At 41.9% G+C, this 123,489-nt stretch overlaps 6 protein-coding genes across 13 annotated transcripts in view; 1 reads left to right on the top strand and 5 right to left on the bottom strand.

Moving 5' to 3' along the window:
* Nucleotides 1-4,146: 4,146 nt before the first annotated feature.
* rims1b (regulating synaptic membrane exocytosis 1b) lies at nucleotides 4,147-68,810 on the bottom strand. Of its 5 annotated transcripts, XM_041036793.1 has the most exons (36): nucleotides 68,644-68,810; nucleotides 47,726-47,939; nucleotides 44,239-44,250; nucleotides 43,777-43,797; nucleotides 35,802-36,100; nucleotides 34,272-35,176; nucleotides 29,757-29,797; nucleotides 29,311-29,421; nucleotides 28,923-29,022; nucleotides 28,273-28,396; nucleotides 28,106-28,162; nucleotides 27,742-27,788; nucleotides 27,521-27,636; nucleotides 27,303-27,433; nucleotides 26,996-27,167; nucleotides 26,495-26,648; nucleotides 26,088-26,144; nucleotides 23,794-23,947; nucleotides 23,029-23,145; nucleotides 22,444-22,506; nucleotides 21,877-21,954; nucleotides 19,287-19,406; nucleotides 18,420-18,509; nucleotides 17,489-17,566; nucleotides 16,907-16,972; nucleotides 16,253-16,366; nucleotides 15,602-15,708; nucleotides 14,504-14,607; nucleotides 13,617-13,777; nucleotides 13,160-13,312; nucleotides 9,405-9,622; nucleotides 6,429-6,573; nucleotides 5,781-5,893; nucleotides 4,973-5,074; nucleotides 4,573-4,712; nucleotides 4,147-4,443 (listed from the first exon to the last, which is right to left on the bottom strand). In XM_041036793.1, exons 1-36 carry the CDS (start codon nucleotides 68,808-68,810, stop codon nucleotides 4,225-4,227), a joined length of 5,070 nt encoding a protein of 1,689 aa, XP_040892727.1. In that variant the 3' UTR covers nucleotides 4,147-4,224. The 5 variants fall into 5 exon arrangements, with proteins under 5 accessions (XP_040892727.1, XP_040892728.1, XP_040892730.1 ...); XM_041036794.1 differs by lacking the exon at nucleotides 28,106-28,162; XM_041036796.1 differs by lacking the exons at nucleotides 13,160-13,312; nucleotides 19,287-19,406; nucleotides 28,106-28,162 and adding an exon at nucleotides 16,639-16,641 and having other exon boundaries at nucleotides 16,247-16,366.
* Nucleotides 68,811-73,114: 4,304 nt separating this feature from the next.
* On the bottom strand, nucleotides 73,115-77,585 carry krt97 (keratin 97). The gene is made up of 8 exons (XM_041036792.1): nucleotides 77,115-77,585; nucleotides 76,224-76,306; nucleotides 75,744-75,900; nucleotides 74,783-74,947; nucleotides 74,544-74,669; nucleotides 74,020-74,240; nucleotides 73,582-73,604; nucleotides 73,115-73,490 (listed from the first exon to the last, which is right to left on the bottom strand). Exons 1-8 carry the CDS (start codon nucleotides 77,499-77,501, stop codon nucleotides 73,384-73,386), a joined length of 1,269 nt encoding a protein of 422 aa, XP_040892726.1. The 5' UTR covers nucleotides 77,502-77,585; the 3' UTR covers nucleotides 73,115-73,383.
* Nucleotides 77,586-85,960: 8,375 nt separating this feature from the next.
* krt222 (keratin 222) lies at nucleotides 85,961-102,814 on the top strand. Its single transcript, XM_041037118.1, has 10 exons — nucleotides 85,961-86,272; nucleotides 86,537-86,740; nucleotides 89,107-89,189; nucleotides 90,132-90,285; nucleotides 92,087-92,371; nucleotides 94,711-94,836; nucleotides 95,531-95,751; nucleotides 97,823-98,043; nucleotides 98,126-98,228; nucleotides 100,532-102,814. The coding sequence occupies exons 2-10, from the start codon at nucleotides 86,543-86,545 to the stop codon at nucleotides 100,743-100,745; spliced, it is 1,605 nt and encodes a 534-aa protein (XP_040893052.1). The 5' UTR covers nucleotides 85,961-86,272; nucleotides 86,537-86,542; the 3' UTR covers nucleotides 100,746-102,814.
* Nucleotides 102,815-102,947: 133 nt separating this feature from the next.
* On the bottom strand, nucleotides 102,948-111,981 carry LOC121181253 (tensin-4-like). The gene is made up of 13 exons (XM_041037117.1): nucleotides 111,923-111,981; nucleotides 110,637-110,901; nucleotides 108,680-109,022; nucleotides 107,947-108,275; nucleotides 107,765-107,860; nucleotides 107,433-107,564; nucleotides 106,497-106,589; nucleotides 105,932-106,009; nucleotides 105,702-105,764; nucleotides 104,474-104,645; nucleotides 104,263-104,331; nucleotides 103,966-103,995; nucleotides 102,948-103,847 (listed from the first exon to the last, which is right to left on the bottom strand). The coding sequence occupies exons 2-13, from the start codon at nucleotides 110,872-110,874 to the stop codon at nucleotides 103,715-103,717; spliced, it is 1,776 nt and encodes a 591-aa protein (XP_040893051.1). The 5' UTR covers nucleotides 110,875-110,901; nucleotides 111,923-111,981; the 3' UTR covers nucleotides 102,948-103,714.
* Nucleotides 111,982-114,791: 2,810 nt separating this feature from the next.
* Nucleotides 114,792-117,885, bottom strand: ccr7 (chemokine (C-C motif) receptor 7). The gene is made up of 3 exons (XM_041037190.1): nucleotides 117,788-117,885; nucleotides 116,495-116,544; nucleotides 114,792-116,197 (listed from the first exon to the last, which is right to left on the bottom strand). Exons 1-3 carry the CDS (start codon nucleotides 117,801-117,803, stop codon nucleotides 115,130-115,132), a joined length of 1,134 nt encoding a protein of 377 aa, XP_040893124.1. The 5' UTR covers nucleotides 117,804-117,885; the 3' UTR covers nucleotides 114,792-115,129.
* Nucleotides 117,886-120,241: 2,356 nt separating this feature from the next.
* The window catches only part of LOC121181368 (SWI/SNF-related matrix-associated actin-dependent regulator of chromatin subfamily E member 1-like), an 8,418-nt gene continuing 5,170 nt past the window's right edge, over nucleotides 120,242-123,489 (bottom strand). For all 4 annotated transcript variants that reach the window (XM_041037303.1, XM_041037304.1, XM_041037301.1 and 1 more), the window contains 4 exons: nucleotides 122,648-122,820; nucleotides 122,426-122,527; nucleotides 121,600-121,861; nucleotides 120,242-121,497 (listed from right to left, as the gene is read on the bottom strand). In XM_041037303.1, coding sequence (XP_040893237.1) covers nucleotides 121,292-121,497; nucleotides 121,600-121,861; nucleotides 122,426-122,527; nucleotides 122,648-122,820 — 743 coding nt within the window. In that variant the 3' untranslated portion in view covers nucleotides 120,242-121,291. The remainder of the gene's footprint in view (nucleotides 121,498-121,599; nucleotides 121,862-122,425; nucleotides 122,528-122,647; nucleotides 122,821-123,489) is intronic.

The following is a 123,489-nucleotide window of genomic DNA, read 5'->3' as shown; positions in this document are numbered from 1 at the left end:
CTTCCACTCATGGTCTCTGTTTCCACCAATTTGTGACCTTTGACCTGATTAGATAGATTAATTCATTTCCTGAGAGCAGCATGGAAATTTTATCGTGACCTCTGACTTGTATGATCTGCGGTTCTCTTTTCCACCATGGTCTGTATCCATGCTTTGTACACAGAGGTCGTGACCCCAGATGCTATGACGAGGGGAGCAGGGGGCCCGGCTGGCATGGTGAGGCTGGTGGGAGGGTTTGTCAAGATTGCCTGCAGATGTTTTGGGGGCCCTTTGCTTATTTAACAAGAGGATGTGGAACATAAATCTCCCAAGCCCTCTGCTGCACTGTATCATATGTGAGGTCACACACGAGGCCGCGCTGGTTCAACTTCCTCTTCAGTTAGACGCACTGTAGCAGCACCCAAGGCAGAGAGTTACGGTGTTTTTCCAGAAACTTACCTCTGCTTTATGAGAGGCTCCTTTTCTCCTGACAAGTTTCAGTTTGTGGCAGGATGAATATTATGCTAAAGGCAGCAACAGGAACAAACTCACACCATTTCTTTTAACTGATAAAAATGATTAAAGGAGGAGTAATTAGCAGACTACTGACTGAGTGTAGGAGCTCAGATCTCCTTAAAGGCTCCTTTTTATTGGTACAATTATCCAGTGCAAAGTAAACAGGATTTATCACAAAATGGACAATCAATACAAGAGGTAAGTAACACTAACACTGCCGACCTCAAAGGCAAAATCAAAGACTATGTGACCGTATAACTAATCACTTGGGACTTTGGTTAGACATGAGTATCTGCTAAATGGAATAATACTTTACATAGTGACCCAATTAAAAGAAGTAACAAAAGTAAATGCCAAAATTATAACAAAATGTGTGTGAGCTTCTAATTCAGAGGTTATTGGGCTACGTCTGGATGGTGCCTGCTGTTTTTACAGCCATTCCAGACAATGAGCAAGTCAGTAATATGTAGGGTGCAACTCCAGGCCAGCAGTCAGCTACAGGTCTAGAGGAATTTGAACCGTGATTTTCCAAGTATCACGACAGTTGTTCACATAGTATGTATCCAGCCTTTTGTGCAACGCTTGCTGATTGTTTTTCCATATACATCTAAAGTTTCAATCTGTATTCACAAGTTCCACATTTTGACAAATAAATATGCAAGGTGTATTTATTTAGTTTCTCCATTTCACTCAAGGAGTATTCTTTATATTTCTTATTTGTAGTTTTGAGTATTAATTTACGTCCGTGTATTACAATGAGGGGTTTACTACAAAAAAAAAAATACACAGAAAATGTCATGTAGATCTTTCCAACATATCCATGTATTTGTGTGATTATACAGTGAAACACTTGTAATGTGCATATGACTTTAGTTAAATTGCTCCTCAAATGTATTTCCAAAGCCGAACATGATGCTGCTCTGCTGAGACATACGAGTGAAGCAATAACTGAGGACGTTTGTGGGACTAAAGAAAATATTAGCTTTCCCACAAACATGGCAAGAGATCCCATTTTGAAATAAGTTTTTCACTGTGACCTTTTGACATTATGTCAAAGGTAATTGCGGGCTGAGAGCATAATAAAAATAAGAACACACCAAAAAAATTGGATTATTTTTGCAGAGACTTGAGGGAGACATTTAAATGAAGGCGAGTTGAGAGGCAGTTTTCTTCCACACATTCTTTTTATTTGTAAATAATAAAAATGAACTTTTTTTTTTAAATATAAAACATACACATCATTTGAGCCACATCTGTTATACAAACAAGAAATGTTGCAGTGAATGCTTTACTTTTTTCTAATTTTCTTTTTGTTTCAGTGGAACACAGAAGTTGTAAACAATCAGCAATTTTTTTTTCCTGTTAATACTGACAAAAAAAAAAGAAAAGAAACAAACAAAAAAAAAAATCAGCTTCACCCGACGATGAAAAGAAAAGTCATTTCTTCTGAAGTGGGACTTGAACATGGCCGGAGTTCAAACATTTGGGTTTGAAGCACAAAGATTAGTGTTCAGACAACAAGTTTTAGAGCAGTGGTACACCTGTAGTTTGTGACCCAAGTCCATCGCCTCCTGGTTTCCACCTGCATGGTCCCTAATGACACATTAATTGCTCCTCATTATGTGACTTGGCCCCTTTGCAATTATCACTCAACCCAATGAAAACCCAGTGAATGGCTGTAGAGTATTTACAGTGTATGACTCTTTGTGCATCTGCATTTATTCTTTATATAATTTAACAGTTCATGTGTTAGCGTGTCTGAAATCATTATGTTGAAACATAATTCATATTTCCATATAAGTGGATCTGATTTGTACATATTTATTCATACATCATCTCAGCCCCTTGGAGGTATACTATGATTTGGAATAACAGTAAGAGGGGCTGTGAGGTCTGCTCAGTACCACTGTACAGTACAGTACATCTTCCAGGGTCGAGGAAAGACATCAACGTAATCGTGGGATTTAGTTTGAAAGACATTCAGCACCGGACTGAGGGACGCGGAATAGACTGCAGTTGAGTTCAAATGTCTTTTGCGTAATGGGAATGGCTTCGGTTTCTTGGTTTTATCTCTTTAATATTCAAGTACGAGCAAACTGTACAACTGCATGCAACATACAAGCGGCCCTACAGTATGTGGAACTAACACACGTATCTAGTTCAGTATCTTTTTTTTTCTGTATCTGTTTCGTTTTACAAAAATGTGCATGCAGCTTGGAACAGTTTCCAAAGTCATGCTGGCCCCGCCTCTTTCCCGATGGGAGGAGTCTGCAGGCCAAACGGAGGATGAGCATTGGTGTTGGTGTCCCGACAGATCAGTCTGATTGGTTACTTTGACATTCACAGAGATGCACAAGGGAAACTGTGAGCGATTCTTCTCTTGTTTGTTTGTGTGTTTCCTAATATCTAGACAAAGAAATGAACCGAACCAGTGACGGGAACGTTACTTTTTTTTCTTTTTTTAACTACATGTTTTTGTTTTTTTTTTCAAAAAGTTAGACTTTTTGTTGTAAAAAAATCAAGCTCTTGTGCTTGTGTTTAAATTTCAAAAGAATGTAAACTGAGGCTTGGATAAAAACCTTAAACGTGCCAGGGTGAGGGACTGCACTCCCCAAACAATGTGAAAAATCAGACGGTCCTATCTTGCTCTTGCGTAGGTGAACAAAGATTTATCTTTTAATCTTTTTTTACAGTGATGTTGTACCCTTGTGATATTTCAAAGTGACATAAATTTTATTTATTGGTCAACCCCTTGAGAGGCCTAATATACATCTATACAAAGACGACTGGCTTGGACGTTTGCCAGAGGTGAAACAAGGAAAACAACTCTGCACGCTAATTGCACTGTCAAGTGTAAAAACCTAAGCTGTGTCATCATCAACCCCCTGCATAACACTTGCAGACATTTAATAGTTTTTATATCCTTTTTTTTTTTTAATCTCGTGTTTAGTTTTTTTCTCTCCATGCACACACCAGACTGACTGACAACATTATCATGAGCATTTTACGCACTGTAAAAACATTTTTGTGCCAGTAGTAACAAAGGGAAAGAAATGAACGACAAAGCAAACACACTAAAACAGTGTGGCTTCAGAGCAGCCATGGTAAACATATTGAAAAGAGGATCTTTCGACAGAGAGAGGGACCAGTGATGTGGCTCCGAGGTCTAGGCACCAGAAGAAGGCCCTGTGCTTCCAGACTGAATACCCATATGGGAGCACCCTGCCTGGGGGCGAGGGGGCAGGAATGCCGGCAGTCTGTTGGGGTTCTGGAGGAGGCCACTGCAGAGAGGACAGCGCCGCCTGCAGGTGTGGAGGGTGATTACCTCTGTCTTGAGTCCATACATTCCGATGCTTACATACATTTCTTTGCTATTGTTGATTCAGTTAAAAACCACCCTGCTTTATTTTGATTCTCTGACACGTTTTCATCTCCCATCTCACGAGCTACTGCTTGTTGTCTGTCGACGGCCCTGCTCCTTCAGCATACACAGAGAAAAACTAAGATTTTTCATTGGATGGATATGAAACACTGAAATGTGGCGCTCCCTACAACAGACAAAATTAACCGCGACAGGAGTGATTGTCAGATCTCAACAAAGCTTTCTCGTTGTGACGGTTTACTGATTGTTGTTCTTCTACATTTCCACTATATATATATTTTTTCACTCTCTCTACTGTACGCTTCATGAGTTTCTTGCTTGCCGAGCGGTGTAGAGCTGTTGGTCCACTAGGATCGGACCCCCGGAGGTCCGGAGGAGCTATCAAGTGACGACTGGGAAGCTCGCCGCGTTAGAGAGGCAAGCGTTGGATCCACCAAAGAGGATGGTGGGAACAACTTGTACCAACCAATGGCTGTGCTTGATAAGTCCAGTTCCTCCAATAGGATTTGTGCAACTCCCATGAAGCTTTTATGGTCCATGCGGCCGTAGTCTCCCCATACAATCACCTGGAGGAAAATTGATTTCTGTCAAATTACACAGCTCTAGTTCCTCCTGCTGAAATAAAGTTTATCTGTATGAAACTGGGGGAAAAAAAACATTTAGCTTTCTGATGAAGACACATATCTCATGCTCACCTGTAAGACTTTACCCTGTGGGCTTTCCTCAAATAGCAGTGCTTGCTGGTACAGTGGGTCAAGTGTTTTCCGTGCAATCTTGGTTTTCTTTTTGGCTACGTACGCTCCATTATTCAGCAGATAGACCTTGACATATGGAGCTGAAGGAAGAGACAAAACAATAAAAAAGCCATTAGAGGGGAACACAGCGCATCACCAATGTAATCTAGATCAGATCTCACAGCTGGTTATAACTTTATGGGAAGGAAAAGCACAGAGTAAGCTTTGGCTGAGTGTATGTACTGGATTACAATGCATGTAGGGTGTATATCATATGACAATAATGTGAAAAAAGTGATTCCTTGAGAGGGAGGGTGGGATTAGTTGCTCTTCAGAATCTAAATGTAGGTCAGGTCCTTACCAGGGAGAGATTTGGATCCTGGCTTTTGGACGAGTCCTCGAGCTCTGATGACTTCCACCTCCAGCTGACCCTTTTTCTCCATCATACCAATCTGGATGTCACCTGGGAAACAGGTGAAGGTGAGAAGAAGAGGAAAAGATCAATGACGGCATGTACAGAGGGGCTAAAGGTTTCAGAAAAAATTAACCTTGAGTTTGTAGTAGTGTCTACACACTTAGCCCATTAAACTATATGATCAAGGATCTTCTATTAGCACATTTCCCTCAGCAGGCTCATTAAAAGGTATGATCAAAGGTCAGAGAACATGTGAAAACAATAAAAACAAACTGATTAATAGATAATGCACACATAATGTTTCATTATATTTACTAAGTTATACCTTACTATACTATCAGACAGTATGTTATACAATATCATTACTCTATACTAAATGAAACTGTTACTATACTCTATTAATACAGAAATAGTTATATTGTTTATCATATTCTATTCTAATGTATGTTGTTATAGTAGTGTGTATCATGTTACTCTTATGATGCCATCTAGCTACAGTATTGTATAACATTATATATACAATATAGCGCAAGTAATGTAATATCTCATTTGTGATCCTTTATCATTCTACACTACATCTATTGTCTAGTATACTGTACCATGCTGACTTGGTACTAGTTATCACCTTATTATGTCACCTATCTTATTTAGTGATGTACACAAAGGTGTGTAAAACAGTCTAAAGACAATCAGTGGTAGTTAGTAGTAAGGGAAGGGAAGGGAAGAGAAGAGACCAGTGTCACCAGTATCTTACCTATTGCAGGAGTAGCCAGTGTTTGCCTGCCCACTAACTGAGCTGGTCCCAAACCATCCAGGAAGTCACTGAACTGGCTGCTGGCACCCAGATTCACTCCAGAGAAGATCAAACTAAGACAGAAAACACAGAAATATAGTCTTAAAAAGAATCAAATCAACATAAAAGACAGATATGTGTGGTTTCTTCCTCCTGCATTACTCTTGGTGGTGCATAGTTTAAGACCTCAGTGCTCATTTGCTGCCAGTCATTAATTACAGCACTGAAATGATCCCTCACAGAAATCAGGCAGATTCTGTGTTTTGTCATTGTGTCCATGTTGAGTGGTTTTTTTGTTTTGTTTTGTTTTTTCACAGTGTGCTCATTATATTACACTCTGTTTACTGTGTCAGTCACCTGACACATACAGGCAGAAATGGAAGTCTCTGCTTGGAGATGTTGGACATTTCAGCATACAAACCTTCCTGTTACTATTTTATTAAGGGTGTCATAGCTGGTGAGACAGCAGATAATTTCAAGTTATTGTGAAGAAAAACATACATTCACACAGCAGCCTGAAAAATTCTCACATTCTCCTTCAGGACAAAAGAAAATGACAATGAGGGAGACTCAGAGAGTCTGTAGATGAAAACAATGTGGTTTACTGACTTTCCCTCAGAGTTGTAGCTGTTCATGCTGCCGTTGTTGGACTCTCTGCTGGGCTGGCGGCTCATGTTCCTGGTCAGCTCCACTGCCATTCCCGTCTCTGTGCTCCTCTGGATGGGTGCACCCTTCTCCTTCTTACTCTTCCCTTCTAGATAAAACAGGAAAGGTGAGGGGGAAAAAAGCAATGTTCACAGAGATGCTGTCGTAGTTCTGTTTCAACTTTATGTACCAAGATTAAAAAAAAAATGTGTGGACCTCTTTGTTACTGTTTTGACCCTGTGCCATGCTGATTCAGTTTAAGGAGGGTACGTTAAAGTGAAAGCGAAGGGAAAACAGCATTAATGAAAAGAGCAATGCTGGCACATTGACTCCAAACCACAGAATTATTAACGTAGACCACATTTTAATCCCTGTTGGATCTCAGTCAGGCTGACCTGACAAAAAACATCTGTAGCAAGGTGTAGGCATTATTGATGCTGATTCAACAATCAACAAGGGAAAAAAAAAAAACAGAGTAATCGACTGTTTTCCTCTGAGGGAGAGGTGAAGCTTTTCTATAAAGGTCAGTTTTATAAGCTACAAACAACAAAATTCTGATTCAGATCTATTTCTTAAAGGAACAGTTCGAGCTTTTAGGCAATATGTACAGAGAGGAGAGTGGTATTAATGTTCAGAAAGCTCCTCTACAGCTCCTCCAGAGCCACAGAAGACATCAATCAGTTGTTTGCACCAGTGTGAGTAGCTGTCCTGAATTTCATTTGTGAAATTGGTGGTACGCCCCTTTAAACCACTGCTGCTCCACAAAATGTTTCATTTAGAAAATGGGAAATCCCAGAGTATCAGGATTAAGAGAAAGATTTCCCTGTTGTGGTTAGGAAATGGAAAAAACATTATTCTGAAAGAGAACTGACTTCCGGAGCACTTTTATCAATGGCTAAACAGTAAACCATTCACTGGTGGTTAGAGGAAGTAAAAAAAAAAAAAAGAAATCGCAAGATAGCCCACAGATCCAGTTAAGGACTCTGTGATCTTTCTTTCTGAGGCACGGCCAAAGTCGCACCCATGTCCCGCTGACAAACAGGAAATTGTTGGGTAGCAAAAGAACAGTGTGTGGTATCTCGGACTGGGGTGCGTCCACCTTCTGACTCATAATATTGGCTCATATAGTGCAAAGAGAAAAGTCCCAATCATCCCTTGTCTATGCTGAGCGTGAGCTGAGTCTTTCCATCCAGCAGGCGAGGTGCTCAACAACATTCACCGCCTGTGCCACATGTAACCTGCCATAAAACGTTAGCTAACTATTACCTCATAATCACACTAACATCCAAAAGTTTCAAAACTCAAACATAAGCCTCCCTTACCTGCGTTTGCTTTCATCCATCAACAGGAAAGACTCAAATTAAGACTGATCTGTGTACTATCTCTGCTGCCTCCCTCCTCTCTACATCAGGCAGAGAGGGTAAGAGACCCCCTTAGGCCGAATGTTCTCTAATAGCTTTTTATGTCTGCTACAAAGAAGGAGAGTACAGTGTTTGGCTTTCATCATGAGTCCACCCTGTGGTAAAAGTAGATGCCGGACCCAGAGAAGCCAGACTCTGCCGTGTGACTGGGAGCTGAGCTGCGAGGGGCTCTCAGCTGGCCATGATGCTCTGAAACTCTCTGAAACATGTTATTTGGTTGTTTGTTGTTACAGCGAGCAACGAGGCAGCGGAGCTTTGTCTATAACTAAAAGACACTTGCAATTTGCAGTGCTTCGGTACGGTCTGCTCCTCAGGACAAGTCCTTTGAATTGTCTCAATGTCAAACACTGTCTCAAAATTTAGTGAAACAGTTGCAGAGTCTAAGATAAAGATTAAATGCTGTGAGCATGGGGTAATTCTGTTGTTTTGGAAAGCAGAAATCCAGGCACACTGAAGGTCTGTAAACTTAAACTGAGTGAAATGATCATTTGAACAAATCAGACTACATAAGAAAATATAAAATAAAAATGAGACAAAAGATCACAACAGCTCCTTCATGAATCTCAGTGTCTCAGAGATGTTGTTCAGGCTTTGTCATCCAAACATCACAGAGCTAACAACATACATACACAAACACTGCCATTACTCAGGCGTTTGTAATCGGCCTAATTAACAATCAGCCTGCTGCCAGACAGAACTCATCAAATCCCCTGCTGGACAACACGCTGTGATACACAACTAAAGGACAAAAGGAAAAAACTGCCTACTTTGTGCATCTTTTGTCACATTTCTGTCTGATCGGATTTTTTGATACTGATTTCTTCGGAGTCTTCTGTTTGAAAGTTTGGATGTTCACTCTCTGCCCTGGTTGCCATGTTGAAGATAACCAAATTTAACTGTTCTGTCATATTTGGCAAATGCGCTGAATTTGTTCATTATATGAAAAGAGTAGTTAATTGTAAGGTGAAAGTAAGTTAAACAGCTTTAGTTAAAATAAGTGTTAATGTTAGGATTAGGTTTGGGGAGGATTAAACTATGGCCTTGATTATGGTTAATGAGGAAAACTTTCACTGAAAATTTCTCTTACAGGAAAAAAACAACTTGAAATTTAGTCAGCAGGTTAACTCATCATCACTTTCACTTTCAGCCTCCACATTTTTATTTTTCATCTGACTAAACCAGTGCCTGTTTCCAGTTATGTCTCCTCAGTGGTTTCCAGAAATGTGATGCAACCTCCTTCACACTCAGCTTAGAAACAGGAGCAGTGTATAAAGCCACTGGTTAGCTCTATCCCATGGTTTAGCAGCATGTTGTTATTTCCTGTCTACCTTCATCATCAGCCATCAGCAACCGTGTGTGACAGGCTGAGATACAGGGCAATCAAATATGCCCCCAAATATTTGTAAAAATGTTTCATCACATTTTTTCCAGTGGGAAATGATCCACATTTATATCACACATCACCAGTGGGATGTACCAGTCACCAGTGAACATTTTTAGAGTTGCCATGGCAACTCACCGGGGCCGCTGATCTGTGAAGTGCTGCGGCTGCGTCGGTTGCCAACGATGGCCACCACCCGCGCGCTGAGGCTGGAGCGTCTCTTCTTGCTGCCGCCACCCACCGTGCCCAGCGCCGTGTCTGACTGGCTGCCGTCGGTGCGCTCCTGGGTGTAGATCTCTCCGCTCACGCTGGAGCTCTTCGGCATGCTGCGGCCCACTGACGACCGCATCTGCCGACTGGAGAGAGGAGACATGGAGTTGAGTGACACAGTGACCCGGTGCGATGAGGAGGGGGGTGTTATGAAGGGCTCTGAAACCTCCTCTGTACTGTACCTTCAGTTTGGTGGAACACAAACACAGCGTGGTTGGTAAAAAGTGGTGGAGGATGATAAGTGTAACATTTCAAACTGACTGTGGTTGAATGATGTTTAATCAAACTGGCTGTGGACAGATGAGTAAACATCTGGGGCCAAATTGTAGAAATAATGAGGACATATCTCACTGAACAACTGAAACTCAAAGTAAACAAAGTAAACATAGTAAACAACTAAAACTAACACGTGTTTGGTGCTGTGATGTTTGGTGTAACATAGTATTGCTACAGTTTGGGCCACGACTCTCTAGAAAAGGAGATGAAATCAAATAAGAATAAAATGTTATATAGCAGTCCAAGGCTGATAATTTTATCATGTATTAAAGTTCATTCTCCTCAAACAAGCCACCACATGTGAGCAGAGGCTGCCCAGTGCTTGATGCTGCCTCCTAGGGGCTCGCAGGAGCCGCCGCATGTCTGTTCCCTCAGAGGGGGTCAAAGTGCTGCAGGACAGCCCGGCTACGCTTCCCACATCACCCATACTCTCCAGTCCGTGTGGGCCCCTGACTGCAACTGTCCAGTGCCCCAGGGGAGCCAGGGAAGGACTGGGAAGGGGCAGGGTGGTTTGAGGCCTTTCCACTGCCCCCTGCAGGGGTGTTAGGGAAGGACGTGCAGCAGAGTGGTAGGTTGGGAGGGAAGGATCCAGGTCTGGAGAATGGAGAGGGTCCAGGCAGTCACAGCACAGGATGCATGCAAGGAAGGATCTGGGACATGCAGTGGGGGATTGCACAAACACACACACAAACACACACAGAAAACAAGGGCCAAATATAACAAGAATGACAAGCACTTCTGTACAAAATGTAACTTCTGGTGTGTTCATGCTTGTGGCTGAAAGTTCCGGTGAACTTGTGTTTTTTTTCTTTTTTTCTATGGAAAGCAGAAGTAAGTTTTTGTTTGTTTTTGTTTTTCTCCTTTGTGTGGTTTTATTCTGAATATTCAGCTCTTTGCAATACAAATTTTTCATCAAACAAGTGACACTAAATATATGAAAACAAAAGGCAAGCAACAAATATAGATTCTCTATCTGTGCAAAAAGAAAGAAAAAGATTTACATGTGTGGCATCTAATGAATTATTTGAATTTTTGAAGCAGAGGGAAAAGGGTTGAGGAACAAAGGTGATACAAGACGCAAGGAGGGTTTGATGGGTCAGTGCAACCTCACACCACCTCTGTCTCTGCTCCTCTCTATGTACTGAGTCACCCCTATAACCGATCATCAAACTGGCCTGAGGCAGATGTAAGAGTATCCACTGAATACAGATATTAATATCCCACTCTGAGTGAAAACTGACCCGAGGCCAGCTGTCTTTGTACATCACTTGATTACTAATTCATACCTCCTGTCTCTCTAAAAACTGACCCCTGGTCTGAATAATAGATAAGTTATATTACAGGCCTTCTAAAGCAGACTGATCAGCTTTTATAAATGAACACTGGCTCCATTGTCTGCTTTTGGAATTCAGATCTGTGTTTTCACTGTGTTTGTCTGATTGCAGCCTTATTAGAAAACAGACATATACCCCCATCTGCCTAAGAGCTGATCTGACACCAGCTCCTGCACAGCCAGAGTAACACTGTTTATCTCTCCCTTCATCCCCCCGAATCTGTCTGTACATAAAGACTTTATCCATGAATGTAAGCATGTTAAGATTTTGATGATTTATCTCTATACATATCAAATATATGTTAAAACATATAAAAGATGAAGATGGTCTTCTACTTTGTTTTGTTTTTACAGAATTTTACAGACTGCAATGTGTAAAACTGGTGAAATTTCCCATCAACCTTGTTTATATTTGTTCATTTACAGTATATGGATGCAAGCAGCCATTAAAAGTCTGTGGGCAGGATTGTCTGTGGCAACGTTTGGCTAAAGTTGTAAGGCTAATGTTAAAGCCCTGCAATATTAGATAATAATGTGCCTCCAACTTTGAGACAACAGTTTGGTGAGGGACAGAGTGAGGTCCATAAAGAAATGGCTTTCCCAGTTTGGTGTGGAAGAACTTCACTGGTCTTCACAGAGCCCTGACCTCAACACCAACCAACGCCTTTGGAGTGAACTTTAAACTCTGACTGTCAGCCTGACCCTCACTACCTCACTATTTCTTTTGAGGCTGAATGGCAGCAGATCCCTGCAGCCAGGTTAGAGCAGCTTATCAATCATAAATCCCAATTCAAAGAACAATTACAAATTACAAATGCTTGTTCTGTCGTCTGTCTATATACTTTTGGCCATGAGCTTGCGATGTTTAGTTTGTTTATAATTGACAAATGTTCAATGAAGAAAACAAGCTGTGTTCTTCTAACTTATAAACTGGGACACTTATTTCTCTCTCTCTTTCTGTCTCTCTCTCTCTGTCTCACCTCCGACTCCAGAAAGTGTGTCAAAGGCTGTGGGGCTGTGCTTTTACAACGCTCTATTTAGATTGATCTGTGGTAAGGCCATAAAGAACAGAGCCCTCTCTTACTCTCTCTCTCTCTCTCTCTCTCTCTCTCTCTCTCTCTCTCTCTCTCTCTCCTCCCAGACCTCAATACATTAGCCGGCTAATAAGCTGCACTACATCACCACCTGGCCCACCAAGGACCACTGTGATAGGGTCGTTTGTCCCTGTCAGCTCACTGCTACTGGTCAGCTGTGGATGGGTGTGAGCTTTGTGTGTTTGATGGGGTTTTTCTTTTTAAATATACCTTTTATTGCCTTTTGATGCAGTTGAGTTTACTTTTCTTTACTTATTTATAGCACATGGTTTATGCTAAAATTTGCAGTATGTAACCCCAAGTTCTGATAACTGACAACATCATCAGGGTCATTTTAACTTAATAAAAGTTCCTCAAGAGGCACAGAAAATATCATAGAGCTGTTTTCACAGGCTGAGGAGGACTCCTTAGAATAAGTGAACATGTCTTCATGTGTACATTTGGTGCAGTGTCCCTTTAAACTTGTCTGGGACTCAGACAGACAAGGAGTCCCAAATAAAATCAAATGTATTATCACAACCAGATGTTCTCATATGAATGAGACTAACTGTAGCTCAAAAATAAGCAGGTGCACCACTCTTCAGCCAGAACTTATAAGCTCATCCCTGTGTCAGAAAGTGTCCACCCTTCTCTAGTGTCCTTGACAAAGACACTGAGTCCCCCTACAAATTCAAGGGACACTGCTTCGTTGCCTCTGACCTCCCTTTGGAAGGCACAAGCAAAAAAGAAAATTACTTCTCCACAGAGATCAATAAGGAACCGTCTATAATTGCTACCATTAAAAGTTTCCAATGTGTGCTGTTAAAACCAGTGGGGGTTTAGGGATTCTGTATTGGGAATCCAGACCTGGTCGTACAGTGAGAAGATGGATTGTCTGCCATCATCAGGGAGTTCACCATTTGGGATCTATTGATCTTTACCTGGACTCCCTCGTGTCTCCTGCTACAGTGTGTCTCCTGCGTTTCAACTCCTCAGAGAAACGTCTCTTTCCTGCTGCCCTCCTCCTCTCCTCCTCCCCGTTCACCCCCCACGAGATCCTCCTGTCCTTCTTCTCCTCCTCTAATGACTTGGATCTGAGTTCAGTTTTGTTTCCATCATTCATTGTATGTATCCATGTGTCGTTGTATGTGTGTGTGGACAGAGGAGACAGGGCATGCAGAAAGACAGAAACATGCAGGCATGCATTAATGAGACAGAGAGACACACAGTGATTAGCATGCATAAAACAAACAGATCATATCAATTACCCACAATTTTAGGCTCATTTCAAAAAGGCAGAACTGGCTGTATGTGAACGGCTGTAGTTAAAAATGGATGAACTGACCAACATCCACAGCACCCCCAACTCCTGACACCTGACATGCAATGAGGACTGACCTGAGTCGTCCCCCAGGTCGTTCTGATTGGATAGACATGTAGCTGGTGCTACTGAGCCGGGAGGCACTGCTGGCACGGGAGAGGGCGGACACATCGCTTATATCACTTTCTGATGATCTGCCCGACATGTTGTCGCTGCTACGCCTCTGTTCTGCGTACATCTACGGACAGAGACAAAGAGGTGGAGGATGGGTGAGAAGTGATGATTTGACTCAAATTCAGGACAGAAAAATAGACAGAAATACACTACTCACAATAAGTTAGGCATATTGTGAGAGACTCAGTGGATGTCATACATACGGTGTTTGTTTCACTTCGGAGATTTTTGGGATAGGGAGGCAATTGTATTTTGTGTTTGTGTTTTCCACGTAATGGTCTCACTGTGTACAGTGTGCCTTACACATTGGGGCCAATACTAAAATACTACTTAATACTAACTTAACATAATACTTAAAATTACTACTAAAATACTAAAAAAATACTAAAAGACGACCTGGCAGAACTGCATGTAGCACTTGTGGAAGAGTGGAACGCATTGCCTCAGAACAACATCATGAGGCTAGTGAGGAGCATGAGACGTCGCTGTCATTGAGGCAAATGGTGGAAACACCCGCTACTGACATTGTCAATTTTTGTTATTTGGTGCTATTCTTGTTATTGTCTAAATTGTTGGGGTAATAAATATTAAACTAATGAAAATGGTGTTTCTTCTCATTCATTATTAGTAATATCAAAGGGAACTTTTACTTATTTCATTAAAATTCAGACCAAATAGGAAAAGCACTCTTGTAAATAACAATATCCCTAACTTATTGTGAGTAGTGTATAATTTATTAAGTGCAGGAGGAGGAGGAGGTAGGGATCTAAAGAAGGACATGGATGCTGACCTCCCGTTTGGTCTTGAGCTTTGTTTCAGGGTCGAGGGAGGCTGAAGGCCGGTAGGAATGTACTTTCATCTGCAGCGGTCGGGCTCGCGCCTCCACTGTAAGGGCTGAGACAAAAAAGACAAAAAGAGAAAGAGTAAAAGAAAGAAGAGAAAATAAAAGGCAGAAATCTGAAAAACTGGTGTGTTCCCAATAAGAGAGACTAAGGTCTAAAGACCTAATAACTTAAGGATGCAGGATCAGGTCTCTGACACTAGATGGAGCATGGTGTGTACTGATCGAACATCAGCTGCTCATATAATGGTTGCTTGAAGGGTCTGAGACGGAAATTCTCACAATCAACATGTAGAAAATGTTATTTTCTTCTCTGTTGGGCTTAAGCAAGTCAGGTAGGGATGTTGTCATGGCAGAGAAGGACAGAGACTACTTAGACTAAAGACTGTGACTGTCTATACATTTAAGCACCTTTTTAATCATGTCTAGCAAACCCCATTCATCTGGCAGCTAAATGAGCTATGACAAGCAAGAAAAAGGTGTTGAAATGACTTGGTAATGCTGCAGGAATACATGAATCATTAGGGATAATAATGGTACATTTGTGCTATGATGCCTCTATCAGGTGTCATGATCCAGAAGTGCACTGAGCTGATAAAAATGTTGATACACATTTTTTATATCCCTGCATAGGCTGTACTCTACCATATGACTGGCAGAGCTCATCTGAGCTGAACATCCCTAGGTACCATCAGTCAAAAACCAGTACAACTTTTTACTCAAAGCTGACAATCTGTTATTTTTATACACTGCTGAAAAATAAATTCAAATTCTATATTGTAGTAAAAAAGGGCACAAAGCTAAGGAAGCAAAAGGTAGTGTTACTGAGGCAAGAACTGATTTCTGATTACTAAATCAGAAAGTCTTCATGCTGTAATTATGTAATTTGTTGTGCTGTATTTTTTAAAGATGTTACAACCTTATCTCAGTTTCAGCTCTCCATAAGTGAAAACTAAATTATTTTCAGAGGCGAACTTAGCATCATAACAGGTTACTTGCTAGGCAGATACAAATGTATGTGAATGCAGAAAATAGATCGCGGCGTACCTTGCTCTATGCTGCTACTCTTTGCAGGGAGCTGCGGCAGCTGCCTGCCCCTGCGACCTGATGAGGGAGTCCCCGTTGGAGAAGAGGGGCTGCCGTGAGGGTGTGCTCTGACAGTCAGGAACATAAAGACACACGGAGAGAGGGAAGGCCATGTAACAACACACTGTTATAACTGTATTCATCACTGATTGAAGATATAAACAAAATCATAGAGGCAACAAACTGAGAGCCAGTGCTAAAGGTCAAAGGTCAAGTTGAGAGAGGAATGAATCAGAGCCATCAGTAAAGGAGAGGTAGCTGGAGAAGTAAAGAGGGTGGCACTGAATGGGTTTATATACAGTATGCATGGTATCACAGTATTTATACATATCCCAGTTACTGTATGATAATGTTGAGATGGAACAGCGATGTCTTACATTCACAGCTTCACACCTGACTCTACCGCAAATTTACTTATTAACTACACACAAACCCCTGTAGATAAGATATTAACATGCCTGACCCTGCTAACACGGGCATCATACCTCTCTGAGTTAACAGGATTTTTGTATACCTGTGGTACCTGTGCATACAGTGTTACCACACTCAGTGTAACAGAGAGGAAATCATCACACAGGGGAGCAGAGGTGTAGCACTGGCAGCAGCATGCACCTGTCTAGCCGTGGTGAGTTTGGGCAGGACCCAGCCAGGGGTGTCTGGCCAAAGGGCCTCAGCGGGCCCCCTCTCCCCCTGCTGCCCCTTAGGATAGAGGTGGGCTGGATACGACTGCCATCAGTAGGCAGGCACCAGGAAATAAAAAGAAATGAAAACATAAAATCATATAAATACAATAAAAATTAAAACAAATGAAAATAATAGAGTTTTGCTTTTTTCAGGGTTGTGTGTGTAACGCTGTGTAAGCTGCGCAGGGGTCGATGATGAAAAGCACAGACAGTGTACAGCAGGCGTCATGCTCAAAGTCCAACAATCAACCATCAAGAAGAGTTTCTAACTGCAGTGACTGAGCTGAACAAAAGAGTTGTTTCAGATACATTCACGAGCTATAACCATACTACACCTCCACATTGCTTCAATATTTTTAAAACAGCACTTCTACATTTTGTTTCTTTTCTATGTCCTGAGGAGGTTTTTTGATTTTCAGCTAGAATCCAAAGCTATATCCTGCACAAATCCAAATCAATGCTCCAGATTTGGCAACCAGATGGTCGGGCATCACCCCTCCAGAGATAGGAGAAGTGGTGAGAGTAATGAGAGGAGATGAAGTAAGGTGAATGAGTGAGTGAATAAATGAATGAATGATCTTACCTGTCCCCCTCCAGGCTTTTTTTGCTGCCCCTGAGACAGTTTGGACTTGATGAATTGCTACACTGCCTGTGCCGGCACACAGCAACCACAGAGAGAGAGAGGAAGAAAAACAAACACGATATGGAGAATGACGCACCACAGAATGGTAAAACTGAAATGTAAGAGCCTCAAACTGACACTTAATGGTTTGGTTTTTGTGGTTTGTGAAAGCAATATTGCTGAGAATTGCACATTATGTGAGCATTATTTTTTCTTTTTTTACCTCCAGCAACAATGATACAGCAAAGAAAGTGCTTTCAAGCCAGAGACGTGGGGAAATTCAGAACAGGTGCTCAGCAGAAAGAGCAGGTGCAGAGGAATAAAAGAGGGATTACACAGCCTTAGACCACAAATATTTACAGGAAAAGGTAAAGAAACAGTGCTGATCACGAGATCTGTGCAACGCCATCATCTACAGGAGGAGATCTAGGCCACAGGACAGGCTTCGAAATGTGGGGTCAGGAAGGTATAAGCAGACAAAGCAGAGGTGTAGAGCAGTGTTTTCAGGTTTAGGCACAGCAGAGGGGAGCAGGCTTGGTATACCTGTCTTCCTCAGGGGCCACATGTTCTACTAAGATCCTGGGACTTGGGGGAGTCTTGCGGGGCAAAGAGTTGGAGGACCTAAAAGGGCGGAGGGGCAGGAGGAGCATTTCGAGGTGGGAACACCAGGAGAGGTTATTAATGAGTAAAGGGACAGTCAAGGCTGAGAAACTGTTATTTCTCTTTAAATTTCATGGCTTAATAGTCAAAATATTCACCTTGAAGTCTAAAACATTTTAAGTCATGTCAGAAATCTGAGCATTAGGCTACAAGCATTTATAAACAGGCTAACACAGGGGTAAATATCCTGGAACTTCACAGTTTTTTCTGTATTTGGGGAAACACACTTACTCACTGTCTCTCTTACACTGGCTCTGTCCAGCTATAACAAAATATCAGCACTTCTTCAGTTCACAAATGAACATGTTGTATTTCATTTGTCTGTTTCTCTTTGTTTTCCAGTCTCCTTGCTGATGACTGTAGCTTTATATGTCGTGCACAGACATGAGTGTGGTATTGATTTTCTCATCTAAGTCTCAGTAAGAAGACGAATAAACGCATTTCCCAAAATGTCTGAGTGAAAACTGCTCTCAGCTAACCTTCCTGGGTAAAGTATGCTGTACTAAAGAGACTCCAAATTCTAAACAGCGAGTAGATGGGGTTTTTTTATGACAATGTGCAATGGCAAATTCAGTCATGTATGAAAGGGACAAATGACATGAGCTGGAGTGAAGACATGCATCATCATACACCCAAAATGTTGAATGATTCAATCATGTAGTCAGGAAATACTGGTTTGAAAGTTGGGACCAAAGACTATCTCTATAATTATAGATTGTGTACTCATTTTTAAAATAAAAGTATCTTGAGCAAATTTAATTGACTTGATTCATGTAATGCATAAAAATCGGGTGTGTTCAATTTCTTTTTATACCTGTCTCTGTCAGGGGAGTGAAAGTTGGTGTCTGGTCTCAGACAAGTGGTGCTGGCACTCCTCACTCTGTCCAACGACGGCTGCAGGTCACTGCACCGCCACAACACAGCAAGAGAGACAGAAATAAAGGAGAGAAAGAAATAGAGATGGAGACAGGATGTACAAGGACAGAAGGAGGGGTGTCAAGAAGACGAGATTAAGAACAATGTGGGAGAACAAAAGGGTGATAAGTAGGAGGCAGACAAAAGAAAATACAGAGAAAGTCAGAACAAGGAAGATAATGAGAAGTAATGTTAAAAAAAGAGAGGCAGGCGGAGAGACACAGAGAGAGAAAGGGAAGCCATCAGAGAGTGCAGTAACATGTAATGGCACTGATGCTGTATCTCCATTTATCACAGCCAGTCATTCCTCGCGGCCAAACACTGCGAGACCACTCAGATGGAAGGTTGGTGAGTTGCCATGGGAACCAGGTCTAAGTGGGAGCAGGGACTGCTTGTAAATGTGTGTGTGTGTGTGTGCGTGTGAGGGAGTGAATGAGTGAAGAGGATAGGAGAGCAGCCAGTGTTCACGTTTACTCTGTGCTGCATACACTCACAGCTGTATGTTTGTCATGTCATGCTGTTCTGTGACAACAGGTACTTTCAACAGATGGCTGGCTCCCTGCCATCGCGTGACATTGCACATGATGTTTTTGGGACTAATGCTTCAAAAGGATGGCAGCAAGGGCTTAGGAGTTTACTGTTTCTCTGCACTCGCCAGTACATGCTTAAGCCTCTGCTATGTGTCGTCAGACGAAAACGGAAGAAGAGGTTGTGGGCGGTGAGTGAACGAAGGAGGAGATGGTGTGTGAAGAGGGTGTGCTCTTACCTAACCGTGACCTCATCAGTAAACCTGAGTACACGGTGTGTGAGGATGCTACGAGGCATGGTGCTAAGCGCCTCCTGTCTGTGGGGCGGCTTGCTCTTTAGGCATGCAGGGAGGGTGGAGCTGTACGCCAAAGCCCCGCCAGCACCAGGTGGGGAAAGACCCACGTGCAAAGGAAGGCAAAGGAAAACAAAAATGATACATGCAACCGACAGAAATAAGCAGAAAATAAATAAGTGGAGGGGGGAGGGACACAGGCATGAAACTGAGCAGGCTTCTTGCAAATGATCAGGAGAGACAAAGAAGCAACATTCACAATACAGTGCAACATAAAACATGGTTTTCCTCTCAACTCCGTATTCACGGTTTACTTTATAGCTCAGTAAAAAGGGAGGAATCACCAAAAATATAAGAATGGCTCACTTCAGAGTAGAAATGTACCTGCTGCATGACGCTTGACATGACCAGAAACAGCAAATCACTAAATGAACACATATACTCTTACATAATGAATTATATAAGAGTATAGAGACAGTTCCTCTTGCCCTCCCTGTGGATTGACCCCATACACATATATGGGTAGATTACATGTAACACTGATTATGTAACACAATCTACAGATCTAAAGCCGTTGAGGCGGCACGTGGCGAGGAAACCAAGCTACAGTTGATGTATAAAATGTATAAGAGTGCCGTAAAACAGATTCGAGCAGAACAGAGAGAGAACTGCTTATACAGGAGGTCTGTCTGTTCAGTGTTTATGCAGCCACAAATGAAGCATTACTGTAAATCTGACGGATTGTGTCCTTTTAAATTCTGGTTCAGAGGTAGGAAAAAAGAGTGTGCTGCATAACAGTATTCTGTGATGTGATCTGGTGCAAATTATGATGCTTGGATCAATATCTGATTAACATGTTGAAAGACTATTTTGGTGGTTTTTCCATGTTTTAGCACATTAACTGTAACTGACACACTATTCGCATTACTGCTAATCATTTCCAAAGAATGCCATGAGTTTTAGATGGATTTCCTGGCAGTCATTATTATGGAGTACTCCAGCAGTGTGGTATAGGATTTCAGTAAAGTTTGGAGCACTCTCCAGAGACACATTTGTTTTTTCAATAGTTAAATCTGTAATCTTTCATCACTAATGAGGGCCGAACTCCAAAACCCCCAAAACTCTAGATCCTACACTTCACAGTATGCTACTAGATATATTAAACTTCTAAAGTAAGTTTATAAACTCTAAGTTTTAGATGTATTTGACCTGACAAAGCTCCTCCAGCAACACAAGAGACAATATACCTAGCAAACTGTACAGTACTCCTCATTACTAGTAACCTGAGGGTCTGCAGCCATGCAGCTGTGCTAGCAGCGGTATTTAGCTGTATAAAGGAAGAGTGACTGGCGACCAGTCCAGGGTGTACCCTGCCTCTTGCCCATAGTCAGCTGGGATAGACTCCAGCTCCCCACGACCCTGACGGATCAAGCGGTTTAGAAGATGAATGAATGAATGGTGCGTTGAGCTAAATGCTAACATCAGCATGGAGACATGCCAACAAAGACAATATTAACATCATGATGTTTTGCCCTTACACTGTTTGCACTAAATACAAAGTGCGGCCGAGACTGTCAGGAATGTCAGTTGCAGTTACTTAATCACAAATTAAAGTTAAACAATGTGAAATTTGACCCAATGATGGCAATAAAAGAAAAGTCGGGAAATTACCAAAGCTAGAACAATTCATCCTGAGGGGAAAATAAATGGCAGTCCATCGATTAGTCGTCAAGACATTTCACTCATATCCACAAATGTCAACCTCATGGTGGCACAAAGTCGTTTTTTAGAGAGCATTGATGTCCACAGCCATTTTGTGACAATCCATTTCATTGTTGCTCAGATATTTCAGTCTGGAGCAAAGGGGTAGATCAACTGACTCATCTAGTATAGAAACTACAATTTGTGTGTTTAAAAGATGTGTCGCCTTTGTTGCATTTCAGGATGCTCAACATCCCAGATCCTTACATTAACCCTCAACTAACTCAACCAAATTCTCATTATTATTTTCACAATGTCCGTTAGCTTATTACTTAGCAAGTATGAGTTTGATGATCTGACAGCATATAGCTTTAGCCAATGCAACACTTTATTGGCACTTGTCTGGAAAAATCCAGATGGCAGAGCTCCCTTGACTGCACCAGTGACTCCCTGTTCTCAGCTGCTACCCAGAACTGAAAAAAGTCAGTCTAAAATTCTCTGTTTTGAAAATGGCAAGAAGCAACATACAGACATATAAATGGTTTACAGTGTAAAAATGTATAAGCTGATGGGGCCTTTCAAGATCCAGGATTGAATAATACAGAGGGAAAAGCAGCAGATATCATTGAACAAGCTAATGCAACACTATGACAAAGCAACACTTTGACCAAAGGAAACACAAGCAGCACAGCAGCCTGGGAGACATATGGGCATTTACTGCGTTGACACAACACTGCCACAAGTAAATAGCCCACCAACTCCACAAAGGTCTCTGGGAAAGCTGGACAGGCATAGAGGAGGGTACGCAAGAACGCCTTTCACGCTAAACACTTACCTGTAAATGTCTTTATGGATACCATTTACTAACAGGGGCATTTTGGGGGGGAGTGTGTTGCTGTATCTACCTACGCCCCTGGTTGTGTGAGTGGAGATCATGCACATAAAGCAAGACAAAAAAAAATACAGTACAACTGTTGTGAGTGAACACGTCCAATGCAAAAAAAAAAAAAAAAATTAGGAATTAATCAAAAGAGCTTTGCCTTCTTTGAGGTCAGTAACCGAGCAGGTCTCTAATCCCCTCACACAGTGATCAGTGTGTGGTGTGTTTACATGAGACAGCTGTGGTGATAGACAATAGCTGGACATGAATTTATGAATGTTCTACAACTACTTGACGCTGATGTGATCTGTTGAATTTGTGTTCATGCGGTTGCACAAAGGCTGACATACACTCAAGATCCATTCAAGATAATCAACACAGTGTTTGCATAGAGTATCAACATTGTGTGTTAAGATGAAGTTGTTAAAGTATAGTGAGAATGGAAATGATGATAAAATGGTGCATAGTATAAAAATAAAGCTGAATGGTGGTTGTCTTTTTTCTTCTTTTTTTTTTGTTTACCTGTTTGTGTGCAGGCACTCGGCACTCCCGCCCCGGATAGACCTGTGCATCTCCAGGACCTCACTGTCATTGCCATGACGATGGGTGAACAAATGAAAAACAACCCGAGAAAACACAAAAGAAGAGGATGGCAACTCAGACAGGCAAAGTGAACTTATGAATGACAGAAACCAGGAAATCATATTTCTGAGATTTCAGTCAAGTCTGCATTTAACAATACAGAATGACACAACAAACTCAGTATGCTGCAATGACTACTTTCAAACTGTTAGTCGTATTAGTAGAAATTAGTTTGGTAATATCCCATTACACATACTGAACTAAAACAATATACAACCTTTATAAAATATTAGTAAATATTAGCATGTGAAGGCTCCATGAGTAGGATTTCCATGTTGGAACTTTAGTTATGCATGATGGAGACCAGAGCTGCTGTCAAATCACTGCTGAATGACCCACACATACTGAAACAATGTCTGTGTATCTTGCTCTTTAACATGTTTTTTCACAAAGTTGACTGAGGCACACTGTCATAACCCCGTCCCACACCACTACACTTCCCCAGAGATCCTAAAAGCAGGTTACCTGTCCTCAGAGTACTCATAGTCCGAGTCACCGGAACGCTGGTGCTCCAAGGGGGAGTCGTAGTAGCAGGAGGGGGAGTGGGAGTGGTGGCGGTTCTGATGGATCTCATCCAGACTCCTAATGAAATAAATAAGTCCAATAAATGTATGGGTTTAATTTGGGTATGATATGAATCATGATCCATAGTTTAATGATTCTGATGATTGTTTGATGATGATGTCCACCCTTACTTTTGGTCTGATCTAACACAATATAAATACAAAACAACACGACAAAACAGTTTGATTTGATTCAGAAAAATGAAGGGCCGTGCTGATACATGTTCTTAATAATCCTGCCCACACCAGTCTTTTGCAATCAAGGATGTATCATTATAGGGTCACTCGTCTCCAACTAGCTAATGGTGACCCACAGCTAAATATATAGTTAATGTGTCAGGATAACAGTCATTCTAGCTTTAGGATATTTGTCTGAAGAATTAATAACATTACCATGACAACAGCCAAAAACAGATAAATGTAGCAGACGGTAGTGATTTAGCCGTTAAGCAGTGAGATTTAGAGCCTTAACAAAGACATGTCAACAAGCTGCAACACTGACACACATGTATATTATAGTCAGTGAGATGTAGTGTCGACGTACACGTTGTATTAAATTAGTGTAGACCACACAATAGTCTGTAAAAATGTGTGATGTTTGGAGCTGTAATCTGAATCACACTGGGGTCCAAGAGTCAGTGATTGTGGTACAGTAGGTGATGCTGACCTTTGCATGGGCACATGTGCGGGCCGTGACCGGGCCCTGCAGGAGTCCTCTCTGTGAGGAGACACCGAGCGGGAGCGGTGCTGGACAGGCCGCTGCTGCTCAGGCACGGCCAACGTACTGCCCCGCTCTCTCTCCCTGGAGTTACGCTCTGCACCTACACACACCGCACACAAACACACACAGACCCAGCATGGATGTGCGCGCACACACACACACACAAAGAGTCATTCATTCAAACACGTTGGTCGATTCATGGATTTGTATGGGTACAACACACACAAACATGGATACACACAAAGGCACACACACGCACACACAGAGATCCAGGCATTAGTTGTGTGTCCTTTGATAAGGGTGCACAAGTCGTGAGTGTTGTGTTGCTGACCACCTCTACAGATGCCATTCTCTTACAAACTGTAGAACATCACAGCAGGATGTTTTACAGGCAAATGAACAGCTAGTAAACAGGTCAGCCTGAGTAGCTGACTGTTTCTGCAATGTCTCTGTCAGACCTGAGATTTGCTTGCAGTTCTTGTTTTAATCTTTATGGAGTGCCAGATGTGAGAGATCAGAGTCTTAAACCCTTGGGAACCTTTAACCACTGCAGCAGCAAAGAACAGGTTTAGGAACACAGGAAATATATTTGAATATAGGAATATAAATACACAACATATGATATAGATAACGCAAGAAAATTATTAGCATTGTTGAGACTAATATGTGCCAAACTCTATTGGCTTGTTTTTCTTGCTACATATTACTGACTGAAAATATGAAATAGAGATGGAAAGAGGAAGAAGTTGTTTTTGGCCGTTTAGGGCACATCCTGTTTATTTTCTGCAGACATAAAGTTAGATGACTAGAAGTTTGAGAACTGCCAAGGCTTGGATGGACATGAAACTCTTCCAGTTGAATCATCAGTGAAAAAGATGAGCAACTATGTTATGAAATATTTGGTTCTTTAAAACTTTAAAATTTATAAAAGGTCCGTATAGATAAAAACCTACTCTTCTAGTGGAGAGGTTAGCTTTGATTTAGTATGAAACACTGAATGTATAGTACGAACATCTGGATGAATTTGACAACTATGTTTTATTGGACAAAGCATTTTGAATTCGCTGCAGCTCTGATTTGTGCCTCTGCTTTTTTTTTTTTTTCGATAGAAGCAAGTGCTAAGGCTCATGGGTATTGTAGCATTAATAGTTATCTGCCATACGGTACCAAACTGAGAACCAGATCTGAAATAAATTCATGTGATAGCCATTACATGCAGGTACTGTATAATATCAGTACAGACTCCATAGTTCCTGTGTTGAGGATTTCATCCGATGAAAGAGAGGAAATAGGGAAAAGGGGGACAGATATGGAGGCAGCAGCTCTCCACACTTCACAACTCTACTGTGTGTTTACCTGTTTAAAGGATCAGATGTACCGTACATGCAGTATAGCAGAGTAGAGTACACGGGCACAGATGTGTCCAGTAAATGTATGTGCACTGTTACAATCTGATCACAACAGCTCACAATCTGAGCCTCAGTGTTTGCATCAGGATAAAAAGAAGCATAATGACTCTCAAATAAGTTGCAGATTGTGTACAATCATTAAACCTCCCCATGTGGCAAACCATACCCATTTGGCCAGGCAGAAACGAACCATAAAAATGTATAAATATTTAAAGCAGGTCCATATTCATCTGACAGGAAAGTAAGCCACAGCAGCAACAGTCAAACAACAAAGCAGCTGTAGTGATTCTACAGGCCAAAATAACACACATTCAGCTTCTACTGTACATGTTCAGTGTCCTTTAAGTGAAGTAAGCAGCTTCTAGGCAGGGCTAGGAGCATGCGGGAGAATGGCAGGAGACTTGAGTGGAATGGCAGTGAACTACTGTAGCTCTAACATGCACTCAGTGCTTCAGTGTTTCTACGGCCCAGCAGAAGAGGAGAAACTGTTCACTGCAGCCTCGCTGAGGTTCAGTACACTGCTAAACTTCAGCAGTATAAATGCTGTACAACCACAACACCGCAATTCAAAATCTGCAGTCCATTAGCAATATGATGAATTGCAAAAGTCTTTGGAGTGTTGCTTTTTGCTGATACAGCAAAGATTAATTATTTTAATTTGGGTGCAATTTGTTCTGAAACATACAGTGAAGCCAAAAGGGATTTTTTTTTTTTTGGAAGGTTTGGGGAGTAAAAGATGGAGGGAGGATGCAAGAAGGTGCTCTCTCACCCAGTGCTGGACGCCTACAGGCTACTACAAGGAAATACTCAGTAACCATGCCCCCCACCCACCTTTAGTCTCTACCATCAAACCATCATCAAACTCTGTATCAATGATGCGATGAGACCCTGCATACGCATACACACACACACACACACACACACACACACACACACACACACACACGCACGCGCACACACACACACACACACACACACACACACACACACACACACACACACACACACACACACACACAAACACACACACACACCACACACATACAAGACAGGGTAAGGTTGAGAGGTTCTGTTTCTCAGTCTCCCACACTGAGAGACAAAAAATAGAAAGCTGAGTAAAGGAAAGGTGTTAGCAGCCACACACTCTAACATACTGTAGGTTCACAAAACAGATATTGAATCATTCGCACACATATATACACATAGCCTGTACATGTACTGTATGTAACCACACATACTCTGTAGTTTCTTGCTGGGGCTGTCTCCATGGACATGTCTGCGTGGGAGGTAAGGAGACGGCTGGGGCAGAGGTATGGAGGACACGTCGTGAGTCTGGAGCTTATACCAGTGAGGAATGTCATCCAGCAAGGCCGTCTCCAACTCTATCAGGATCTGAGAGAGGACAGAGAGAGACAGGACGGACAGGACAGATGAGTGAGGAGAAGAGAAACAGTCCACTGGATCCCTGAGGATCAGAGGTGTTTGGGACTGTGTTTCCCTGGAACCACTTCAGTCCCACAGATCTGCAGAAATTACCAACATTTTTGGCTTTCTGGCCCTTAGTATGAAGAGGTGCCAGCCTGCAACCTCTCATCACGAGACGCAGACGTCTTTTAGTTGTGAGAGCAAGTAGTAATTTTTTCTTTTTTCAGTATTTAATTTGGATATATTTGGAAGCAGTAGTTAATATTAGCCAGTATCTTTTAGTGAAAACCAAATGGACATGGTGTCTCACCCACCTCGCCCAGGAATTCACTCTCCTCCTCCTGCACTCTGGGCTGGTCCCAGACAGTGATCTCTAGCATGCGTTCTCTGAAGTCCCGCCGGTGAACGTGGGAATATATGAAGGTCTGGTTCCACTTGGGCTCAGCGCTCTTCTTCACTGTTTTAGTCCTTCGTTTACTCTTATCACTGGAAGAAATGCATGAGCACACAGAGTTTAGTTTACAGGGCAGAAGCATTGTCCTGGACATTGGACATTTATGTTGAGAGGTACTTGGCAGAGGGAGATGCAAACTGAGAAAAAAATGAACACTATGTCCTTACCTCCTGTCAGGCAGGAAGTACATTTTGACGTAAGGGTTTCGAGGTCGTCCGTCGGGTCGAGTTGGCAGGTCTATGGCTTGAAGGACGTTGACGATCAACTGATGGCCCACTTTGTCGTACCACAGCTTCACCTGAAAAGATGTGTGAAGGTAGTTAACCTTTATCCATATTTATAGCTGTTCACATGAACCTCTGTCCATCCCCTTCCAGACACTCACAGAGAGCTGGCCAGGCAGCACCAGAGGAAGATCTCGGAGGGTCCCAGGGCTGGTAGGGGACATCACTGATATAGAGGGGCGGTCCATCTTTTGAGACTCAAAGGAGCTGGAGCCTGCTGAAGGATAAAGAGGATAACAGATCTTGTAATAAACCACAATCCATGCCTCAGTTTGAAATTAAATCACAATTTGAAAATAAAGTTGCCCATATAAACACTTACTTGATTCTAGAGGAGGGTGGGATGACTCTGGGATTCTTGGGATGTCTCTGTAAAAAGCAAACCAGAGTCAATAAACTTATTTAACTAGATTTATAGAATTTACATCAAGATACTTGAAAGGTAAAGACACAGTCAAGACGTTAGTCTACATTCATTGTTAAGAAATGAATGAGTAAAACACTCATGTCAACCAACAGTTGCATGGTCCAAGAAGAACAAGCGCTCAGTCAAATACACACTTACAAATTAAACATGGTGCGTAGTAGAGAAGAAAGGGATAGCTGGGATTTTACTGTTGGATCTGAAGGATTTCAGGGGAGGCATGAGGGTAAGGGGCTCCACCCATTAAATCAACACTACTTACTGATATGCTCTATACACTTTTCTCAAGAAGTTTTTGGACATAATTCGGTGGATAGAGCTTTTAGATAAAGGAAGGAGACATATCAAAAGTGTCTGTCAGAATAAAATCAATGCCATCACTTAGGTATTTAAATGATAATTATTATGTATTAATAACACTGATCTTACCCAATAGGTCTTGAAACAACTATTTCCACTTGAGGTTCAGCCTTGGATTCAAGGATAATGTTGTACACCTCTTTCTTGGTTGCTCCTGGCAACGACTTCCCATTCCACTGTAGCACTTCGTCACCTGGAACCAAGTGGGCCGACACGACACAATGATGTTTCAGCCTGAAGCTCATCTTGTGTCACGTTTGTATAAAGTCAAACTGAAACTTGACAGGAGGATAAAACATTTATATTTGTATATATTTGAGGAGACAGTTTCTTTGTTTCCAGCCTGCTAAGAGATGTCACACTGTATATCCTGTGAATGTTGATAATGGACAATTTTCCAGTAAGCTAGGCTAAATAGTTTCCACTCAGAAAAAGGATGCTCCACTCGGATTGTAAGATTGCCAACAGTATCACAGAATCCCACCAGACGTGATTGATATCACAGGATAATGTAGACCTAAGAAGTGCTGTGGTTACAGGACGACATGTTGCTTGAGTTTTGACAGTCTGGTCATTAGATATGTCCACATTTGGGGCCGAGAAAAAGTTCATTTTAATTTCAGTTTGACTTTGAAAACCATATTTTCAGTAAAGCTGTTACTGAATACACAATGTACAATAGCTCCTACATAGAAACAATATGTTCAGTGGATTCGCACCTGCTCGTAGGTGTCCCACGACATCTGCCAGGCTGCCTTTCTTTACTTTGGTGATGAAGGCCCCAAGTCTCCCTGTCTCTGTCATCTTCCCTCCTACCACCTGCACACAAAGATGAGGACAGGAACAGAGGTGCATGATGGCAGTAACTGCTTGATAGGCACCATTACACTGACATACGTCTGCACAGTTGTGAAATACTTTTAAGCATTTCCTACCCAGTACACCACAGCATTGACAGGCATTACAACATGTTATTACTTCTGGGTTGAAGAGTTCCTTTAATCCTTTACTCTCTTCCTTCTTTTACTCACTTTCTGTTTTCTCTTCAACTTTTCTCTCCTCATCTGGTAAACAAAACAAATCTAAAGCAATCACGTTCCTACTTACTTTCAGGCCGAGGAGGGAACCAGCCTCACGGGGCATGGCCGACCGCTTGCTTAGCGTGATGCGTCCGATCAGGTGGTCACCTTCTTTAGATGGCTGCCATGTAACTGGATGCTACAGGAGACAAGAATATTTATAAGGGGCGTCATGAGGTATTAATAGGAGAGGGTGAGGAAAAACAAGGAAAGGGCAGAATAAGGAGGGTAAAGTGTGACAATATTAGTATTAGAGTTTTCTGATACTGTTCTGCTGAGTCAGCTTTAATAGGCAAGTTAATGCTTTCTTTATATCAGATGTGATTGTATATGAAAAAAAACTGTGGTGATTTGTATTAATGCACTTGATCATGTGATACCATCTCACTTAACCTAATATCATGTACGTGAGTTAAGTGATCAGGGCAGTGGAACATGAACACTCAGAGTCCATTGTGTTTTGCTGAAACTCACATGCCACACTGTGGGATCGAGAGGATGACAGTCCCAGTCACCTGCAGCCACAGAGAGAAAGACAGGGGAAATGAGTTGCTCAGTCTAGCTTGTTAAAAGCAGTAAAATTGTGCAGTTTCTACCTTACAATGCCAAGGTATAACAGACCGAGAGAAAGATACTGTCTCAAATTAAATGAGAGAAAGACTGGATGGTGGGCAGTGGTGTCAGGATCTCACATAATGAAAATCATCCATTCAATAATTTTTCTGTCACATGACACCCTGTGTAAGACACACATGTTCCCATCCTTCTTATACAGCTTGCCCACCTGGCACACTGGGTCCTTTCATACACATGGTATGGGACTGCCTCCCTCCTACTGGCAGGTACCATGTATGGACCATCTGCACACTGACAAATAGAAATGTTCTGAGTGATCCAGACCTTCATTTCATTACTGGCTCTACAAACTCTGACAGTAAAACACCAGCTCAACTGTATCCTAGGTGTTTGTGAACAAACAGCTGTTGAGATGAATGCAGCTTCTCATGTTAAATAGTGGCTGTGAAAGGCCGGTTACTTAAACTTTTTAATTACACTTTTTTTAGCCATCAGTGTAGATGACAGAACCTTTCTCTATTTTACTGTTCCTGTTTTACTGTTTTGTGGTTTTACTTTTTCCAAACACTTTTCCTTTAATGGCGAGTGCAACAAAACCAATAAACAATGAAAAAAAAAAACAACAAAAACAGAACCAGAAAGTAAAGTAATGTCTTGAACATTTAAGTGTTAAAGGCTGAAATTCACTGCATGCAAGTTAGAACACTTGCTGAAACATACCTTAATGTATTCCACAATATATAGCAGATATAAGTATGTAGAAGTCATATATAAAACACATGCACACACACACACTCAGAGTGAAATTTGAAAAATAGCCATAAACACACACAACATAGATAATAAGGGTGCTGAAAAGGAGATGGCAATAAAACTGTCATTCAGGAAGCTCAGCTAGAAAATTCATTCATAACCAAAGTCAGACCCTGTGCTCCCAGTCGGCCTGTCCAAAACTCATGCCAGAGCCTGGCCAAGGACAGGAACACCAGTGACTGTCAGAGTACCCCAGCTGCAATTAACAGTGACAGATGGCTGGTGAGAGTAGAGGAGCAAACTGGCCCGGGATCAGACCACCATTCCACCACAGGAATTAAATAATGGCAGGATGACATCAGATGGGAATTTAAAATATCTCAGGGGACTTTAAGAAACTTCATTTTCAAGGCAGGTGAAACGTCTGTTTCTGGCACAGAGTGAGACGGCTGATTGAACCCAAGTTTCTGGCAAAAGAGAGCAGGAAGAGAGTGAATAAAGGTTCAGGTTGATGAGAAAATAGGGAAAATCTGTATTTTGTGCTTGTCAAAGACATTTGTACCTAGATCCAGAGGGAGTCAAATGGAAAATAGCTGCTGTTACAGGTTAGCCAATGAGAGCATGTGTGTTGGAGTGAAAATCAGAAAGAAGAGCAGACTTAACTCCAGTGCTGCTAATCTGAAATCTGAAAGTCCACTGAGAACGCTTGAGAAGATAAATGCTGACTCCACAGTTTAAACTGCTGAGTAGACCCTTTTGAGTTTTGGAGGATGAACACACTGGGCAGATTACAAAATCTGAGCTGCTCCTCTAACTGGTGCTACATCAAAGCATCAGCTCTTTGCAGGTATTAACGTAGCATTGTTCTTGATAAACAGCGTGTGTGTGTGCACGTGCGTATCATAGAGCCCGTCCTCTTCTTCCACTCCATGTACTGTTTCACCAATTGTTGTCACAAAAATGAACTAGCCTGACAAAATTCCTCCCACAGGCTGTGCACATAGGTCTCTAGATCACATGACCCTGAATTCCCATTAACCTGTGTCAACCTCCTCCACCATTCAGCCTCAACAAAATGCCTAGGTAAAAAACATGTGCTGATGTGGCGTCATATCTGTGCATCTTTACTATCATTTATACACAAGACACATTCATGCGGGCAGCACTGAAAGGTCACTAAGAACCATTTGGTAGTTTGTATTTTCAACATTCTTCACGTAACAAATTTGATGAACCCCCTAAGAGACAAAAATGTCCAAAAATTTTTGGCCATCCAGGACCATCTATGATGATAGTATTGGTTTCAGAAATACTACATTACAGACAGTAGATTAAAAAAAAACCTAAATCATCATTGCTAAATATCCGAATTAAAACAATTACCTTTTTTTAACTTCACATTTGCACTTATGACCAATAGGTCAACAGTCATATTACAGCATCCCAACAGGACACGATATGATATGACTGAGGAGTGACTGTTTTCTTCAAATCTCATTCAATATCACTGGTAATACTCTCACATCAATACATGTAGTGCAGTTTCAGTACAACACGTTCACCTTTGCTCAGTCTCTGAGGACTGTTAAAGTAATTCTAGTAAATGTAGGGATATCACACACACACACACACACACACACACACACACACACACACACACACAGAGAGAGAGAGAGAGAGAGAGAGAGAGAGAGAGAGAGAGAGAGAGAGAGAGAGAGAGAGAGAGAAGTGGTTATAGTGCAGCACCCTGGGACCCAGTGTCATCCCACCAGCAGACTTCCTCTACCATTTCCTCAGCACCATTATCACCTTGCTGTTCTACACCAAGAAGTAATGTAATCAGATTCAAAGCTGCTGCGTCATTAGAGCTTCAGACTGGGATATAATACATTTCCAGAAGGATATGATTTATTGGACAGAATGGGAAACCACAATGTAAACACTGTTTACAGTAATCCTGCTAAAAGAATTCTTCGAACATATAATCATCTGTTCATGCATGAATCTTACATAACAATATCCTCTGGTCCATCATGTCTGTTGTGATGAGTGTTTTTTAAAAAAAATCCAAGTTTGTAATCCAAGCATTGCCTCGATGCTTGTGTTCTGCATTAAATCCATCTATTTTACAACTTATTCACTTGTCAATATGGCTGTAACCTGTAACCCAGACCCTGACACCAAAGCCTCTCTTGCCACCGTCACATCTAGACTTAAATATTGCCATCAGCTGACACCAACTCCAGCACAACATCATCCCATAAAATGAAAACAGAAAAAGAATACTTGATCCTTTGACACCATCTCACTTAACCTAATGCATCGATGTAGGGAAACATACTGAACATTATCCTGCAAAACTTGCCTCATGCCACAGATGAGAGTAAAAGGAGACATCCTGTTTTGAGGCCCAGCTAGCTAAAGAGTGTTTAAAACAGCTAATAATCCCAATCCACACCATCTACCCATTACCAGTCCCTGAGTTATAGTAATCTGGATTAAAACATCTGGAACAGACCCCTTCTGTGACCGGTGAGAGAGATAAGCTGATAGAGCACAGCTAGCTCTCCCTACTGCCACTTGAATTCAAACACTCGCACATGGCTTGTTTTAGTTCACCCTAGCATCACTTCTGCAACAGCAGCAAGCTGCAAAATACACAGGTACTAAGAAACGACCGGTAACCATGCAGCATTCAACCACAACCAGACTTGGTTTTAGCTGGTGGTCTGTGGTTGGCTGGGGCAGCCGGCTGTTTGCGAAGCATTACGTAGCAAGAGAGCCACTGACCTAATTCCACAAATCTGCTGCCCTAAATCACAGGGACTCTCCAAATAAATGAGAGCTGTCCTGAGAGCAGCAGGGTTTAGCCACAGCACAGAGGTGTAGATGACACACAGAGATAGTAATGCACTATGTGCTGGGTGGGTGCTTCATCCTATCACTTATCGTATAGTTTTACAGTCTGAAATTAGAATGTGTTGGTATTAGAATAATCTTTTTTTTTTTTGCACTTTGTTGTAATTCTACTACCAAGTCTATTTATAGGGCTTGGAGAATATGGCCATGAAATGTGGCAAGGTGGAAGACACTGAATTTTATCATGGTATTCTTCCTTTGCCTAGATAGTTTAGATTACTATATCTTTCCACCTGTCTTTCATCTTAATAACATTTCTTTTCCAGGTTAAAAAAAATGTGTCCAGTCATTTGTCCAGTCAGCCATTTGCGATCTTTCTATCTTTCAGAGTATTAGCTAAAAACCTATTACTGCTGTGATTCTAATCCTGGACACACTACACTGGGTATACAGTAGGTGATACAGGCTGATACAAGTTTGGAAATGCTCTTGACAATGATGAGAATACAAGAAATGCAGATTAATCAAGGTCCTTTATGATTCGTGTTGACAAAATGAGGATCACATGCAGATTATAGAGGAACATGTGAGGTGAATGAGGACTGTTGCAGCTCATTACCAAGTTTTGGTGAGTAGAAAAAAAACATCTGAGAACTTAAAGGCAGCTTCAAAAAAAAAAAAAAAAACTACTAGGAAAAGAGTGTTTAATGAAATGGATCACAGCAAATGGTGCAAGGTATGCATGCTGGGATCGATTTAGCTTTGGCTAACTAGTAGAGTGAGCACATCTGTCTCACTGACCTTTCTCGCTGACGCTTTCCATGTCCACGTCCTCACAGCTGGTGTACTCGGGCGTGGAGCCGCCCTCCTCCTCTGAGCTGCTGATGGACATCTGCCTCTTGTTGACTCCGCGCTTGCTCTTGTATGACCGTGGAGGGGGCGGCCGCAAAGACTCCGACTGGTCCGAGCTCTGGGAGTCCTTCCTCAGCAGGTTATCCCCACCTTTGTCCCTTGGTGTCCGTGTTGTACCAGGTTCTAGGCGGCCCTTGTTCGGACCCCAGTCTGGAGGCACTGGTCCCCCAAGTTGGGGTCCTGATCTCAATCCACCTCCAGCAGGTGGAGGCCCCCCTCCAACCCCCACGGTCCTATCCACAGAGTAGGCTCGGTGGTTCTCAAGGAGGGCCGTGCGGTCTCCCTCCCCACCTCCGCCCCTCCTGGCCAGGCGGTTTTCAGGCACCTCACCTGCATTGCCTCCTCCACCTCCTCCTTCACCAGGTCCCAGTCCAACCTCATTTATCGCAAGATCACTGTGTCGTCGTTCGTGACGCACCTTGGACACCTTAGCATGCATGCGCATCTCCTGCTCCTCCTTCTGTGGTTTTACTGGGTATCGAGCCAGGTTGGGGTCACTACGGTAACGATTCTGGAACTCCTCCTCGCGGCGCTGCCGTTCCCTCTGCTCCTCATCCTCTGGGCGTCTCCTGTGTGTTTCTGAACAAACCAAGTTCTCGTCCCCATCCTCATAGTCCTGAGAATGGATCTTCTCCAGCCTCCGTCCATCTCCCAACCGTCTTTCTCCTCTGTCCCCAGGTCCCACTCGCTCATCCAGCGATGACTGAGACGGCAACTTCCCAGCAGGTCTCCGGCCACTACCACGCCCCATGCCTCCCTTACCATTTTGTTCATGGAGGGAAACTGGCCGTTTCCTGGATGAGAAGATGTTTCATTACACCAATGTACCAAATAGGCAGATAAACAGACAGACAGATAAAAGCAGCACAGGTACATCATTTCCATTACAACAGGTGAGCAACATTGGGATTTGTAATATGAACAAATTGCTGAGAAGAGTTGTTTGAACAGAAATATCCTGTGCTAAGAACATTTCTTTCTATATTTGTAAAACCTTGGTTCAGTGGCTTTTATATGAACAGACTGAACATTTTACAAACCTACAAGAGACAGTGATTAATTCTTACCTAACTCACCCATCAAATGAAAACAAAGGGATTGAATCAAAGGCTTCTCAAGACTAAAACCTGTGACCTAGCTTCTCCACTGGTTAAGCTAGAACAGACAGAGATCTATTCTTTTTTTTTCCACCAGGGATTAAAAAAACAAGAGCAGCTTCAGTCAACATACCATAAAAATAGTCCCTGTGCCTCAAAGCCTAGATTCTATTTTGTCTCTTTTAAAAAACATATGGTTCCCAATGCTTGTGAGGGTAATGAAAAAACTTTTTTTTTTTTTTTACATATACAGATATCATCTGTATATGTAAAAAAAAATAAAAATCACAGAAGTTGTGTTGTGTGTGTTCTGCTGTCTTACTTTTCTCTAGGTGGTTCACTTTGGGAGCGCGATCCAGGCATGGTTTCAGCACCCTTAGCAGCAGTGATACCAGCGGGCGGCTGTGTCCCGTCTGGTCCTGCGTTGATGTTGGTGCCGGAGGGCGGGGCTTGGGACCTGGAGCGAAGTAGCTTCCTGTCCCGTTGGGCCTCACCTCCCGTGGCTGGGTCGTTCAAGGAGGTGCCCAGGCTCCCAGGCCGCACCCCTGACCCCGAAAACCATTCTCCTGATTTGGTGAGAATCTCCTGCTGCTTACGGCACAGGTTGCATACCCACATTACCTACAGGAGTTAAAAGGACAACAATGTTTGCAAGCTGGGTTTAGCAGCATCAGAGAGGAACAGCAAACAAATGAAATAATTAACAAAAAAGCAGTAAGGCATGCCTGGGACACAAAAATCTTTGGGACAGTCAACATTCACACAAATACAAATATGTTTTTTTGGGCATATGGCCGAGAACCAAACAAAAACATAAGTAAATAAGTACATTTTATGTGAGCAGATACAGTTTCTCCTAAAAGTTTCATACCCCTGTGTTTCTGCTCACATACAATAAATAGTCGTTGGTCATCTCAACAAAAAGAGAGAAAAAAATGACAATATCCCCACATGCTTTTCCCTCCTTCCTTTGCTACAGCTAATTAAATATTAAAGAGCACTCAGATATGAGAGACAGTGCTGTTTGAGCATTTCAACATATCTATCGTCAGGGAATAGAGCTCAGCAAAGGCTATGGCATGATCTGTACTGCTTTTTAAAAAAACTACAGAAACTCCTTTGGATGTTGCGTTTCACCTGTCCTGTCACTCTAATGTTGTCAGTTTATTAATTCAGATTAATAGAAATCATGGTCACATGGATGATATAATAAAAACATCTCAATTTAGATGGCTACAAACCACACACAATACAATAGTTGAAGAAGAGGAAGGAAAAATGAACTGTAAATGGCAATTGTACTATATACATACGTTTCACAGGAGGAATTTTAACACTATTCTAGACAGTGCAGGCAATGATCTTCTGTGATTTAGCTTCCAAAATCCTATAAAATGCACCATTACAAATGGAAAATTGATGATCAGAGACATGTACAGAAGCAATGATAACATCTGATTCTTCACCCTCTAAATGAGATCCATAGACAACATCAAATACTCACATGTAGCCATGGCTACTGAATATCACCTCGCTTCGACAGCACAAAAACAGGATTTATCTCCCTCCGTCTTTATAATCCCAGCGGTTTATTTTTCAGAGAATAAATCCAAAACAAGGGGAGGCACAGTCGTCCCTCGTATTCGACTTCTGAATCTTGTCTTCTTAAAAGCCAAACACCTCTGGGACCTCAGGAAACCCCCAAATGTTACTCCTTGATGACCAGTGGGATGGACTGTTAGCAGTCAGTTTAGCACTTAGCAGTTAGCCTTCAGCGCGCCAAAGCACATTCATCATGGCCTGATTGAATCCTAGTTGGCGCATGTCCAGACTAATCTAAAGTAAATCCACTGCCTGCACGGCCCACAGCTGTCAGGCAGCCGCCCAGCTACACACTACAGTCTCTTTCTCTCTGTGTCTTTCTCCACCTCTTTACCTCAGCTGAGGGGCCACAGATTAGCAGTGGCCAGTAATCCCTTCAGCTCCTCACCATTATTCAACTCATCATCAGCTGACAATACCAGCTCACAATTCATAACTTCTAACCTATAGTCCTCCCCAGCCCCCATTATCCCCCAAAGACAGAGCTACACAGGTTAGAGATTAAGCCCAGATGACCCAGCTCCCTTAGCCTCCATTCTTTCCCAGCACAGTGCATGATGGGTTATCAGCTATTTTATGAAGATTAAAATTCTTTCATTCTTCATACCTGTTAAACTTCAAACTGTTGAAGCAATTTTTAACTCTTTAATATGATGCCCTGCAGCTTGAGCTGCTGAAAATTTTGATTCAGAAGGGACGTTAAAAACGCAAAAACTATTTCAGTCAGAGACACTCGCGTCAAGGACGTGTCCATTTATAGCAAATGTTTATGCACTTAGATTCAGCTGAAAAGGCTCTGCTGTTTGAGGGAGCTCTAAATGAATCCAAGCAGCAATGTGGATTCTGCTGAGAGAGCTAATCCCCCACACGAGAACATGAATCTGAGTCAAATCAACAGCACGAAACGCCACATGAGGAGGAGGTTGGAGTGGTGGAGGGACAGCTGCGTGATCGTCAAAGTAACAGGGGGGAGGTGTCAGGCTAGAAAGTCTGTAAAGGATGGTTTTCTGATTTAAGGCTTTTACAAAATTAGTTGTTCTTGTTCAGCTGTATGTGTTGTAACATTTGTGAACTTAGCTGAATTGCCTAAGACAACAGAATCCGTATCTCAGGACAAACCATCGTTTCATTCAGACCCTCCAAACCTGGGTTCACCAAGTTGACAGCAAAGGGCTCTGACTACACTTAGTTTGCTTTGCTAGCTGCTGCCAATGAAGAGGAGTAAAAGTGCTCTGATCCACAGGACTAATCCTTGAACGAGAGCATCATATAGAAGAATGCACATCACAGGACAACTGTTCATGGGCCCGTGTGTTCTCAAACCAGAACAGAAACAAATCTCATTTTCTCATGGCACGCCTTCATGTGTTTGTTATGTGCTTTAAAGCCTGCACTGCAGATGGGGGAGGGTAGTAAACAATAAAGAAGTTATAGAACACACACACACACACACAGGATATAATACATATAATCCTTCACTGGAGTGATTGTGCTCTGTGTTCCTGGATAGTCTGAAAGATATTGTAGGGGGAATTAATTGTGTGTAAAGTGAGCATGTGTGTGTTTGTGAGCATGTCTGTGTGTGTTGTGATGTACATAAGATGCAAAAGCCCCACCCGATGGTGTGTGTGGCACATGTATGTGCAGTAGTGGACCAGCCGGAGCGTGATGTCAGACCCTCAGCTAGGCCCAGACCAATCAGCTCCCTCCGTCCAGAGGCAGCCCACTCCAGTGTCACCTCGAGTTCATGTCGCTGCCTCAGTGGATGCTGTGGAGCGCGATGTGCCGTGAGAATGTGTTTGTGTGTGCGGAGATGTGTGTACAGTATGTATATGTAGGACATTTCTGAAACCTTCTTGCCTAGAAGAGCAGGGCATGGGCGACTGCCTGTAGGCAAGATGTATGTGTGTGTGTGAGTGTGTGGAGAATAAGCACTGCCATCGCTGTCATGTAATAATGTCAGCCTCCTTCTGCCTAAAAAATGTGCTTCTCCATGGTAACCAAATCACAGAGAAGAGCGCTTGTGAGAGAAAGGGGGAGAAAGCTGTGTGACTGTGTGTTTGTGTGTTTGCCAGTAAAACTGAAAGAGAGATACACAGTGTGTCAGTACTGAAAGACAATGACAGCAGAGAAACCTAAAAAAAAAAAAAAGCACAAATGCCATTTATCCTGCCTCAAGTTATCACTGCATTGAACAGGGATCTCTATCTAACATGATCCTGAACATGGATCTCCTCCTCCCTCTACTTCATGTTCCTTTTCTTTTTCTGTTTCTTTCTTTCGTCTCCTTTTCCCTCTCCTATCTGTTCCATTCTTTTCCTCTCCTCTCCTTTCTTCCCTTTCATTTCTTCTCCCTTTTTCCTTCCCTCCCTCCCTTTTCTTTCATCTACTTCCTTCCCTTTCCTTTCCTCTGTTTAATTGCTTTTCTCTCCTTTCCTTTTTTACTTGCCCTTGATTTCCTTTACCTTCCTCTTCCTTTTCTCTCCCTTCCTTTCTTCTAATCTCCTTGCTTTTCTTTACTCTCCTTATTTCTTCTCCTTTTGATTTTTATTTCTGTCTTCCCTTCTTCTTGCTGTCCTTTTCCTTCCCGGTCCTCGCTGTCCTTTCTTTGCCTTCATCTCCTTACTTCCCTTTCTACTCTTTTCCTTTCTCTCCTTCCCTTTCCCTTTATTTTCTTTTCTATCCTTTGTTTCTTTCCTCTCCTCCCCTCTTCTTTTTCCTTCATCATCTTCATCCTTTCCTTCCCTCTCCTCCCCTCTCTATTTCCTTTGCACTGCTCTTTTCATTTCCTTTCTGATTTCCTTTTATATCTTCTCGCCCTCTAGCCCAGCTGACACACCTGGCTGACTTTACAAATGAAGACACCACACACCTGTCACTCATACTTCTCTGTCTCCTGGCCCCTTCCCTTCATCTCCCACCCCCAGCACCACTCCATCCATCTGCTGACAGAACGGTGAGGGCGTGTGTCGCTGCCACAGCTCTGCCGACAGCAGCAGCATTCAGCAGCAGCTCACAGCGAGAGCAGCATTCATTTAGCCCCGAATTGTGTGAACATCAGCTTTTCCTTAAATGGGCAGAATAGATGGGAACCTTGGGGGTGGTGGAGCAGTGGGGAGGGGGGTGGTTGGCTTTCAGTCAGCGTGTGCAGTGACCCCACCCTCAACACAAACACACTTACACACACACAAACACACACACACACACACAAACACAAACACACACCTCGACAGAATGACATATGAGGCAGCGCTGGGTGTAAACTGCCATCGTTCAGGGAATGGTAAATCCTTAATGGTGAGAAGAAAGACGACCGCAAAAGACATAATGCTCCATTTCCTCTAATAAGGTAGTAGATCAACTCTGTGAGCAGCCAGATGCATTCGGTGGTGAGGAAGGCTGAAAGGAAAGCAGAGCTGCTGTGGCTGTAAATCCACTCTGCTTCTACATTTCTGATCTCAGTATCACAGAGAAGACTCTTTCTTACTGCTTTCAGTTCTCTACAGCAGCACTCTTTGAGCAGTTTGTGACGACCACTTCATCTCTTAAGATGCTAATAATTATGGTCATGATGATATGACTGTGGACAAAATGTAAAATGTGTGAGAAAAACTGTAAAAGTTGCCCCATCTGTGACCTCAGCACGTATGTTACTCTGTGATATGGTCATCCAGCATCCTCTATCTTATCTCAACGTTTTTTTAACCAGCAGCATTTTCATCATCTCTCTTTCATGAGCATGAGTAAAATTCAAGGGGTAAAATTCAACACGAGCAGTCTCTCAGTTTAAAAACACTTCATCTGAAGATAAAACTGAAAGTGAGCAGACCTGAAATCTTGGTTGTAAACCCTCGTTCTTCAGGAAAACAGTACACACAATCACAGCAAGTAGACCAGGTCAGACTAGAACCGGAGAGAGAGCCTGTGAACCATGATGGATTTTTTTTTTTCAAGCTGATAGTCTGAGTAATAACTTCATTGTTTACATTCATTTTCTTCTCCAAATCAGTTTGTTTAACCTGAAGGCTTGTTAAAAATCTGACTAAGTTTGTGTTGCTTACTCCATCGGACTCCTTTTCCGTGATGTTGCTTAATTTCAGCACTGAATTTAGTGAGCACAGTGTTAAAGGTACAAATGCAGTAAACCATAAGTTCACACAGTACGTCTGAAAAACACACAGGCTTTGAATTCACATGTAAGGCTTTCACTTTTCACTTTTCACTTTTCTGGGGGGTGTGATAATAATAAGAGCTGTAACAATATTACAAAGCACTTCACAAGCATTAAAGACTCATCTGGAGAATGCTGCTTTTGGCTTTTGCCAGATCCAGTCAAGGAGGTCCTATTATTAGACATTCAGGCCTTACATTAGGGCCAAAGTGGTTGATAAGTCATCAAATGTCAGCCTCATTAAAACGTGTTTGTGTGGTGGTAAATTGTGTATATATGGGGGGGGGGGGGGCACAAATAGGGACAGAGAGTGAGGAGGGGTGAAAAGTTAAATGGAGATGCTTTAGGATGGACAGAGGAGATGGAACAAAGAGAGAGAGAGAGAGTGTGCGTGTGCGTGTGTGTATGTGTGTGTGTTGCAGAGATTGTTACAGTGACAGTGGTATATGAAGAGAGAGGAGTAGAGTGTGAGGAGGAGGAGAGAGCAGTGGGTCAGTCATCTAGTACTGAGAAACATGATTGAGATTATGCAGCGCATCCTCCTGTCTAGTAAAAAGTGCAGTGTCAGCTTGATGCAGTTAGTGTGCACCACTCTGTATGAATGTATCAGTGTGAATCTGAGCATGTATCAGTGTGTGTGTGACCCAGTGTCTGCTTGGTGTCCACTGGGAGGCAGTGCTCCTCTACAAAGGAGACAGACTGTCAGAGGTTTGTTCAGCTTCTGGAGGCCATCTGCAGCTGACATTAAACAGACATAAACAAACACTCAGCCATTAACAAGCTATAGCACCAGCGATGTCAGGGCAGCTTGACAGAGGGTTATGAAATACACATCAGCTTTCATACACACTTCAGACAGAGCTGGGTCTTCCTTTCACATGTTGAGTTTGATTTCAAATTGGAACTGTTGGCAATTAATGATCCTTTAAATGAAACCCTTCAACTTCAAGTTTAAGAAAACTCTTTGTATATGAAGGCGGTTCAGGATTAAGTAAGTGCAATCACTTTAGATACTGTGCTTTACTGTGAGTAAACATAACTCATATTAAGGTGTTAAGGAAACAGCCCATGATTTCTTCTTTTGAAACCTGCACAGCAGTGCCAGTAAAAGGATGGCCATGTGTTTGTGCCAGAGTTAAGCAGGTCTTCCTTCAAGGAAAGGTACAACATATACCAACATATACCAACATATACCGGCTGATGGTCGCCAAGACCTCCCTCCATGAAAGTACAACAGTTGGGACAGATTTACAGTTAGATATATTTTGATATTTTTGAAACACTGGGTCTTTGATTTGAGACAAAGGTAGGCCAACCTTGGACTGACAGAGTGTAAACTTCATTAGCCTAAACTCTGATTGTTCCATACAATGGGGAAATACTACACAGGGCGTATGCAGATAAACACTGTTTAATCCATTCCTTACAGTTTTGCTTTTGTGTTTTTGGAAAGGCAATAAAAAAAGACTTTCCAGACTCTTAATGTACAGATTACCGTAAGGTTCGACTGGCCTGTCGTGTCTTCTTAGGATTGCTAAGCCGTTATTGGAAAATAGGTGTTTGCTGTAGGGGTTTAGCAAACAGCCACCTTTTACTGGGAGAAAAAACATCAACCTGTTTATCATGTTTGAGCTTGATTCTTGGATTTTAATCTCATAGAGGGCCGCATGAGAGAACTGAGCAGTTACTGAATTATATCTAAACCATAAGCAGCACATCAAAAGCCTGTATGAAGGACATGAGTCAACCTCGTCTATTCTACATGACTCATCTGCTGCCTTACCTGGGTGAGTATGTAAAGTAACACAATGAATCTGTTTTCTGACAGTTAAAGGTTTGCAAAACATCCCAAACTAAAGCTCACTGTCATTCTCTTCACCGTCTCTGTCTTTGACCAGGAGCAGCAGTAACAACACTGGCAACATTTTTGCAGTGACCAAGCATTAAAGGGAAGTGGTAAGTGGACAAAGTGGAACATATACCTGGGCCCCTCCCATCTCCCTATGGCAAGGCTGGTCTGGTCTCAAACACACAGGCAGGGAAAGCATGCACAGGCATGAGTGTGCATTCATTATGCATTCAGATAAAAGGTCTGTAGGGTAGAGTGCTTTCTTAAATGCATGCCAGCTGAAATGCCAATCCATCATCCCCATTTTTTGTCCAGGTTTTATCACTGTATCTATTGCCCCCTCCCCCCCTCCCAGCACAGCCATGCCTACAGCCATAGGAAGAGGGGTCAGGATGGGTCAGACGATTCAGACACCCCTACAGACAGCCTATATTACGGCTCATGCTCACTCTGCCCGCCAGTTAACTTTTCGGGGTCTGCATTCATTCTCAGAATTAGAGTAGTGATGCAGGATCACCAGCCAGCTGCCCTGGGACTGCTTATCCACCGTGATCTGTGAGACAAACACCGAATGTGGGTCTGAATTCCTGTTCTGATGCTGTGAATGAGCACAGACCCGAGTGTGGAGGGGAGACAATTGTAGTGACCCATGCAGCAAAACCCAGCAAGCCTTACCCTGTCCTTCACTATGAGACACTTTGCAGAGGGAGGAGACAGACAATGGACACAGAGTTAGTCAGGGTTTACGCTGGAGAACAAATCAGTTCCAGGCGGCTCCACCCCACACAGTACAGTCATTTCTCTGAGAAATCAAAGTTCACAGAAACCATGAACTATCAGGGACTCCCAGGCGGATCTGCACACACACTGGCTCCGTTCCAATCCAATAGCTTACTCTCTCTCATCTGATGATGATGTTAGTTTTTCAACCCTTTTTTCTTTCAGCTGGGAAATGATAGGTGTGGCCAACGTGAACAAAAATCATATTTAGAAATGTTTTACATCAAATTTCCAGGGTAGAAGTCAACAGACAAGAGAGATCTCAGCCCCAGATCTGAACCCAGCCAGCATTTTTTACCTTCAGGTGTCACACACATCACAGTCACAGCACAAAGAGAACACAAAAAAGATGCTAACCACTTTGTCCTCCTTTGATGCATGCAGTCCAGGTAGCAGTGAGAATTGAGAAAAGTGAGGGAAGAAGTGGAGCAAGGAAGGAAAAGAGAGAAAGAAATGAAAGGGCGTAAAGGATAGAAGAAACAGAGATGCAGAGAGGGTGAGTTTGTGAAACAGGAGAATGGAAAGATCATGGGAAAAAGAAAGAAAAAAATAAAGGAGAGAAGGGGGAAAGAGGATGTGGTGCAAACAGTTGTTAATAACATTCTGCAGAAGTGACAGACAAACTTCATATTCAGTGACAGGGTCTGAGGCGGCAGGAACAACAGTGTGTGAATGTGAGTGACCACTGACATGTTAGGCTGCAGCCACATGCATGACCCAGCTTGGCATGACCTAGGCGTGACTCATGACCTGTGACAACGTCAGGGTGTGTCACAGCTCCCCAGCACACAGAGGAAACTGGGACACCCAAAGCAACATGGAGCACTTTCTTCCACCAACCTCACCGTTACTAAAACCTCTTTTCTTTCTACACTGCCACAAAATCGTTCCAGGTCTTTTAATTTTCTCATATTCACTTGTTAAAGCTGCTTTGTTCCTGTTTTTGAATTATCATTAAGCTACACTTATACTTGATCATCTTTGTTTTGATCAAAGTTCAACGGGGTTTTTTTTTTTACTTATTTAATTTTTCATACAAACTACATAATGAATGCTGTCAATTAGTGCAACAAATTAATAAATCTATTACTGCTAATCCTTCTTTAATCATACAGCATGTCCATTTTAATGTGAAGGAGTGGGGAAGCTCTGTGGCCTAATCAGTGTTTGGATGGTAGCTCTGCATAACTCTGTCATTATTACAGAGAAGATGTCTAAAAGCAAATCAGAGTTCAAGCCTAACATTGTTACCCAATAGTTTTAATTTAACTGATGCCCTATAGTATTAAAAATGTACACGCGTGACATGTTACGAACCAGTATTAAAGTTGTTTTCAGGACTTTTTTTTCTCTTTCATTTGCATTCAGTGTTTCATGGGTTCAATTAAGGGTCTTTAAGCACAAGCACAAAATCCTACTGACCACTCCTAGAGCCAATAATATAGATACATGTATAGATTATTTATTTATTTTAAAAAAGCAGACAGAAGGTGCTTTAATATACTGAGTAAATGTATTTTTAAAAGTCCAACTCCTAACTGGAGGAAGCACAGTGTGCTGCTGATGTGGGGTAAATGAACACGCTGTGAGGAGCAGAGAGGGGTTTTTGAAACAAAGCTCACACTTTCCTAATCCTGTTATTCTGCTTGGCCTACTGGACAACCCAGGACAGAGGCAAGCACCGCCGAGACTGAAGGAGCATCATTTCCGACACATCCCACCCACACATTACACACACAGACACACGCAACCATGTACACATGTGCACACATAAAATTAAGTTGTGTTCTCTTATCGCTTGTAAGGATGTTATAAATTAATTTTTTCCATGAGTATAGAAATTCAGATCTGTTTTGGTATCTGATGTTAAAAAAAAAAAAAAAAATCTCAAACCGAATTTTGATAAATGAAGCAGTTCCATCATCAGAAATCCTTTTGAAAGCTTGGGATAAGCTCACCTTCACTGTTGTTTAATGTGAGACATATTCAATATTTAACTAATTCCAAATGCAGTAAGTGGATAACAGTGGAATTATGTTCTGTTGAGGAAGCAAGTACTGAACATGTTTTGTATTTGGTGTCTTCTAATCCCAGTTAAATTGACATGACACAAATATATATCTGCACTAAATCATCTTTCTTTTGACTGAGTTAAATTATTTAGGCCCCTGAAATTCTACTTGTAAGTGATGCTATGCATCATCTCAGGGCCTTATATTCCTTTTTAAAACACTCCTTATTTAAAAAAAAAAAAAAGACCGCATTGATTGGTGCTATTTTGAGCATAATTTCCCTTCAAACAAATCTTCTGCTTTATTTGTTTTATTTATAGATTGCATTAACATCCTGCTAGTCTCTTGATTTCCATGTAACAGTCTGCCCGCTGTGAAAGTGATATTAATGGCTTTACCAACAGGGATACTATCTCTATCCCCTATTCTCACTGGCCTCTGAGTTCTGCATACATGTGGTGCCAGTGTGAGTCCCAGCTGGGATAGGCGGATCCTGAACAGATTGGGGACCAGCAGGCCAAGGGTGGAGAGTCCATAGTCAGGTAAGATACCCAGGAGGAGGTCCTCTCTCTTGAACTGGAGGGGAGCCCAACGAATGCTTGGATGGAAGAGGGCTGGGACTTAAAATAGCACAAACATGTTTGGTTTATGGACGGATGCCACACTGATCCAATCTGGTAGTAGGGAGTTAGATTCCTCTTAATGGTTTTAATTTGGTGTAATGGTGTGGGTCTTTGATCTATAATAATAGTGTCTTCAGTTTGTCGCGTAGGCGTAGCACTGCTCAGTGTGCTCAGTGCATTGTGGGTTTCGGTTCACAGATGTTTTGGTTGTTTATTTGTTTGACTGTTGTTGTTTTTCTAGCCAAGCTATGTTCTCCAGAGAAGGAGACCTGCTGACTTTATTGATTCAGGACGAGCCATGAGCAGGTGATGACTTTGGTGTTTACTCTGATTTTCCTCTAATGCCATTCGGTTTCAGACCAAACACCTGGAAAATAAGATTTTTGTGTTTGGTGCTAGTTAAAAACTGATAGCATGCTTGTATTTTCCTTGTGAGCATGTTAGCATTTAACTCAAAGCTTGTTTTTTTTTTATAAAAATTTATGTAAACAGTTTTCATTTGTCAGTGCAGTAGGACATTTACCTTTGCCATTTGGAGCCAGTCAAAGCATGCTGGCCATAGTTAATGTGCAACAAAGTTAAACAGCTAATCTTAATAGCAACAGTTGTTTTGCAGTAAGTGATTGGAACAAACTGAGCATAGTGATAGCTACTAAGAGGATGATGCTGCAAGAGTAGTTTGAGACATTCTTTGGACACTTAGTAAAGTTTTTTTGCTGTGAAACCAGGTTGGAATCCTGCAAATACTAGCTAACTACAAATTCTACTTAACTGCTTGAATTCCTCATTTGAGCCTTTGCCTCTGTTCTTCTATCTGATCCTGGTCTTTATGTAGACATGTTGCTTGAGAGGAGCAGCACTGTCACTGACATGCGTGCTTGATGGCTGCAGTGTAGTCACAGTAAGACACAGGACAACACAGATGCTGTAACTGATGTGCTTTCACATTCAAGTGTTTCAGTTTCTAACCGCTCCACAACAACTACAGCCTCAGACTTAAAATGGGTCTGGAAGGGCCGGTGACAGATGCCAAGCCATTCATCCAATACACTTTGGTCTCACCAAAGTGTGACCAGGAAGCAAAAAAAGCAGACGTTAACAAACACACACAGAAGCGGAAGGACCAAGTGGACATCAACTACAGCAGGAATGAGGTGAGAGTGAGAGGAAGAAGGAAAAATGAAGGAGGTCAGAGGTCAGGTTTCTCACATTGTTGGAGCGCAGAGAGACCCGTCCCCCACAGCGAGCACAGAATTTGGTCTGGCAGTAGGAGCAGAGGTGGCCGCAGCCGTCGGCAAACTTGGTCTTGCGGCAGATACCGCAGGTGGGCGCGTCGTCCTTCTGCTGGGTCTGCTGACGCCGTGTCTCCGCCCCGATGCGACGCACCTCCTGTTTGTAGCTCTCAAACTGCTGGTGCAGTGTTCTGAGAGGAGGGGAGAGAAAAGTTGAAGATTGCCCATTAGTAGTACATCATGCACTCACAAACTTGTCGATAACCTTTACCCTCCCGCAGCGTTCAGAGAGATCTTCCTCTCTACGTATCCATACATTCATAAAAACAAAAAACAGAAAAGGACAAGGAGGAATTTCTGAATCAGTGATTCATTTTTTAAATAAATAAATCTAACAGAAACAGAAAGCGATGTAATGTATGTGCATGTTTGAGAACCAAATTTCAGTTAGGGCAAAATAACTGGCAATTAGAGCACCACTTGAAAGGTGCCTTTCAAAAAAAAAAAAATAAATCATATACGCAATTAAATGAAACTTCAGCTCAGCTTTGCTCTCTGTGGCTCACAGCCTTTCCCCTCTCTGCTTCCCAGGATGCCTATGATGGAAATAACCCAAGTGTGAATTGCAAATCAGACCATGTGAAAACAGGCACAATGTTGTCTCAACAAAACTGTCAAAGGAATACTGCATTAGCATACCATGACTCTCATATAGGGGGACACAGACAGGCGCTTTAATTACCTGGCTGAGTGAGAGAGATAGAGAGGAAGGAGATGGCTTCATTCACAGCTTTGCAGTCAATTTGCCTATTTGTGGAAGTAGACAAACTAGTTAATTCTCTGGCAGCGCACTGACTTTACAGTCGTGTCTGTAAGTTGTTTGTCAAACCGAGAAATTCATCAAGAAAATGGAGTCCACTGGCATTCACACATTTGCACATTTGCCGAAGTAAAAGTGAGACATTCATTGCTTGTTTTGTCCAACCAACAGTACAAAAAAAACCCTGAAGATATTCAATTTACATTGATCACCTGGGTCTGTTGAAAGCAGACATGTCCTCCCGTCTACAGTGCTCAGCTGCTGGGTAGGAGAGAGGTAGATGACATAACACCTGATCTGTTGTTAGCAGCTTTTTGTGGTGGGAATGAAACCAGTAACAGTCCTCCACCATTACACATCCAAAGTCCAGGAACGATGCTGTGTCTTTAGAGGATACTTGGACCAGGAAAAAAGGGCTGCCTTTGTCATTCTTTACTGAAAAATCAAGTTGTCCAGCAAAACTTATTGGAATTCCCACAAAATATATAGTCTCCCCGAAAACCCTTTCATGAGACGCCAAACAGAACCTGTTCAAGTCCAGGAAATAAGTAGACAGAAGACCCTGGTTCATTCCTCTTCACTTGCCTTTCTAGCTGTTTGTAGCTGTTTGTAGCTAATGCCAGAGCAGACACAGCAGACTGCCACCATGCACAGTTGGAACAGGGCGGTGACTAGAGGACTGGGACACATCTTGGCCAATCAGCTGACATGGGGAATGGTTGGAACAGGGACAGTGATTTTGTCACAGGGAACGTTGAATAAATTGTGAAAAAAAAAGAAATATTTCTAGAAAAACACACAGGGCTGTCAAGAATGAAACATCCTCTGTGACACACAGCATAAGCATCTTACATCCTTTTCTCCAGTATTTGATATGTTTAAATGTGCAGCACTGAAGTTCTCCTGTAACTGTCCAAATAGATACAGATTAAGGTTTTAAGTGGAAAGTGTGTGTTTATTCAAATATACTCATGGGATGTATGAATTTGAATTGTGTGTGAATGTTTTCACCCGAAAATGTTCCAAGGAGGCTTTGATTTAGCCTAAATGATGATAAATGGTTTCTGGAGTTTACACAAACCTAAGCTAAACTGATTCGTACGTAATTCAGATGGAAAAAGAACATGACACCACCACAGCAGCAACGTCATAAACACGACCTTTGACCCAGAGAAGCTATCCATCCTGCCAATGGGAGGCCAGGGGCTGAGCCAAGCCCAGGCACCATGGGAACAGCTGTCAGAAACAGAGGGTGCACAGCCGGTTGCCATGGTAACGCGGTGGCGTCAAGTGCTGGGTGTCAGTGGGTGTCAGTGCACCAGCTGTTCCTGTTCTTAGAGCCACGGCTTCATTGGTCTTTTCTCCTGCTTCCACACATTCAGCAGACACGCACTGTTAAAGCTGCACGAGGTGGCTTTTTTAATTTAAAAATAAATCTGTGTTCTCACCCTAAATCACAAAGGAGCTCTGCAGCCGCGAGGAGAGTCTCATCCTCTCTGACTGAGAATCTCCAGATTTATCAGGGTGAAATTCCAACATCAGGTCTGGATAATTTTCTGTTCACAGGAAATGATTAGACAGAAAAGTGTCTCCCACACGTCAGGCATCTTCTTCTCAGAATCATCTTCAAATCTTCTCATGCGCCTTCATGAAAAGCTAATTCCATAATTTGTCAAAAAGAAATCAAAACAGTTACCCACGACTCTGCTTCACAAATGCTTCACTATGTTCACAAGCCAGTTGTTTTATTCTGCAGCATGTAGCATCCAGGGAAAACCCAAACAATAAGCAGAAAGATGCTAAAACGCTTGAGAGAGCACATTTTACCTATAGTTAATATAACAGTATTGATTAATGCAGCTTTAAATCATAATGTTTTCATTTGCTCCTGCTCTTAGTTTGTTTTTTTTTTCTCCAGTTAGGAAGTAACAGAGCCTCACAGGGCAGCGTTATTGATGTGAATGACACAGAGTGTGTGATGGTAACATGCTCTCACACCGAGTGCAAAGAGAAGGTGACAGACTGACACACTTTGGATGGTGGGATCCATAAATACATACTGTCCAGTTTTCAGTCACAGTGACAGTTCACTCTCAACTGGAAAGCTATGAGTGAAGATCTATACACATGTATCAAAAACACACACACCTACAGTATCCACCCAACATGTGCGATCTCTCCAACCTCAACATTTGAAATTTACAGTCTGTTCATAGACAGTTTGACAGTTCAGATTCATGTCCGCTGAGTCAGCACACAGTTCCCATATTCAACATTATTTCCACCTAAGTGCATATAATGAGCACTACCTCTATGTTAAATTCAACCTTGACTCAGCGTGGGGATACATGAGTGACCCTAACCGCACGAAATGAAAACGTAATCTCTCTGTGGAGACACAGGGAGAGACGTCCTCTCAGGTAAGGACATGTTCTCTGTGTTCACTCCACTGTGTGTTCATCGATTACATGCCTGAGCCTGCTGCCTCCCTGGGAGTCAGCCACCATGCCTGGGATCACAGGTGGTGAAGGAGCAGACAGACTTTCTTTAGCTGACTTCACTAAAAAACAGACTGAGAATATTTGTGTAGAGAAACTTGCATCGACTACTAAAAATGTCAATGTCCATTTGGTAATATTTTTTCTATATTAACTCATTTCTTAAAAGCCTGAACTATATTGTGTTAATGTTCATCCCTCCTACACTACACTACACTACATTTGTGTGTAAGCTTGAGAGACAGTTAAGATCCTTTACTTGAATAAAAGTACTAAGACAGAAATGTAAAAATGTAAAAGTCCTGCATGAAACATCTGACTTAGAGGAATTATATGTAACATTCAGATAACCGTTGTTATTAATGACACTGGTGGCTGTTAAGTGAACTATAGGTACTACAAAGGGAACATGAGTCCTAAGTGATAGTCATTAGCTCAATCAGGTCTAGCAGGTTCAAGAGTAATGCTGCACGGTTGATCGGTTTAAAAGACTTAAAAGCTATGAAAAACCAGAGCATCCATGTCCAATATTCAGCAAGGAAACTTCTAAAATATCAAGAAGAATAAACAACTTTGTCAAAGCGACAGCACTTCCTGTTCTGCAAGCCAAGGATCATGGAGAATACACAACGTTTGGCCGTGCTTCAGTTCAGTCAGTGGGGCCACTGATGATGAACAGCTCTGCATGTCACTAACCAGGACCAGTGTTTTCACTGAACACACAAAACAAGACAGCAAAAAAGGCCACCTCCTAAAGTGTAACAGACTAACACTGCTACACTGTAATGTAATTACTGAATTTGTCATTGGAACTTATTAGACTACACTGCTCATTAGTAAAAACAGCAGCCTAACCTACTGTAATGTGTTACTATCTAACACTGTTAGCATGTGGCTGTGGCAGACTGTGACCAGGGGGGTTCAAGTGGTGTGAACCAGCTGAACTGTGGCTGTCTCCTCTCTCTAGGTCAACACCATGGGCCAGCAGGGACAGCCGGAGAGCCAGATGTGGGTTAGCCCCACTTTGGCCTTGTCAAAACAAGCGTGCAAATGAACGCACATTCATACACACACACGCCTACACAAATATTAAAAAAAAAAAAATTACACAGGCAGAAAACCCACAGTTACAGATGTATGGGGATGTCTTCATCTGGTGTCTCACACACATTCAGCTCATTTTGTCTAAGGACTCCCTCCTTTCCTCTCCTCTTTCTCCATTTCTGTCTCTTGTTACCTCCATCTCTCCCTCCTCTGTCTTTCCACTTTTCACCAGTCGTTGTTGTGGAGTTGTTAATTAGCACTGCTATGAATACATTGCCTAAGGATGGGGAGGGGAAAGCTGTGTGTGTGTGTGTGTGTGGGGGGGGGGGGGCAGTACTATTTCTGTCTCAGCTGATTCCCAGTGACACCTTGCAGAAGACTTTCTTAGTTGGAGGACACACACAAAGTTAGGGAAATAGTTTGTATGTTTCAGCAGGAAGTGCTGATGGACCGATTCTTGTCCTCTTGGTTATTGTCCTTTTTTGTCCCTTCTGTCCCTGTGTTCTGCCATGTTTCTACCCACCCTGGACTTCCCCTCCTGTCCCAGTCACCTGACTCCCCACACCCACCTACACACCTGTTCGTCCTTCCCAATCACCTGCCTACACACCTGCTCCCATTTTCCCTCATCAGCTCTCCTGCATATGCACTAGTTCACTCCCTTTGCTCCCTCTTGGATCATCTGCCTATGTTCCTGCTCATGTTTGTGTTCCCTTGTGTTTTCCCCGTATTCCAGCCGCCAGCATTTATGTTCCCATTTCCTTTGCTTGCCCGTGTTCCTCCCTGTAAGCCTGTATTTCATGATAAGTATCTTTACTTAATCTGCCTGCATGGGAGTCTGTGACTGTCCTTTCTCTGTGTTCCTGACTCCAGCCCTGACAGCTTGTGTACATTAACTGCAGAGCAACAGCAAAGGGTTGTATTACCTTTTGTAAACACAGATTTCAATTTTTGATTTTTAATACATTTGTCAAACATTTGTTTTCACTTCATCGTTATGGATCATTCAGTGTAGACTGATCTGTTGAAGTGTGCAGAAAGTAAAGGTGTGTGGAGACTTTGTGAAGCCACTGTAAGTTAGCTTATGGTACACTTTTAAAATCCAGGATTTGAGGATGAGGACTAACCATTTAGTTTGGCTAAATTAATGCAATCTGACCTAAGTTTGGATGGGGTGTTAACTATTCTTACTCTAAACTATGATACAATAGGCCCTTAGTTCCTACAGGGTGGATGTTCCAGTCCTGAAAAGGTATTTTTCTGGCAAACCCTATAACCCCACTAATTATCTAATGACATGCCCATTGTCTTTCAGTACCTAAAGTAGGTAGCGAGGTAGCCGGGCATGCTTTGATTCATTCCTTGCAATTTTGATCTTGTGTTTTTGGCTTTGTGAAGACAAAAAGACACCACCTTCCAAACTACTGATACACCAAGTATAACCTCATACACATCATTACAACCTGTGGAGAAAACCCAGGCCTGTGATTGGACAATTGCAGTTCAGGGGCGGGGTTCAGCAAAACAGTCTACTGACATGAATCACTGTAAGAACACAAAATGGCATTTTTCAGAGTTTTGGAGCTTTTAGTTGAAAGAACAAAACAAGCATGGTGGATCAATAGTCCCAGCACTCCCTGACAGCACAGCTGAGAGTGCTGAAGGAAAAACATCTCCGCTTCAGACGGAGTGAGAGACCAGGGAAGACGACCGACATGAGAGTCGGGGTGGAGGCGGAGTGATCAGAGGTGGTAAATGAAAGGGAGTAGAAACAGACAGGGAGAAGAGACAGTGAGGTAAAAAAAGAAACAGGACGACGGGGAGAACAGGTGAGGAGTGTGTACGCAATCCCAGAAGTCTTCCCATCTCGGTTAGAGATGGATAGACAAACAGCTGTCTACAGGGAGAAGGAGGAGGTGATGGAAAGAGAACAAGTGAAAAAAGCAAAGGATGAACAAAGAGAGCCAAGACTGCCAACAAGCGTGGGCCAGAGACCAGCAGAGGAGAGAAGCCGATGCATCCGGAGCCACTCTATAAATACCACTTGAGAAGAGGAGTGGATGATGGAAAGAGGATGGAGACAGGATGATGGAAAGAGGACGGGCAGGATGAAAACAGGGAGAGAAAGGAAGAGAATACATAGATGTAGATGTTGAAACACTGGTAATGTGTTTAAGAGCACACAAGAACAGCATTTTATCGAGATGAAAAAATGTTATGTGTTTAAAATAAAATAAAATAAAATAAAAATGCTTCACTGTCCTGCTGCAGTCAGTGTGGTGTGTGAAAGTGGGGAAAAGAAGAAAAGGGAAAGAGAAGAGCAACAGATGGGTGCTCAGCCAAATGCAAACATCTTCTTTGTTGTCTTGTTTGCCTGCCATGATGTTCTCGGTGATGATTTTTACATATTTGGCTCCCTCCACTGTCAAAAGGCTATAAATGGTACCAACGTCATAAAGCTAGCAGGAATAAAGCATCCAGATGGTCAGTGTGTATCTATCTATCTATAGGGCAGCGGTTTCTCAAACAATCTGGTCAATCCTCCGTGGCTTGCTGGGTTTGATTCCCAGCTGTCATTCTTTCCAGGATCCAATGTCACAGCCACATCTCCTCGCACTGCTGCAGTCACATAAACCTGCTGGTCTCACACACAGCTTTAGGATAGCAACACTGAAACTAAATCTAAATCATCAACCAAAGCCTTTTTCCAAACCAATCCCTACCACTAGAACTGCACAACAGAGTATCACTGCACAATCAGCTGTGAAGGGGGAGGTACACACAGGTAAACTGTGGGAGGCACTGGCCTCTCTCCAGCCTGGGCAGGAAGCATGGATACACCTTGTTTGTGCTGCTGTTTCACCTTACGTGCATATCTCCAGAAATAATAACCATATGTTCTGATTGTAAGATAAAGGTTATTGCTTTCATGACAAAGTGGTGAAGTCATTATCTAACCCTGTGAGTGACTCTTTTTCTGGACTCCTTTATTACATCTTGTTTTATTTTGAAATTACCTCCCTTGTGTTTCCTTTATGGTGTTACTGCCCATCTTTATTTCCCTCCTTTGTGATTATCTGCCTCCACCCTGATGTGTTTCACCTGTTCCCAGCTGATCCTGCCTCCCTTGTGTATTTAAGTCTCAGTGTTCCCTTCGCTCTTTGTTGGTTCGTCTGTGTTCGTTCTTGTTTCTCTGTGGTTTTGTCTCATACGTTGTTTTGTTCCTGGTTGTGTTCCTTAGTTTTCCCCTGTGTGCCAGTGTTCATAAATCCCTGTCTCTGAACTTGTTCACCTCATCTGTCTGTTTTTGCCTCATTAAAAGCATCTTCACTGCATCTACCTACTTTTGAGTGTGTCTGTATTTGGGTCCTTTCCCTGTGTTCCTGGCTTCTTCCATGACAGTTTCACTTAACTAATCTTTTAATTTATCTAAATTCTTTAGGAAAAACCTGTGGAGTACCACTGCCTGTATGAACCCCCATATTTCCCTCAAATTTCATTTTAATAAATTCACAGAACAAAAAAATGTCTTTAGTGTCCAGGCTGGCGTACAGTACACTGTGTGTGTGTGCAGAGGCTGAATGAACAGATATGATGTCCTGTTCAACAACAGCTCAGACTTGATTTAATTCTGTTTAAGATACGCTGCCACTGTTACTGCTCCATCACTACAGGCTGTATCCTTCACTTACACACAGTAAGCAGCTTCAGCCCATCTTTAGCCTGTGGCCTCAGACTACAGCAGCCCCTCCCATAGCCGATGCTTAGATGTTGATAACTCTTCTTATTGATGTTGTGAGTGTTTTACCCATATTTATGGAGCAGAGTGCTTTTTTGGCATGGGCTCCTCAGTGAGTATGTGTGCATATTAGCGTGTGTCGATCACTCTCTCTCTCCTCCTCATGCATTCATTTTTTGTTCTTTCTTTTCCATTTATATCCCTCTAGCTCTCCCACCATTTCCTTTATTTCTTTTCTTCTCACACCTCACTCTCTCATATCTTCAGCACTGTATATTAGATTCCACTCTTTCAAAGCCCAGTAATTGATAAGAATGGTCTTTTCCACATCACTGTATATATATATTCACTTCACTTTATATTGTCCTCGTCTCCGTTTCTTTATCTCTTAAATACTGAGACACATACACAAATCACGTGTAGCGTACAAAGCCTCTGACCTCACACAGCCTGCTGGGTGATGTATAAGCCACAACTCTAGTTGGTGGAGTAGTTGTGGAGTAATTATGGGCGACCTCTAATCCCCTCGCTCTATCCCAGCGCCTCTGTCGTCTACAAGTGAAATTAATGGTGTGTTGGATTGTTATTATTGTGTAAGATCCACTGCTGGCATCATGATTTTATTTACATCCAAAATGTACTTGAACAGTATGTGTAGAATTCATGTCTATCCAGTGTTTTGTCCTGCAGGAGAGGACTAAATAACATGGCGTCCCTCCAGACCTCAGCATGCTGAGGGATTAACCACCATAAATGCAGATGTATCTACTACAAATCCATATTTGTGTGCTTGTTACCAGTCTAACCAGTATCCAGTTGTATCTGAACTGAATCAAGTTACCAAATACCAGATTTAACCATGTCATACATAAATGAGACGCGGTACTCTACGCAGCTGTGTGATGTTACTCCCTTATTGTTTGAAACATTTCCTGCAGGGCTTGAGTGTAACACATTGATGGTGTTTAATATTTTAAAAAGCGCTGTAGTGGGGCATCATTATGATGATTTAATCTTAGTTATAAGTCTTAAAAAGAGGATCTTAACACCAGCTGAAAATCTTGTTTTTTGTGACCTCCAGTGGTTCAGCTTCTCACCTCGCTGCTGTCAGAAGGATAATGTCAGTACAGCGTGATGTAACTGCTGGGTGTGGTTACAGGTACAGCAGAGCATGATTTTGACTGCACTCATTGGAGATGATGTGATGCTCATAGTTACAACAGATACGTAACTTTGAACCAGTGTGGGCAGTGAAACACTGTCTTTTAAGTTAAATCTCCCACCATCATCTTTATATGTGTGTTTAAAATAACTTCACACGACAGGAGGACTTAGTGTACATCTGGTTTCTTAGCACTGCTGAGGTCATGTGCAGTAATTCATGTGCAGTTCACTTAGATGAATACACTGTGGATGTTTAAAGAGTTTCATGATAAAGTATATATTACAAACATCAGGTCCATCCCTGTATAGAACATATGTAAGGAAATGATAATGTATGGTGAACATAAAAGAGCAGACAACAAGATGGAAACAAAGAACACTACCCCATTTCACTTCATTTCATGACGTTCTCTTATTTCCCATTACAGTCCATTATTTTCTATATCAGGACCCCTCATAGTGCACCATGCCTACACTACTGCTGCTTAACAACTGGAAAAGGGAGGCGTGTTTAAATCAGCAGCCACTGATTTGAAGTATTTTCACCATATTACTTCTTTTAGCTTTAATGTTGATTTTTTCTTGAATTTGTCACCTGAATGAAAACTTTTTCATGGACACAATATTATACACCAGAAACTACTATGTACAATAATAGCTCAGATGCTAAAACTAAACTTCCTCCATTAAAAAGATTAAGGTTGAAAGCTAAAATCAAATTTAAAGCTACCCTCCCTCTCCCTGCTCCATTACTCTCCAACCAGCCCTTCGCTTACATCCTCGTCCTGTTCAACATCTCAGTTAATGCATAAGAGTCACAACCCCTCTCTTACACACACTCACAACAACACACAGATCATCTCTTTGTGACATGACATGAGCTCAATGCATGTTTGGAGTAAAGGCTCTGCTGTATGTTATTTAAATAAGCATGCAGAGATACTGCTGTTACCAGAGGATATAAACTGAAGACCCATACAATGTTGTGTGTGGCCACTCATGATATAATCCCATCACTTCCTCTGACCACGAACACAGACAGAGATGGAAGGAGAGAGGAGGAGAGATGTAGAGAGCCTGGTCAGCCCAAGCAGAATGCATTCTCATTAAACTTTAATGCTGGGGAGGTCTGGGAGCACTAAATAGGCTACTCACCGAGGCTCACTCAGGTCTCTCACTCTCCACACACTCACTCAGAGTCCCACCCAGCCACACACCGTGAGCCACCATTTCTTCCCATCTTCTGAGTGTGAAAGGCCATTCCTGGTTCACTGTCACACTTCGTCCTCCCTGTCTCTGCTGCTGTGGCCAATGATTAACCAGATCTCAAATCGGCACAGCTGTATCAACACACAAACACAAGGCTGTTTCCCAGTTTGGACGTAAAGATAGCTCAGTGATTTAAGAACATTTTCCACAGTACATTTTTAGAAAAGATCCGAAATAAAAACAGATTTAGAACATGAAGGTGTGTTATTTGATTTGGAACAAATCTTACGAGGCCAAAAGAAGATTCAAATACATTCAAATACACACATTTCAACCATGTATGATTATACATTTGGTTAGTGATGCAGTCCCTCACACACACAAGTAGCCACAGTGCACTCATCCAGAGTTTGTTTCTTAGTTATTTCTGACCAGGAGCTCTGAAGACGTTACCGTATTTATTTATATCATAATTCTGAGATTAATATGCTGCTACTGATATACTGTTTTACAGTATGCTAATACTATTTAACAGCCTCCACACCTCTGGTTTCAGGCTTTCCACAGGATTTTGAAGCCTGGCTCCAGGGATTTACTTCCATTCAGTCAGACCAAACTGGGAATACCACTTCTTTATGGACCCAGCTTTAAAAGGTCAGTGTGGGGGGGTTGCCATGGTTTGATGTTCAAATGTCTGGGAACCACCGGTCTAAACAGCCCACGACCACACTAATCAAATCTGAAGTGTACAATCTATATTCAGTGCCAACATTCAGTGCCAGTGCAGGAAGTCATCTGTCTCAACAAGTCATCCAACCTGGACCACAAAGATCCTATGTCCCAACTCCTTTATACTGCATCACCTGACTTCCTCCTTTGCCCCCATCATAATTACTTAGTAGCCTAACAACAAAATCTAACTATAAGTTATAATTAGTTGCTTGCACACACAATCCTTGGGCTGGTTGTTTATAGGACAGTCCTTTATGTAACAAAGCAGAAAATGGAAACAGGTGAGGAGGTCAGTGTGGTGGACAGGTGTGTGGCTCATCTGACATTCAAGCTGACGACTGGAGTTCACATCCCACCTTAATCAGCCATTAATATTGTGTATTTTAAGCCCAATGTTTCCATTTAGCCAAGAAATGTTGTTGCCTTATCCTAACCCTTGAATGGATATTGGATTTGCAGAAACATTCAGGGATCCAACACCAACATTCTTCTCTGATGGTAGGATTGTGTGTAAAATATCACAGTGTCGAAGCACGAGGATACTCCTTAATTAGAACTGAGGGGTTTGGATCAAACCACCAAAAACTGCCTCAGACCAAAAATACATAAAAGAATGTGTCCAGACAAACTGTTAGCAAACTGTTACTGTGTGTGTGTGTTTTTTTTTTTTTTTTTATATAGTCCTGCAGCATAAAATGACTGCAACATTATATATTTGATAGATTCATAACACACATACATACAAACTCATATAAACACACAGGTACACATGAATGCTGTGGTTTCATTTGACAATGAACCCTGGAAGAAGCAAATACAACATGCAGCTTTTTGACACATGGCAGAGAAGACAGATATGCAGACAAACGCACATACACGCACACAGATGTCACACAAACACAAGCACAAATCATGCACATGCACACACCTACACACACACAGTCACTGTTATCCCCCCCACTGGCTTCCATTCCTCCAGGTGTTGCAGACACACCCGACTGCCTTTGAGTTCTTTTAATTAAGAGCAAAGTGTGAAGATCCAATCCAGCACTCTCTGAAAACACACACACACACACACACACACACACACGGAGCACAGAGACTCACACTGTCTCCAGCTGTCTGGAAAAAGAATGGAGGCTAGGCTAGCTGCAAGGCAACAGGACAAACTGTACAGTAAGAAAGGCATTCTGTCTTTGCAAGAGCAAACTTTCCTTCTGCAAGCTTTCATTCACAGGCCAACAAAACAGCAACACCATCTGGGTTTGTGCAGCAGTTTGTGTGTCGCCTCTCAGAAGTACTGCAGCACAAATAGCTATAGATGCTGTGTGTGTGTGTGTGTGTGTGTGTGTGTGTGTGTGTGTGTCTGTGAGCATTTAGTGTGAGAAAGACTATACGAGCCTCTATGAGTGCACCAGTGTAATATAAAGATGCACATACACATGCCTCCTTTTGTACATTCGTGTGCATAATTGCAGACACACACACTCATGCAGACACAAACATCTGTGCACATGGACAAAATGCAAACATTACACACTATAATTAGTGGAATTCAACAGTGGGCCAAAACTGAAACAGGTTAACAAGGGGAAAAAAGCTTTGGAACATCAACAGCAGCCAGTGAACTGAATATTTAAATATTTCAGGAACCGCTTCCAAGTGTGTGCTATTTTCAGACCTGATCCATAATTCAACATTAGCATTTTTCTCCCAGAAACCTTGAAACCCTGAAGTCTGCTCTGTAAAATGTTTCTCTTTATCTAAGCTGAAAGATACAAAGATAGAAAGTTAGGTTTAGAGGGAATCCTTTTTATTTACTCTAGAGACAAAAGTTGGTAGAATTTGATAACTTTAGCAAACAAGCTAAAACTGTCCAGGAAAGACAACAAATATCTGAAACAGGGTAAAGACACACTTTTGAGCCAGTGATGTTATCATAGCAACAATGGTTTAAACAAGCATAGAGGATACAACAGACGTTTACAGCCTGGTGAAAGTAAGTCTTCTGCAACAGGAAAGAAGACAGTATTTGGAGTGATTTATGATTTGTGTGGGTGATTAATTTTTTTCCATGTCACACGTGGCAGCTTCATTTTTGTTCTCCCTTCTCCAGTTTTAGTAAAATAACTCTGACAACATTTCAGATAAGTTCAAAGTGTGTAAAATGTGAACGGACATCACACAAAACAGCGTTAGCCGACTTAGCTCCCCAACCCATGAGGTGAGTAAGGAGGACTGAGCGGGTGATGCTGGCCTACAAAGTACACTGAATGAACTCAGGTACTTAAAGCGACACTAAACAACTAACAGAGATTAAACAAGAACTGTGCAGAACAAACAACATACTGGATGAGGTTGAGGGGCAAACTGATGAAGCAGAAACAGCACCACAGGCAGCAGCAACGCTACTGAAATGGCTCTCACAGCACCGGACCAGCATGGAGGCTGAACTGATATTCAGATCTATGGCATAGCTGAAGAGGTGGATGGTAACAACTGCTCCAGTTTCCTGGAAGATCTGCTGAGAGACTTTTCTGTCAAACACACTGACAGACAGGCAAACACAAAAACACTTGGCAGAAAAAAGAGGTCTTCCATGGACCTCGACAGCCCACCTACAATCCTTAAGAGACACCTTCCATATGCTGAGGTGTAGAATATTATTAAAAGAAGTTATGAAGAAGAGAATCCCGACCCTGCAAGACTACGGGTTCTCTACAGTGACAGCACCCGCCTGTAGCAGAGCACAGCAGAGTTAACAGAAGACATGGCTTCACGTGGATTCACAGTAACCATCATAGCTGCCCCAGAGAGCCAGGACCAACAGGAGATTCAACTGTCAGCCACATAGTAAGTGACCGGGGCCAATGCACCAGATCTTTGAACCTGAGGGAAGGGAACGCTACACCTTTATGGGTGTAATGCTATTCTGGTTGGAATCATTGTGTTACTTATAATGCTATATTCATCTCTGAATGCTGTTCTCTGAGCAGGATGAATTCTTGCATGGGCAACACCTGCAGGAGACCATGGCTACTAACCACAACCTTAAAATTATTTCACTTAACATAAATGGGGTCTTAAACCTAAAATCTAAAGAAAAGAATTGTTTCTTGTTCTAAAGTGTATTATTCATCTTACAAATCAGGTCACAGGAGAGAGGAGAGAGGGAGTCGTTCTGTTATCTCATAGAGTTCATTCAGGCATCCTTATATTTGGTGGTGACTAGAAAATATGCCTCAATCCTGGACTAGATTCCTACAACGAATCTACTCAAACCTCCCCACACAAGAAACTCAAGGTTCTCATACTAGAACTGTGTGTAATGGACCTCAGGAGAGACCTCCATCCACCAGGCCATGATTAAACAATGTCCCATTCACATGTTGTCTATTCCAGAATTAATACATTGCAATTAGTACACTACTGTGAGATTAGTAGTATTGATCTTTCTGTGAGTGCAAAGAGAAAGAAAGACAGTAAAGCTTAAACAGAGAATTAAAGGAGCTTGATACAAGACACTAAACCCAAATCTTACTTTTACACTAAAGGAAATAAGAAATGAAATAAACAATGTGAATTCACAAAAAATAGAACAAAGATGATTTATACGAAACAAAAATGTCACAAATCTGGTTTAAAATTCCCCTTTCTTTTCCTACAATGTCAGAAACTGAAATAACAGAGGATGAGTTGAACAGTGTGATCTGTGGGCTAAAAGAAGTCACCTAGCCCAATGGTGAGTTTGACACAGCTTTAAAAGATGGGAAAATCCCACCGACTTTCTCTGTTATCCCAAAGGAGGGAAGAGACAGGCTGGACTGTGGGTCATTTAGATCAATATCAACTCTTCCTGAGCTTATCCACGTTGACCAGACAGGGTTTATCTTGCACAGACAAACCCACGATAATGTCAGACGTTCACTGCACATATTGAATCATATCCAGAATCGCAAATTACAAGCCTTATTGGTCAGTACGGATGAGGAGAAGGCCTCTGATTCCGTGAGTTGGAGGTTTTTGTATAAGGTTCTTAAGAGATTTGGGTTCCACGAAGAGTTTATTAAAAGAATTAGTACACCATACAATAATCCAACTGCCTGGATATAAATAAATGGGTACTTGTCAGATACTATTAAATTAGAACTAGGCACAAGACAAGGTTGTGGAATGTTGCCACTGCCACATTCCCCCAATTCCAATTCAGAAAGTATTGGGCAATAAGGATTTGAGAAAATGTATCAACAGTACAAAACCCATGGATCAAATTTCAACTTAAAGCCTGGAACTCTATTAGGAAGGAATATAAATGACAAGATAAGAGTAGTTAGATGTTTTGCCTATGACCCCAGTTTTAAGCCTAATCAACTGGACCCTAGATTAAAAAATAGCCAAAGGAATAACAACATTTTACTCAATAACAGATAAGGGACATGCTAAGGTGAAAGTTTGTTCATCTTACTTTAAACATACTTTCAATCTACGCACCGAGAAAGAAAAAAGGCACATCTGAATTTGTTAGCATGCATTTCTTTGGGTGTTAAATGTGTGTGTCCACTATGCTTCACCAGCTAGGTGCTAACTTTGTGTGTCTGTGGTTTGGAGCTGGGCAGGTAATGTACAGGGGGTTTATCACAGATTTGTTTTTGCAAAAGCTTCCTGTTGTGGCTCGAAATGAGACTGATGAGAGCAGAGAGAGTGAATCAGACCAGTAAAGTTTGGGGGCATACAGACACTAAACATCTGTAGTGCTGAGGGGAACCAGAGAATGATATCCCTCTGGGTGCCTGTCACTGTGACTGACACCCTTTTGCCACATTGTTGATATAAAACTATTAAATAGTGGAGCTTTAAGGAAAAATAGTCAAACCCACCAGAAATCAAACTGCCCACATTAGAACAGAAGTCAAGCCATTTCCCTTAAAAAGTGACAGCCCAGGCTGCTTTTGACCTTGTCACCAATCTACAGCTGACCTCTTGGTGGACAGTAGCAGCCATATCAGACAGCAGGCAGGGAGGGGGGGGGGCTTTGCTGCCCTTTAGATGCACCCTGTAGCCTGCAGCCTTGGGAAGCCCTGGTAAAGAGAGATTAGCAGTGTGTGTGTATGTGTGGGGACCCCTTACAGAAGCTCTTCCTATTCTTTCTGTCTCCCCTTTTCTCTCTCTTTCCACTGCTCTAATCCTTAAAACCTCTAAATCCTTCCCCCCACTCCGTCCTCCTGAGCCCCAGGTCCTGATTTCGTCTTCTGCCCATCTGGTGTCAGGGAACAAACTCTGGCCAATCTGCACCTTGTATTGTGCCATAGATAAGAAAAGTGTTAAAGAATTTAATAAATGTTACTAAAAATAATGCTGAAGCCAGAAATGAGTTCTAGTAAATTCAAGGGTTACTACTACTAATACTGCTCATTTGTACCTCTTTGCCTCCCCCACCCACCACCACACAGATCTTAAAGGCCCTGTGTGTATGTCCACCTCCGTCTGAAATGTCTACAACTTCTCCGCTGAGTGCATCAATATTTTACACATTGTTTCTATATTTACATTTTGGAAACCACAAAAGCTCCCAGGGGTGGATGTGAGCTTGGAGCACTGGGTTGCAGGGAAAAGATTTTCTGTCTTGCTTAGATGAGGGGTTTTTTTTTTTGACGTCATATAGTCGGGGAGGTTGGTCACTGCTGCGTTCAGCATTTCGCTCACTGCCCACAGCATGACAGCTCTCCTCCACTAACATCCTCTGGATTAGGAAGTCAATGGAGGTTTAGCGAGTCAATGCAGGGAGTCTCTGAAGTCTATAGTGTATTAGATGTGGACAATGTGTTCATTAGAGCTGTTAATCAGTGAAGGAAAGCCCAGGTGCTGCCTTCTCATGACCTGACCAGAGCAAATTATTAGCCCAGAACCAGGTGTTCTGGCTCAGACGCTTGAGTTTCTCTCATGCTGGAGGTTAAACTCATGACAGATAAAGTCCCTATCAGTATAACCTTATCACTGCCAGCTGCTCAGGTCTCAGGCAACGCCGCAGCCTCATTGGACAGTGCTGACCAGGTGGAATAGTCTTGAGGTACAGAATGTTCTTTTCAGATGTGAATTCTCACTGCTAGGGTAAAGCGTCGTCGGCGTGATATTTATGACCACCTCTGCCAAGGAACATGAATTTCTTGTATAAATTTTATATAAAAGGAGGTTTCTTTGTTAAAGTGAATACAATAATGCAAATAGTGTACTATGTACATGTGTTAATCCAATCCACGTGTGTTGCCATTTTTCTATTTCTCTTTTTCATGATCTTACATTCATAAAAAAAGAGCAGGAAGAGGACATCTCCGTTCTTAATCCCATCTCCAAAGGTCTGGAACCAAATTGAGCTTTGTTGACTAAGATCACCTGTGTGTTAGCAGACTGTATGATGATAAGAGAAATTATAATATGAAAACAGATTATAGCAAAAGTTTGGTAGAAATTCTAAAAAGCTGTAACTGCATGGCCTAACAGTGAAAATAATGTGTAGGCCTATTCAGTGGCTCCGTGACCTAATGAGGCCGTTTACTGTGGTTTTACTTATATGAAGCTCACTGCTTAAGTTAAGATGGTACCATCCATTACTGCCAGTGTCTTTTTGGTTCAGGAGAGAAAAATTCTCCAGCAATCCTGTTGGTTTGTGGCATCAAAACAGTTCTAACATTTGTTGCGCACTACCATGAATTTACTACTGAGTATTTTTAATTCCATACATTATTAGAAGTACATAGGAATCTGGATGGATGGCAAATTATTCCACTGCTCATAAACTAACATTTTGGTTCATTTCTTATACCATACTGTAACAGATTTCTGCCCCAAGAGCAAACAAATAAAAAAAAATATAGTAAACATTATAGCCTGTCTACACTAGATTATATAGTTATACTGTATTTTCACTGCACTGCAACTACCCTTGAACCACTAGCCACAATTAAACACACTCACAGTTGATTCATCACTCTAAATATACAAAAATGGTCATCACCTACATCTGGAGGGCTTGAAAACTGAGCCCTGTGTTTTCATTTTCAAAGTCCTGATATCTACATTGTTAGGTATCAAACCCTGTCAGTGAAATTTAAAGCTTATAACTGTTCAGTACACACAACACACCCTGAAGTTAGATATTCATTTCACTGATTTCACAGACTGATTTTCTAATACATGAAACAGTATGTCTGAATGTTTTAATTAGTGTGTCTGTGCATGTGATGGGTGGTTTGTGTGACTGATTCATATCATTGTGATTGTGTGTATATGTAATTTGATCCAAGCTCTCTCTTGAATAAGAGAGAATTAATAAAGCTTAACTAAATAACAATCACGCTCTCTGGCTTTTTGAGAAGTTGTTGGTCTGTTGTGGGGGACAGCGGCTGCCTTTCACAGGTGTGACAGCATTTGTGACAAGTGCCACAACCACATGGCTAATAAGGATTCATCTGAGCTAAAAGAGGTCAGTGCAAGCATATGAAAGTGTCCAAAATTAAAAGAAAATGTCTTCCCTCCTTGCTTTCATATCCCTGACTCATTTACTCTGCCCCATATAAGTCAAGTTTGGTAAAAGCAGTATTCTATTTCCATCTCTACATGTTTCCTCACCTTCACATGATGAAACTACCGTATATTCAGATGTACCTGCTTCCTGGTAATGTCAGCATTCTGGCAATTAGAGCTCATTTTTCTAGCAGCATCAGTTGAAGAGCAGCATCAGCTAAATGACCAAACAATGAGAAATGGAGCCTGATTTTTAGCCGGAGGGATATTAAAGTAGGAGTGAAACTAAATGTTTCTAGATGTAGAATCGCACATCCAGAAACGAGTCTTGCGTAATAAAATTCATTTTGATATTACCCATCATGCACCCTTGAATGTATGTAAAGTCCAAGTAAAGCTTTCTCCTTAATAACAACAACACATCACTCCTGTTTTCTCTCTCTCTGTATGTCTTGCCAAGTCTCCTCACATCCACTCACTATCTTGCACAGTAACATGCGCAATAAACTGTAAATATCAAAAACTAGCAATTATAGGAGCAGTTTTCTGAAAGTCCATTGTGTGCTGGTCCCATCAATGATTAGCCAGATGATGAAGCCATTATTGACTGAACCTGAGCCTGTGCCTCATGGAACATTAAATACATCACTTCCTCTCAGGGGGCCTGAAGCAGCTCTCACCCAGCTCCCCTTTAGGTTGCAGTCAGGAAATGAAAACAGCCATTAGAATCAGAGCAAGCCAGAGTGCTTATAGGATGCTGCACGCCTGCAACGGCAGCATCCTTCATTATGAGGACAGAAACAGGGCTCCCACATGTTTCAGTGCAGGAGTGGATGAGACAGATTAGCATATAGGCCCAGCTCAGTGAAGGCTCTGGTGGTTCAAATTGCCATCGCCTGTGGTGGAAACCCCTGAGGGATCAAACTGCAATGTAACAAACCGTTTGTAAAAGGCAGCTGAAGCACACCCAGTCCTCCCTGTAGTCTAACATCTCAACATCTCTCTGTGCAGATAGTGAGTTTAAAGGGACCTTTAGCTTTTCAGCCATAATGCTCCTTTAGTGGTTTACAGTTTCTGTACATCCTATAGCTCTCTGAGATGTCTCACTGGTTACTGGTCTTCTACAGAGTCTCAGTATTCGGCCATCGTTCGCCTTTTGATCAATTTTGCGGAAGGTTTTCTAAGGTGCTACAGTGTGGTCGGGGTCTTTTAGTCTGTATCGTGTCCGGTTCAGGCCTGCTAAGATTCCCAACCACACCCCATCTTCTCCTCTCTGCCGAAGGGAGCTCAAATGCTCGTACACGCCGCCTCTCCACCGTCCGCTTATAAAACGGTTTGTGTCGCTCCAGGCCTGTGAGCTATAATGTCATAGTTGTTGCCATTATTGTCAAAGCAGTTTCTCTCTCTCTCCTTCTCTCTCTTTCTCTCTCTCTTTCTCTCTCTCTCTCTCTCTCTCTCTCTCTCTCTCTCTCTCACACACACACACACATACACAGACGCACACATTCACTCCTCGGTTGCAAAAATCTAAACCGATAAAGCCACTCCAGCCTGCATGCGTGCGTAAAGGGAAAAGCAGCGCGGTGCTGGATGTGTAAACTGAGGGATGGGGTGCAGTCCCCATTGATGAAAACGAGTGGGTGAAGGATGCATAATGCTATGATTCATCCCCAGCCCCCACCACCTCCACCAGCGCTGTCACACCCCGTCCTCACGGCCCTATCTACACCTGTAACACGTTTGACCCTGTTTCGGGTCATCTCCATTGACTGTGACTGTATGTTGTTTTAATTTATTGATTGATTCCAACAGCATCAACCCTCAGATCCGCTCCACACATTTCTGGTGATGCTGACTTCTTTTAGAAACACATCCTAAGCTGTTACTGCTCTACTGTGCCTTTATATTGGTGGGTCATTTTTTGGGAGGGGGGTGGGTGGCACCACCACAGCACACCACCTCCTTAAGACGAACCTACAAGTGAGAAATAATGGCAGAACAGAGGAAATGAATCGGCTACTGGTTACTGGTTGTGATGGGTGTGTGATGTTGACCACCACACTGGTAATACTGGGTCCTCATTAGTGTTCAAGGGACATCTTTCTACCGGGGATTGCTATGCGTTACGCCTTTTAAGTTCCAGGGAAAAGGAAAAATGTTGTCCTTACTTTAGCATGGCTTGTTCTTTCTCCTCTTCCTCCTTTTGCCGAGCCATCACTGCCATGATGATCTTCCTCTCCTCCTCGGTGAGGTGGCTGAGGTCCGGCAGATCCGGCATGGATGGTGGCACGGTGGGTGGGCGAGGGCCGCCCTGGGGCCCCACCGAGGCGGACATCTTTTCCACCACCACCACCCCACCTCCTCCTCCTCCTCCTCGGCGTGTCGTTTCGGCTGACAGGTTCCCCGGAACGTTTCCGAGCCACACCTCACGACATGGTCCGCGGGCAAAGCGGCAGCGGCAGCCGCAGCCCTGGCGAATAGTGCAAGCCGCTCATGGTTGCAGGCACCCTCGGTTGTGCTTTTGTTTGTCCTCTCTCTGGGTGTTTCTCCCACCACACTCTCGTCGTCGTTCCCCCCCACCCCCCGCCTGCCCTCCTCTCCCCTCCACCGCCCGGATTCACGGGGAGCCCATCTCCGTTTTTTCACGCCGGGATTTGAGTCGAGCTGAGGGGCCCCTGGTTCGCTCGGCTGATTTGTGGTCTCTCCGCCGTCGTCGGACTAGAGCAGGATGTCGAGCGGTATAGGCGGAGTCCCTGCTGCTTCTCCTCTCTCTCTCTCTCTCTCTCTCTCTCTCTCTCTCTCTCTCTCTCCCTCTCTCTCTCTCTCTCTCTCGCAGTCAATGGGAATGCAGCCCTCCTTCCTCTCCCTTTTTTTTGGTGGAGGCGCGCTTACTCATGTGAGAATGGGGTCCTCACCATCATCACATGCAAGCGCAGCTACACGTACACACGTCCGAGTTTTTTATTCATCACACACGCGCAAATTCACGCACACATTTGGCGCACAAAGTTCGAAGGCGCACGAGGGCTGTGTAACCCACCTTAATTGCCTATTCTCGCGCCTTTTAGTATTTTTCCGGTTCAAATAAATTACACATTAAGGACAGTTGTATAAACCACGTGTAGCTTATGTTGCAGCGAAAACACACAGATGATTAACTTCAGGTCTCTGCCAGTTTTTTGTCAGTCCTGGTTTTAGTCATTCGTTGGTTTCAGCACCATGGACAGCTCGTCTGAACAGAGGTTTTCTGTTCTCTGCTTTTTTTTTTTTTTTTTTTTTAATCTTAAAATGAACCTTTGTTTGTTAATCTGAACCTTTGTTTTTTGGGGTTTTTTTTTTTTTACATTTCTACAGGCACAACGCACGTTGATCAACATCATTGTACATCTGCCAGTATTTGGCAAAAAGTCACATTTCTACTTCCCTTCGTCAGATGTAAAATTAGCAGTTTTATCTTATCTTAGTTTATTTTATCTTGGCTTACAGGTTAACTCTTCTTATTGTTTCAAATAGACAATGTAGCTGTAATGCGATGGAGTATGGCTCCGTTTCCGGGATCCCTGTAAACTTTTAAGAGCTGTTCTCACAGTTGTCAGCTGATCTTAGAGAGGGTGAAGCTCCCTGTTCGATCAAACAGCTCCTGTCCAATAATAGCCTCAGTTACTACAGGCCATCCCCCCCCCCCCACGCTCGTTTTGCATTCAGATCCAGACTCTCAGGCTATACCGATCCGGCGCTGGCACCGGTTTCTCCCCGATGACGTAATGCCGGGTGAGTGTCTGAGTCCATCCAGCAGATGGCATTAACCCCGGCTGCTGCTGCCGCTGTCACCCAGCCTCCGTCAAGTGACATCACCGAGGAGGTGACTGTACCGCGGTGACGTCAGCTTCCCCTGGTGCAGAATTTTGTCATCATTTAGGTCGTGACTGGGGACCACGCGCCCTGAGTGACAGAGTCGTGCTACGACGGAGCCGGTCTTTGGTGCAGAACTTGGACTGTGAATAATTCCTGAGCGGAGTCTGTGGGAGGACAGACTTGTGATGTAATGGGTCTACACTTTGCTCTGTCAAACCTAAGGATGCTTTGTTATTGGTAAACTCAGCACATAGGCTGTAGTTATCAGGATAACATGCATCTCTCCCAGCTGTAAAATAATTAATGCCTTAGAAAAGCACGAGATGATTCGTAAAGTCAGATTTTCACTGTTTAATTCTACTGAAGGGAAGTTTACCTATATAGTATACTATAGTATCTTTCAAAAACAGAGGCAATTCAAAGTGCTTGAAGTAGTATACCTAAATTGAGAATAAAAATGATTTAAAACACAAGATAAAATATATTATAAATGGACAAAAAAGTGCAACACAACAATGATCAGCCCCAAATCAGTGACGGGCGTAAAAGTAATGAAATTACAATCAAAGAGACTGGAACCACATCTGTGACAGACAGGGCATGGCAATTAGCTCTCTATATATTAATATATAGAGAGAGAAAAATTCAAGTGGTTACTGTACAAATGTAGTGTGTGGAAGACAACTCACAGCATGGCTCTGAGAGGCTGCAAATGAGTAGAGACCTTATTCCTCCTTGTGAGTGAAAAAGAAGAAAAAGAATAGACAGATTTACCTATCACCACCAAAACATACATAACTGTATATTCACTTCTTTCAGAATAAATACCATCTCATTCTCTCAGGGGATGCTCTTTTTGTGAAAACCGAAAATGCTGGAAATAAATAAGAAAATCAGAGAGAATTTTGTGTCTGGTGCTGCTGGTTAGAGAGCCCCCTGCTGGATGTCAGTGACTATGAAGCCCCCCTGTCAAAATGTCACACAGGTGTATTAAGGATTTTTGCTCAAAAGCTTTGATGAAAGAATTTTTCAGTATTTGAGAGGTTAAACTGATTTATTAAATGTATATATTGTCAAGCAGAACAAATAATGAATTCCAAGCATTTCCATCAGAAGCCTTTAATTTGAAAAAATGCATGTCAAAGTAATGTTAAAATGATGAAACAGGGAAAAACAAACACAAACACAAACTGACGCAAATCTGCACCGTATCTTTTAAATGTAATGTTGCAGAATTTGTTACCAAAATTAATGCTAAATAAGGTTTATTCAGTTTTTCTTTCAGCATAGAACAGACCCTCTGAGCTGAGCATTAAGCTTTAAAGTACAGGGGAGGAACCAAGAACCCTAAACCTCTTGTTTATGATGATATCTTTAATATTGTTACAGGTGTTTGATGAGCTATATGAAATGCTGCCATGTTGTCAGGGACACGTTTCCATAATATTCATCAATGGATAAAAATTCTTATCTTTGGTTTGACTGCATTCTGATCATGATATAAAGGAAACAAGTTTCTACCCTATAAGGAGGATTTCCACAAAGAAACCAGAGGTCAGCTCCATACTGCCCATAGTCAAGTGTCAGAATTGAACAGCAAAGCCCTCAACATTATTAATATACTGACATCTAGTGTAGAGATGAGAACACTGCATGTACAGGGAGACTATGTCGACCTCTGCACTACTAGGAAGTTAGTAGTAGTAGCAGTAGTAGACTGCAACTTTGTTTTGAACAGTGGCCATTGTTGCCACAAGTCACAGTTAAAGGATAATGTCAAGTGGTAATCAGAATACTCTCACTTTAGCAAATAGAGAAATACATATCCTCACCCTTTCCTGACCCCATCTATCCCTGCAAATACATTTTGAACAGTCAGCTAGGAATAGCTGCAAAACCCCCTGAGTGTTTTGAATTGAGCAGTGCTGTATTATTGCTCATGAACTCAGCTCTTTATTTCTTTATTTCTTCTTTCAGAAGTCACATTGTCTCACTTTAGGTGTCAATTGAAATCACAAATGACAGTAATTTATGTGGGGTGTAAATATCCTTCTGAGGAACATTAGCCTCAAAGAAAGATTAAATGAACTCTGCTAGTTTGGACTTGTATAAACATTGGCAAAGATCAGGGAAGAAAGTAAAGCCAACAATCTCTGAGTGTTAAAATAACCCTGCAGCAAAACAACAGAAGCCATCTGATGAGCTGCATATCATCTTATTATCTCCTACAAAGGAATGTTAAACAGAAAACCACATGTGACATTGAACACAATAGCATAAATCCTTCTTTATGGCTTTAATATTTTTGTGCAGATGGAGATGAAACAAGTGGAAGGTAGATGTTTATTCTCTTGAGAAAACTGAAAAAACAAAGATGAGCAGAGGGTTTATGGGAACTGTGGTCTTCATTTAGATCAATGCCTGCATCACAGAGACTGCCAATCATCTGAACAGAGGTATACTTTGTTTATGCTAATAGGATTGCAATGACCTACAGCTCCTCTGGTCTGAAACAACACACCACACAAATTAGATAGACATCACTTTCTTTTATCACTCTGTGTATCAGTTCAGTCCAATGGTGATACACCGAAAGGCCTCAGTGTTACCCAAGTGCATTTCCTCTCTGAGGCACACAGCACCATCTCATGTGTAAATCTGGTATTTCATCATGCTGGAGGGCCATCTGTATAGTTGCTTTCAGTGGATTTTGGATAACTGGTATGTTTTCATTTTATTCTGGCACAATATACATATAGTTCCATTTCCAACACCTACACATTCTTCTTACACATTTAAAAAACATTTTATTGGTTAGCTTTTTTTTTTTTGACAATCAGAATAAATATTTTCTGACAATAAATCACACCGCATTCAAATGACACTGCAGAAGTAGAGAAGTATAATGGATTTGGGGATGGATTTCAGACCTGGGTGGAATAAATAAATAACTCTTTTCCTGGTTCATTTTAGTAGACTTCAGAATACAGGAACGCCTCTTAATTTCTTTCCTGATTTATTATCTGACCCAGATCTGTTGGGATGCAGTCCGTCTACTTGCTGATGACCTCTGTGTCCACATCCTCTGTGCGGGAAACTACTTTTCCATCAACGATTTCCTCAATCACCACTTTCCTCCTCTGGGTTATGACTGGTTGATCTGTAGAGGAAATCAGAAACAAAATGATATCTGTGGCATATTTCATTTCAGTAGGCAAAGAGCTAAAAACACAACGGTGATGTCTACTTACGTTTAACCTCTACAACAGTTTTCCTGGAAGATAAAACAAAAAGACAAGAAATTAGGCAAAAGTTATTTTCTCTATACTATTCTTACCACTCAAAACACAGATAATACACATCTTAAAGGAGTAGTTTGGAGTTTTTAGACATACACTTTATTCTATTTTATTATATTAAAAATCAGATGAGAAGGAAGGAGAAAACAGCTTGCCTGGATCTGACCAAAGGTAAAATATCTTGTTTAGTTAATATGTGTTAAATGTGTTAATTTCTGAGCTGTATAGGTGCTGGAGTTTGTTACCTTGGGACAGAGCTGGGCTTACTGTTTCCCCCTTAGCTAACTGCCTGGCTTGATGTTTAGCGCACAGACGTGACAGTGGTGTTGAACTTCTAATCCAATTGAATTGAATTGAATTTTTCCCAAAACAGAATTTACAGATCCTTACTTTTGATCCTCTCCATCCAGCAGCCTCCTGTACTCAGCAATCTCCATCTCCAGCCTGGTCTTAATGTCGAGAAGCACCTGGTATTCTGTGGCCTGCCTCTCGATGTCCGTCCTCACCCGGCTGAGCTCGTTCTCCAGGGAGTTGACCATGGCCTGCAGCTGGCTAAGCTGCAGGCTGTAGCGGGACTCTGTCTCTGTCAATGTGCCCTCCAAGGCAGATTTCTTCACGGTTGACAAAACAAAAAGTTAGTTACGGAGCACTAATTGCTTGTTTTCTAATTCCTCTTCCCAGTTAAGTTGCCTAAGGTGCAAAAAAACAGGTTTACTGACTGCTATTTATAGTGTGTATAGTCACAAATATGTTTGCTATGTGTGTTGCACACACCACGGTAACTTAAGATGACAGCGTTACTGTTGAGCAATGCAACAGGTCAGATAGATGAATGCTGTATTGTAGTAAATAATAAAAATACTGGCTGAAAATGTGTGATGCAGCTCTTTATGTGCATGTGGGATCTGCCATACCAGGCTGAGCTGGGACTGTAGCTCAATCTCCAGGGCCTGCAGGGTCCGCTTGAGCTCACTGATCTCACTGCGGGAGGTCTGGAGGGTCTCTGTGCTGGTTGCCACCTGCTTGTTCAGGTCATCAAACTGGAGGACATCGAATTCAACATGAAAATGGTCAAAATGCTATTCAGGTAATGAGATGATGATGATATGAACATGGTTTTATGAGGTTTAGTGTATTGTCTCGCTCCCCTCACCTTGACCTTGTACCAGGCCTCCATTTCGCGGCGGTTCTTATCATTGATGGCCTCATACTGAGCTCTCATCTCCTCCATGACCCTGCTCAGATCCTCCTGGGGCTTGGCGTCCACCTCCACGTTCACAGAGCTGGTGTTAACTTGGCCGCGCAAGGCTGCAAGCTCCTGCAGGATGACAGTCAGAGGTCAGGGAGGTCAACGATAGAAGTCACATGGAGATCAAAAGAAGGAATGGACTCCTGAGACAGTCTGGACCACCGTTAAAGCTGGACTATGTAACTTGTGAAAGAAGAAATAACACATTCTTACCCTTAAAACAGAAACAATAAACCACACTTTGCTCAACTGAGTACACTCAGGTTTGACTACTACAGCCTTACTTTGTCTGGTATGACCTGTAGCTTACATTGGCTGATGTTAGTGAATGTTAATGTAACTTTAAATAGATAGATATTGTATAACTGACATTACTGAGTCAGTTCACTGACTTTATAACTTGCTTCTCAAAATGAAACCTTATGTGATATATTTAGGTGTTTTTCATGTTGATGAGGTTTAGGAAACAATTTTCAACAGCTCCATAAGCAAACAGACTCATCTGAGAGGTCTTACAATCAGATGATCTCTTATGGGACATTGTTTTTGGCAGCACCCTGGGGCCAGTGGCACCGCTGGCTTTGAGTTACACAACTTGAAGGAACAACAGACAATCCAAACAAGTTTGTTTGTATTGGGAGGCATTTGGCAAATAGGGGACTCACTGTCTCATGAGACACTATATTAGTGTTGTTCTTAACCTCTGTTCTCAGGACTGGAATGGATCATACTCCCTTCTGGTCAAGCAAAGAAACTGTCTATCCTCTGTAGAAATTATAAGCATGAAGATACTGAGGCTGATTTGTTCTTATTAGGTGGGCTCACAGAGATGGTGAGATGCCGTTCCTAACAGCAGAGCTCTCACCTCTGCATGGTTCTTCTTCAGGAAGACCAGCTCCTCCTTCAAGCCCTCCACCTGCATCTCCAGGTCAGACCGGGCAATGGTCAGGTCATCAAGAACCTTGCGGAGTCCGGCAATGTCTGCCTCCACTGACATGCGCACTGCCATTTCATTCTCAAACCTGCGAGGAAAGCAGCATGGAGGTTCATGTTACTGCACCCGCTCAATTATTGTTAAAACCAACAACAAAAAAAAACCATGGTGAAGCTCAACGAAAACCAGTCACACCTGTTTAATCACTCTGTTGACCGTTACACCCCTGTGACAATATGTCCACATATCCTGAATTGACTAAACCAACATGTGATGTCGTGTTATAATGCTGCAAGTCATTACATCGCTCAAGTTCCAGACTTCTGTCGTTATAAAACAAAGTAATGCTAATTAGGATTTTATCACGCAGTGGCAACATGCTATAATCTCTGACATAACCCTTCCACTCACTTGATTCTGAAGTCCTCTGCTGCCAGTCTGGCATTGTCAATCTGCAGCATCAGCCTGGCATTGTCCTGTGTGGCAACATTTATCTGGGGGGGGAAAAAAAAAAAAAAAACAGAGGCACTGTCAGTGGCTTCTTATCCACATATAATATCACTACGAAGGTGTGTTAGCGGTTCATCATCTAGAATGTGAGTCAGCCAGATTTTGTTGATAAGTAAAATAGTTTTCTGTACGCCTAACTTGAAATCCGCTGAGCCTGTTGTGAACTCTGGATGGGATCAGATAAATATCACATTTAGTCATCAAGTGTTAAGCATTGCTGTTGACAGAGTTTGCAGGTGCTAGTGAGAAACAAAAAAAATGAATAAAGGGTTTTAGTTTTAAAAATTAGTGCCCCAACTAACACATACTGCTACATTATCCATGCTGCTCCTGATATTTTATGATAACTCAGAATTCCCCCTGGTTTCGCTGATCCACATTCTGAGGGCACATGACTGAGTGATACTGCTGGCTAGACTTTAATGAGTGAATCAACATACAGTATGTTATGTGTGGAGGATAAACACACCTTCAGCTCTGTTCTCCCACCTTAATCTTGATGCAGTGCATTAGGTTATATGAAGATGAAGTTTTAACAGGATATACATGAGCAAATTATTCATCTTTATTTTAGGTACTGGTTTAACAACTTTTTTTGATCCCAAATGATGAGTATTAGGACTGCAAAGTTATTATTTATTATTAGTATTTTTTTTATAGATTATCGTTTTATTATATTTATACTTTCATTATTAGTATTAACATTATTTTACAGTGGGAAATGAAAGGTCTTTATATAATTAAAGACGTTTCGTTTCATATTCATGAAAGTGTGGGAAGGGGAAAGCTCACCTTTTTGCGCAGGTCGTCGATCACTGCCTGATACTTGCTGTAGTCCCTGACGGTGGGGGTCTGTTTCTCGTACCACTCGCGGATCTGACGCTCCAGCTGCGCATTGGTGGACTCCAGAGAGCGCACCTTTTCCAGGTAGGCGGCCAGGCGGTCATTGAGGTTCTGCATGGTAAATTTCTCGCTGCCTGAAACGGAGAAACTGCCGTTGTCACCTCCGAGCGCCGATGCCAGGTCAAAGCCGGAGCCATAGGCTTTGGAGGCGTAGGACACACGGACGTTTGCACCACCTGCACCGCCGTAGACGCTCGTACCCCGCTTGGAGCCTATCATTAAGGGAGCTGAGGACAGGGACGAGGTGGAGAATCCAGTGTACAGTCTGGCGGTCATGGTGACTTCTGCTCTGACTCGGGTGCAGTGCTCACTGGAACTAGTCAAACCCTTGTCGTGGTGCGGAGTCGCTGATGCTGAAGCAGCCTGGAGGCCTATATTTTATAGCCTCCTCCCTGGAGGTGGGTGCGGCCGAACAGGTAGGCCAGACGGAAAGATGCTGATCGCCACCATCAGAGGTGTGGCCGCCCAAGGCGTGGCCGGTTGGCATTCAGGTTTACTGGTCACGATATTTAACGGTTGTCAGGGCACATTTCGGTGAGTGAGTCATTTTTCATTCCAGATGTCACCTTTAATCAACCTGTCTGTTACACTTAATCTCAGCCGGAAGTAGAAGAGTAGTTTTCCTTTTATAGGCAGACCTGAGTTAATTTACTCTGATCTCTCACAGAATGATTTTAACTACACTGCTCAAAAAAATTAAAGGAACACTTTTTAATCAAAGTATAGTATCAAGTCAATTAAACTTCTGGGATATAGATCTGGTCATTTAAGTAGCAGAGGGGGTTGTTAATAAGTTTCAGCTGCTTTGGTGTTAATGGAATTAACAACAGGTGCACTAGAGGGGTAACAATGAGACAACCCCCAAAACAGAAATGTGTTTACAGGTGGAGGCCACTGACATTTGCCATAGAACACCAGGGACTGGTGTTCTATGGCAAATGTCTGGAGAAGCAGGAGGGACCATGCATGTCTGTACAATGTTTAATGGCAATAGGATGAATAGCTGTTTATATATTCATTCTGGACCAAGACTGATTACCAGCGCTGCTGTCCCTACAGCCAGAGTGGTACAAAGTGGCTAAAAAGGCTAGGCATATTAAAGCTGTAATGCATAAAGATATCAAAGGGCAAACTATTTAAACATTCAACAAATGTTGTTTAAATTTGACCTCAGTGAGCCATATGTCCTTTTTTATGCATACTGTGCATTGAGTGAAAAACGATTTAATGCATTCATTCATTGTGCACACATTCAAACTTACTGGAAATATTCTTCCACACTTGCATGTTTTAGTGTTTACACTATGGTATCCCTCTGTTGCCAAGGAGCTTGAGGACCTGTCATGGAGCCCTTTTGTTTCTGACATTACTTTAAATGAAATTACATGTTCCTATTAGGTGTAGGCACACATCTCAGAGCTCATAAAGCTACTGTAATTGCTCAGAAAACATATTTGTTGCAGAGTATTGCTCCCTAGGGCTGCTGCTCAGATTGCATAAGCTTTTATGGGTGAGTACTTGCGTGTACTCTAAAATATATATACCCATTAATCAGACATAAAAAGTTGGATCAGTGAATTGACCATTTCAAGCTCATGCTTTAACATGAATTCTTGGGAACTCCAAAGAAGGTGATGAATTTACTAACATTTAGATGTTAAAGGTAACAAGCATATCATTTATTCCTATGTTACCATAGGAATAAATGATATGAATAGTCTTTGTGTTTCTTCCATAATCCCCTTTTCCAAAAAGACAGTGGTCTGCATTTCTCCTTCGGACAGTGCTCATTTCATTCCATGTTGTGGTCTGATCATATCCAGGCAGGTGTGCGTTGGCCGGTCTGTCAGCATGTTTTAATTTAGATTATCAGTGGCAGGTTGTTGTATTAGGATCCAGGATTACTGACTTCCACAGCGTGTTGGTGCTAAGATTCCTCCTTCTTGTCTCCTATGTAGATTGCAATGCCTGTCTACTGTTCAAAAAAATGTTCTGCAGTGAAGGTAAAAGTTGATCTTGGCAGCAGCAGTTGCACACTCTTGGATAAACACGGAAACTGTGAAAACAACCGCTGCCAAGCAGCCTTGTTTTAAAAACTGACACTCACTCTGAAACTGAATAGGCTCCAATTCCCATGAAACACGTTTGTTCTAGTAAGTGCAGACATTTATCAAAGTATGTCTTATTATCGTTTAAATTGTTCATAATTACCGACTTGAAGCATGTGAAATAGATCAATTAGAAGTAATTGGCAGGTGTTATACTGTAGTTAATGGTTGGACAACCAGGTGCTGCCCTGTAATCAGGTGTTCTGTGGTTCTTAATGTTTTTTGGTTTTTTTGTTTTTTCTTTTTTTTTGTTTTGTTTTGTTTTGTTTTGTTTTGTTTTGCTACCTTTCAAATTGTGTACAATAACTGAGAAATTTATGAAACCCAGTAAATAATGGTTTGCCCTGGAGCAGCATTGGGAGTTTCTCTTACTGTATGTCAGTGTGCTGAAGTGGCCTAAAAAATCCAATTAATGCAGGTTCAGACTAGGTTTAGAGTGACAAGCGTTAAAAACAAGGTTTGAGTGACACGTTGAAATTAGACTGAAACAGGATCCCAAACTAGTGTTTGATCTTTGGTGCTTTGTAATGAGGGTGTGCAATGAAAGCCTGTGGGTGTAGCCCTGTCAGTGGTGAAATTTTCAACTAAATTCACAATTTGAGTTAGTTGTAGTTGAGACATTAGTTGTTAATAAATGGCTACTTCCAGAAAACGGTGGAAACACTCTCTCCCAGTCACTGCTTATGCTTTAGATTTAGTGGTGAGTTGACTACCTGGTTGGCTATAAGCAAAAATGAATGTAAAACAGAGAAAGTGGCTGGTTTTTAAATGAAGTCTCATAAAACCCTGCATTGTTACAGAAAACTGTCCATATTGGAACATCCTGTATTGTAATCACACAACTAAGCTGAGTAACGTAAACATTACCTGTCTGATTTTCTGTGAGAATGGAATGCTAATCGTTTCGTAATCTATGCATAATAATTAAAATAATAACTGATATTTTATGTTGCTGAGTCATTAATTTTCCATAAGATCTGGGTAAACTACAGATATAAGATAAAAGATCCTGTGTCATGTTGCAAAGCCAGAGTTTAAATACAGCCAAAGTAATCTGGTGTGATTGAGGTCTCTGTGTTATTCTACACTGCCTCTGCTGTCCCAGAATGCCTCGTTAGTCACAAACGGCCTTGATAGTTTATTGTTCTGGATGTTGTCATGCTGGCAGATCAGATCAAACACACAAATGTTAACCTTGTGACCTGACTGGACACACACCCCATCCACCATCCCCTCTGCTGACCCCACTGACTGTGAGTAACAACATCAAGTACACAGCCCTGACTTGTTCAGCTGAAGTAATTGCCCATCCTCATTCTACACTACACTGAGTGACAGCTAAGTGTACCACTCCTAGTATAATTGTTTTGTGAGAAGTATTGTGTAACCCTGAGACGCTGTGCAAAATGTCAAACAGATTAGGACAAGAATAATAGTTTTCCAGGCCACAGTACTTCTTTTGAAATATAATACAAATAGTTAATGGTTAAACACTGACTTTAATGTGGTTGTTTTTTAATTACCTGAGTTCCCTCAGGTTTTCAACATTTAAAAGGTATAAAATCAGCAATGTATACAAAATATGAAACTCTTCTTAAAATCTGTTTCATTTTTCCTTTACAACCTTAAGGAAAACACTCAGACTTTGAGGTTATTTCCATTATCATATTAAAACAACACACACAAAGAAGAATTCACAGTGGATGTGCATGACACATTGTTCACTAATGAACGATGAATAACTCTGCTCTCCGTGTGGGGTAATTTTCAACAGGAGGAGCCACCCTGCCTGGCTCATGCATGTGTGAGATTAATTGAGCTGTTCACCTTCGATGTGTAGTTGTAAAACACCGTCAGAGGTATTTCTTTCATCTGAATGCTGTTTGTCTTCTAGGCTATAACCTGTGAAATGTATGGCATGATGCTTTTCTGGTTGTCGGGGAAGATGGTGCACACATGATTTTTCATCCCCCACCGGTTTGATCAAAAATAAAGGCGAAGGTGTTGATTGTTTGGGTGATAGAATTTACAGAGAAAAGAAAAGTTTTTGGCTGGAAATGTGCACACACTGGTTCTGATAGTATCTCAGTTGATGATGGCCGAAAGTATGAAAAGAGGACGCCCAGATATACTGATACGTGACGGCTGAACATTAATGAGGGCAGCCATTAATGCATACAACAACATTAATGATGTTGGTCTATAAGGCCTGGTTCTCAGTCTCTGTTCCAGTTCATTCAAAATTAGCTTGAGTTGAGTTGCATGGGAAAACCATTTCTTTATGGATCTCAACTTGTTCAAAGGTGTGTGTTTAAACAGGGAAGGGCTTGTTGCCACAATGTTGGCAGCACTGTTGTCTAAAACATCCTTGTATTCTGTAGCATAATTTCCTTTAATTGGGGCGTAGGCTAAGGTGCTTAGAGGAAACCCTAAAAACCCCAGTGTATCTGTCTTATGACATGTGGTTAATACTGTGAATGGACTGAATGGTCAGTGAGTGGAGGGGAGCGGCAGCACATTCAGTCGACCAATTAGCAGTCTAACAGTGATGTGAATGACCAGTGGCTGTGCATACATAACGACCAATCACTGATCCCTCCCTGTTGTTTTTCTAGGGAACTCCTTCCCCTTTGATTTTGTTTGAAATGATTGAACGTGACTATAAAAGTTAGATTTTCTGTGAAAATACATAGTTCACAAGTGAATTAATTCAATTATCTTAGTCCTCTCTATTATACTTATATAGTCTGTACACTCTGTAAAGTTATTTTGAGTCAGTTAAGTTTTAATATTTTGAACTTTCAGTGTTTCCCCTGCCTCAGTGTGTCTTAGCCCCTCCCCACACTGGGGGGCTTGACAGATAACTTGTTGCATAAAGTGCCATAAAAGTTTTGCAGCAAGTGTTAGAAATCCACTGTCACCTGGGTGGACATGCTAATTTTTGATCACTGCAATACTATGATGTGCATCGTGTTTTGGGAGTTGGATGCAACATCGGCAAGAAAGCGAGGTGACAGTAATTAATTTGCTAACCCTGTTTGCGTGTGTTTGTGACCTCAAATGTGACACACCAGAAAAAAAGAAGCAAACTTTTTACTGCCAATGGGAAAGGAGTCAAAAAACCCACATAAATAAGTGTATCATTGACCCCTTTCACATACACAGTCATTTGACCCCTGTTAATTAGTGCAGCTTTAAAAGCTAAAATGATCATAATGATTATTTTCAGTAGAAGGATAAATAATGAGTGCGTGAACAGCTACAAGTCCTGAGGGTTGTGGGTTGAGTGATTTGGTAGTGTGAGACCTGCTGTTATTGCTTTTTCTGCCTTTACACTGCAAGTCAAAGCACATGCTTGAGCTGAACATAGCCCCTACAGCAGTCTTCTAAAGAGTTTATGTGAAGATAATCCCTTCTGTGGTTTTGGATTTAAACCACAATACCTTCCAATCCAGAACTCAAGTGATTTGCATAACGCTATCATGTACGGACAAAAACCTCCTGACATGGAGTTATTATTATAACTGTTAGAGAATGGATCAAAAGCTATTATATGTTCCCATGACAGGTGTTTCTTGTTAAGTCAGTCAACACCTTTAATAAAAGGCTCCATGTCCAGAAAATGAAGGTTCAAATGAGTAACAATCAAAGAGCTCCTTAGCACCCACCCCTGAGGGGAACAGAGGTAGAGGAATATAAAGTCACAAAGGTCAGGTACAGGAGACTGTTAAAGACTGTTCAGTGTGAAACCCACAACCTGAGCCTGGCATAATTTGTTTTCATTCTCTCAGGTAGTGTCGACCTCTGGTGCCTCCACCTCTTCTCCTGAAATTTGACAAGTCACTGCCTGTGTTTCCGAGCACATGAGTCCCTCTGGCCAAACACTCCAGCAAATGTTGTACAACAGAGGCTATTTCTTGGATCTTTGTGGGAGCAATGTAACATCTAAAAACAGGCTTGGTGGCATTCCTCACATACAGTCACAGCAGAAATCATCTGTCCCAGACACTCAGCATACAGCTGCCTGCAACGCCCTGATGGGTGTTGTTTCTCCAACTGACTGCAGTGCTAATTGTCATCATCATCATAACGATGACGATGATGATGATTACTCTGTGTGTGTGTGTGTGTGTGTGTGTGTGTGTGTGTGTGTGTGTGTGTGTGTGTGTGTGTGTGTGTGTGTGTGTGTGTGTGTGTGTGTGTGTGTGTGTTTGTTTAATAATTAAAATTTACATGAAAATGTTTCCCAATTTCCACACATTCTCCTTTACTATCCTCTGCTGGACATTTTCTGCCTCTCTCTCTTAATCTCTCACTCTCACTCTCTCTCTCTCTCTCTCTATCAATCCTCTCTCTTTTTCTGTCCATACAGATGGATGAAAACCGCAACCCTGACCAACTGTCAGCAAAACCACATGAGAATGTCAGCTGGCTGTTCCTCATCTGTCGTTTAATAAAAGTCTAGACAGAGACAATATTTGTACAGTGGTTGTAGCAGATAGCACTGCTGGCTCAGTTGTCTGTATTAATAATCCCCACATCCTGCCTCTCAGCAAAGCACACTTGTTTACCCACTGGAGGCAACTCCTGTGATAAGCAGATCCTCAGATCGGGTATTTGCAAACTGACAAAGGCAGCTCTTTGAAGTCAAAGTCACACAGAAAGAAAAGTTATTAGTTCCGTTACTAATCCTACTATTGTCTTCTTATTACTTTTAGTCTTGCTATCATTATCATTATCATTACATGGAAGCTGAACTGTGCCATGGTCTCTTTCCTTCTGCTCTTGTTTGCCCCTCCTCCCTTCTTTCTCTCTCTCTCTCTCTCTCTCTCTCTCTCTCCCTCTCCCTCACTCTCTCAACCCAACCAGTGGAGGCAGACAGAGCCTCCCCCGATGAGCCAGGTTCTCTTCAAGGTTTCTACCTGTTCAAAGGGAGTTATTCCTCGCCGCTGTCACCAAGCTTTGCTCTTGGTGGAAATGTTGGGTCTCTGTAAATAATATTATAAAGAGTACGGTCTATACCTGATGTAAAAGTGCCTCGAGATAACTTCTGTTATGATTCGGTGCTGTATAAATAAGTTATAGAATTCGAGCATATTAAAATAGATTCTGATTTAAATGTACCATTCCCACTTAAAGCATCAATCAGTACTTTGACATGAAAAGAGTTTTGGATTAATGTATTTTTTGATGTAAGCTAATCATAATTTAAAACATACAGCATGTTTGGGGGTTTATAGTGAGACTATGTAACAGAAATGAAAGGAGAACACACATTATTATGCCATTGTGCTACAGCAGACTGTCATGCCAGTGCCAGTGGAGGAAACTGTTATAGCTGAATAGCTTTGTTGTACCTTTCATTTTTATTGAACCCTCCTTTGATGGTGGATTAACTGACAGACAGTAAATGAGACAGGAGTCAGTGGCACAAATCCATCTGTTGAATAAACTGTCTTGCTTATTGTGATGTTAGACACTGACTGAGCTAGCTTGCTTACCAGAGTTGTAGTAGACCTACAGTTTACTGTGGTAGTTCTTTGGGGTACTACATAGGAACTACTACAGTTTACTGGCTGTGCAAGACAGAGATAGGAATGATGGGTAAAAGAAGAGGAGGGAGCACACACAACAAACACAGAAACAGAAGGTGGTACAGGTTGAGGTGGACCAGCTCAAGATGGAGAGAAAGGGAAGCTTCAGACCAACAGAAATACATTCCTGACATCTGCAGATGAACCTGCAGTGTAAGCAGAACCCACTGACAAGATCTCTGTGCTTGCAAAATCAAGTGCCCCCAGGAAAGCTGCAAAAGATAGAGATGGGCAAGATCTAAATCCAAATCAAAGGCTGTTGTATAGAGTTATTCTTTGCATTAAATGACCTGTCAATCAACTGGGGAGCCACATCAGATTATAATCAAATCAAAAAAATAAATATATTTTGTGTGTGTGTGTGTGTGTGTGTGTGTGTGTGTGTGTGTGTGTGTGTGTGTGTGTGTGTGTGTGCCTTGAAATATTCAGTGGAATCCAGATACCAAACCCCTGTCTTAATCAAACATACATCTTATCATAACACTTCTGGTATTTTCATTACATTAATGATGTCTGTGGTGATTCCATACAGGCTGTCGGCTGGGTGGAGAAGGTGACTATGAAAATATATGAAAATTCCAGAAGCACTAAAACCATAACGTGTCAGGGCTGCAGTTCTAACAGCATATCTGCAGACATTGTATCTAAGGAAATATTGAAGCCACATTAGAATAATGAAAAGAAGAAACCTTTGTCCCAGACACAAACACCAGCCAAGACTGCTATTAAGCAAGAGGCAACTCTGCACAAAGTATTACTTGACTTGAAAAGCAGAGTGTATGTGGACACACACATCACATTAATTACAGTATATGTAACCTCTCATTAAAGCACCACTCAAATCCACACATACATTCACACACAGGTCCTGTCACTGTGTCTCCCTGAACATTCCCTCCACAGCTTGTGTTGCTCCCTGTTTGAAAGCAGCTCAGTAATCCTGGATCAGAGAGTACAAAGGGCCCCAGAGTGCTGGTGATGTAAGCACGGTGTCCAATGCTTACCCCGCTGCTCTTTCCTCTCCCGAATGCTGCTCTGGAAGGCGAGCTGGGACAGGGAGGAACATCCCCATCGTGGCTGACACTGAAGACTACAAACTGTCACACAAACAGTGGTACTGGCAGGCTAATGGCAGCCTGTCCGCTCTGTCTCAGGGGCCAGCTGCTGATGACCTGGGACACAGTGGGAAGGGAAACGCGTTGACCAGCTTGCTGTAGAGGAATGTGGCTAAGCTGTGGTGAGTGGTGGATCGGCTCAGTGTGGCCAGGCAAATAGACCGAGGGGACTTTTGCTACCTGTTACAACATTTACTGTGCTCTATTCGTGGAAGGCCACCTTGCCTCAGGTGAGTATCGCTGGGTAAACATTTACCTAGTAAACGCCTCTGGCAGTGTGTGATCTCAGACTGGGTGGCAGATTGTTTGCTGTGAAAGTTGTAACTTTATATTACTGTGGATGCATTCTGCTGGAAACATAAGTAAGTCTGCCCGTCACGTATTATCTGAATGGTTTGACCGTCATAGACAGCTGCGTGGTGTCATTTGACTGTATGGAAATATCAGTGCCTCGTTGTGTGTGTCTGTAAACATTTGGGTGTGCGCTCTCTCAGGTCTCCATGGACTTGCTGCAGGACTCCAGTCAAACCATGTGGGATCTGAATGCCCGCTTGAAGGGCTTCCTGGAGCAGGTGAACAGGCTGCAGGAGGCCAACCAGCAGCTGGAGGCTCAGATAGCCGACTGGGGGATCAGGACTACCTCACGCTCCCGGGACTGGTCCCAGCAGGAACAGACTGTGAAGGAGCTCCGTGCCCAGGTCAGATTCATATTTGTTGAAATTTCTAATGATTACATGATTGATTACGATCAGTGGAACGATTAAAAACAGCTGGAAATGGCACATCTCTTTGCCAGACAAAGGCACAATGCTGATGTAGCAGACTTTATACAGTATTATTTCCACTCAGGCTTTATGATTGTGCTCAGTTTAAGCTCCATTACATCAGCTCTAGGCCATCTTGGCAGAGAACAAGAGCAGGTGTATATAATCAAACAGCAATGACTGCAGGAAAAACAGAGACACAGCCGATTACTGGTGTTGATGACAGCTGCGTGCAGCATGTGAACAGTGTCAAATACATGATCACTTAGAGGCCAGGTAAGGTGGTTTAATGGCAGTGCTGCTAAAAACTACCATGTAACAACAACTTCTTTACTCTCATAAAGTTATTATTGGAACATGAGTTTGAGGCTTCAGACGTTCTAAACTGCCGTCGATTATTGATCATTTTTATGTTTTCACTCCAGCTGTTTAGGAAAAGCAGGCTCGTCCTGAGATACGAGATCTTTTCAAAACTAACTGGACACTGAAACTTTTTTGTCATCAGGGTAAAATCTGAGATTCTGGAGAAACTTGGAAAATTCATAAGCAATACACCAAAGTAGAAACTGAACTGTAGGTTCTCAGGTTGTACATGTCAGGTTGTACAAGTCTGTACGGTGAAAGGTGATGCCACATCAAACAAACGTGTTTCAGATGATTAGCAGCAGGTATGTGTGTCATTACTCCTGGATCAAAGCCAGAGAGTCACAGCATGAACACCGGCTGTCACACACACAAAGAATGTGGAACTCCTTATTACTTGAAAGGCTATTCTACTTAGTGGATGATTAACGTCAACTAGTACGGTGCTCACATGATTCGACTTGATGGTTTTTAGCTGCTCCCTGGCTTTAGCATTACTTTCTGCTTGAAGGACACAAGTAGGTATTTTAACAACTCCCCTGTTTCTCATTGGATACCACGACACCCAGCTCGTCTCTGAAGTTTTGGCAGATGAGCCCGTCTCTGTGACAGACATAAGGGAAAACTCTGCTAGTTTCATTCTTCACTGATCCAGGGAATGCTTTCATGTCAACATATAGGATTACTGTCCTGTTTTTCTTCAGAAGAACTGCTTTATATTACATGTTCATTTACCGAACAGACTTGATGATTAATCAGCCTGTGAGACATCAAATAGGCGATGTTGTCAATGTTTTGATTCACTCAGCTCATAGGGGCTTAAAAAATGGCAAGGCATAACAAAACATCAACACAGTGAGTGTATAAAAACAGTTATGGAGTATTCCATGTTATCTTTGCCTTTTCTCCAACACGGGTGTGTCTTGTTCAGAAAGTGTTGTACTCTTAAGAAAACAAAGAGAAATAAGGGTGTGTTTGTGTTTTTATATGTGCGATAAAAGACAAGGAGACACCTTTTCGAGCTTGGATTCCTTCTTTGGATCCTAAGGATACTTTTGCTTTTTGCAATATCCAGACATCGTTTTAGCCTACAGTTTGTTTGCTGTGTTCCATGTGCAGTATGTATACAACATGCACTGTTTTAGCACTGATTGACTGTTTGAGCCTGCAGGTGAGGAGAAGAGAGACAAACATAATGCACAATGATGATTTACAACAGTTGTTACTTTCAATTTCAGTTTCCCCAACAATTCAATAATTTATATTATAATAATAAATTATTGTTTGTACTATAAACCACAACAATTAGTAGTCAATTGCATGTTATCGGTTTCATTATTTAAACATTTTATAAAAGATGTACAAGTGTTTATTTCAGTTTCTAATCACTAGACAACACAACAGTGTCTCACAGGCTGAATTCATTTTAGCTGCTTCAGTTTCCGAGCCTGTGTACTGTGCATGCTGTCTCACTGTCACTGTCACACTGTCATGACTTACAGGGACACCCAAACAGAAAAGAGCCATCTTATTAGTAACACCTGTTATTTTCCTGCTATGACAAGTCAAAATATCTGCTATGAAAAAGGCCTATTGAATTATTATGTAGACAACAAACACGGAGGAGCTGAATATTATCCTGCCTTAATAATACAGGACATTTCATTTCAAACTAAATCAAAGTACAGTATTTGCATGTGGGGATGTAAGACAACAAGCACAAAGTGTCACTTGCTGCTCATAAACACATTCAGTGTTCAAAACTAAATAAAGACTTTGACTTTCCTCTCTTTTTTAATAGACCTCCATCCAAATGCCACCTCAACAACTTATCATAGAATAAAAACACTTTGACAGCTGAAAACTGCATATTGTCTTTGCACATTCTTTGACCTAATCTGGTGTTATTGTGTTGTGTTTTTGTGTTACATTTTCAGGTTGCTAAACTACTGATGGAAAATGCCCAGCTGGCATTACAGTCTGACTGCATGAAGTCCAGAGCTGCTGCCATCCAGGCCAGGTCAGCTGTGTTTGGCTGTAGTTTTCCTGAAAGCTCTAACACTCCTCACTCAATACAGTCTAGCCATTATTGATTAGTAAATTAGTTATGTGAAAACATCTCATAAGCATTACACTCATTCATACAGTTTATGTCCAGAGTGATCAGATACAGAGGAGTAAAAACTGCAGGTGTATGGATTATTATTGGATTGTAACATTAAATACATGCCAGGAGAAAAAGTGGGATCATCATTACTGGCCCATAAAACATCTCAATATAGTAAGCAAAGCTGTAGAATAACTATCAAATGTTTCCTGTTTTCATCCTGCTGCAATGCTTTTCCAGTCCTCTGTTATTTAACTCAGGCCAGTTCCCGCTCCTGTGAGCCAACCTGCATACAAATCCAGGCCGGGCTTTGTGCCGCGTCGGCACTTTCACTTATGTATTGATGCAGAGTGACACCGAGCCCCCCCCCCCCCCCCCCCCCCCCTACACACACACACACACACACACACTCACACACACACACCACCCCTCTGCTGTCAGCCATTAACCCGTGAAGGACAGTGGTGACACACTGGTACTTGAAATACATACACCTGTTCTATTTATAGCTCCACCTGATGTGTCTCCTGACCAGTGGAGTGTGTCTGTGAAACACTGGACTATGACACACTTAGGATGATGTCTGTGTCTTCTGAAGTCCTTTTTACTTGTAGTCGTATGATCTCTGAAACACAAAGTCTCACATACATGGGTGGTCCGTGTTGACTCATTAGCTATTATTGGAATCTAGTTAAACTGGATATTTGGTAAGACTTTGTAATGGATCAGTTTGAATAAATATGTTTTCTCCTACGTGACTGTCTTGATCATGTGATTGATGTGTTCTGTGTTTAAATGATTAACACTAAACAATGAATGGGCCTCAATAAGTAACCTCGACTGCTGGCGTTGTAGGTGTGAGACAGAGGAGCGGAACACCTGGCGTCTGGAGCAGCAGGTGGCTCTGCTCAGGGAGTCAAAGAGGAAGGCAGATCAGAGCAGCATGACACTGCAGGCAGACGTTCACCGCTCCATGAGAGAGCTGCAGGAGATGCATCAGGAGTTTGAGGTCACTAAATGATGATGGTTTCCCAACTTGTCTGTCTAGCTGTTTTACTGCGCTGTCATATTTCTGTCTGTCTGTCTGCCTTTCTGATGATACTCCATCTATCTGCACAGTGTCACACCACAACCTTTCTTCTTTTGATGTACGCTTTCTCCATTCTTACAATGAAAACACAATGTTATTTTTACACTGTCATCCAAACAGTGGAGTACAAATCTTCACCTTGTGACGATCACTTAGAGGATTTGTGTGCCTAAGTATCTCTTGAACCCTGCAGGCAAACATCAGGTGATTGGATAACCCAGTAAATGTAAGACAGCATGTTTGGGTCAAGTACAGTGTCTTCTGGACAAGAGGCAGTGGCAAGACTGACTGAGGTGTTGTGGACATTAGATGAAATTATCTAAATAACTGGTGGGCAGGGCTGGAACTTAGTGGAGCTGGAGTTACACAGGGTGAGGCAGGCTCTCCTGGTGGATTACAGAGTTGCCTTACTGTGACAGCTAACAGGTATTCAGTCTTCTTGGAGAAATTATTGCCCACTAAATACCATTGGGGGTCTAAATTACAATGATTGCCGAGCTGTCAGTGAATCAGCCATAACAAACGCCATATTTGAACACAAATGGTGGAGCAATCTGGACCAGAACAGTTTGGACAAAAGCTCAGTGATAGACTTTGTAGTTGTTAAATCAAAGGTGGGGCAATATTTACTTCACTCATGGGAAGAAAGGTGTTGAGGTGTCAAATTACCAGCAGTTGGTAATGAGTTGGATCACATAGCAGGAAGGATACTGGACAGGCCAGCTAGACTCCAAATATGTTGTGAATGTTTGCAGGAAACAGTGGTTGAAATAACTTGATCTAGTTATCCTTCAAGAGAGTTCTCTGTGCGATACATATACTGTACCTCTGCAGTGTTTTGCTAGCACACTTGATCATGGTGAACATGGTAAACACTGTAACAGCATACTGCCTGCATGTTATCCTCATCACTGCAAGTAAGCATGTTGATATTAGAGTTAATCAAAACTAAATACTAATGCAAAGCTAGGTACAGCCTTAAAGAGATGCCAGCATGGCTGTAGACTACAAGGTTTGCTTTGTACTATGCTGAAAATAAATGATAACAGCTGATAAGACTGAAGCTGTATAAGGCCTGTGAGGATCCGTGGAATCGATACTAAATTTGACCACAGACACTGACGACGTTTCATATGTAGAAAAGTACATAAAACAATAGTGCATATGTAACACTTTATTATCACAGTGAATATGACAACCCTGGCATAACACTCCTATCATTTTTGTGTGTCTGTGTACACATATGTGAGAGTTACATTTCAAAGCATCTTGTGATTCCTCTCATCTCTTCACTCTGACCTCATCCACCCCCCTTTCCCACCTCCATCTCTTAATCCTCTCATTCCTGCTGACTAATATCTCCAGCCCTCTCTTCCTGTGATGTTTCCTGCACACACACCTACGCACACATGCATGTATGAAGTGCTCAATAACTGATTTTTCCTTTTCTCTTGCCTCTGCATTGCGTTGACTGTCTCGCTGCACCCCTGCCACACACACACACACACACATACTCACACTTCTCTCTTGTCTCCCTTTTCTCCTTTTCATCCATTCACCTATACATTCACAAACTAATTTCATCTTTCATCAACACTTCATTCTTTTGTATTTCTCTCTCTTTTCATCATTCACTCTCTTCTCATCTCCTCTCTCTCCCTCTCTGTCTCTCCCTCCCCCGTCCCTCCCCCTCTTGCTCCTTCTGGTTGGCTGTTTGCAGGCAGCCCAGGCTCTGCAGCTGCAGCGGGCCAGCTCCTGCGATGTCCTGTTAGCTACAACCACAGCAGCAGCAGCAGGAGGGGAGGAGGAGGATGGCACAGGGATGGAGCTCACCCAGCTCCTCGACCGAATCAGAGCGCAGTGCGACCGTAACAGACTTCCTGGTCCTGGTGAGAGACACTACGGCCTGGGCGCCGTCTCAAATCCACCTCCTGGCTTGGTTGGGCCTAGCCGCTCTGGAGCTGGAGCAGCAGCATCCAGAACACACAGAGGAGCTCTCAGTGAGGTACGTATCTCCTCCTGCGTCTTCACTTATCTTTTTATTTTCCTGTGCCTCTCTCATGTTGTCCTGGCCCACTGCCAGCCAGACACACCCTCAAGACCAACTCCAGACTCTCCCATAGGCAAGGTAGACTGATGTAAGTGCTCGACTGGAGTTAAATGGTTAGTGGGGTGTTTGTTGACTCTGGTTCAGGCTGTAGGCTAAGGACGCACAATGCCTCTCCCTCCTCTCTGTGTATGTGTGTCTTGCAGGGTTTGCGTGATTGCCTCCTCACTCTCTATAAATAAATACTGATACTGTATTCAGGGCTACCCATTATTACAGTAATGTGTTACAATATAGGGTCAGTTACTACTCTGTGTGAATGATCCCTGATCTTCATTAAATATTTATGAGCCCAAATACAGCCTAAGCATTCTCATCTATCTTGCAGATCTTTGTCCCTTTTCTAGTAATAGCAGCTTTTTTTTTACCTTTAAGTTGGAGCTTTTCTATTGTCATTTTTGGCCAACTGTTCTCTCAGTCCTGTTGCCTTTTATTATCCCACTGTTTCCGTGCCACAGCACAATGACTTTGGTCTGACAGCGACAATAAAGTGCCTTCGCCGAGGGCTGCAAGCTAAATCAGATCAGGTTTTATGAAACCCAGTTGTTTCCATCAGACCCACTCTCTGTCCTACTAAGGTAACGGTTTCACCGTGCTGCAATCTAAAGCCTGCATGATGTCCATAATTATCATGGGTGATATTTAAGTTTAGAGTGTCATACTGGGCATATTAACGCACAATCAGCTGGATATGATGTTGTTATAATATTAGACAGGGAAAACCTGTGCTCCATGGGAAGAGTTCTTTACCTCATGAGTTGGCAGAGTACAGTGAAGAATCAAAACTCCACCACAGCACCAAATCTACATGACAGTCATCATCATTTTCAGTGACATTAAAGCCCTTTTAAGCTTAAAGCTGCCATGTGGAGTTTTCTTATAATCAAACATAAGTTATGTTTACAGTGTTTTTCACCAAAACCACAACATGCATGTCCCTGAATGTTAAATGCTTGGAATGAGTTTTCTTGCCCTAAAACATTTGCAATGAAAATCCATTTTTGTTAATATTTTGAATCCTGCATTGTTTATATCCATGTCTTCTAGTTTGCAGTCTTCTTCTACACTGACTATGAAGGCACATTGCTACATTTCTCTCCTTGTTACCACTGCCGTCAGTGGAGGGGAATAGCATGTATCATGCATGTGCGTCCTGAAGCATGCATGATACAAACAAAACAGGAGCCCACTTCTGAAAACAGTGCTCCATAGCATGACCAGTGGTTGAAACTCCACACAGAGCCTTTAAAACACTCAGTTAAAATCTCTGTTGTCAGTATTTAATAGAAATTGTGAATCAGCATATAAAGATGTACAAGCATCAAGTAATGTCTGGAATAAAACCTAAGATACTTTAGGTATATTTTGCTACTGGTACTTATAGTTCTGCTTCTTTTTATTTTTTTATACTATCTGAAATGACAGATTGATGAATAAAAATTCAGTTCCCCCCTTAAATCCAGCTTAACCTCAAAAAATAATGAGTTCTTGGGGAAAATTTCTCATAAGGAATCTTTTTGGCCAGTGTTATCAGTAATAAAGTGCTGATTTAGGATATTCTCTACTTACATTTGCTTAAGGCATAATACTATTAATTAAAGAACATTTAATGCAGTGAAACAGAAAATGAGAATCACTGGAGTAACAAATTAAACAGAAAATAACTTACATATCTTAACTTGTGTTCTTTTGTTTTTACTCTCAAAATATTGTCATAACTGTGCTGAGACAGTTTCACCGCTTCACTGCATTTGAAGGGGAGCGAGGATGGAGGGTGTGAAATGCTGTACAGTGTGTCAGCACAGCTTGTACAGCTGTGTGTACACACAGGCCTGGGTGTCTGCTCCTCTGTCTGTTTACCTAAACTGAAACGCACACTACCAACAGCACCACCTGTGGCTGCTTCTCCTCTGACTGTCTGACTGAGTGCCAGTGGGAAAAAAACAGTTACCTACAAGGTGTGTGTCAGCATGTGAGGTTGTCTGTCTCGTTCATCTAGTACAGATGTTAATTCCAAGAATTAACCCTCAACTACTGCACATGAACACATTCAGCACACAATTATTTGGTTAGAAGTTCTTATGTCACAAGGTTAAAGGCTTCTGTTGTTGGGTTTGCTAGTGAACAAAAGTTAAAATGAGCGAGCGTGTGTGTATTTGGCTCTGAAGGGTGGCAGTGGCAGTGGTGCTGGGGCTCTTGTACCTCTCTTACAGTCTCATCCCCCTCACCTCCCCCAGGAGGAGGCAGCGTGGGCTCAGGTGAGCCTCGGCGGAGCTGCCCTGAGGGAGGCACGGGCTGAGCTAGCTGAGGCCAGGAAGCAGTGGCACTCCCTGCAGGTGGAGATTGAGACCCTCCATGCCTTGGTAAGAAAACATACATGATCACGTACCACCAAGGTACATAGTAGCATAGAATATACCATAACTTACTCTGTAGAGCTATACAGATGGGAGGGGATATTTGTGGTGTTGTGTGTTTTAACCTATTAACTACAAATTGCATATACTTGAAATTCCTGCCAACCATTGTGCAAACCATGCAATAAGGTTTTCCTTTCCAATCACCTATTGAATCCTATTAATTTTACTAAAGTGTAAAAATAATTAGCAGAGACTTTAAACTAATTAGGAAATTAGAGCAGGAAATATTCAGTCACCAGTTGCAGTAGTGTATACGCCATCTGTAATTGGCTATAATGCAAAACCATCCATATGGTGCGTTGAAACAGATAATGTAATACCTGTATATATTTGTATCTATATATGTATCTAATTAAGAATGTAATAACCTGACTGCAGCCATGCTTGTGGTAATATGATAGTAATAAGTGCATATTATTATGGAGAATTTCAGCAGCATTTCTTACCCACAAACACAGATTTGTACTATTGCAGTTGTGGTGGGAAGGAAGTGGATGATTATGTTCATGTTTTTAATACTATGCACAGTTATTACATTATTACTTTCTACATGCTTCTTTGAATCCGGTGTTTTTTTAAAACATAATAGTAACTGTCCAGTCATCATGCTAATAGCCCCTTGCCTCTTGCTGTCCAGGAGAAAGGCCTGGAGAGCTCTTTGCAGCACACCCAACGGATGTACTCCAACCAGCTGCAGGACCTTTCCCAGGTGATCATCGGCCTAGAGAGTGAGCTGGAGCAGGTGAGAGGAGGGTTGGCTACGCAGCGCCAGCGCCACAGCCAGCTCCTCAACACCAAGATGAGGCTGGAGCGAGAGATCGCCACATACCGACGTCTTCTGGAGCGTGAAGAGGGCAGGTGAGGGTAGAGAAGAAGAGAAAGGGGATGTTAGAGGATTCAGGAAGCAATCATTTAGTTGGAATTTTGTGGTTTGAGTGTCAACCAGGAAATTAATTTTTTTTTTTTTTTTTTTGAAGCTGAAAAGGATTTCCCAGAAGGCTTTAACAGCATTATAACAATGAGAAGAACAGTGCAGGAAAAAAAGAAAATAGAATAGAAATACAGAGTTTATGCAGAATCTTTGTTACATAATAGTCTACATCTGAAGAGTCTGCTTTACACATACTCATTCATTGGCAGTAAGACAGAAACTTCTCCCTCAGCACTTACAACAAAGAAAATAAAATTATTTCTTAATCATGTCCATTATACACCTGTCAAAGAGACTATTTCATCTGTTGGCATTTTCAGTTTGGTTAAAGCCTACCATTCTGTTATGGATTACATAGATTTTATCTGTATAAAAAATAAAAATCCACAGTAATTGCAAGTTGAGACAGACTAAGGCTGCAGAGTACACCCACGCAGCATGACGTGTAGTAACAGTGATTGTCTGGCACACACAAGGTAAAAAAATAAAAGTGATAAATACAAAACACACACACACACTCTTACACACACATTTCATCTCTTACTGTTCAGTAGTTTGATTGATAGTGGAAAATCTATACCTGTTCAGCTTACAGTTTGGTCCCCTGTGCCTGTTTTCTGAGGACATCAACTCATAGTCTTTGTGAAGGATGTGATTTGGGTGACTTAAAGTCCCTGCTTACTTGCTGTCTCCTCAAATATCTCCTGAAGAGAACATGTAGACAGCATACCAGTATATAAACCAAAGAACTGGAAGTATTAGATAAGACAATTTCGCTTGGTGATGGTGCTACATGAAAAGCCAAAGGATAAGCAAAGTTATTACAGTTAATCCTGAGGGGAGCATGTATACCTGAGTAAAGACAGAGGAGAAGAAGTAGAAGACTACAAGCTAATGGATGTAAACAATGCTTGAGTTAAAAAAAAGTCAGCTTTGCAAATGTTTTATGAGGAAGGAAATACATTGGATTCATTTGTTAAATCTCAGAGTGATGCACAATGGTTTTTGGTGAGTAGCACTTGATGTAAACCTAACTTTTGTTTATGAGAGAGCTCCATAGTAGTCTTCCTACATGTAGGCTGGTGAAGCAGCAGCAGCACACACTTCCTATGAGCAAATAATGCATAATAGTATTTCAAGACCATTAGTTTAGTTCACTTACACACTTTCAGGTATCATCATGGAGATAACCAGTAAAGATCCTCCTGATATAAAACAGTACCAGGCACAATGAAGCACACGTGTTGGTAACAGTACCGTGTTCAGGGGTAGCATGTGCCTGTCATGGCATCATTGCTGGCTGACCTGCCACCAGGTGTTGCAATCTGTGGTGACATTTTCCAAGTTATTGGACGTGATCGAGTGCATCTCTGCACTCGATTCATTTTGCCCCTTTCCTGCCTCACGCTAACTGCTCTTCATTGATGGTTAATTGCCTGTACAGACCCCTGTAGGGCTGTCTGTCGTGGGACATCTCTGACATGCCCTAGCCAGGATAATTGTTGTTGGATAATTATTGTCACAGTACTCTTGCTGTTGGTTTTAGCACACACCTCTGTAATTCTACTGGTGTTTTGCAGACATCCTATATGGACCATTTGATATACCTTGGTGTGGTGGCTGTGGGTGGTCCAGGCTTGGTCCATACATTGCTGGAGACATATGCTTTTATTGGAAATGGGATACTGTTGCTTATGAAACTCCTCCAGCACAGGTTCCCAAAGCCTCATTTGATCTGGTTGTTCTTCTTTGAGATGATACCTCTCAAGCATTTTAATGACAGATCTGTTGTCAGAGGATTCAGTGGAGTTTGCACACAGAGCCATCCTGCTACAGGTTTAGCAAGGAGGAAGTTCTTTTAGGGTTTGGACTGTAAGAGTACACTCATCGACACACTACAGCCAAAAATGTCAAAGTGTCACTTTAACTAAGGCATACATACTCACATTTGGGTTTTTATGGCTGTGATTAGCCTATATGCTGCTTTGGTGGCTGCAGGTACATGGGCCGTGACGGGCAGCCGATGAGTCTGCAACCCTGGAGGCCCCCTGTTGTGGAGCCGAAGGAGAATGGGCTGGAGAACGGTTTCAGTGACTCTGCTGTTACTCCGGATGAACCCAAGTCTGAGCCTCTGCCTGAAATACCTTCACTTCTCCCAGCAGAGAATGGGCTGAAGAAAGGCATACTGCATAGACAGCAAAGCCTTGTGATACTCACAGGTAACACACACACACACACATACACACACACTCTTACTACAGTCATATCTTGTTATGATTTGTCGTTGATGTCTTCTCACAGAGCCAGAGCAAGATAAAGACTTGCCAATCTCCACAGTGAAGACTCAGGAGATTCTTCAGGGCAACGTTGTGCGGGAGAGTGCAGAGGGTCACGGCACCATCGAGTGAGTATTGATCTTTTTGCCCCTCATTGACCTGTTGTCAGCACCTCTGGTTAAGTCTGAAATGTAGGCAATTTCCTGCAGCAAGGGCTAACGGCATCACTTTATAGTGCACTGTTTTACATTACTCAGATACATGCTGTTGAAACTACCAAATAACATAGTGCCTCCTGAAGTCTTAACATCTCTCAGTTACGCCCCTCAGGCTGTGACTCAGTGAGCTCTTTATTGAGTCATTTGTTCATAATGACACAATCATCCATGCCCCCCCCCCCCCCTCCCACCCTGGCGACGTCTGGTCCAGGAGACAAGATGTACATACGCTCAAAGGAATTATTTTTACGTGTCAAACAAGTTCCAAGGCATACAACATGTAGTTGGCTGTACAGATTCCCATGAGTAACTCATCATAGCACTGCATGGGAATTTTCCTTCCTTTAATGGCTTGTGTTTGATGTGGAGACACCGGCCTGGCGTGGAGTCTTTAGGGCGTGGCCCATGTTATTGTTGCATGAGACATGGGTGGAATTCTTTGTTAAAGCTTCAGGTGTTACCGGCCACATACACAAATCCAATAAACCACACATGCACAGTCACCCTGCCCGCCCAGGGGCATGCGTGTATGTCCTCACCATCTCTTCCTAATGTTTTTGCCTGGTGGTGCTGTTGTTTCATTTAAAGATATGGTCATTTCCTGAACTTTGCCTCCAAGAAGATAATTATGATAGTTCACGTTAGGCACGGTAGAGTGTTGTGGTATGTTTGGAAGGGCTTCTTTTGCATTTAGTCCCAGCGGCTGTTTAATTAGACCAGGCCACTTCCGTGTATAAAGATAATTAACTCAGATATAAAGGGGCAGATTATTAGCTTTTGTCGTTTAGCTGTGATCAGCAGGTAGCATAAGTCATTCTGTCACTTGATTGATTCTTTACTGATATCAAGGGACTTTAGTGGTCAGCCCACTAAAGTTGTTTTATCTGACTGTTACTAAAATCATTCCCGTATGATTCTTCCACTGACAGAAGACATTATCCTGTTGAAACTACTCCACTTAAATGGCTCTTAGGCAGCAAAACAATTCAATCGGTCTGCAGGTATTGATGGGACCAGAGTTTACCATCTGAATATCTTCCAAACCATTAGAGCGCCTCTTAGAGGGCCCAAACTGAAAAATCTAACAGCCTACAGCAGCATTGTAGTGTTCCCTTTTGTAGTATGGACAAGCTATTGCTTCACATATCAATATTTTTACACCAACAAAGGAATAAATGACAACGTGATATGAAAGAGGTCACTGGTGGTGAAGAATCTATATTGTGTTTTAGCATCTTTCAGCTCCTTGTTTTGGTCTTACAGACAGTTTAGTCTCACCACTCTCATCAGCTCTGTTACTAGGAAGAGCAGTCTGCTTGTTCCCAGCAAAAAGCTCTAATAAACTCATACCAAGTGACTAGTTAGTATTACCCAGTGGACCATTTACTAGCTAAAGAGTTAGATATTTTAATTAGGAGTTGGTGAAGACCAAAACAGAGAAAACATGAGATTGAAAATTGGGTTTGGGACCACATGGTAAATGTTTGTGTCTTTTGGTAAATTTATTGTATATCTTGCAACCATTCTTCTAAAAGCCCAATAAACACGTGACCCTGATGCTTAAATCTCTCCTTTTTGCAGCCACAATTGTCTATTAGTCTGTGAGACTACCCTGTTTATGTAGTGATACACTTGAAGCCACAGTGCTTTCCTCTTCAGGAAAGGCAGAGCCTCCATTTTCCTGTTCAGTGTCACATCATTATGAAGTTTTTTGACTGAGTTTGTTTTGAAGATTCCAGGTTCTGATCTTAGCAAGTCTATTCAGTGCCACACTGTCACTCTGTGACATATCTCTTATATGTATAAGGCAGACAGTATTTAATGCACTGCAAACTCTCACATTTCAGCTGCAAAGCGTTCTCCTTTGCTGCCCCCTGGTGTCATTGTGCGGTGAATTGAACAGCCTGCTCTGCTTCAGCCTAGTGGTGTGAGCAGTAAATTGAATGAAAGAATGATTTACTTTTGTGACATGACCAGTCCCATGTGGGATTACAAGGTACACAATACAGTCATGAAAAAGAAGGAGCCCTGCTGGATGGCATTCACATTCAAAATAAAACATGCTTTACACAACAACAAAATAGAGACCTACAATGTAAAACCCAGCTGTTTCTTTAATGTCCATGCATTGTCCAAATAACCTGACCATGAATAACGTCACATGACATTTATCATCACCTTTTATTGCTATGATTCCTAACCTCTGTTGTCAGGACGGAGAAGATTGACAAGGTGATAAAGCAGTGGGAGGGCTCCTTCTTCAGAGGGAATCCCAAGCTGCGGAAGAAGTCGGTGTCCCTCCGCTTCGACCTGCACATGGCTGCAGCAGATGAAGGGTGTGCCCAGACTAAACAGGACAGCCTCCCTGACGTGGAGGTGCGTCTCATCATGAAGAGATCTCGCAGCATCCCAACTATCACACAGTAACTCTGTCACCAGTCGGCCAGAGTCAGCGATGGTTTGCAGCTCTTTGTGTTCATACAGGTGATGCCGAAGTTACAGAAATAGCATCTGTGTCGTTGACATCTGGGATATTGCCATCCATTACCATCATGCTTAATATGAATTTCAAATTACAACATTCACTGAACACTGAACTGGTGACTGAAGCAGAGGTTTCTCTCAGCAAATCTTGACTATGGCAGCGTGAGCATCCCCCATCAGGCTTCTGTGCTGATCTAATGGGGCCATTTTTATAGTGTCAGAAAGCCACTTCACTATATCAGATGTACATTCACTACATTACAGAGGATAACAATTTAATATGCAAACATATTTCTGTCATCTTTCTAGATGAAGAAAAAGTGTCTCTCGGCACTGTCTTTACTTCAGTATGAGGTCACTGGACAAAAGAGATTATATCAAACATATAACTGCTTAAATACAGCATTTAATTCTAATTAACACTTGGCGCAGGAGGCTGAGTTCACAGATAGATGGAGATAAATGAAGGTGTAGAGTCACACATCGCTTCAAACTGCTGTGAACTATCTAAGGGTGTTTCTTTTTTTTAAATAGATTGTCTCTAAGGGACTGTGCAGAGATTATTAGGGGGAGGAGGACTCAGAAAAGGGGGAGAAAGGGTCCTAAGTAATTAAATGTTATCTCTCCAGAGAGCACATCATTTGTCAGTTTATCACAACTCCCACTTCACACTTTATTTTGTAAGGCAGAAAAATCAAGAATGGTTAGAATACTTGGTGAAAGACTGAAAATTTGGTAAATAATTTTGTCATGTTTGCTATAATTTTGGCACTTGCTAATTCCACTGTTGAGCAGTCTGAAGGCTTTATTCCATTACAGAGCAACTATACACTGAATCCATCTTTTTGAACTACTAAATTAAATGTACAGTCACTTTAATAAACTATTGACCCTGGTCCCATTTTCTAAAGTTCATTACAACAGTTATTTTCCAATAATGCAACCTGGAACATCCCCAAAACCACCAGGCGCTGTCACCTCCACCACTCTCACTTATTAATACAACAGTCAACTGTCAGCAGTGTGAACAGTATGGAGGGTGAAATATTGCTAACATGCCTCTGAGATCCGCAGCAGTGGGAATATTATAGTAGTAGAAATTCTACCTCTACTGCTAAGCTAGTACTTTCAGCTGGAGTACATGATATTTTTTTTCACTTTTTGTTATTAACGGCAAAATAAATTGTACCAGTTCAGCAGTGTTACATTATAATGAGATACTGTGGGAGGGTGTTGGAAAAAAGCTCCCTATTAAAAAAAAAAAAAAAGTGACAGACAGTGTTCAGTCCCCCTCACCCGTCTAAATAATTTAGGTACAATCCCTAAACGCTTGCACTGCAGACACTTACTGCACATAGAGGAACATCAGCACTGAGTGATATCCAGAATGAGTGTACTATGGGAGTCTTTGTCATTGCAGCTCATTCTCTATGTGGAAAAAAAAATATCTTGCAACTCAAACTAATAACGTTTAGCTACATTTTATGACACATTATCCGTAAAGAAACTGCTCACTGTGACCTTAACAGCAGTGAGGCTCTTAACTCTCACCGTGTCTCAGAGAACTTAGATTTCCTGTCTCCACCAGAGGAGGGCAGTATTTGTAAATAGTTAAAACACTGCAGTAAATCTTCAGTTCTAAACTGGGGTTGTGTAACACTTGCAATCTGTTACACCTTAGATTAAGAGTTTTTATGCTTTAAGTTTTGAGTTGGCACCAAAGATATTGAAGATAAGAAATGGACCATTGTGCATTGCATTTTGGGTGCCTCAGAATATGTTGAGAATATTTAAAGATATTATCTATGCAGTCCTGTGCTTGATTTTGCTTTGCTTCATGAAGCACATTCTTCATTTTAGGAGCTCTGTAACTTCAAAATGAAGCATTATGCTTTTATCTAACAATATATCATTTAAAATAAAAAAAAAGAAATACATGCAGACTGTTGTGTTTTCTGTCAAGTGTTTACCATCATAACCTTAATTTGACTTAACAGGAGACACAAAGTGACTAACCGCAGTGTCTTCATTTCTGTTTATAGAGGTTGTGATGTTGAGGAGAAAATAGCTCACTCTTTGTTACACCTTCGCAGATGCAACACTTTTTCATAAGTGTTCAAAAACCCACACGTACACCACTTCAGCTGTTTGTTAAGCTTTTAATTGTAGTAAACAGTTTGAAAAACAAAAACAGAAAACACAAGAATCCGTTAATATACAGTAAGAAAATGTTTACAGTGCAGTATAATAAATACATTCTGAACTATACAACTATTGTATATGCAAAGTTTCTGCTTTGAAATGAAAAGACAACAGTATTTCACTTACGTTCTTTGAGTCTATGAAGAGAACCTTTACTATATGTTCTATCATCAGCTGGAGCAGATTTACTCCCCAGTTTACATCAGGAATCATTCAACATTAAGAAATGAGATAAACTGCTGTATCATGTCCTATCGTATACACAAGGTGCTGGTTCTTAACATGTTATATAATAACATTTCAGACATTGTTGTGCTTGTTTCAGCATTTTTACAAGCTGCTTAGATATGATTTTAACAGTAGTGCCGTGCCATTTAATTACAATCATTCTGTATGTTGTTAGTCCCCTGTCTCTGTCCTTCTTGCTGGACAAATGTTCAGTTATGTATGTCTTCATACTCTGTTTGCCACAGGTACACCTGTCTTTTCAATGTGACTTTAATCATCTCAGCATGTTATAAATGTGGGTAGTCCTAAGAACTTCTGGTTCAGATCGTGCTGGTACTGTAATCATGTGAGGCAGATAACTCAGCAGCAGGACTAACACTGGCCACCACACCCAACAGGTTACTTGAGAAAAGTACAGTATAGACAGACAGTGTAAGAAAGGACTTGAAGCCCCATGTTTATGTGCCTATAGCCCCATGTGTCTATAGTTTGGCCACTGCGGCCTGAATAACCTCGATGACCTGGTTACAGGACTGCAGGGGGTCATATTCTGCAAAGACGTGGCATACATTCTCCATGCCAGCCTCTACGCCCTTTGCCACAAAGCCAAATATCCTGTTGGGACAAAGAAATGACAGATTAGATTTAATCTGAACAAAACTGAGCAAGTCTGTGAAGTTGTCCATAATTTTATATCTGATATATCATTTTCACAATGTAATCAAAAAGTTACCTTGCAGCAAAAGCGGGACCTTTCCCCCACCTGTGAGAGTAAGACAGACAAAGTTTAAGATTAAAAAGGTGACCTATGCTTTCATATTTTCCATCAACAAAAATAATGTCTATAATGACCAACAGAGATTTTTCATATGGTGGTGAAGTAAATTAAACAGTCTAGTCACTCTTTAGTCACAGTTATTATCATGATAGAGAATGTAACCACAGCAACATCACATGATGTTGCCTCCACAGATGTTTACCATTCGAAAAATCAATCAGTTTACTTCATAACATCTTGTCATGTACTCACAATCGATTGTCTGGATCTTCACCACTGTAGCTAAGAAGGTGAGCAGGGTAATGACGTCTGAAGAAAAGCCTGTGAAGAAAGGATCGGAGTTAAAAAGGTTTCAGTCTTCACAAAATGTTGCACACAAACCACATATCACCACCGCTATGATTTTGTTGTGTGCTGTCAGTTAACTCTCAGCAGCAGATTGACAGGATGTGTCTTTTCTTACTTCCTGTTGATATCTGTCAGTGTCACACCCTTGTGAGACACCTTCAGATTGACTACGGTTGGTGTGACAGAACCCGGGTCCTTCTCAAGTGTCAAGGACACTGCCTTCTGCACTGCACAAGGGCCTGTCAGCATCTCAGTGGGGACAGCATTCAGATAGATGAAGTTGCAAGCTGTGAAAAAAAACAACATCATGATGGTATAATTAGAAATAGAGGTTGAATACACACACACACACGACATTAAACATTTAAAGTCAAACATAAATTTAAAAAAAGTGACGGCCCTTCCATTTCCTGGACTGTTAGTAGATTAACCCATGTTCATCTTTCACATTTCAGAGGTAAATATTGTACATTTACTCTACTACATTTATTTGACAGCTACATTCACTAACTACTCTGCTTTTATTAAGCTTTTTTTTGCAAACAAAATATACAGTCATATGAATCAATAATCAAATATGATGCAATTATTTTGAATAAACATATCTTGTTTACTTCCTCCTCGTCATGACTGATAAAGCACAGGTGTAACTACATCGTACACAGCAGCAGGATGCAGGTACCGGCACACCCACACACAACGCAGCCTCCTTTAATAAAGGTGATTAATTACACCTGTGTCTGCTTTTGCTGCACTAAGTCTGAGGGATAGGAGTTAATGAACCAGCCTGAGGTCTTTGTTGTTTGAATTGAAAAGTTAGCAAGATGGAGAGAGGACAAGTGCTGAGAGTAAAACCTGTGGACACACCTGTCCTTCATCTGTTTTCTCACTGAAAACATTTTATTCTACAATACTGTGACTCGGGACTTTATGGAAACACCTCAGAGGAGTCCTTCAGACATAAAGCTAGCATGTCATTTTGATTAGCTAACCTCAATTAGCAAGTTGTTTCGGAGATGCTGCACGGCTGCAAAATAACACGAGCGCAGAAGAAGAAAAGGTAAGAACATAAATATGAGTTCGTGTAGTTTGTTATTTAAATGCAGTGTTTTGTTTATTAACAAAACACTGCAGAAACATGAGGAGAGAAAACGAGTGAAATAATGCAGTGTTTTGTTAATATACAAAACACTGCATTATTTCTGCCGTTCCTGGTTTTCCTCTTAGTTAAATGGCGCTTGGTAATAATTACTTGAAGGTAAGCGCTTGTAAACTGTATAACCTTGTTATCATGGTTTAATGGGAACAAAGAGGAGTTTAGTCTGTGTGTAACTTTGTCTCACTTGTTTTATCCTTGGCCTCTGAAGCTGGTTTGTCGTTTGCCCTCTCCTCTGCTGTGCCCAGCTCTGTGTAGGTAAACAAGAGATGATGATTTAATGTTGTCTTAATGTCTCTCACTCACACACTCACACTCACACACACACACACACACACACACACACACACACACACACACACACACACACACACACACACACACACACCAAACCTCTGCCAATTAAGGCTTACTTACCATGGGAATGCAGCAGTAATTTGCAGGGTAAAGCGTAAGCAGAGATGGTGTGCTGGTAGACCAGGGCTGAGAGACTACCTATAAAGATCACAGAAAATCATAGCTTTGGTTAGACAGAAGTGTGATGGAGAAGCTCATCATCTTTTGCTGGAACGCAGAAGGCCAGACAACAATTTGCATATTGTGTATGGTTATTGTGTATTTTGCTTTTTTTTTTTTTATTATCTTCTAATTTCACAATATGATTTCCATTTTTCTAAATCAGTGCACATCCCTCACTCCTTACACCCATAAGCTCTGATAGGAAGGAGGAGACCACAATAACACTTGTTACACACCCTATGAACTCATACCTTTGAATAATGAACAAGACTCCTGCCCTGCTGCCCACCCACATCCCAAGAGGCCAGACATGGCTGACTCAGCCCTGGTGTGGCAGAAATTAGCCAGACGAGGGTGTGCAGTCATATTGAGTGGGCGAGTGAATTTTAAGTGTTGTGGAAAGAAAACTGATTACTCGTCGATGATCAGCAAAGTGGGCGTTGCTGACTTTTATAGTGCTCACCAAAGTACGGTTCCTGAGAAGAGCCTTTGATCCGCACACCTTTAGCTGATGATTCAATAAGGAAGTGTCTGACAAGATCTGAACTGCTCTCTCCTGTTTTAACAAAAGAACAAGAGAGAGCGAGATTAACATACAGTTAGTGAAGTTAATACACAGTATATGATACAGATGCTGAAAAGTGTCCTAGCTGCCACACATTACCTGTGAAGCTCATTCATTAATTCAAATTGTGCTTCTTTCAGATTTATTTCCATTGTCTCTTATAAAACATTCATAATTTTGTTTAACAAAATTTATGTTTCTCTGTAAATTGTTCCTGAAAACAACATGAAAGCCAGAGATAGAAAATATTGTAGTAAGATCCCTCAACCAAGGCTAACTGTGTTCTCTAATTATCCTTGGAGGTATAATTCAGCCGATGAATATTTAGACAGACAACATCTGTGAGCCTGCACACACACTGAAATGGCCTTAGTGCCAACCTGCGGCTCACGTCTGTCACATCCTGCAAAGCAGTGTTAAAAAAATGTAAATCTGCAAATGAAGTAGGCCTCAAAGTTGTTTTGTAAGTGAGGTCCATTTTTCTTCTTCGAGTGCCTTAAACAGCTGGCTTTCTTTTGTTTACACAGGGTATACTGTGGGTGGAAAAAATAACAGCACTGTCTCCGCGTCTGCGTCGCCACAGATTGCTGCATGTCATCAGACAGGCCCATACACATCAGCAGAGTTAGGTAAGCGATTCCCTGTGCCATTCAGGTCTCTGGCATAGACAGAGGACGTTAGCAGAACTGTGCTACACTGTGTTCACGCTGTCTGTCTGTGAATGTGGTAGTTTCTTTCCTGTATCTCACCACACACTGCTGTGACCTTTATAATAGCATGTGATTCAAAAGGAGTTGTAAGGTCAGGTTGCTGCACTGACAAGTAAAAGTTTACCTGGGTAAGCAGTAGCAGGGATGTTGGTGGGCGATTGGTCCACCTTCATGGCCAGACCGAAACTTCCTCTGTAGGAGGTGCTGTCTCTCACCACAAATGTTCCTGGGTCCTTGTCTTTTACCAGGGCCTCAGCTGTAACGAATTAAACACCACAGAAAATGCTTAGACAGTTGTAAATGTGTTTATTACCGTTAGAATCTGCCGAAGAATCCTACATCTGTGGAGAAAAAAAAAAAAAAACGCTGGATCCTACGAGATGAAAGAACTTCAGGGTTAGGTAAAGCTAAAGTCTTCAAATAATTATCTTTGGAGTGCTGTTTTCAGATTCTCACCTTCTGCTCTGCTGAGATTTGGACGGAACCAAAACTTTGAAGTGTCCATGACAAATTTCATTGAGGGCTGACTGCCGTTAAAACGGGCTTGGAAACCTAAACAGCAATTGAAGATATGAATGAGGGGTCAAATAGCATTTAAAGTGTGGCAGCTGTCAGCAAATTAGACTACTGTGACTCACTGTGAGGAGAAACTGGCTTTGAGCTGAACACAGGGCTGGTTTGTGTCAAGTCAGTTTCTAGTCCAGTAGAGTGGATGTGCAGATCCGGTTCTGGCGCTCCGTTGACTAGCAGTATGGGAATATCGGTCAAAGACCCAGAGAGTGAAGCAGGACTGCTCTGAGCTCCTTTTCTGTGAACCTCCTGCAGATGCCCTCTCTTTGTCAGTGCTTTGTCTGGGCTGTGCCTGCAATCAGATGTCCTAGTTCTGGACATGTCGCTGAAGGAGCCGGACACATTAGCAAGGATGGACTCTGGAGAGTCAGCATCTTCACTGGCCAAGGACAGGTTGCTGTGCAGGAAGGAAGCAGAAACGTTTACACATATGATGATGATGATATTTATGGATCCATATCCTACTCTTTTGTTTTTTTTATTTTGTATCAGTAAATATTAACTTAAACCAAACAGAAGAGGAGACGCGTTTCTCCTGTAGTTTTGTCACATTAGAATGAGCTGAGACAGATGGAAAAGATGACACCACATTGCTTCTGGGAACGTGGTAAAATTTTCCAATTTGTGGCTGAACTTGTGAAATCTCAAGCAAAAATCAATCCTGCAAGTCACCTAGTGAATTAGCCTGCGTCAGCCTCTTTATATGCATAAGATATCGCAGCACATTTACATGTTCCTGCATGTACAAGATGCATTTTAGACTTGTTCAATAGCAGGCCTTGGTTTAATTGTGAGCTTTACCTGCCGAGGATGTAGCTGGTGTCTGAGCATGTTGACATGGAGAGGAGCGAGGAAGCACTGTTTCTGTTGGAGAGTGACAAGCGCAGGGATCCTTGGGAAAGGGCTGCGTCATGCTTTGGTGAGGGAATTCTTCGGGGTGCACTTCCACACGGCAGTGGAGGCAGGGAGCATGAAGGGGAGCTGGAGAATACCTGCGTGCCGTGGGTCCTGTTGCTGGGGCTGCTGGGTGCAGGGATGGGTATACTGGGTGATTTAGATGAGACTGTGGTGGGTGAGGAGATGGAAAAACATCCTCTAGGGACCAACACACAGTGGGAGACATCTTCATCTGAGCACACGTCGGCTGAGGATGGAGAGGAAGGTGTTAGCATAAACACTGAAAAGGTATATTTAATTTAATTATTTTTTTAATATTAATTACTTTATTGATCCCTCCTGGGGAAATTACTCTCTGCATTTCACCCACACCAAGTGAACGAGCATGCACATGGACTAGAGACGCTGGGGCAGGGGGCTGCCTAGTGAGGCGCCCGGGGAGCTGGGGTGGATCGGTGCCTTGCTCAGGGGCACCACAGCCATGGTCACAGAGGCAGGGGAGGCGCGTTTCCTTCACCACCACTGTATCCATTTTTTTGCACTTGGTCAAGGGATCAAACCCACGACCCTCCGATCTCAGGCCGTTGTCACGGAGATGTGACACTGATGCACCCACCCTGATGCACCCAGTGGAAAAACCCTGCATGTTCCATGATTTCTTTCATGCTTTGGTTTTCTGTTAGCAAAATGGGCTTGGCCTCAGTGTGTAAACACACAGTTGCCAAGGCTCACCCGATAAAGTCGTTTGCATTTTTGAAGCACTTACTTGCACAGTTCAGGACATGTCTACCAAACTAAATTCTTTGAGTTGTGAATTTCTGCTTTTGCACTGATACCAAATCATCTAGAGGAGTCTCAACTTGTTCTTGTGCATTTGAAGATCTGTCTCCCTCATTGTGTCGGTGGATACCGAGTGAGTGTGTGCCCTCAGGAGTACACTGTAGCCTGTGGTCAGTGTGTGACCCAGACGTGTGGCTTCTGTAACCCAAGTTACATCATGACTAATGTTCATGCAGGAATAGTGAAATCTACCTGTCTCTGGGCAGGTACTGTGGCGAGTGTTACATGTTACATAGAGCAACACTAGCAAAGAGTACTCATCGAGACAGCATATGAATTTTCTCTTTTAGATAAATAGATAGATAGATAGACTGTATTAATCCCAGAGGGAAATTACTTTGTCCCAGCAGCACACATACACAACAAACACAGTATAGTTATAAATAGAGAGAGAGAGACATTGTCCAAAATTGCTCTGATCTTTCCAAGCATTCTGTCTCTCATCACCACTTCCAATGGAGCCAGGCTGGTGCCAACAACTGACTCAGCCTTTGTTCTGATTCCTGCTTTTACCTCTTTAACCTCTGTGATGAAATTAACCTCTGCATTGTCTTATTTCTCATTACTGTTTGTTTTTTTCACACTTGTTGGTATTCACTGCACATGACATTTCACCAAGAAAAGATGAGCAACAGGAAATTCCTTTAAATACTGCACTGAAACTTTTGCACACTTTATGAGCACAGCAGGTCTGAGTGAAGACACCGCAGTACTACCCTCATGCACAGGGTGTGGTACAAGCCCGGGCAGTAATCCCAGAGCAGATGTGTGTGTGTGTGTGTGTGTGTGTGTGTGAAGTGGTGCAATTAGCCCATGAAATTATCTAATCTCAAAAGGGTGGGTAAGTTTCCAAATCCCCAGGCTATATGTTCTATTAGTCTTTTAAGAGTTACTATGGTTTTACTGTGCTCTGTGTCACACCTTTGTAGGTGTGACACAGAGCACAGAGCAGAGCAGTGAGAGGTTGAATAGAGTATGAACAAAAGCTGCAATGCAAAGTGGCATCACAGTCGTACAGTACCTGTAGGAGAGGGACTTTTGTTGACCGGGATGGGCTCAAATGTCGGATCCAGTTCCAGGATGAGCTGGTTGAGATTGTCCAGGGATGTGTCGAGATCAGGATCACCATGGTAATCGCTGGGCGTTGTAAGACTGGGATGTTGATTGACTGTCTCCTGTGAGTCCAGGCGGATAGTTTGACCCACTCTCAGAACGTGATTGGGAATCACTTGGGACATGCCTTTAGCTGTAGGCATCATATTAGGAGAGCTCACAGTGTTCTGGGGCTACCAAAGACAGCAATACAATGGAGAGAGATCCATTACAGTGTGTCCACTGTAATAACAGCCTGTCTTTTGTCCTCTTTGCTAAACAGACCCATCATAAGCTTTTTTCCCCAGATACTCATATTCTTAGAAAATGAAGTATTTTGGCCTCTGTTATACTGTTATGCACTACACATAAACACTCACCTCAAGCTTTTCTCTTGGTGATTAAAACTTGCACTACAGCAGCAGCCAGACTTTAATAAGGAATGTTCTTCAGTAGATTTTATAAAGTTTTTTTCCATTGCATTAATACAATTTTGTCTTATATTGGGTCAATTTATCACTGTAAATCATTGGACTTTAATGAGAAATAACTTGAAAGTTGTTGTGGTCCATAAAGAAAACAAATAGCATGTGTCCCAGAGTGCATGAGTCAATACATGTAGCCCAAGGCGTCGCACATGTTCGTCAATTCATGCATAAAACCTCTCAATGAAAAATGACACTGGCTGAGTGAATGGCTTAAATGCTGATATCAGCATGAATAGCTGCTCGTGAAGGGTGTGTAATAAGGGGAAGGATCAGTTCATGCTGTGTCTGTGTTGCAGACAAGGCGTGGTGCTCTGTGAGTCACTTAGGTGACGGATGGTTACCATAGCTACACTGGTGTTTTCCTACAAACTCTAAACTTTCACAATGAATGTAGTATTTTAGAAAGCAGCAAAATAGCAAAAACCGGCCTGTGGTTTGTAGAAAATTCAAATTATTCGTTCGTTTTTACTTTTGAGAAAAACCTGCTAAGTTTCACAATGCCTCAGATAAAATAATCTGCCATGTAATGTGATTTCTATAGACGCTGTAATGCAACTTTTTGAGTTACTCAAGACTTTTCACCTTAGCAAATGAGAGCATACATGTTGAGCATCTTAAATTGCTATAACATTGTGTTTTGTTTTTTTTCCATGTCTGTGCTACAACCTGCTGCAAATGATAATAAAACACAGACTTACAGATTTATGGTAAAGAAAGGTCATCTTACCTTATGTTCTTCAGGTCAGGATTGCACTGCTGTAATGCTGCCTTACTCTCAGACTATTCACTGTTTTACTTTGACATTTCCTGTGTTACATGCTTTTATTAATGTAATCCCAACCCTTTTCCTGGTGAGCCAATCAGCAGCAAGGATCACTGATCCCTGTGGCTTCAGCTGATGAAGTCATCTTAGCAGTGTAAAGTTAATGCCTGGAGGGGTGGGATTTTTGGTCATGATGGGCGAAATTAAATCTAATGAGTACACTAAGCTATGATTTAAACTGTTCTATAGAAATTACAAAAAATGTGATGCTTGCCAGTAACAGCACAGACAGGGAGGACCCAACCCTAGATGGTGCAGTGACTCATCTTTAGAAATCAGGCTTATAGGGGAATGGATATTATAGGCAGGCTGGTGGCAGGCACACAGGCAAGCAAGTTGGTAAGTGGGAACAGGTGTGTTTGTGTGGGTGTGGGTGTGTGGGTGTGTGTGGGCGGGTGTGTGTGGGCAGGGAGCAAGTGGACTTGAGGACAAAAGGTCCAGGGACATCTGATGGGCAGATGAAGAATGGCAGGTCTAAAGGACCTAGGACCAAGCCTTGGCTTGGAAGAAGCGAGCAGGGGCTGGACAAGGGCTGAGGATGACAACAGGCAAACATTATTTCTAATGCTGTGCTTTCTTGCATATACACTTTCTCATAACATAATTAATTTTTTAAGATTTTTTTTTTGCATTTTTTAAAATTATCTTACAATGTAGAAATCAGTACAGGAAAGAACAAATGATATATTATCATAAAAATAAAATGAGATTTTATTATAATAAAAACTTTACTATAATAAAAACATTTTTGGTGCTGTTCAAATAGTGAAGTAAAAAAACACCAGTTTTTTTTTTTTCATTAATACCGTTAATTTAAAAAAAAATAAACAAGGCCTTCTTTGATCTTAACTGATGAGAATAAACACGAGATAACAACAAAAAAACATATACATTTTCTCATAACAGTTTCCATATTAGCATAATGTAACTTTAGCCTGCTGGGCTGTAGTTGTGGAGAGTGTCTGCAGTTAATACCAGCTATTGTTGGTATTGTTGAAACAAACAGGAGCTTGACTGCCCTAATGCAGTGTGTTGCGTTGTCATCTGCCACTGATGTATTTTTACATCAGCATTGAGTGATGGTGAGTTTATACTTGTATTAATTTCATTCCCCTATTCATAACTGTTTACCACATCTGCGATGTAGACTTACCTGAGGTTGATTTTTCATTACTGAGCTTTGGTCTACACAGTGTGTGTTTAACAGTTAGTCCTCTGATTTCTGAACTGGTCCTGATCTCTTTCCTTTTCTAATTATTAAAGTCAGTCTTCTTGGGCTGGTTCCGCTCTCCTGAAGCTTAAAGCCCAGTGATTGTGCCCATTTCTCTGACAACTTTAGCTGATAATGTTCACATATACGTTTGCCCCACTGTCCACTTTACATATTACTTTCTTGATTCTGCAAAGGTGGAAATAAAGATGACTGGAAACAGTGCTGTGGTAGTGAGATGTCTGACAAATTCCTGTCTGGTTTCTGTCAGCAGTGTAGCACAGAGACAACTCTCAAGCGAGAGTCTCAGAAGACATCCTGATTCTGGGGTGAGGGAGTTCCTCCAGATTTAAGTGCGCTTTTTCACTTGAAATTCTTGTAAAGTATCTGATTTTTTTGTTTTGTTTTTGCTCATCAAATCAGGTGTTCATGGTAACAGTTGATGACAATGTGTGTCTTTGTGCTCAAATGACTCATGGAGTTCATCTAGGGTCATATTTTTCCTTCCCATATTTTACTACCACATACTACTCTGTTCCTTTTTTATTGTCATACTGAGCTACCAATGTTTACTTTAGTGTGTTGCTGCAATCAGCCTCTGAACGTTCTGCAGATAAATCTCAACACAACTGGCAACGACTATAGGTGTTATTTACTGCCACTTAGCTTTGCTGGGTGTTAAAAGCTGCTACTATGGACTCGGGGACATTTTTGCCGCTGAACTTTTACAAACACATTTAGTCAGAACTTTCACTTCAGTTGTTACTTTCAGTTCAGATGTATTTAAAATCATATCCTTCCTTCAGCTGACCAATATTCAGACTAGGACTATGTCTGCCTCTTGTCTGAATTATTGTCATGCACTGCATTCTCACTTAACTCTTTCTAGTACCTGTATTGTGTACAGTAAATACAACTTCTGCTGTAAGATTACCATCTAAAACTGACTTCAGTGCTCTTCTTATTACTGTAATGAAAAGAGCAACAGTAATCGTATGCTTTGTTTGACTGCATATTATATTCGTAATTTTTGATTTATTGATGTTCTTAAAGTGATATCCCATGGTTGTACACTTTAGGCGTAGAATCAAGATGGCCAGTTGTTTATTCTGCCCTGGCTCACAGGTTTTGTAACAGTTTCCCCTTTTGCTGTGTTTCATAGCCTATGACCTATTTCTTCTGTTTATATCACTGTTTTGAGTGTTCTGATGTTATTTTTCATTTAAATTTAATTAATTTAATCCTAAGTGAACTTCATGCTTATCTGGTTACTTACCTACATAGAAATCAAAGTTCAAATTACACAGCATGTGGCCGGTAGCAGTTCTCCATGTCCCACCGTTTAGGAGAGTATAAGTGGAGTTGGAACTTGATTGCATCTCTAGGACCTGGATTTTTTCTGCTGGTTTTAATGCTGCATTAATATTGTTAATGCAGCATTTTAATACTGATATAATCAGTACATCTGATTTTTTTAAATTAATTTTTTAAGATTTTTTTTTTTTTGCATTTTTTAATTATCTTACAATGTAGAAATCAGTACAGGAAAGAACAAATGATATATTATCATAAAAATAAAATGAGATTTTATTATAATAACAAGTTTACTATAATAAAAACATTTTTGGTGCTGTTCAAATAGTGAAGTAAAAAAATATAGTTTTTTTTTTTTCATTAATAGTTTCATTCATTAATAGCCTTCTTTGATCTTAACTGATGAGAATAAACACGAGATAACAACAAAAAACAGCAAAGACCTGCATACTTGATAATGATAACTTCTGCTATGTACATGTAAAATATACTGGTGATTTGAGGCTTTTAACATAATGTTCAGCAGCCCACTGTGAGGTCTGCCGGTGTGAACAGGCTGTCGTCCTCTCCTTGAAGCTGAAACAGCTTTAAGGAGAGAATGTGGTGGTTGTCTCGGTGTCGTTGGCTGCTGAGCTCCTCCTCCTGCCGCAGGTGTACCTGAAGAACCTTTCCTGGCTCATGCATCCCAAATCCTTCAGTAGCTTCAGGAGGTCATGACGAAACTTCACACCAATAAAGGCATAGACGAAGGGGTTTAGGCAGCACCTCAGGAAGGCCACACACTGGGTGACATCGGTGGCATAGAGGAGATTGTTGTCATAGTTGCAGTCCTTGGCGCCCCCATTTGCTGTGACAACTGTGGTCCAAAAGAGGACCACGTTATAAGGTACCTGGCATACCAGGAAGACGGCTACCACGGCGAGAATCACCTTTATGGCCTTATTCCGCTCAAAGTTACGAGCCTGGCAAAGGGTCTGGATAATGCTGCTGTAGCAGAAGCTCATGACCAGGAGTGGAAGCGCAAAAGCCAAAACAATCTGGCTTGCTTGGATGCTGACGCGGAGCTGGTCAGAATTACTGGAGTAAGGGGTGCAGGTTTTGTTATTGATCGTGGTGTATGTCATTTCTGGTATGGAGAAGATCAGTGCCGTAACCCAAATGACAGCTGATGACACCTTGCTGAGAAACACTGCCTGGGAGCGGTGGCGGTGAGCGGAGACTGCTTTGGAGATGGCAAAGTAGCGGTCGACACTGATGAAACAGAGAAGGAACATGCTGCTGTAGAAGCTGACCTTGTAAATAGTGTGCATGGCTTTGCACACCTCCAGGCCCAGCACCCATTCTGCCATGGAGTTGGCTGCCCAAAAGGGAAGCGACAGAGCGAAGAACAGGTCTGCGAAGGACAAGTTGAGCAGGTATACATCCGTCATGGTCTTGAGACGCTTGAAGTAGAAGAAGGTGAGGATGACCAGTAGGTTTCCTGCCAGCCCCAGGAGGCAGATGATGGAGTAGAATGTGGACATAAACCAGAGGCGGAACTGGCGATTGGATTCTTTCACACACAGAGTAGGAAAGTCGTCGTAATCTAAACCGGAGTAGTTGTATTCTGAGTAGTTCATGGCGGTTGAGTTGTCTCCATGCTGAGACAAGCAAGACTGTAATCAAAGAGAGATTTTAAATGGTCAGATAAAAGCAGGTAACAAGTAAAGTAGGCAGCTATCCCATGTGTAAATCAGAGAAGATTCAGCTACCTGCTTTTCACCGTCCTGTGACAGGTTTTATTTTGGTACACCTTGTAACAACCACTTCCTTAGAGGAAATGGTGCCTGTGAGGTGATGTGTGTGGTTACTTTTTTCATACCTCTGTGTGGATGCAAATTGGTACAAACATCTTGTTATCGATCACATTTACAGCTGTAATAACAGGTACTGTACCTGTGTGTTTTTCTTACCTTAAAATTCAGTACCCATATCAGCACAGCTGGCAGAAGGCGTTGGAGACCTGACAAATAGAGGGAATTTTTAGAAGACCAAGCACTGTGAGAGGATGATAGCATAGCGCTGTGTAGATAATAATTAATGTAATGTTACAGTTTGATAGAATGATGAGTTAAAATGGTACTTCAATTTTGCACTTCCATAAAGATGGGGGAGAGACAGATTTAAAAAACAGAAAAAAAATCACTACACGTACACAAAGCAGCCAATATCTGCTCTTCATTAGACCCTACCCGCCTGGTTCATGCCTGGCTCTTTCATTAACCCCAGACTTTCTAATTGTCGTCTCCAAACCCAAACTAAGATAACATAATGACATCATTAGAGCTAGTCTCTTCCAGAACTACATGAGACATTATAGAACTGTTTTTGCAGACTGCATAGTACTCCTTATTACTAGTAATCTGACCTTTATGTGGAATTCCCCTTTAAATGCTGGTGAACTAATTAGATTATCTGTTTTGAACCTGTGTTACTGGTGACATTGATTTTGACATTGTTAGAAGGAACAGGCGTCCTGTGCAGCCATGTGGTTTCTTATACTTAGCTCCATAGTTTTAGAAAAGCAAAATTCATAAAGGATTCAGTCATTGACACTGTGATCTATAACATTTCAGTACAGACTGCACCATTAATCCCATAACTTGGCACTGATAACTTGATTTTGATAAAACTCTTAATCATTCTCTTCTTACAGGAAAGTTGTCACTGATTGCGACTGCCAAATGAAATAAACAGAAGCGTGTTGAAAAACTAACTTTCAACACACACAAGTAATTGATTTTTTTTAGTAACCATAATAAGCAAGTGTTACTACTCCAGCAATAATGTAAATAAAAAGAAAGACTACAGACGCACAGTTCTGATTTAGACGCACATGCATGAGGTCAGCCGCACAAAACACGTCTATACTTCCCCAGTGCAGCCCTAACCAAAGCCGCTCTTGCAGAGGATAGAACAATATTTAAAGTCACATCACTTTCAGTGATTCACACTTGCCCATGTTACACGTTAATTGATTTAACAGTGTTATTACACACAATAACTGATTCCTTTCAAAGCAGAAAAGTTCACAGCCTGCAAGCTTAAGGTTCTTATTTTCAGATTTGCTTTTGACATGACTATGATTAGCTTATCATTTGTCTCTTTAAATATTCTTTTCATTGGATTTTGTGTAAGCGTTCATTCACCACAACACATGCTTCATCCTTTTAACTATGTTAGTTAAAATCCGAAGAGGTACTCACCACTGACATAAGCCATGTTGACTGAGAGTAGTACGCTATAGGCTATAGGTAAAGCCACCAAACAGAGCAGAGTGGATTGCGTTTGATGGTGGTTTCCCCTTGTTGAAATGAAAAAAACAGATGCCATACTGAAACTTTATCTCAAGTGTCATGTGAAAAAACTCAGAAAACCACAGGCTTCAACTGAAATATGGACCAAAAAAATCAATTATTTTTCTTGATTTAAGTTATTGGTACTGTAATGTAAAATTATTGGTGCTGAAATGCTCTGTTATCCACTTACATCTATAATGCCACAGGGTTCAAGTTCCATTAATACATTAAAACATGTTAACATTTTGTAATGTTAGTATTTACCCAAATATTGATTTTACTACATTTTGAATTGATTTTGGTAAAATCAAAATATATGCACAACTCGAGTCAAATGAATACAGAGCATGTTTTGTGTTGTTTGTTTTTTTTTGGTTTGATCAGTTTCCAGTTATTTAAAGTAACTAACCACAGCTCATGTTTCCATGAAAGGGACTACCTGAGAAGGAACAGGGGCTGAGGGATAAACCATTTTGATTCTATGCAAATGAGTTGTTTCAGGAAAAAGGTCAGACTTCATGATAGATAGTGGCACTGCGGCACTGCTCGAAGCCACTTGTTGCACTCAGTAGATAAAGATCTGACAGCGCTCGGCAACACCACCGATACAGACGGGTGACAAACTGAGAGTAAGGTGCCACTTGAACAGTTTCAGTGCACCTTGGCAAGTCATTCTGCATGTCTTTGAACTCCACTGGACAGAGGAACTCCATTCTTCCAAAAGATCTTCCCTTACTTGGTGTTTTGATGGTGGTGGAGAGAGCTGTCTAACACGTTAGCCCAAAACCTCCTACAGGTGTTCAGCTGGGTTGAGATCTGGTGACTGTGAAGGGCGTAACATATGGTTCACATCGTTTTCATACCTATCATGTTTCACTGTAGGATAAAGGTGATCGCTCAGAGCAACTTAAAAGTTGGTCGTTCAGAAACAGTACTGTACTCATACTGTTCTCTTGGTGTACGCTGCACAAGCCCACTTCACCCAGAATATGGTAAAGGAAGACGTGCACCTTTGTAGACCAGCGCCTGTGGTTTCTGCACCACTGAATTCTCAAATGTGCGTTCATCTTTGTAATAATGGCTTATGCACTGCGACCTTTAGATAATATCCCTGAAAAGCTTGTTCTCCCGCCTTTCCCTACATATCTCACTAATGCTCAAGCATCACAGTTATCAAATATGCCGTGTCGGCCACAAAGTCTGACTCGGTTTAGTGACCTCTTTTCCATAGAGCTAAATTCAGATGTCACGTTGGTCACTGTAATTGCTCAGCCGTACCATACAGTGCACCTGTGTGGAAACATCTGCATTCGTTATCTCTCTACTCATTCATTCAGATTTTCCCATTCAATTATGCATTCAGCAATTCAGGATATTGTTGGTGATACAGTAAAACAATAATATGCATCACTATCTTTTTTTTTTTTTTAATACCCATTAACCCAGTTTATCAGACTCCAGTTTTTATTTTCCATATGTTCATGTACATTCAAACTGTTACCTTTTACTCAGATTCCACGAGTTTTATTGGCATGACCATGGTAATATATACTGTTTAGTAAAATATTTACACAGCTTGCATTTCCTAAAAATAATCAAGTTTTACTGCAAGCTGTTCAGTTTTATTTCCAACAGCATTTGTTGTTATGTTACTACATAGCTGTACATATGTCACAGAGACAGTATTGTTGTATTGGACAGGAGATGAACTACACTTTGGCCCACTAACTCACAAGATCTGCACAGGGTTCTGCACACCTGTATCTTTGTGGTTTTGGTTTCTAGTTTTCACTTGAGGCAGTGCTAACCGCACAGTACGCATCGTGGCAAGCTGCCATGCCGGAGCACATCTTTTACATATTCATTTACTATCAAAACTGATCAATACACCATCTTTCAAGAGGCTGAAACCGTACATCAAACAAATCTCCTGTCAACTTATTTCCTCGGCCGCAAATGGTGAACTTTATTCAACTGAACCAACACGAGGACTACTAGTTTGCAAAACAGGAAATCAGAACAATTCCCTCTCATCTTACCCACTTCCCTTACCTGTACTGTGCAAAGGACAAATATGCTTTATGCAAACCTACTGAATGCAAGTGAAGTTTTCAGACGAGCTTCTGCACACCAGTATACAGGCGTGCATGTGTATGATGCTTTATGCATCATGACTGCTTTCTCTAATGCACTGTTATCAAAGAATACAGTCTTTTAACTGTATACTGCACTTCTAAAGCACTTCTGTACATTTGAAATGATGCATGCTGCTACTGTAAATTTGCATTTATTTATATTAAGATAGTCACCTTGCATCAAACACTTTTCAGAAACAAGTGACCTGAGAACTTGTTCAGGGTAGAAAAGTTTATTGGTATAAATATGCAAAAGGAACTTCATTTTAAGACTGCATGTTTATGACTGCTCTTCAAGCTGTTTTACCACAACATGAAAGTCCATGTTTAAGCAAACCTCGTTACACTGTGTACACAATTACGGTACATTTAAAAGTCTTCTGCTGGAAATTGCAATACTGACAAAACACAGAAATGTTCTAAGCGTACTGCTTTTGATTTGATTGACAGCTAGCAAACTTGAGAACACCGGTGGTTGAGCATTGTACAGCACTGATGATCATGTGATATACTGATGGATGGATTGGGCTGGGCCCAGGACAACCAATACACAAGTATAATAAAAATGCTGATAATAAATAACAAAAATAACTACTACTAATGACTACAAACTCCTGAGACAATACTGTCACTGTAATACTGATACAGAGAGTAAACAAATATTCTCCTGCCAAGGAGATGGTCGCTCAGCTCCACTCTTCACAAGTATGCCAACTTATTTTTAAAAAATTGCAACATGCAAAAGTAACAATAAAAGCAACAATGACACTACAATACAAAAGACAAAGTTAAATATAACACTGAACAATGTTTGTTTCATGTGACAGCTTTTTTTCATACAGCCAGTCTTAATCTGCGACGATCTGGGATCTGCCAGACATAGTGCTAGAGATATGTATCAATATGTGCTGAAGAGGGCTTGTCTGGGTTCTTCCAAATGGCAATGAGACCTGTGGAGGAAACGCAATGCTTTCACGTGGACCTCTGTGGCGCACTCAGCAGCCAGTTATTTTAGACAGGACCATTGCTTTGTTGGCTTCAAGTGCTTTACAATTTTCATTTATTTGTATTCAGCGCACGTCTGTGAGCCTTGGTGTTTTCAAACTCAACTAAAACATCATCTTGGCCTCGAGCTTGTTAAACATTGATCCCATCTGAACACTCTTCATATAGTTTCATAAACTGAGATGATACTGTGCAATATATATTATTGGAGGATCATAGGCCAACAGACAAAATAACAGCCATACAGTTCACAGACAGTGAGCTCTGGGACTCAGTGGCCTGCTCTTGCCCTGCTGGGCCCCTCCGATGGCTCACTGGTTGGGGCATCTTCTGTCTGAGCAGAGGTGGTCTCTGAGCCTGTGTTACTGTCACTGGTTCCCTCCTCCATGGCTCCCTCTGGGACACTCTCCTTGTCCTCTGACGTCCCCTCCTCACTGCCTGGATGGGCCTCAAGCTCCTCTGAGGCCTTTGGCTTCCCTGAGTAAAAGGAGCAAGAAAATGACATGATGTAAAAATCCTGAGGCACTGAAATAAAGCCAGGCATCACCAAAGCCACAAATAAAGTTCAGTGTGGCTCACCTGGTGTGTCTGTGGTGCTGGATTCTGTGTCCTCGCCTTCTTTGTTGCTACTTTCACTGAGAGAATTTTGCTGGGACTTGTTCCCATGTGTTGCACAAATATGTTTTTCTTCCTCTGCCAAAACACAGGTGGGGGCCTCTCTTGCACCTCGGTCTCCTGCATCCTTCTCACGTTCTGCCATCCGTTTGCGGGCTGACTCTTCTGCTGCAGCAATCTCTGCAGAAATCTTCTCCATGTCCACTTCCACCTTCATACAGCACAGCTACCAAGCACAGTAATGGTGGGTTTAATGTAGACAAGTGAAAAGGACTGCTGCACTCTTGAGCCTGCTTTATAGAATCATATTTTCTTCACTTGGCAAAGTTCAGTTTTGGCTGAACATGCATGTGCAGGCTGGACACAAAGTCACAAAGCTCACTTCTTATAATTACGTAATGTAAGTGAATGAACACAGCGTTCTGCTCTTATAGCTTCAACAGTGTTTCAGTGCATGTTCAGTCTTGATGCTGCTCCTCAGGCAGTGAATGGATTCTCTAAGAAGCTCTATAAAGGATAAATGGCGCCACCTGTTGTTAACAGTGGCCAGTGCATTTAACTGCACAGTGCTGCCTCTCGTTTCAAAACAGTTGTTATGGGGGCTACAAATTGTAAATGATGACAGCAGTATGATTGCCAGAACATGTGGATGGAGTTAGCAGCAGCTGGTGGCTGTAAGGCAGATGTAGACTGGCACATAACCAGAGCTGCTCACTGTACAGTTAAACATGCAAAATGAAGCTTGCGTGAGAGTAAGTGATGACCAAGCTCGATGTAAAAGATGCCGTACCCTCTTGAGCTCATTTGTGAATGACTCTGTGGCTTCGATGAATTTTCTTTTCTTGTCCTGGTGGCGGTCTTCAATCTGAAGCAACTCTGCCTCCAGCTTTCTCTGCGATACAACACACACAGGCACTATGATTATGATATTATTAATCCAAATAATCAAAGCTGTCAATGTTACACGCCTCCACTGTGCGAGGATTAGAAGACCACAACAACTCCATCATACCTGGTGCACCATCAAAGACTGGACCTGGCGTTTAAGGACCTGCATGCGAGCTGTGGTAACAACTGACCGCACATCTGGGACTACGCTCTCACTGAGAATCTCACTGATCAGACGGTGGTTGCGTTGGAAACGAGCTGCAGCTGAGTGCTTTATGGAAAAGCCGTCGTCGTAATCTGCAGATATGAGAAACATCTGAATTGTTACGATCCTCTGAGGAAATATATTTTTATACACCTGTCAAAAAGAGTAGCAATGTGCTGCACAGTCACCATCAACGAGTATGAGAAGCTTCGGCAAACTGCGGCACAGATGACACAAAATGATGCAAATACTGCTGTATCAAGACACTATAAACATGAGGAGGATATTGCCCAATATTTACAGAGTTAGAGTTAAGTATAGGCCATTATGTCAAAATACATCCTTAAGCAAAGCAGAACCGTTATTGTTAGGTGAATGGGACAAGTGGTTAATTATAACCCACTGAATGTGGACAGAAGTTTCAAGATATAGTCTGCAATTTTCATTCGTCAGCAAATGTTCGTCTTTGTCTTAAATGTATACTCATTTGACATTTAAATACAGGATGGTGGTGCAGGAAGGCAAAATCCAAATACAGTTAATCTACAGTGCCTTAAGACAATAATCACCCTTACTTTTTCCACACTCTGCTGTGATTAAGTCCAGATGGATTCAACTAGGATTTTTTTTTTAACTTTAATTCAGTTTTTTGTTTTGTTTTTTTTACAGATACATTCAACACACACACACACAGCTAGCTTATAGATTATATATATACATATATATACACAATGACAATTTACAATGACTGAATTCTTTTC

This window comes from Toxotes jaculatrix, chromosome 4 (assembly GCF_017976425.1).
Source record: "Toxotes jaculatrix isolate fToxJac2 chromosome 4, fToxJac2.pri, whole genome shotgun sequence".
In the NCBI taxonomy this organism is placed as follows: Eukaryota; Metazoa; Chordata; class Actinopteri; family Toxotidae; genus Toxotes; species Toxotes jaculatrix.
Note: the sequence above shows the minus strand (reverse complement) of the source record. Positions and strands in the feature narration are given on the sequence as shown.

What these genes read in the sequence shown, in the direction of transcription:
- rims1b (XM_041036793.1), bottom strand. Translation starts at nt 68,810, where the DNA reads ATGTCCGCCTCGGTGGGGCCCCAGGGCGGCCCTCGCCCACCCACCGTG. An exon ending in CCACCCTCCTCTAGAATCAA is followed by an intron (nt 27,637 to 27,741) that starts GTAAGTGTTTAT and finishes TTTATCCTTCAG; the next exon opens with CAGGCTCCAGCTCCTTTGAG. An exon ending in ACTGATGAGGTCACGGTTAG is followed by an intron (nt 18,510 to 19,286) that starts GTAAGAGCACAC and finishes GTGGCGGTGCAG; the next exon opens with TGACCTGCAGCCGTCGTTGG.
- krt97 (XM_041036792.1), bottom strand. Translation starts at nt 77,501, where the DNA reads ATGACCGCCAGACTGTACACTGGATTCTCCACCTCGTCCCTGTCCTCA. An exon ending in TACAGTCCCAGCTCAGCCTG is followed by an intron (nt 74,241 to 74,543) that starts GTATGGCAGATC and finishes TCAACCGTGAAG; the next exon opens with AAATCTGCCTTGGAGGGCAC. An exon ending in CTGGATGGAGAGGATCAAAA is followed by an intron (nt 73,605 to 74,019) that starts GTAAGGATCTGT and finishes TTTATCTTCCAG; the next exon opens with GAAAACTGTTGTAGAGGTTA.
- krt222 (XM_041037118.1), top strand. Translation starts at nt 86,543, where the DNA reads ATGGACTTGCTGCAGGACTCCAGTCAAACCATGTGGGATCTGAATGCC. An exon ending in TGAAGGAGCTCCGTGCCCAG is followed by an intron (nt 86,741 to 89,106) that starts GTCAGATTCATA and finishes TTACATTTTCAG; the next exon opens with GTTGCTAAACTACTGATGGA. An exon ending in AAGCCTTGTGATACTCACAG is followed by an intron (nt 98,044 to 98,125) that starts GTAACACACACA and finishes GTCTTCTCACAG; the next exon opens with AGCCAGAGCAAGATAAAGAC.
- LOC121181253 (XM_041037117.1), bottom strand. Translation starts at nt 110,874, where the DNA reads ATGATGCCTACAGCTAAAGGCATGTCCCAAGTGATTCCCAATCACGTT. An exon ending in AAATCTCAGCAGAGCAGAAG is followed by an intron (nt 107,565 to 107,764) that starts GTGAGAATCTGA and finishes AATTCGTTACAG; the next exon opens with CTGAGGCCCTGGTAAAAGAC. An exon ending in GGTCCCGCTTTTGCTGCAAG is followed by an intron (nt 103,848 to 103,965) that starts GTAACTTTTTGA and finishes TTGTCCCAACAG; the next exon opens with GATATTTGGCTTTGTGGCAA.
- ccr7 (XM_041037190.1), bottom strand. An exon ending in TATGGGTACTGAATTTTAAG is followed by an intron (nt 116,198 to 116,494) that starts GTAAGAAAAACA and finishes CTTTGATTACAG; the next exon opens with TCTTGCTTGTCTCAGCATGG.